At 42.8% G+C, this 127,646-nt stretch overlaps 1 protein-coding gene across 1 annotated transcript; it reads right to left on the reverse strand.

Moving 5' to 3' along the window:
• Positions 1–8,908: 8,908 nt before the first annotated feature.
• LOC147663347 (voltage-dependent L-type calcium channel subunit beta-2-like) lies at positions 8,909–121,117 on the reverse strand (the record flags this gene model as incomplete). Its single annotated transcript, XM_086950505.1, has 8 exons — positions 8,909–13,009; positions 24,940–25,125; positions 63,209–63,304; positions 65,255–65,406; positions 77,185–77,294; positions 108,515–108,573; positions 113,307–113,387; positions 120,984–121,117. Coding segments are annotated over 8 exons (1,301 nt in total), but the record flags the coding sequence as incomplete, so codon positions are not given.
• Positions 121,118–127,646: the final 6,529 nt, after the last annotated feature.

Below are 127,646 nucleotides of genomic sequence, written 5' to 3' on the forward strand. Positions count from 1 at the left end.
TGCAAATGTCCACTTTCACCTCGCCAATGTTAATATCAATGAGTGGCTAAACAAAGTGCAGCGCCTGACCTGCACAATGAAGCTGTCAGACCAGATCCTGTCTTCAGCGCTTTTACTGCCTCCATAAGAACAACATTTCAAGTGCTCAGTGACAAAGGCCTGCCAGAAATGCTCCATCTTCTACAGATGGGTGTCTCATAAAGTAATCAGAAAAACTCCACCTTGTGACTAACACAACTGAACATGTTGGTATTGTTACTAATTGCAACCGAACCGCACTGTCAGCGGCATAAACCAAAATGACCTGTTTATAGGCAAAAACACAAACTAGGACACCCCAAACACACCAAAGCGGTTCCATTGGATAAAATGGGATACCCCCACCCTCCTCGACATTGCAATATCGACCCCTTCCCCAACACCAATTTCCGTCAAATTTCTCACACACACACAATTCCCCAGCTATCAATCACAATAGCTGGAACTACATGTTTTATAAGCAAATTTATGAGCTACGCAACCCTAAACACAACCCATTTCCTTCCATTGGATAACATGGGGAATCCCCCACCTCCACTAACGTTTCCATTTCTAACACTTCCCCATCACCAATCACACCCACATTTCTGACAAATATACTACACAACCCCTCCTATTAGCTCCAAACTATTCACGTTCCGAAACACTCCAACACGTCTATTGGATAACATTGCAAACAGGACCTTCACGAAAAACGTTATTTTCCGTATTTTCACTAATTCAATCATCTTCAAACTTGGGGAGACAATATTTCCAGGGATTCCCAACAACCTCACAACTCAACCGATCTACTGGATGGGGTATGACTTTTTATCCGAACATACCTCAACCTCCAACATTGAAATACACTCATGAATCAACCAAATCTGGCCAAAATCGACATGCATTGGCCAAGCAAATTACAGCAGAACACAGACCATTTAGTTTACTTATTTAAACTAACCCCCCACGCACCTACAGACGCCTTAGTGTGTGAGGTGTGAAGCTGCAGGCTTGTTTTTTTGCACAGTTTACCCAACCTCACTCCCTCTTCTGTGGGTGCTAATTGTATCCGGAGTGCGCAGCATTTCACTGGGGACACTGAGTGGATCTGTCCCTGCTGCAAGGCGCACACATACAGCATAGGGTAAATAAAATACAAATAGCTCTTTTTCTTTTCTGTATACTATGAAATGATATGCGGGTAGCTCTTACCCTCTTGCTGCCACACTCCTGTTTAAGCCAGTGCAGCGCCAGTCGGGAACTTGTTCAGTGTTAGTCAGGCCTACGGCTGGCTCGAGAGATTACAGTCAGTGGCAAGTCAACCGCGCTCTAAATGAGCCGCAGCAGCAGCCAATCCAGATGCTGTTGTCAATCCTGGCGCTGCTCTCAGTGCCAGGATTGGGTTGAGCAGGCAAAGCCGCAGCTCATTTTTTGCCTGCTGGGGACAGCTATTTAGGCCAGCCCCCACTCACCGATACTGTTTCGGCTGAAAAGCCACTGTGCGCATGTTGGGTTCCTGGCTGGGTAAAGGCTGCTGGTCAAACCCAACATAGGCACTGCCGTCGTGCTACAGACAGCTGCCGAGCCTTACACTAATTATTATTTCCTGCCAGTGCGCACAGCTCTTCACTATCAAGTCACATGATGCTTCCGCACGAGAGCGCCGGTTTAAATTATTTATTAATTTATAGAAGAATTTCAACTTTTAAATATGTACTTATTTAAAAGTTTGATAGTTGAAAATGGTACAATAATTATAAGTGGGGCAACGCCTCACCGCCCTAACGTATAAAAACACCACTGGAGCTGTAGCCGGAGCAGAGGTAGGAGACACTGAAAGTGTCGGGCCACTTGAAAATCAAAACTCAGGGCGAGACACCAGCACTAGAAGACGGTCTTCTAACTCAGCAGGAGGAGGGAAGGAAAGTTGTACAACGAGCGGTGACCATATTAAACAGTAGATTGAGTGTTGGACTTCTTTCGCAATACGCAGCAGCTTTGCTGTCTCCAGTTACATACCTGTCCGCAGCAGTCTTCACTATTTAGTTTAACTTGTGTACGTGGGACATCCTAGACGGTGCCATCAATCTGTCTGACCAGGGAGATGCTCCCTTGACATCTGATTAATATCCCTGGAGCAGTAGAAGCAGTGCTTAATTTGTAAAATAATAAGTGCCAGGGCCCCGATTAGAAGGCCGCTGCAGCCTGCACCACCCATCGCCCCTGTCATTGCTACCAAAATAACTACTAACCATCTTTCTCACCTACAAGTGCGACAGTTCAGATTATTCCAGGTCCCAAAAGCTAAAGGAATAGCTAGGGATGTAGGTGTTAGTAATTTTTAATGTATATTGTATTCATAAACAACTGTTGTTCTGCTTATCTCTAAATTAGATGAGCAGCTCCACCACGTGTTAGACTGTCATAAGTGCAGTGTTCACAATTAACAGCCGGTGCCGAGCACTAGAAACCAATTAAGTGCTGGTGCTAAGCACCGGAAAACACCAGCTCAAATTAAGCACTGAGTACAACATGAGCTCTTGGGCCTCTTGGCCCCCCTTCTTGAGTCATGTCCAGAGGGCTTTCACTTCAAAAGATTTATGGGGTTTATACTTGGTCTTTGAATGCTCTGCAAATAGATAAGATTAACACCTTGGCTGCTGATTGAATTCCCCCCCTGTGCTGGACATTCCACAACAGGGTGTGGTCATGACGGAACCATTCCGTCATCAGCACAGCTCAGCCGTGACTGATGACGGAATGGTTCCGTCACAAGCATCGAAGGGGTTAAGATTTACAGGTCTCTTTACAAGCAACAATGCTTTGCAAATGAAACAGGAATCAAATACAAGCGCTGAAGCTGAACACACACCCACAGTGTAAAACGGGCAGGAAAAAATAAAAAAATAGGCCCCCAAAGAAAACATTAAAAAAACCAAAGCATATTTATACAGTACTTAGTCCCTGATCTCTGGGACGAACGAAAATGAAAAAGGAGGGACAAAGAGGCAGGACGGACCACTAGCAAGCAAAGATTTTTAAAGGACACTAAAACAAACAAATGCAATGGCTTTAAGCCGATAAGAGAATTTACTAAAGTATGTAGAAGAGGTCTTGAATGCTCAACCCAATACAAATGACACATTTCTGCTATCTCCCTTTCTCCACAACGCAGTTCAGCAAGTCCCCTGGCTGTGCTTCCTTGGGTTAAATAAAGAGGAGTAAATCTGGTCCTAAATTCGAAGTTAAAAATATTGACTGGGCAAAGGCACCAAAAGTAGCCACACAGGGCGAGTACTTCCCTGGGCATGAAAGTTGAATTTCTCCGCCTGAGCTTTCCCAAACAAAACCAATAGCAGCACCTCGCTCCAATGCCTTTCCGACTATGTGAATACTTACTAAGACACAGAGCGCTGACTTGCCCTACTGAAGGATTTTGACTTTCAGAAAACAAAGACCTAAAGTAAAATGTCAGTCTAGGTCGAAGCGTGTTGGTGCATCCTGCACACACTTCATTGCAATTGGCTTGAAATTGCACCTAGGTCCTGGGCTAATGCAACCATTAACTACCATTGTCCCTTTCAGCCATTTGGCGCTATTTTTCCTTAAATCTATCAAAATTCACATCTGATTGCCCTTATCAGATTTTTGGGATTTGGTCCGATTTTGTTCAAATTGTTCTAGTTTTATCAATTTGAATGTGATTTTTATTGTGTTGTGTTTGACTTTTTAACACATTTTCTCTTTAAGTCTGTCTTCTCTGTCCCATAGCTGCCAGGGGCAGAACTAAGGTTTAAAATACTGAAACCTTTAACTAGACCTAACAAGATAGTGCCTTTAGTACTTTTGGTGGACATCACTGCACCCCAAACAATAAATCATATTCTTACACTCTCAAAAAGCCATTAAAGAATTAAACAAATTAGTGGTAGTTACTTCTTTCTGGCCTTCGCAAATATGTTCTCTTGCAAATAATGATTGATAGAACACTTCTTCCCAACTTCAGACAATTACTCCAAATCTCTTGTATTAGTATTTACATCTCTTTCAGGCAATCTCCAACTCATGCCTTGGAAAATATCAGGCCATTCTGGTCTGTCCAAGGCCTTGTAAATTCATCGAGAATGCCTGGGCTGTAGGAAAATCAAAACTCTTGGGATACTCATAGATTTGCCATATCCCACAACCATTGTTACATCACAGGAAAACTAGTGACATGCCAGTTGATCTACAGATTCCTTAAATGTATAAGGATGAGTGTTCATCCTTATACCAAATATATTGCATTATGAGATGTGAATATGGTTCTGAACCGGTTTAATTATTGGCCGAAAAACCAATTTCTTACCTTGAAAGTCTTATCAGCTAAACTGACAATGATATTGTGTAATTGTGTTTGGTATCTTTTAAGAGTGGTTCTGAGTTTTTTCTCCAAATCTAGGAGGACTTAGACGTTTTATTACTGTGGGAACTACCCTGCTTTTTTCAATCATCAAAAATGATACACAGTTATTTGCTTTAATGAATATGAGCTACGAATTCTGCACACCTCCTTATGTCATTCCTTAAACTCTGTTCTCTTGTTTCTTCTACCACTTGGCCTGGTGGGTTAAATGGGTTTTGTCCGAAGCTGGGAGATGATGTTTCGACTTTTGGGGCTGATTTCTTCCAGAAGAGCCATAGCTTCTAAAATGTTCTGGTCCTTAGAGGAGTTCATTCAGAAAGCTACTGACTGGTCTTCATCTTCTACTCCTATGCAGGTTTCGGGGGTTAATCTATCTTAAACAATCCAGTCTTCACATAAAATGCACTTTTTCCAAGTGTTTACCCTAGGAAAGTTCTAATATTATTAAAAACAGCGGCTATTATTATCCCGCCTCCATATTGGTATTGGATTAAACACTACTAACATTTTCACAGTGTCCTCACTTATTTTTGCATGTTTCACCCGCTGGTTCTTTCTCTCTTTTCAGGTCCACAGTACCGCAATCTTCCTACTTATTCTTCGTCGGAGAAGGTATGGATCGCTGTGATTCTGCTCTTCGTCATGGGTAAGCTCTTCACTATGTTTCCATTCATAAACAAACTGAAGTTACTTTTGTGGCATCAAGAAAGGGGAAGGACCCTGGAAAGGGACCATATTTACAGGGATCTTATTGAACACTTGAAGGCATAGGAAGTTTGTTGACGACTGGACTACTGGCTATTTGTAGAATGTTTTCAAAGGTTATGTTACTCTAAGTAGTTGCTGGCAAATTATGGAAAATAAACATCAGAAAGTGGTGCATACTACTTTCCTACATGTCTTTAATAACATTAGGGCTTTCCTACAGGACACTTTGAAAATCTGCATTTTCCCAGAGGTTCTGCACCTAAGTTCGCACCTGCTTGCACCAGGAACCCATCGAAACCCTAAGCACGCCTGGTACCCTCAAGCTCAGGAGACCCAAAGGAGCAAAACTGGGGGGCAAGCCCTACGGAAATGGATAGGTGCGAACTGCCACGTTTTGGAAAAATAAACATTGTACATGTCATTTTCTTTGTTTTCTACCAGTCAGGGCAAAGGGTGTCTAGTTTGTGCCAGTGGACGGCTTGCATCATAGGGAATTTGAAAATATATAGGTGTTATGATTGACAGATAGTCGTGATTTTGACACAGTCATCAAATTAACTGTGCTCCATACTGCCACGATTAGGCAATCTTTGCTAATATTACATGACTCGTTGTGCAGACATTTCCTTAGGAAACCCATACATATTTTGTACTAACTGACTCCAGATATTCAAGGCAACATTTTCTTGGATAATGCTCTGGGATTTGTGTGTGTACATTTGAGAAATGCAACAAAATATTGAGCACATTTGTGAAAAATATGAACATTTCTCCTTATTTTTCATTACGTATTTAGGCTACAATGAGGTATTGGTGCAGGGCTATGAGGTAATGAGCCCAAAAAACATATAGTGGCATATTTACAAGGTCATTGCGCCACCAGACCATCACTTTTAAAGATGTTCCTGTGGCGCTATGCCCTGCTCCATATTTACAGAGTGGCGTTAAGCCAATTTTTGTGGCTGAACACTGCGTTGTAAATATGCTACACTTTCACGCAGTTATCTGCGTAAAAGGGGCGTGCAATGAGTGTTCTATGGGTGTTCCACCACAATACCCATTGGTTTTTGACACCGCACAAATTTACAAGGATCTGCAAAACTGAGCCAGTGTCAAAACAAATGCCATGCAACAGCAGGCATTAGAATAGTGAAACGAGAAGAAATACGTATATTTCTCTTTGTTCTTGCTTTTTCTATGTGTGCTGCATTCTTAGCACCATAGAAAGAGCAAAACTCTATTGCTGACTGTTTATGTGAAGAAGGTGTTCCTTCCTGCACATAAACAATCATTCCCTTCAACTCAGGTACCCTGGCACTATGGTGCTAGAGTGGCTGTGTAGCAGATAAGCAGCTAATTTTTGCACCAGTGCTAGGGAAAACACAGGGGTGCATCATATTCTTGTAAATGCTTTGGAACTGTCAGAGCGCGACACTCCCAAAGTTGGCACAGAGCAGCACTCCGACTGTTATATTCCCGGGTAAGGCCCATGTAGTGAAGCAGCTAATTTCTTACATTGTCCTCACAATAACATTTCAGCGATTAACTTTTCCACATATCTGCGTGCACGACAATGTTGGATACGTTTTCCCGAAACTAAACTTGTTTACACATCTAGCTTCGCACACAATTATCACAATGCCCTGAACATCATGTACAAGGTCTCTTATCGCACTATGTACAAATGTCATCTCTATCTTCATCCAGGGGTCGACAGGGATATCTACATATCCGTAACATCACTAATGTATAAGCACATCACAAGGCTGCTTTCTGTTATAAAAGAGGAGCATCCAGATTGATTAGGGGAGGAGGCACTTGACACTGAGGGTCCCTGCATGCTGAGACTTCACCACGCAGCAGTCTGACATCTCGTGAGGGGTGTCCAGTTTGTGACCAAGACGGGGTCCTTCATTCTCTCCCATCAGGTAATGGGGTTGGATCGTCCCTTGGGGGGATTCTTGGCTTTACACCTACACACACTATAGGTACACTTATGAGTAGGGTTCGCATCGTAGGAGCATGCGCCATTACTTCCTTGTTTTATATGCCTGCATATATACACTGTTTTAGCACCTTGGTATAACTATATCTACTGTTTACTCTTTTAGTGCTTGTAATCACGTTTATCTGCTTCTGTCTATTAATCATTGCAACTCACGTATTTTATACATGAATAACATTGGTAAATAAACTTATTGAAAACGTCCCACTGTGTATTTTCTGTATACTTTTCTGAGAATAAGTGAGCACAAGTGACTTAGCGAAAGGTTCTGTACTGTTTCATGATCCCGGAGGGGTCAGGGTTGTCATGTTTAGTGGTTGCCAGAAAGCATTCCCTCCTTGGTAGGTTAAGGGGACTTATGGTGGGACTGTGAGCTAGATTGTCTATCAGCAAACATATCCTGTGGGTGTCTGGAATTAGTCACGAACCTAGTATGTATTGTCCAACAAATACGCAGAGCCTACGGATTAGTAGGACTACACAACACAACATGTCCTTGTACAAATGCCCCATAGTTTCTATGGGTATACAAAGAGAGCAAAGAGAAACCTGGGTTTAAAGGGCAGAGGTGGAGTCAGAAATGCAGGATGGAGGATTACAAGAAAGTTCTCAGCACCCTGAAGAGGCATGTCAGGACAGATCATCTCTTCAGGAGAATGATGATGAGGTTGAAGAGGCAGCAGAGCAGAGGGATGATCTGCATCTTTGATTACCGTTTCAAGAGCTGGGTGCAGCGTGTCCGCTCACAATATGTCTACATCAAAACTTTAGGCTCACAGATTGGCACATGAGAACAAGAAGACTAAGAGGGACTTGAACGTCTAATTGGTTGCCCTGGTCCCAAAAATAAATACAGGTGTTCAGGCTCTAGAAGAATAAAAGGCGGCGGCTGCCATGGCTGCAGAGGGAAAGAAGCCAGACCTGTCTGTGGAAGAGAAAAAGGTGACATTTGCTCTTCAGTAATTGTGGCTGCCAGTTGAGGAGAAGAAGGCAGTTGCAGACTAAGCTGCTGAGGGGATGCAAGGAACAGCCAAAAAATCTGCCATTTAGAAAATGTATGAACACCATATTATTCAGCAAGATCTTCTGCATCTAAACTCTGGAACACCCTCCCTATATCGATCTCCTGTCACGAGTCACACCTTCTCTAAATCTTTAAAGACCTGGCTCCTTGCCCTTTAATTTTCTTAGAGGGTTAACACTTCCATTCCACTGACTGGGGTACTGTTTCAGCGTCTTGATGCCTTTGTTCGCGCTTTAAAAGTTGTTCATTCATTCATTCTAATACCTAAAATGTTATGAAGATCAACTTTTGATAGACCTCTCTCACCAATCCATGAAATATTACATGCAAAATCCATGCTAACTACTCGCCCACACCCCTGCAGTGACTACTAGGAGACAGGTTAGCCTTCTGCAATAAAAGAAGGCAAAGCAGAATCTCATCCACTGACTGTCCATACCTCATACTCTTCCAAGCCAGCCATTACCCACCCTCATGCCAATTAAGTTTTGCACCCTGGAATTAGAATCGATAAACACACCAAAACTGACGTTTCCCAACATCAAGACCAGCGCATTCTGCTCATCTTTGTGAACGTCCTGTGGAGAATGAGTCACCTGTGACGTGTTCTGAAGTGGAAGGAAGGTGACATCACAAAGCATCACAAACCTCCTGTAATATGCAAAGTGAGGCCAAAATGGACATGACCGACCCCATTTGTAGTAAACATGAAATAAATAAATCAGTGTACAAGTGCAACAGGTCTAGTTACCATAATTTATCTACAAAGGCAGTCATGACATATGTACAAATGCTTACAAATCTGAGACAGGAATAAAAGATACATTTCACATATGTACATATATAGATTCCAACAAATATATTCTTTAACACCGCTTGTAAAAAAAATATGACCAGAGTGTTAAAATAAATGCAACGTTTTGAACCCTGCAATGGAAGCATACAACTAGTGCTCAAAGTCATATCACTCATAACTTTAAAATCAGTAGTGAATGTGTTGGTGTAAAGTGCTTAGTGTCTGGAATTCATACTATATATTGCTTTGCCAGAAGATATCACTGAAATCTTACCATATATACTTCTACCACCCATCTTTTGTTATGTAGGCTGCAGGTGTAAATAAATAAATTTTTATTATAATCTTTGGGTGAATTCTGGCTTTATAAGGACCCTGAAATAATGAGAACCCTGTCTCTCCACTGTATTAGTTATACCCCACAATAAAGCATGTGTTATATTACGATATGTTTTCCAGTACATCGACGTAGCTACTACATCGTACGGAAACTCTAGGTGATGTAGTGGGAGGCAATGTAGTGTAAGCAAAATTATCGTATGTCAATATTATAAATCTTGATTTAATGTCACAGAATCTGGTATGTTACAGTATAAGCAGCAACCCCCTACCTGGCTTCCGGGGGACACATTTGAATTCCTGGGATCTGTTGCATGACTTTTAGCAGTCTACTGTAATCCCTTTGGTATACATAGAGTATGATTTGGGATTGTAGAGGCTTCCCCCTGAACTACACTGCACATTATGCAGAAACACCTTACATTGTGCCCTCTGTTTGACTGAAATTAGTGTTTTAACTTACTCACTTTATACACTTTATCCATTACCTTGGCGGGATTGTTTAGTAATACACGATTCTCTTGGCATGGCTGGAACGCTTACCAAGTCACAAAGGATTACTTTCACGATTCTGATCAAGCAAGGGATTTAAGCAGAGTTGTCTACTCCGAGTCCCAAGTCGCAGAAAAACTTATGCCGAACAGTATATTATTTGTCTAAGTGCATTGTTTTTCAAACATTACATGTGTGTATAGCTTGTGTTCTACTATTTTTTAATCTTTTTTACATCCTTTTGAGCATGGAATAAGGGTCTGGCTCATTTTATTTACCTCTTTTTTATAGGGTTATTTATCCCCTCCTCCCTTTTATGCATGAGCCACTTTATGGATCCAATTCTTCCAGTGTAGACATGTTTCTTGCTTGTTAATCACGTATTTTTTTGCACATTCCTCTTTATGTATTATCTTATGTATCTGATTAAACTTTATCTGCTGTGATGCAATGATTCTATATTGATAGTTTTTGTGCTGTGCACTTTTTAAAATTATTTTATAAGCCGAATAAAGAATTGATTTGATTGTGCATTGCATGAAATATGGAAGAGGTATGTCCGTAGGGTAAAGGACGGTCTGGGAAATTTACATTTGATTAATTTTTACTACTTCATGAAAAAATATTTGTATTTCAAATGTCTGTCCTTCCTGCACACCACATTAAATCTGATAATACAAATGCAAGTTCCCATAATTTCTTAACCACCTGCTCCTCAACGCATATGTTGTAGTGGCGGTGAACACATAAATGGGGTAAACACACCGCAGCGTAATCCCAATTGCTCGTCTGACACTCTCTAGGAACACCCGTAGGTCAATGGCATTGCATAGATGCAAAACTATACCATGAGTTTACCTGGCCTGTGGGTGCCTGTGGGAGTAATGCCACACAACTCCTAGAACATTCAGGCCTGATTGCATGCTTTATGTGCACAAAGGTACCACTTGAAAGTACCCATGTGTAAAGCACAACTTTCAGAAGCAAGTTGGACTTGAGCATTTCTAATGCTTTGTTAAGTTGCACATATATGTCTAAATACCAGATCAAAATCACCTTTCGTATCCCCCTTTAGGAAAGACATTCAAAGGTATAATAAAAACTATATGGCAGGGGTCTAAAAATAAGTGTATGATTTAAAAGGTGTATTAATGTATGTTGACTGACAAAATGCGAGGACATGCAGAAGTGACACTGAGCCTCCTTTCACATAAATGAGGTAAACTTTTCTCTCACCTGTAGGCTTTCAATACATTCCTATTTGCTGCTCAGAGGGCATGGGAGAGCCAGGAGTGTAAACTCCTCCATGTAAACATCCCCTGCTATTTTCTAATGCTGCCGCTGAGGCTAGGGCAGCAAGAGTAGTACCAGGGAAATCGTCTCTCCACGTGTGTGGCTGAAGTAAGGCTACATGCAGTGCTTAATTTGTCCCCCAAAAATAAGTGCCAGAGCCCTCATGAGGAAGCCTTCACAGCTTGCACCACCCTTTGCCACAGGCAGCGTTACCAATGACAGTAACTACACAACTACTAACCAGCACACTGCTACAAGTGTGACAATTCAGACTTATCCAGGCACCCAAAGCAATAAAAATGGCCTGGGTGGCAGGTATTAGTTGTTTTTAATGTATACTGAATTAATAAACAATTGCTGTTCTCCTCATCTCTTAATTATACAACCAGCACCACCATGTGGCACTTATTATAAGTGCAGATGCTGACAATTAAGTGCAGGAGCTGAGCACCGGAAACCACAGGCTCAAATTAAGCACTGACTACATGTTTTGAAAGGGCAGATAAAAATGCATCTTTGCTGCCACGCCAAGCCACATGCTGAACAAGTTCTCACCGGGAGCACCTGGTTTCTTTCCGTTTACTTGTTTTCAGCAGTATGATGACGCGAAGCTGGTGCAGGGGGTGGGGGTCTATGTTCCTTAGCTTAGCTTGATGCAGGTGTATTTAGTTTTGTATTATAAGAACTGTTTTATAGAGATTCTCTGGCTTTTATCTGTGTAAAATGAAACTAATGTGATATTTGCTACATATATCCCGAATACCATCTAAGCCTTCACCAGAGTTTCACGTAAATCTTCTGGCTTTGCATTAGACTACGAAAACAGTGTGGTCAGACACAGTCGCAAGAACGTGTGTGTTGTGATAACATTTACAAACTCTTTATACAGTACACAGTACCAGTACATAAAAATAGGTTCTGACATGTTAATCCCTTGTTTGTAAGGCAAAAATGCATTCTGTCCCCAAACCTATTCAACTAGAGGTATACGAAGCAGGTAGTAGTCCTTCAATAAATCTTTACATCAGGTTCATGCTCATTAAAAGTCAAAATAACCTAATATTTCTTTGTGTGCGCAGACCCTGACTTGCTGAATACACTGGAAGTTAGTAGACATGGATTATATTTTTGTTCTCAAAACACTGACAACACCTTGATGGCAACAGATATTGTTCAAATGGCAGCTACCAAAACAGCTCAATAAAGCACAGTACAAAACCAGATCTGCAGTTGTACCATGCCAGTATATAACTGAAACACAGATGAGGAACAAAACCAGTACACAGTAGGTGTTTGCTATTATGGTTATTGCTATGCCAGCTATAGCAATACATAACAGCTCACTGAAGGATATCATGTTTTCCAACACTGAACTTAAATATTTGTGATGGGGCATATTTGTGTACAAGACTTCCTTAAATTGGAAACATCAGAGGCAGAGAGTTACTGGCGGATATAAACCTCCTTGCTCAATTCTCCAGCATCGCTACGCTTTTTGGAAACCACATCTCCGTCCCTGTCACAATTCCGGTCCCTAGATTTATGGCGACTGCGTTGTTTGTTGCTCTCGTTGTGGTCCTGCTCTCGGTCTTGGTCCTTTGACCTATGCCGTGATTCCTTATGCCTGCGTTCGCTGGTTCCGTGTGTCTCTTCTCTGTGATTGTGTTCCCTGTGGGATTCATGGTGGTCACCTTGATCCTCCTTTGCCTCTAGGTACACTGAGTCTCTGTTGTCCTCTATATCGGAGTCAAATGTTTCTTGCCTGGACAGGCCTCTGGTAATGCCACTCCGATGATTGTGGTGCTGCGCTGAGGAGGAAGAGCGATGCTGGGACCTCTTTGTAGGCTCAGGATGTGTATCCTCTTCCTGGGAGGTGGTTCGTTCTAGCGCTGCATGATCATTCTTCTGATCTCCTCCTTGGGATCCCTGTTTGGATGGGAAATTCACAGTATATTAGTGTTACTTCAACTTAACAGACGCAAATATAAATTGCATATTTACATCTGTATATGTGTCTATGTATATATATTGATATATATATATACACACACACACATATGTATGTGCTATAAATAGCACATATAAATACATATATAAGTATATATAAGTATATGCTACTTATATTTGAATATATAGATTCACACACTTACTGAGAGCAGCTAAGCAACAGAACAGAAATGGACTGCAGGAAAGCATTTTTCAACATGATTACTCTGAATCATTTAAAAGGATTTTAATTTTGAGCAATATAACCCTAGTTAAAGGACCCATACCAACCCCTAAACAGTAATACCATCAGCTATTTAACAGTGCTTGCCATTTCAAAGCACTGTAAATAACAGGAGTTACCCTACCCAAATTAATGATTATCTATCAACCTCAGAAGACTGAAAGGCCTGTGGATCACTCACACTTGGCAGCTGTGAATATATAACTCACTGTGGCAATCGCGATTTATGGTTTGGTAAACCCTTTCAGAGCGTCCTACCTGGTAATACTAGTATGAGGCACTACCAATAGTTATAGCTGCGATATCCAACTGGTGATGCAGTTGGAAAATGTGGGGATCTAAAAGGTATCATTGTCCCCTGAAAGGATGAGTATTCTTTTTACATGGGAATGTTTGTCATAAGGAATCAAGGGCCGAGAGTTCTAAGAATGGATACGGTAAAGACTTTTACTAAATGTATTCATATTTTGCAAATGAACTATGTACTAATAGGTCTGTTAACAAAATACTGATTTGTAGTGTATCGCAATTCACCTACCTCATGAATAGTAAGGAGGTAGGTCATAAATTGCGGCCTATTACCATTGGCTGTCATCACATGGTGAGGGTCAGCAGACAGCCCTATCTGTGATTCCTTTTAAATGAAGCTAGCATTTTTTTTAATGCAACTCGGGTACCTTGATGAAAAACTGTATGCGTTTAAAAAAGAAAAAAGAAAAAATGTTTAACAATTTTTTTTCAGGAGTAGAAAGTGTCCTATGGAGAGCTGCCTATTCCTAAAACATGATTGTTTTCAACATACCACAGGGGAAGGAGTCGATTGATTATCCCGTCCAGTTTGCACATGGATTACCACATCCTTTGTAGCTTGGGTAAAATATTAATATTTTGCAAATGGATGTCGACGAACATTAATACATAAGGAAGTGGTAATTGGAAGGGACGCCCTGAACCCAGCCCTTCCAAATACAGATTCCATATGGTTTCCTAAACCGATTTAATGATTCAGAAAACCTTTTTTTCGTATCATTAAATGGGCCCCTAATACATTTTGCAACAGGGTTCTAGCTTTTACAAACCCTCTGATTTATCGAATGAGAAGGTTTGCAAAAGCTAAAACCCTTTGGACATCTGGTCATACAGGACAGGCTTTCCACAAGCTCATGGAAATGCCTAGTGTTAATTAGTTCCACATACAGTGCATGGGGTAAGTGATAGGGCTGTGAATGATCATTAAGTCAAGTATTGTCCTTTTGGGTACATGTTGCTTTTTCCTAAAGTGAATCCCATTCCTGCCTGTCCTTCCAGAATTTGGGAAAGCTGCATTTCGATTTCATGATAACACATATGGGGTCTCAGAGAACCAGGAGGTTGACACGTCACTTCTACTTCTCTGGGCCACATCAAATCTCCTCGGCTACTATGCTGGTGCTGGAAAGGCAGAGCAAGATTTTGTTTTGTTAATCCATTTTAATTGGGTTTCAAGTAATGAGAGAAGCATTACATATGCCCACGAATTAGAAGTGTAGACATAACAAGCTGGTTAAATGTCTGACCAACCCTATCTGCAAGCTTTTGGTGGTCATCCCTGAGAAGCTTAAGGTCTGTGGCTGGGGCTCCAAATGTGTTCTTCATGATGACCCTAGCGTGTTCTATAGCAGATAGCACTTTGTCCAATTTCTAAGACATAGTGAGGGCAGCATTGGTGTCCTCCTACCCCCCGAGGGGCACCCAATGTCAGAGGAGATTGCCTTTTTGGGCCAGTGCCTGGGACCTGGTATGAGTAGTGTGTTTGTGGGGGGTGGGTTATGCTTAGTGTTGGGACCAGGTGCCGGCAGGAATCAACTTCCTTAGGGAGCCACATCCCTAAGTGGAAAGTCTCTTCTTGCTGTAGGCAGAGGCGGGTAGGGAGGGGGGCAACTAATGGTGTGAGACCATAAGGCTCAGTCCTTCCACAGAGATGTACCACTTCACAGCTCAGAATTAGTCTATGCACGGGGTCCAGCAGGAGAAAGAAACCCATGCTCACTTCATGAGCGCAACACCAACTGGGGCCAACCATGTTCAAAGTCATTTAGATATTTTATTTGACTATTCAACTCTAGCTGTATTCAGACCATTGATTAATATCGACATTGGATCTGAATTCGGAATTGACAAACAAGTTAATCATCTTCAGTAACACTCTATGTGGTGGATACTCTATCTCAACATTGCTTCCTCACTTTTAGAATATTCCACAGGTACCAGACTGGATCTGGAAGTTTTTACAGCAGTGCTCCCCCAAAGGCTCCACGTCAGCCTTATTCTGCCCCAGAAGTGACAGAGGAGAGCAGCATACTGGTGCCACACCTGCACCTTCATAACAGAACCTACACTTTGATGATCCTAATGATAAGGTGGCCTCTGACCTCAGTTCGGACCTTAAGGCTCTCGAAATGAAACTTCTAAATAAAGAGGCTACTCACATCAGAGGACACCTGCTGGACACTGTTTTTTCAAATAACAACCTGCTTATAGCTAGATCCCCATTGCCCCTGCCATGGTCTGACCATTTTGTGGTCCCATTTTCATGGAAAATCTGTAAAGAAGAGAGAAGTGCTCCTCGCCCTCGTACATTACAGAGAGCCTGGCCAAAACTATTGTTCGAAGAATTGACACGTACCTTAGAACAAACGGCCCCTGTGGCAGAATCAGATCCCCTGGTGGCAGACATAAGCTTTCAGAACTGGCTTAACGACTCCCTGAACGCGGTACTGCCTCTCAAAATGATCACCAGAAAAGTAGTACATTTAAATCGCCGTGGTACACCACAGAACTTAGAGATCTTAGAAAAGCCTGTAAAAAGTTGGAACGTATCTGGAGGAAAGATTGGGCAGTCAACAGCAAAGCCTGCTATCAGTCTGCCCTGAGACTTTATAAAGCTGCATGGCAGAAAACTCAGGCTACCTTCTTCGAGAAAAAAATTAACCTATCTGCTAATTCCTCGAAGGAAACTTTTAAAATCGTTAAGCAACTACTTAAAGCTCCTGCTCCGACGGTTAATCAAGAATGTACTGAAGCAAGGTGTAACCAGTTAGCGGAGTTCTTGGACATCAAGATACAAGGAATACTTGATAGTTTACCACAGACTGCCACCTCTATAAGCGACGAAACCCCCCCAGCACCGACTACTGGCCCCCGGTTGGATGCTCTCAGACATATTACCAAGGAGGATTTTTGTAATACGCTATCCTCCGTGAATAGCGGTTCCCCATCCGACCCAGCGCCTATGTACATCCTCAAACAAATTGCAGACACCATTGCCCCCCTCGCAACAGAGTTGCTAAACTCCTCATTCACCCACGGGGTGGTTCCACCCAGCTGGAAACAGGCCAGAATTAAGACACTCCTAAAGAAACCGGGGCTTGACACAGCTAATCTAGCCAAGTTTCGCCCGATCTCTCTGTTACCTGGTCTGGGCAAAATTGCTGAAAAATAGTTAATCAACAGCTCTCAGGGTTCTTGGAAAGTAATGGTCTGCTGAGCGACTCTCAGACGGGCTTTCGCCCAGGACAGGGCACCGACACAGCCCATATAGCAGTGGCTGAGGAGGCAAGATGCATCTTAGATTCAGGGGGATCGGCAGTTCTGATCCTCCTGGATCTAAGCGCTGCATTTGATACGGTGGACCACAAAATACTGGTCCACCGTCTTGCTAGACTAGGAATTGCAGGATCAGCCCTGGGATGGCTGGAATCCTTTCTGAACAAACGAGCATTCAGGATTTGGGAAAATGGTGTCATGTCTAAATCTACTCCCCTCCAGTGTGGAGTTCCTCAGGGCTCGTCTCTAAGCCCTACCTTGTTTAATGTTTATATGGCCCCACTGGAGGAGGTAGTAGCCCCTTTCGGGATTAAATCCGTCACCTACGCAGACGACACCCAATTAGTCGTCTCGCTGACGCAACAAGTGGGATGTTCAGATAACCTTTCGGCCTGCCTCACCGGAATTTTCTTCTGGATGACCAGCTTAAAGCTCAAACTGACCGGAGCAAAAACTCAGATCTTGATCCTGGGACACCAATTTACATCTCTGCCCAAAGCCTTTTGGCCGCCCTGTATGGGCGAGCTGCCTCAACCAAAAGAGAAAATCAAAAGCCTAGGAGTCTGGTTTGAACCCGAACTAACCTTTAGGACAAATGCCCAGAAAGTCACGGGCGTGTGCTTCGGCCTGCTTCGGGCAGCGCGGAAAGTTCTCCCTCTCTTGCCCTTTCAGTCCAGGAAACTATTGATCCAGGGATTCATTTTATCCAGACTGGACTATAGCAACGCTCTACTCCTGGCAGCGCCAGAAGCCACCAATAATATCTTGCAGCGGGTGCAGAACGCGGCTGCCAGGATGCTTTTGGGGGCCCCAAGAAGAGCGTTTGCCAAACCGTTGCTGAGAGCCCTCCACTGGCTTCCAGTTTGTGAGCGAATCGCCTTCAAATCATCTTGCATTGCCCACAAGACACTTCAAGGCCAAGGTCCTCCGGCCCTGAGGAGCCTGATTCGTTCCTACAGACCTCCTCGGGCCCTCTGATCGGACCTGGACAATCTTTCCATAGTTTCTAGAGTGAGGAAGGTCCGCACAGGAGGCCGCCGTTTTTCTGTAAATGCGGCAAAAAATTGGAACGCTCTCCCTAGGCATATTCGGACTGAACCCTGCTATCTGAAATTCCGACAGTTGCTTAAAACTTTTCTTTTCCCTAAAACCCCTTAAATTTCGGTTCCTTTTGAGTTTTCTGTTATTTGTTAGGCAGCGCTGGGACGCTCTTGGGCAGCCATGCGCTTTACAAATCAAATTTCATTTAATTTCATTTCATTCAGTTTCTTGATTGATTCTTTCATTGCACAATTGTTTGCATCAGTTTGTACATCTCTAATTTGGGGGCTTTTTTCCGATGTTAAAAGAAAATTACTCTGCAAAATGGAGAAATGGGGATGGGGAGAGAGAAATATGCGGATACACAGAGTATCCAACACTAAAGGTAAGTAACATCTTCTGATGGATGTTTCCAATTGAACATTCCTTGCCTTTAGAATAGATACCAAAGCAACACCCCGCCTCCCAAAGTGCAGGGTGTGTGAAGAGGACTCAGACTAAAAAGTCCTGCAAGATGGAACAGGCGAAAAATCCACCCTGTTGGACCTGACTGTCAAGGCAGAAATGCTTTGTTAACATGTGCACAGATGCCCATGTCACGGCCTGGTGGATGTCATGAACAGGCACACTTCAAGCCAAAGCAGTGGATAACAGCCATGGCCAAACATGCCTTCAGTCCTTATGGAGGGAGCTTCTTAACCAATGCGTAGCAGATCTTAATGCAAAGATCTATTCACCTTCCTCTTATCTGCACCCTGTTACTTATTTTTGCCTCAGAAAACCCCACAAAAACCTATCATCTAGATCTTGGTCTTTAGTGTGATCAATGTAAAAGCTGACAGAGTCTCTCCTCCTCTTTCAAGGCGTAAGGCTGAGCAAAGAACCTTAAGCAAAAAGGCTGCCCTGATTCTCAACACCAGTTTGTCTGGAAAAAAGTGGTGTCGGGAAGCTGCACTGAGAGAGCTTGGAACTCACTCACTCGATGATCTGAAGTTATTGTAATAAGGATGATAGTTTGAAGGGTAGGAGGATGCAACGGGTATCTATGCATTGACTCAAAGGGAGAAAACATGAGGAATGTCAGGAACAAATTAAGATCTCACTGTAGGATCCTGCATGGTTTGGGAGAGAATACAAAAGATTTTGTAGAAGGATGCCCGGCTGTGAAAATTAAATCCACAACCTCAGAAGGTAGAGTGAACGTAGTCAAGTACTGCTGCTTCATCTTCATACATGGTGGTGTAGATTATAAAGTTTCAGATGCAGAACTTTTCTCTGCTGCTGCAACAGAAGATCCTCCCAAAGTGGCACCTTGATTGGATGAAAAAAGCGCATGCCCAGAAGTTAATGGTACTAAAGTCTCCTGGCCCAATCTGGAGCCACTAGGATGACTTGGGTCTGGTCATTCCTATCTTCTTAATAACCTGGGGCAGGAGAGGAATCTAGGTTTCCTTGGTGCTGGACCCACAGACTTCAAATCCCCCTGCAGAGTCGGCATATGCAATCTGGCGAAGTGAACAAGCAGGATGCATGAGGTCAGCAGGCCAAGAGACTTCAGAGCTGCCCTCGCCAAGCAGCAGTATCATAGCCCGAAAGTTGTGGACTCATTATGAGGGAGTAAAGCCCTAGAACTGCACTTTGTCCAGAAAAGCTCTGAAAAAAGAAAGCCTCTGTAAAAGGAGTCAGATGTTACATTGGCTCATTGATTGGGTACCCTAAAGATGTCTAAGGGTCCGCTGTTGCCTGGACATTGTCTATGACTGACTGCGGCATGCCCGCCTTCAATAGCCAGTGATCGAAGTAAGGCAAAACTGGTAGACCCAGTCGCGAAGATTGGCAGCAGCCACTTTCAACACTTTTGTAAACTCCTGAGGGGAGCTGGTTAGACAGAATGGGAACACAGCACACTGAAAATGCTTCTTGTCTGTCTTGAACTGCTGGTAATGCCTGTGGGACTGCAGGACGGACTCACAAAAGTATGTGTCCTGCACTTCCAAGGCAACCATTCAGCCTCCCGGATCCAGGGCAGAGTGAACTTGGGTAAGTGTGCGCATTCTGAAATTGTCCTTTTGAAGGAAGGCATTCAGAGGGTAAAGATCTAAAATAGGATGAAAACCTTCATCTTTCTGAAACACAAGCAAATAGCATCCCTGCATCCAAGGCTGGCACCCTCTCAATGGCCTATTTGGTCAGTAGAGCTTGCATCTCTTGAAGCAATATGGATAGGTGCTCCTCTGAATGCCGATCTGATGTGGAAGGAAGGGTAGGTGGGTCGAAAATGAATCCAAGTCCAAGCTGGACAATCTGAAGGAGCCATCTGTCAGATGTATTGAACTGCCAGCAAAGATCCTTCCTTTCATACAGTGGCTGTGCATCGCTGAGGCAAAACAAAAGCAATTTAATGGAGGATGTCCCATGGGCGGAGCAGTGTTTGGTGACCAGCAAGATGTCTGCTTGATCCCCATCCTCAGGCACGAAAAGAGTGACTTGACTGCTGAGTTGGTGGTAGGGCCAGGATGTGTCTATTCACAGCCCTTTGAAGTAACCTCAGAAGGATCAGGCTGGTGAGAACTCTGATTTCTTTAAATCAGTCGAAACCGAATCAGGTTTTGCACCATCCACGCGTAACATTGGAGCACCACACTTGTGCCCACCACATTCAATTTTATCCAAGCAAGACATATTTAATTTTACCATGGCCATCTTGATGGTTTAAGCTAAAGAGGCCTGAAACTCCACTGAGAATGCCAGCAAGATCTCGTTGGCCATATTGCGAGGGATGTGCGTATAACAGCCTAAGTGGCGGACCGCATTTACTGACCTCACCACCAACTTGCAGAAAAGAACCTCTGCTTCCTGAATGTTATAATCTTTTCAATTCCCTGTCTCGAAGGGATGTAGGGTACCTCTTAAGGTTGACTTTGCTCGTGGAAGCTTGGACCACCAAACTCTCAGGAGTTCTGCCTTGTGTGCATTGGCACTGGTCTATGTTGCCTGGCCACCTGCCTGTTCACTGGTGGGTAAGAAGAAGACTTTTCCCTAGAGTACGCATAAGGGTGTTAGTCAGGTCTTCATTAAAGGGAAGCAAAGGCTGGGCTAGGGTGCAAACTCTCAGTGAGGACACTTTTTAGGTCTTCAATTGAAGGCAGATGTGGGTCTAGAACCTCAACTGCACATCCAATCACCAGGGCAAATTATGCACACTCCTACCTTTGAGGATCCTTGGGACAACACTAACCTTGTTCAGGGAAGAAATGCAGCCCTTTGACTTCGTTCAAATCTATGTAGATATCACTGTCATCATAATATGGGGGTAAATCCTCCTGGTCATCACCACTGTCCTTATCAGGCACCTGGGCACCTAGCCTGCCACTTGTCTGTGGCATCCAGTTCCTGCTTGTTCCACTCTGATTCACTTACCGCCTTTAAATGAAGTGACGCCACCGCTGCCCGGGCTTTTCCCGAGTGGTTTCTCCTGCTCACTGTTCTTCCCACCAACAGAAGCCCCACTCACCCCACGACCTACATAATTCGCGCTAGAACGTGACAGTACTAGCAGACAACTGGGCATCCAGCCTACCACTTGGTTGTGGCCTCCCGTTGTCCGGTGATACCACCGCTACCTGGGTTTTCCTGCTCACCGTTCTTCTTGCCAACAGAAGCCTGCTCGCCCCAGGACCTAGTTAATGCTGGCCGTAACATGACTGCGTAGTGAATGTGTGCAGTGAGTGCACCAAATGCAAGCCTTTCTGCGCCCATCTGCGCTTGGACAATGCCCTGTGCCAGGAACCCTGGCCCCACAACCATTCAACAAAACACCACAACCGCAGCTGCCACTGGAGTCATCAAATGCTACCACTACTCCTCCGCCATCCTCTGCAACCTCAACAACACACATTGGCAAACACACTGCTGCTGCGCATCCCCCAACACCACAGTGGGAAATTTCTCCTGCACCCATTGTGATTTCACCTGCGACACCTCAAGAACCAGACACCACTATTCCAAACAAGTGATGCATGCCACCATCACCACCCCACTCCAACTGTCCGCCTTGCTCCTTACTTCTGATCCCTCGGGCAACACTCCACTGACATCTGGGGATTACTCAACAGCAACACACATGCCCTTCTCTTCCTGACCGAAAGATGGCTTAACTCAGCCTCCAACTCCAACATTGCTACAGCCATCCCACCACCTACAAAATCGTACTGAAGGAACAGACCCAACTACCAGGTGGAGGGCTCGCAATCATCTACAAAAGCATGATTGACTGCACCACCTCCAAGTATCGGACACCAACCTCAAGGAACACCTCCACTTCAAAACACGAAAAAACTACAACATCACTATTAAGGGAACCCTAGCACTGCACCCCACTGTCCTCCCAAGCAAAATCCTGCAACCACATTGCAGACTTATTAGTTCCCCTCTCCATTAGATTAACCAACTACATCCTCCTTGGGGACCTCAATGTCCACCTGGAAGAAACCACAGACCCCAACTCTAAAGCCATCGTAAACAGGTGCAGCAACCTCCTGGGACTCCATCATACATTTCAAGATACCCCACCAGAAAACCCCAAAGCACCATGAAGACATTATGGAAAAATATCCGAAGAAAACTGGACCAAGACCCTATAGGAACGCCCATGGAACCACACTGGGAACCTTGATGTCAACACCAAACTCTTCAGTAAATGGCTCACCATCTGTGCCAACCGCTCTCCCCACAAATAATACCTCGAAAAACAAAAAACAACCCTTCTGGCACACAAACCACTGCAAAGAACTTGACAGAAAGTGGAGATTTAACAAAAACACCACCGCAAGATCTCTACCAACATCAACTATGAGACGCAAAGATAAAGGCCTTAACTCTAACTCAAAGCCAGCCCCAACAAAGGAAAATGACTTTTCACCATTGTCAATGAGTGCTCCAACTCTGCAGCTATCAACAACATCATCCCAAGTACTCTGCAACTACCTCTCAAAATTCTTCAAACAGAAGATTGCCAAGATCTAGAACACATTCAATCCACAGTCTACAAATATTTACGCCCAGAAGGACACCTCCCTCATTTCCAAGCAGCAGCTAAGCAACTGGAAGCCCCTCTTGAATGAACACACCACCGCCCTGATGAATACTATCCACACAGGCGTCTTTCCAGACCCATATCCCCACTTCATACACACACTTAGAGGAACCCTCATCTCCCACATGCTCAACGCTATCATGAAAACCTCCATAACCACATTCCCGTCTTGCTGGAAATATACAGAAATCAACGCCCTATTGAAGAAACCAAAATAATGATGTTTTCTTATTCAGTCCTTTCTGAGGTGTAAAGAAAAATAATTCGGTTGAAAGACCTTAATGTTATTAGTTAAAAAGTTCTATGAATAACTTATAATAGAGTGGACCTAATGTAGTGCAACATTGGTCTAGGTCACACAACTAAATATTGGCACACCATTGCTACATTTATTCAAATGTATAATAGTTTATTTAATAGAGGATTGATTCTACGGTCTAGTCCTTCTGTGACTATTTAAGGAGAACACTTTTGTAAATTATAGTTTTAATAGCTGGTCAGGCCTCTCAATACTTCCCACATATAGTGATATGGAAGCAAATTTAAGGGTAGGATAATGAAGTTAGCTTCACTATATTGAGTGAGAGTTCTGCGAAGGGTTTTAAAGTATTCAGAAATGGTTGGCGCTCATCAAGTAGCGATGAGAGTAGAAAAGAATACAAATGTGGAACGGTACTGCTAGATCAGGGGGAACCCAAAACCCCTGTAAAAGAGTGGGGTAAAAAACCACCTCCACAAAGTTTTACAAACAAGTCCAGAGCACACGAAAAGAGTTCCTTGAAACGTAATCATAAATGTAAAAGAAATAAGATCGTTCACAAATGGTTGTTTCTATTTGCTTTTATAGGTGATCGTGGTTCTCCTTGCAGAGGAGATCCAGAGAACATGAAAGCAGCCGACACGTGTTTTGTCAAAGCTGGTAGTTACCCGTGACTCTTCAGGACTGAATAAGTAACAAAATGGGCAGTATCGGGGGACCGGTGATAATTCCAACCCGGTCCAGGTCGGATGAAAATGAAGAAGCCAACTACGAAGCACAAAGAGGAGGGCTTGTACTGCAAATTGCAGTGGGAGGGAAGAGCTTGAGCATGGAAGCCGCTAGGGAAGCCAAAAAGCTGCAGAGTGCAGGAGTTGCCACAAGGGTCTTCCGAGGCAGACCCAGGCCAAAAAATGTTGCCCAGCTACCAGCTGAGGCGGAGGGCGGCCGCACCCACTACTCTGGATCGTGAACAAACTGCCTAATATGTAAAATGATGGTGCAAGGAGGGTCAGGCATAATAGTTTTATAATGCCTTCTTACGTGTGATACAAAAGGATGTATGACAGGTGCCACTTATAAGCATTGCTTCAGTGCACTACATGTGGTATGACTTTTGCCCTATGTCCAAGTGATTTATGAATCCCTGTGAAGTCATGACAAGAGCCTAGTGGCACGATATTATATACCTGATTGTGATCTAATGTGTTTTATGAATAATACAAAGGATATTTTAATATAACCTTGTGTGGAGTTTCTTCTGTGGTGTGCCTAGCGTGTCACTGTTGTGTGAGTATGTTGCGCAAACGCTTTACACATTGCCTCTGGGACTGACTGCTCTGCCAAGCTACCAAGGAGGTGTGCAGGGGTTATCTTCGGTGTGTAAGCCCTTACCCTGAATAGAGTAGTGGGTTCTGCCCGTCTTAAGTGCATACCCTAGCAAACCAGAAACCCTATTTCTAACAGGGTAACATCTCAATTTTACACCCAAGGTTTCATTCACATCAAAATTATTCAAAACAAATCATATGTTCTATGATTGTCTGCACTCATAATTGGTACAATTTGATCATGCACACAGCCTTACCTGCAAGACACTTAAAATAATCAAATATGTAGAATAATTAGTAAATAAATAGAATAAGCACCTGTAAATTGGTAGCTGGAGTTGAAATGCTAGGAATCGTTGCTGTTGCAATCATATTTGGATGATGTGGATTTGAAGGGTTGCTGCTGGGAGGATGGGTCGACTTCCAGTATGCTTCCATATAGTCCGCAAGATGTTCACATGCATCTTCCAACTGGTTTTCATCCAGAATAACATCGAACATTTCCTGTTACAGAAGACATTTTACAATACAATGAATCATACTGTTTCTATGATTACAAAATACAGGCATCTTGATAAACAACAGGATTCTCTTTAATAAGAACTTAATAGATCATTTTAGATTGTTTTAGTGTGGACTGTGTTTAAACAAACTGCATTAACTACAAAAAACAAGCTACACAATTTTGTTACATTTACTATAAGCATTCACAGACTCGCTAAAGCCCTACAGGTGAGATATTCAGCTGCTGCAACTGGCCCAATTTACAGTAACCGTATTCTGATGCCAGTGAATTGATGTTCCACTTCTGTCTCCTTGCAGTGGATTGTCCGGCTAGGTTCAGTTGATGTTGTACATTATGGCAGCCCCTGCAAGGTTAGTGGCCCAAATCTGTGGATCTTGCTGTCTGTATGCAGCCTGCTATGGACATTTATTTAAATAAGAGGTGAGCTCCATGGCTGCTGTCACCCTGGGCTGGGAGTTGGCTTTGCAGTATAATGCATTCATGCATGTTGGTTTGAGAGGGGCACAAGGTGACAAAAGATTGACAGTTCCTTCCCAGGGCCAAGCTAACATGCAGCAATCTATTTCAAGCTGCCGCTCTGTACGCAATTCCCTGCAGACATCTTTGAACCGTGGACGTAGGTTGCTAACTTGGAAGAGCAGCCCCTTGGAGACATAAAGGCAGTGCTGGTTTCTAGAATTACCTTGATGCCTACCCACCAGGCAGTAAGGTTCTGATGACATAATGATTATATGGGAGTCTTACTGTTGCCTATGCCTGTGGTAATATTGGATTGGTAAACAGTGACATTTGGTATTTAAGAGGAGCGTGACTTTACTGACCATCTTTTGAATTAAATATTTGTGGTCTCCATCAGACTAATTCCTAAATCTGCACATTTTCTTAAATAACGTAAAAGCTTTTAGACAGAAACCGGTGCATATATAAAATTATAGATGGCTAACAGTGAATTACAGGAATGTTTTAATACCGAGGCGTTCTGAGTGACATTACACAGACAAGGAGAGTGAAGTTAGAGTTGTCTATAATATTTATTTATTTAATTGCTTTTATAGCGCAGGAATTCGACCTCCGAAGAGGTATCTCCGCGCTTTGTTCTTTCCGTGTGCTGAGCCAGACAAAGACAACTGTATAACAATGGTGAGAAGCTACTAAATGGAGAATAAGTGCGTCTTCAGGCCTTTCCTGAATGCAGTCAAATTAGAGTTTAGCCTAAGAGTGAGAGGCAGAGAGTTCCAGAGAGTGGGGCCTTTGTATAATAGGGCTCGGCCTCCCTGTCTCTCTTTTTTAATCCTAGGGATCTGGAGCAAGGCATGATTTTTTGATTGCAGGGTTCGATTTGGCTCATAAGGTTTAAAGATTTCCGTTAGGTATCTGGGGCCAGATCCGAACAAGCATTTATGAATGATGCAGCAGATCTTAAATTTGACTCTCTGGCGAATGGGTAGCCAGTGTAGTTTTTCACCTCAGAACCCTGAGGTGAAAAACCTCCCTGTAATTCACTTCTCGCCCATCTATAATTTTATGTTATGTATGGCCAACAAAATCATTTACACTTGCTTTCATCTGCTACAAAGGGGCGGAAGAGTTGTGTGAGCCATATATAACATAGCCTCTCTTCCATGTCAAAAATGTAAAACAAAAATGGTATGGTCTCCTGCTACCAACCCTCACTCCTCTCTGTGCCCTCTCCTCAAGAAGCTGCACTACATGGTTTCCAGCACTGCTCTGACAAGCTCTTAGAGATCCCAGCCAGAGCTGCCTGAAATGCCTTTATGATGTAGCAACAGTGGGTAACATCTTTTATTAACAACTGTGGATACATCATAGCACTGAGTTACTGGATTTAAATCCAGTTATCCACGCAAGTAGCTCTCTACCAGAGCCATACATAACTTAATAATCCCAGTGTAAAGACTTTCATGTGTAGGGAGGTTATCTTGAAAATCCAACCTACTAAATTGACATGACCAAGCTGGTGGGCATACATTCAGATGAAAATGAAATAAATGGGGGAAAAACCTCAAAAGACATTAGGGCCGATGTGAGAAAATAAAATCTCCTGCAATATTCTTAGAATACCTAAAAATCTAAGAACTGCAAGCATAACCAAACAAGAAGCAGAATAGAAGCTAGTGAGACACAATGATGTGTAGTAGTATGACACAGGGAAGAGGGGGTGAGGAGGTGGAAGGAAGAATAAAGAGTCTAGGGATGAAGGGCAGTAGATAAGAAAAGGCAAACATTGTGCTTGGGGGTATTTAGCTCCAGTCAGGCTTAATAGACTTAGCCAAAGATTTTTCAACACAAAAGGCATCCATCAAGTTGGATTCATGAATTTAGATTTGTCAACTTGACGAATGACATTCATTCAGCAAATGTTAGTGAAAATAGTTAATTATAACTGGTGCTACATAGTTTGTTTTCCCTCCAAGAGCATATCTTCGTTTCCCTCACACACAGTGTTCAATAACTATTTATTTTCAAAGTACAAAGGGTCATGTACCCGTGCTGCAGTTAGTGCTACAGCACAATGATGTATGCTTGAATTCTATTAAATACAGTCCTATACACACAAAGTGACTCATAGGCACCAAGGTACAGCTTTCCAGTTTTGGATAATGAAATATTGCCCAACTGCATCCTACACCCATCTCGGAACCCCAACAAAACACTTACCATACCTAACCTACCAAAAACCCTCACAACTCCTAGACCCCACCCCACCCATCCCTGACCCCAAGACCCCTTTCTATCACCAAACCTCACCTATATCCGGTACCCTAAAAAGAAATACCTAAACTACCCAATACCCGACCCCCTTCCCTGAACCCTAAAAGCCCTCTCTTCCCCTAAACCCAAGGTAGGAGAGAACGACCAATCACAACTGAGTTGAAAGAGGCAAGAACAAATTACATCCGTATGGTCATAGCGGACAGCAATTCAACTGTGTCCCCAATCAGAAAATCAAAGTGCCAAGAGACCGGGCCCAGCCCAGCCGCGTCCGGCTGCGGACAGGCTAGTTCTGCATCCCATATGTGTCCCACACCGGGGGGAGAGGGAACACCAGAAACAGGCGCCCATCTGGTACGATGACTAGCTCCCCTGCCTTTGACAGATTAAATTGCAGCAAATTATGGGAAAATCTGCTGGAGTTTGGGCAAGGTGAGAATTTGGTAGTCTTTTTGCAGCTTTGCACTGTGGGGTGAATGCTACCATAAGGTATGGACCAGGATGAGAATGTACAGTTACTTTCCATCTACAGCGTTGTGTTTGCCAGGGCTATGCCCTGGCACCCATCTTTTTTCTCCTTTACATAATTGGGTTAAATGACACCCTACAGACTTCTGGGAAGAACCTTCCAAAGATTAAGTCCACCTTAGTACCGGCTCTGCTCTATGCAGATGATGGTGTGGGGTTATCTCATGCATCTAACAGTTTGAGGGCTCTAATTAACAGCTTTGTTGTCTTTATGGGCAACCTAGATTTTGGTTTAAACATTTCAAAAGCTAAATGTATGATATGTAGTCTGAAGCATGGTAAAACTGGTTCATTCTGGATTAAAGCTAAGCCTACTGAGGTGGTCACACAGTTTCCCTATCTTGGAATTAAGTTTAACTACAAACAAGATGATGCTCCCTTGTATAGCGAACTGTTGTTTGCCTTTTAATCATTCTGCGGGGACCTTGTCTGATTTTGCTAAACGATTAGGCAATAAGACTATTAACCCTTTCGGTGCTCATAACGGAATGTTTCCGACATGAGCACCAGTGCTCCTGTGCTCATGACAGAATCATTCCGTCATGTGCACAGGTGCAGTATATCCCTCTGCAGCAAACGGTAGAGGATTTCCTTTTTTTGGGGGGGGTGGGGCCTCGGGAGTTGGGGAAGGGCTTCCCCAACCTCCTGCGGTTCATTTTCAATGTAATGAATATCGCGCACATGGCATGCTGTTGTCATTATATTGAAAACAAGACTGAAACTTAGTTTCAGTTTCAATGTTTTGTGCTCGTGGAGCTATCTCAACCTCCCGAACACCGAAACACTTGGGAGAGGTATCATTTGAAAGGAGAGAACTTCTGAAGTAGTGTGGCTCACTGGTTAGAGGCGGCAGACCCGAGAGCAGAGGACGGCCGGGGACCAGGGTTCGATTCCCGGCGCGGCAGGTTTCTGGACCAGGGTCAGCGGACTCGATAATTCTCTCGCCTCGGTGCCCACTCTGATCAGCGATCACACTCGGCAACTCTGGGCATTAGCTTGCCTCATCTTCACTAACGGCCCCACCAGACCGCCGGGGATGCCTGGTCTCACCCTGGAGATACCCATTAAGGGACCATCTCTCAGGGAAGCCAGGAAGGGTTTCGCAGCGGTCGAAGCGCCTTGGGACCCTATGGGTAAGTAGTGCGCTATATAAATGCCTATACATTTACATTTACATTTACCCTTGCCTAATGGTTCCCTAGGAGGGCGATCCCCAAGCAGAGATCAACCAACTAGCCATCAAGGAGGGGGGGGTGGCCTCTAGGGAAAGGGCCTTTGCTCCCCAGGGAGTCTTTCTGCCCCCTCCCCCTCCGGGGGCAGATGGGGCAGTAGCCCCCAATCTGACCCCCTCTTGAGGGGGGCAGAAAGCACCTAGATGCCAGGGATTATTTTTTATAGGCGAAGGGTGGGGGCTGCCCAGCAAGGGCATACCAATGCCCCCACCCCAAACAAAATGCTACAGTCTTCAGCCCCACCCGGTAGGCAGATGGGCAGAAAGTCCACTAGGCACCAGGGATTTGTTTCTTTCCAAAGCTCGAGGGGGCAGGCCAGTGCCCCCCCCAAACAAATGCCACAGTCCGTCTGCCCCTCCAGGAGGCAGATGGGGGCAGTAGCACCTGATCTGCCCCTTGGGGGGGCAGAAAGTCCACCAGGAACTAGGGATTTTTGTATATATAGAGGGTGGGGACTACCCAGAATGGGCATGCCAATGCCCCAACCCCAAAATAAATTGCCATGGTCTGTCTTCCCCCCGGGAGCCATATGGGGACAATAGCCTCTTCTCTGCCCCCTCGGGGCAGAAAGCCCAGCTAAGCACCAGGGATACATTTATTTCAAGATTCAGGGTTGGAGGGTGCCCCTACCCCCCAAAAAAAGCAAACTTTGTCAAACAAAACACCTTTTCCTCACATTTCTGTGATGGAAAGTTCTGGAATCTGCGTGGGTCCACAGACTTCCACCCACCCCACATTTCCTAAAGTTTCCTGATAAAAAAGGTACCTCACTCGTGTGGATGGGTCAAGTATCCATGACAGATAAGGGCCCAAAACGTATTGTGGAGACATCAAATTTACCTATCATGAAAAGACCTGGTTTTGCAAGAAGGGGGCACCTAGGTTTTTGGCCCCGGCTCAGCGGCCATCTTGGGAAACCTACAAACCCACACATTTTTGAAAACCAGAGACCCGGGGAAGTCCAGGAAGGTATGGCTTGGGTGGATCCCCCAATGTTGCCCTACTCACAATCCCCTGCAAACCTCAAATTGTTCAAAAATTTCTGTGTTGGAAAGTTGTAGGATCACCAGGATGACACAAATTTCCTCCCACCCAGCTTTCCCCAAGGTCTCCCGATAAGAATTGTACCTCACTCGTGTGGGCTGGTCAAGTAGGCGCGACAGGCAAAGGCACTAAATGGATTGTGGGGTCTTCAAAATTACCTATCATAAAAAGAGCTGGTTTTGAAGGGGTGGCCACTTGGGTTTTTGCCCCGGGCTCAGCGGCTATCTAGGGAAACCTACAAAACCTGCACATTTCTGAAAACTAGACGCCTGGGGAGTCCAGTAAGGTAAGGCTTGCGTGAACCCCCAACGTTTTCCAGCCCAGAAACCCCAACAAACCTCTAATTTAGCTGAAAAAAATCAATTTTTCCACACATTTTTGAGTGGGATCAGCGTGCCGGCACAAATGTTCTACCACCCAGCATTCCGCTTGTTATCCAGAGTAAAATGATACCTCACTTGTGTGTTTGGCCAAAGGCCTGTGACTGGGACGGTCCAAAAACTTAGGGATTAAGAGTATAGCACCACGAATTCTAAGTGCTACTTAAAAAAAAAGTGAGTTATCATTTTTATCCGAAGACTTTGGGGAATGCGAGGTGCATGACATTTTGTGGATCCACGGAGATTCCAGAACTTTGCACCACAGAAATGTGAGGAAAATGTGTTGATTTTTTGTTTTTTTTTACAAAGTTTGAGGTTTACAATTGATTCTGGGTAACAGAACCTGGTGGGAGCCAAAGAAGTCACCCCCATCCTATATTTCCCTGTGTGTCTAGTTTAAAAAAATGTATAGGTTTGCTAGATTTCCCTATGTGCTGGCAGAGGTAGGGTTCAAAATCTACAGCTAGGCACTTTGCAGAAAAAGGGTCAGTTTTCACTGTAAAAATGTGGTGTGTCCACATTGCGTTTTGCGCCGTTTCCTGTAGTGGGCACTAGGTCTACCCAGACATGTGAGGTACTATATTTATTGGAAGATTTTTGAGTATGCGGGGTGGGAGTAATTTTGTGGATCCACACAGATTCCAGAACTTTCCATCACAGAAATGTGAGGAAAATGTGTTTTCTTTCACAAAGTTTGAACTTTGCAAGGGATTATGGGTAACAGAACCTGATGAGAGCCACACAAATCACCCCATCCTTGATTTTCCTGGGGGTCTAGTTTTCAAAAATGTATGGGTTTGCTAGGTTTCCCTAGGTGCCAGCAGAGCTAGGGTTCAAAATCTACAGCTAGGCACTTTGCAAAACAATGGTCAGTTTTCACTGTAAAAATGTGGTGTGGCCACATTGCGTCTTGTAATGTTTCCTGTCGCAGGCACTAGGTCTGCCCACATAAGTGAGGTACCATTTGTATCTGAAGACTTTAGGGAATGCAGGGTGGGTGGAATTTAGTGGAGCCATGCGGATTCCAGAACTTTCAATCACAGAAATGTGAGGAAAAATAGTTTTTTTTACAAAGTGAGGTTTTCAAGGGATTCTGGGTAACAGAACCTGGTGAGAGCCACAGAGGTCACCCCATCCTAGATTCCTCTGGATGTCTACTTTTTGAAAATGTATAGGTTTGCTAGGTTTCCCTAGGTGCCTGCTGAGCTAGGGTTCAAAATCCAAGGCTAGGCACTTTTCACTGTAAAAATGTGGAGTGTCCACGTTGCGTTTTGTGTAGTTTCCTGATGCGGGGACTCAGCCAACCCACACAAGTGGAGGCAACATTTTTATCTAGAGACTTAGGGAAACACAAACTGTAGAGCAACCTATTGACTTTCAATGCATTTCTGCCTTCCAACTGTAAGACAATGAGTAAAAAGGAAGTCACTTTGAAAAATGTCCTATAATTCACATGCTAGTATGGGTACCCACAATTGCGGAGATGTGCAAATAGCTACTGTTCCTACACTCTATATTTTGCTACCATTTCGAAAATACATAAGTGTCTTTCTTACCGACTTTTCACTGTTTTTATTTGTCCAAATGAATTGCTATATACTTGGTACACAATAAAATACAATTGAAAAACGCTCTTCAGTTATTGGCTCTGGGTTCCTCTGGTTTTTGGTGAACCTACAAGTCCTATATATCCCCACAACCAGAAGAGTCCATTGGATGTAACGGTATATTGCTTTTGAAACTCTGCCATACTTAGAAGAATTTACAGGTAAAAACTTTGGCACAAATGAATTTTTTCAACTAATTTTCAATTGTTCCTATTTACAGCTGTTGGATTCTATAGAACACCATGAAGGATCTACACAAATTACCTCTTGCTGAATTCAGAATATTGTCTAATGTTCTGAAATGTATAGCTTTTCAGGATCCATTATTGCCTAATACCCATTTCTACCATTAACTGAAAGGAGGTTGAAAGCACAAAAAACAGCAAAAATAGGGTATGTCCCAGTAAAATGACAAAACTGGGTAAACAATTTTGGTTTTCTGACAAAAGTCGGTCAGTCCTTCGTCAGGGGAGGGTTCTGTGCATCAAAAAATATAAAAACGAACTAACTCTTTGAAGAAAAACCTATCTTTGCACACACTCGTGGTCCAAACATCAAGGAACTTTTAACCACCTCTAAACCTGCAAGTTCACTACTGAAATACAATGGACTACAGCCCTGTTACAATTGCAGCAATTGTAACAATTTGATCAAAGGCAATGTGTTACATCACCCGATGAAAGGCCACAAAATTAAACTTAAAGTAAACGCAACATGTAACACGTCTAATGTAATTTACCTACTGAAATGCCCTTGTGGCTTATGCTACGTGGGACACACCAAGAGGAAAATAAGAACCAGAATCCTGGAGCACAAAAGTAATATAAGAACAGCCAACACCAAGTCATCGGTGGCTTCACATTTTCTTGATCGAAGACACAATGTAGCTCAGCTACAGTTTATGGTTCTGGAGAACGTGGTAAATCAGGAAGGCATGAACCCTAAGAATAAACTATTACAGAGGGAGAACTTCTGGATACGTTACCTGAGCACGATGCAGCCCACGGGGCTAAATGATCGCATGGAATTTCTTTGTTACCAGCGACCTTGAATGTATCACATTTGATGACACTGTTTCGGTTTTCATGATTCATCTGTTGACTGATTTTGATATGCATTTTTGTTTGTTTCACATTTGATGACACTGCTTTATTTCGTTTTTCATGACTCATCTGTTGACTGATTTTGTCAAGCATTTTTGTTTGTTTATATTTTTTCACCCTCAAATATTTACTCTGTCACCTCATCAATTATTATTATTTTTTTTTAAATTGACTTCCTTACTTCACTGTATGCTTTATTTAGATAACGCACGTAACTTCATCCTGTTAATTCACCTCGTTTTCACTGCGGTTTTTACCGTTCTAACATGGCCCCCGTTTCGGCTTACACTCCTCGGACGATTTTCAGTCCGGTACCTCTGTTGATTATCAGCACCGGCCGGGTTGCTTTTAACTCAAGCATACACCGACCGGCTACACTGATGCACTCCGAAACTTTCTGACCGGACCGCACACTAACCACAAGTAAGTGCCGAACTGTGCCTTCACCCTGAAAACTTGCTGCATGTTCAAGCATCGCGCACCTTATAATACTCGTTTTTCCGACCTCATGCATATTACAGTTTGATTTTTTTATAGCGACAATGTCACAAGCACGCTTAGATTCCAAACTTCATTGCACTCGTTTCCTTGCAACTTTGGTTGGTTACGGGTCTAGACCTTGCCAAATTCGGCATGTTTCATTTACTTTTAACTCACGTTATTTTCACCTGGGCTATGGTTTCTTCTTTTGGATGTTATTATTTATTTCACATGAACATGATTCTTTATAGTCATCTGTGATGCACAGTGCATGTGCTAACAAATTGCAACGTTACACAGGGATATTATAACCCTTTAAAATTGTGTTAGCATTTGGAGAAATCTTCTCGAAATTTAGTTCGTTTTTATATTTTTTGATTCACAGACCCCCCTCCCCTGACGAAGGGCTGCACGATCCCGAAATGCATAGGGACTGATGGGATTGATGATGGAAAAAATGTGGATGTATTTTTCTGATGTTTAAGAAATTCTACATTTAAAGCAAAATGGTCCTGGAGTTACCTTGCATTTATTGAAAATGACAACTAGTGAACAATTGAAAAACAAACTTTTGTCTGCTTGAACTTTATTATACCTGCTGGTATCACCTAACGCGGTGCGCTGGGGGACAATTCCTATTGGGAACTTGCTATTCTTGGTATTTATCTCAATGCTGCACTGTTCAGACAGCGAAGCCCTGGCTTGCACGCAACAACTTTTCACTCTTTCAGAGTTGGCATATTAGAATTACGGTGCGTGCCTTTCCAATACAAAAGTCGGTTAGTCCCTGAAAGCTGCGAAGATGAGGATTTCAGCACCATAAATCCTTTGTTGATACCATTTGCAGGGGGAAAACCAGAGGCTTTCTTCTGCAGCACTCATTTCCCATTTAAAAAACGTTTTGCTGTATTTTGGTTAATTTCTCGGTCTCCTCCAGGGGAATCAACAAACACTGGGTACCCTTAAAATCCCAATGATGTTAGAAGAAAAGGACGCAAATTTGGCGTTGATAACTTATGTGGTCATAAAGTTACAGGGGTCTTAGCGCGAACAACCCCAAATAGCCAAAAAAAGGCTTAGCATGGGGGAAAAAGACATAGCAGCAAAAGGGGTTAAGCCACGTTTAGAGGTATATTTGCAGACGTCCCTTCCCTACCTGTTTCACCATATGGCTCTCGAAGAACAATAGTTACTTACCTGTAAACAGGTGGTTCTCCAGTATTGGTGTCTTTCATAGATTCACATGCCTGAATCATTCCCCGTCGTCGGAGTAGGAGTCTCACGGTATATAAAAAAGCAATAAAATGCCATAAAATATATAGCATATTACAGAAATACCAAACCAGGAAGTAAGTAGCCCCAGCTACAGTAGAAAAAACTTCCACTTTCGTGACTATCTAGGTCATTATGTGTTAGTCCAAATTTCAGCCAATCAGGCGACAGCACCCACCAGAATGTTCTCCCCAGAGGCTCAGGCTCTCAGATTTTCCCGCACAGGAGTGAAGTCCCATGCTATTCGAGAGAGTCTCTGGGGGAAGGCGGGCGGGTTGCATGTGAATCTATGAAAGACACCAATACTGGAGAACCACCTGTTTACAGGTAAGTAACTATTGTTCTTCTCCAGTATTAGGGGTGTCTTTCATAGATTCACATGCCTGAATCAGAATAGTAAGCAGTACTCACATTATAACGCTCGTAGACGTCAGAATATCATGTATGCATATAATTAAATATATCTATGTATACAGTAAAGGAGACATGCACAACAGTAATCACATGTTCTGAGCAAACGTCTAAGAGCAGAAATGAGGAGGTGGAAACAGAGGCTCACCTTATTTGAAAAGATTGCGAAGCACTGCTCTCCCCACCGAAGCATCCGCATCATCTGCCGAGTCCAGACAGTAGTGTCTAGTAAAGGTGTGCCTGCTAGACCACGTGGCAGCTCTGCAGATCTGTCGAAGCGGCACACCAGCAAAAAGGGCAGTGGAAGAGCTAACTGCCCTGGTTGAATGTGCTCTTGGCAAGGCTTGTAAGGGCCTACCAGCCTGTTGGTGACAAAGTCCAATCGTACAGGAAACCCATCTAGCAATGGTCTGTTTTGAAACAGCACAACCCCGGCGCTGCTGGCCATAGGCCACGAACAGTTGGTCTGTCTTGCGGGTGACCGAAGTTCTGGAGAGATAAAATCGAAGGCATCTTCTAATGTCTAAAGAATGCAGTGCTTTCTCAGCCGTAGACTGTGGGTTAGGAAAGAATGTTTTAAGGACAACGGGTTCATTAAGGTGAAAGTCCAGTGGTACTTTAGGCATGTATGTGGGATTAGTGCGCAATACCACTGAGTCCGTGGTGAATTGAAGAAAAGGTGCCTTAGATGTAAATGCCTGAATATCGCTGACCCTCCTAGCAGATGTCAAAGCCAGGAGCAACGATACTTTCCATGTCAGAAATTTCAGGTCCACCTTATGAATCGGCTCAAAGGGGTGTCGCATGAGCTGGGAAAGGACGATGTTCAGATGCCATGCCGGAGGAGGTTTTCGGATTGGCGGAAACATGCGAAATAAGCCCTTGAAAAATTGTTGGATGATCCGTACAGAGAACAGAGAGTTTGATCCATCTTGGCGAAACCTAGAGATGGCTGCTAGGAAGACCTTAAGAGTAGAGTGCGCCAAACCCAGTCTGGCTAGATGCAGAAAGAAAGGAAGGATTTGTTCTGGTGTTGCTTGAATGGGATGTAAGTCATTAGCTTGGCACCATGCACAAAACCTTTTCCACTTAAGTTTGTATGTCTTGATCGTGGATGGAGCCCTGGCTTTTGCAAGCACCTCCTGACAATCTTGTGGAATATTTAGGTGTGCAAATTCCATGTGTTGAGGAGCCAAGCTGACAATTTCAGCGAGTTCGGGTCCGGATGGTATACCCTGCCTTGCTGGGTGGAAAGAAGCTGCGGAATGCGTGGTAGTGGAACAGGGTTGCATTCCGAGAGAAGGAGTAGTTCGGGGAACCAGTATTGTCTGGGCCATCGAGGAGCAATTAGGATCAACCGGCATGGCTGTTTCTTCATTTTCCTGATAACTTTCGGGATCAGAGGTATCGGTGGAAAGGCGTACGCGAAGATTTGATTCCAGTTCAGCGAAAGGGCATCCCCGCACGAGTCTTTGTGGGGAACCCAGCTTGCAAAGAATGGGCATTTCCGGTTCTGGAAGGTTGCAAACAAGTCCAAGTCCGGATGCCCCCACATCTGAAAGATGCGACGCAGAGATGGGAGATGGAGTTCCCACTCGTGAGTGCAGCCCCCGGACCTGCTGAGAGAGTCCGCCAATACATTTGCGATCCCCGGAACGTGGATCGCTGACAGATGAATATCGTGAGTCAAGGCCCAACTCCATATTTCTTGTGCTTGTTGAGATAGTCGGACTGATCTGGTCCCTCCCTGTTTGTTTAGATAATACATGCAGGTGGTGTTGTCTGTCCGTATCAAGACTGTGGCACCTTGCAGAGTCGCTTGAAAGGACTTCAGGGCTAAAAATATGGCGTGTAACTCTAACCGGTTGATGTGCCATTTCATTTGGACCTGGTTCCACTTCCCGCTGACCGTCATGCCTTGGAGGTGTGCACCCCAGCCTGTCATGGATGCATCGGTCGTCACTATGAACCTGGGAACTTCCGTTAGCATGGAGCATCCCACTTGTAGGTTGGATCGGTGGGTCCACCATGCGATTGCTTGTCGCATGCGAGGTGTAATGTGGAGGATATCTTCGAAAGATCCTGTGGCTTGGATCCATTGGCGGCTGAGTTCCTCCTGTAAGGGTCTCATCCGAAGACGGCAGTTGGGAGTGAGCAGAATGCAGGAAGAAAGCATTCCGAGGAATGACTTGAATATGCGTACTGAAACGCACTTTCTTAGTGACAATGTCATCGCGAATCTTTGAATTTTGACTTGTCTTTCTTCTGAAATGAATACTAGGGCAAGGTTGGTGTCCAGTGTCGCTCCTAAGAAGTCCTTTCTCGTTGTAGGTGTGAGGCGAGACTTCTCGAAGTTGATTGAGAAACCTAGGTTCTGCATTACCGACAAAGTTTTTTGGACGTGATCTTGAGCCGTGTCGAAAGAACTGGCCTTGATAAGGCAGTCGTCCAGGTATGGATAAATTTGGATCGATTGCAACCGAAGATGGGCCGCCACTGGGGCCAGCATCTTCGTAAACACTCTGGGGGCTGAACGCAGGCCAAATGGGAGGACCTTGAACTGGAAGTCCCTGCCAGCCACTCTGAACCTGAGAAACTTCCGATGCCGTGGGAAAATCGGTACGTGGAAGTATGCATCTTGAAGGTCGAGTGTTGCCAAAAACTCTCCCGTCGAAAGAAATTGGAGGATCTCCTGAAGTGTTAGCATCCTGAATGTGAGTTTCTTCAGAAACTTGTTTAATGCTCGCAAGTCGAGGATGGGGCGCCACTCTCCTGACTTCTTGCGAACAAGGAAAAATCTTGAGTAAAAGCCTCGTCCCCTCTGATGATGAGGCACTCTTTCGATTGCCCCTTTCCGGATCATGGTGTTGATCTGGACGAATAGCTCCTTGAGGTGCGCTGGATCGGGTCCTTTTGGGGGGCAATTTGGGGGGATTTTTACGAATTCTAAAATGTGTCCTCTGGCTACTACATCCAGGACCCTTTTGTCTGTAGTAATTTCGGACCAATTTAAGTAATGCTGGGATATTTGACCTCCAATTTGGTTCGGGTTGGCACAGAGTGATGGCAGGATGCGTTCCTCATTTCTTGTTGTCTCTTCCTCGATAATTAGATTTTCCTCGAGGTTGAGAGTAATTTCCTCTCTTCTGTCCATAGGTTTGTTGCCGGTAAGGCTGAAATCTTTGGTTTCCCTGGGTGGAGGGATAAGAGCGTTGTTGGGCGTATCCTCCTCTATTATTGAAATTGCCCCTTCCTCTTGTGCCACGAAAGGAAGATTTCCGGTACTGAAGGGTACCCAGTGAACGCGCTGTTTCCGTGTCTTTCTTTATTGCCTCCAGGGCCTCATCAACATGCTTGCCGAATAGTGACTCTCCATCAAAAGGCATGTCAATGATTCTGTTTTGAACCTCCTGCCTAAAGGAGGTTGCTCGTAACCATCCTTGCCGTCTTAAAACAGTTGCACCCGCAAGCTGTCGAAAGGCAGTGGCAGCAACGTCCACAGCAGCGTCAATCATCTCCGAGGAGACACACTCTCCTTCCTGAAGGATTTTCTTGGCCTCAGTGCGATCAGGCTCGGGGAGCTTGTTTACGTACGGTGAGATGTCTGACCACATCTGTCTATCATATCTCCCTAAAATGGCGAGGGAGTTTGCGGCTCTGATGGTTGTGGCTGCAATGGTAGAAACCTTCTTGCCAATGGAATCAAGGCGTCTCCCATCTTTGTCTGGAGGGACAGAGACCTGAGACGTAGGGTTGGAAGATCTCTTCTGCGCTGCCTGTGCCACCACAGAATCGGCTTTAGCTTGCCCGACAAGGCATGCTGGAGAAGTAGCAGGCGCCCTATATTTTTTATCTACTCGAGGGAGCACTGCTGGTAAGGAATTCGGCTTGGCCATGATCTTAAGGCCCTCCTTCCAGATGAAATCTATAATTGGAATGGTCCAACTCTGCTTATGAGGGGTAGATTTAAAATCATACAAAAAGCAGTCTTCTTGTTTAGCTTCCATGGTTATTAGAAACCTCCTAGTCGCTCTTTCCATGATCCTGTGAAATGAGGCAATGTCCACGGGTGGTGACTCAGAGGCAGTAGGCTCCGCCGGAGAGGGTGTGTTCGCATTGTAATCCTCATACTCCGACGATTCAGAGGCTTCATTCAGCTCTCCTTCTTCCTGATCATCCTGTTCCGAAAGCTCCTCTTCTCGTGGCTGAGGAGATGAAATCGGTGACGTATGCAACGTTGAGCGACTGTCCTCCAACGCATTAGAAGCCCTTGGTCTTGTACGCGGAGAGAGGGAAGGCCTTCCCTGCGGCAAAGGTGTAGACATCACTGAGTCACCAGACTCAGAAGGCGGGAAACGTCTATAATAGTCACTGAGCATGTACTGTAAGTTGCGGAATAGCTCCTCAGGCAGTTGCCTATCAGTGTCAGGCCTTTCAGCACGCGGAGCAGGCTGAACGTCCTCCATGTCATCCTCAACATCCTCCTGAACTTTAATATGGAGTTCGGATGGACTTCTAGCTGGCCCAAAGTTTTCGCCCTCATAGTATTCTTCTTCATCGGAATCCAAGAGCTTGTCAGGCACCACGATGGTAGTAGAAATAGAGTCCACAGTAGCTCTCTTTTTTAATAAAGTAGCCGTGGTCGCAGGAGATGGCAATGGAATCCCTGCTGTTTGTGCGGACCAAACCTGCAAAGTAGTGCAGCTTGAAAGAGGCGGCGTGAACGGGACGCCTGTATGCTGCTGACAGTGCTGTCCCGCCGACGGAATCGTCGTCGACGGGGTCGTCGACGGGGTCGTAGACAGTAGCTTTGTCGACGAGTGCTTTGCCGTCGACGATGATCTTTTCGTCGACGAGGTCGTCGACGGTGGTGTCGTCGTCGAGGCCGTCGACAGTGGTGTCGTCGTCGAGGCCGTCGACGGTAGTGTCGTCGTCGAGGCCGTCGACGGTGGTTTCGTCGTCGAGGCCGTCGACGGTAGCTTCGTCGTCGAGGCCGTCGACGGTATCTTCGTCGTCGAGGCCGTCGACGGTGGTTTCGTCGTTGAGGCCGTCGACGGTAGTGTCGTCGTCGAAGGTGGCTTTGCTGTCGACGATGATCTTTTCGTCGACGAGGTCGTCGACGGTGGTGTCGTCGTCGAGGCCGTCGACTGTAGTGTCGTCGCCGAGGCCGTCGACGGTGGTTTTGCTTTCGTCGACGGTGGCAATTTCTTAGATGAAGAGGACAAAATCGCCGGCGGCACCTTGGCCATCGTCGTCGGGGCAACTGTCGACGACGAGATAGGCCTAATCTGGACATGAACCAGTGTGGGCGAAGAAGCTGAAGACATGACAAGTGTAGGCTTCGGTGAGGAGAAAGTCATAGTGCAGGTGGTAGAAGTGGCCACATGAGAAGAAACACAGTCCTTCCTTGACGTTGAAATTGTCAATAATGGCAACTGAGGAGGCACAGATTTAGAAGATTTCTTAGGCACTGCCTTAGTCCCAGACTTCTTAGAGGGCGTAGAATCCCCTTTGGAAAGCGGGATAACTTTACTTGAAGAACTAGGCCCAGGAGCATCCAGGGAAGATTTAGACTTCTTAACCCCCTTCGCCCTCAGAGATGAAACATCAGTTTCAGCCTTCCTCTTAGTTGATAGAAATGAAGAGCCGGAACCCAAACTTCCTACCTCAGAGATAGGGTCATCCTTGTTCCTTAGTCTATTGAGCCACAATAGAAGGCGCCCTTCTCTATCCTTGATGGTCTTGGAGGGGAAAGTCCGGCAGATCTTGCACTCCTTCACCACATGATCCGGATAAAGACAATACAAACACTTCTTGTGGGGGTCCTCCTTGAAAAGTCTTGGCTTCCCACAAGAGTCACAGGCTCTAAACAGGGATTTAGATGAAGACATCTGGGAAAGTTGAAGAATTTTAGAGATATAGAAGAAAAAACTGAGCAGAGCTCAGGGAGACTCCCTTCACACAACGTGCGGTAGAAAATCTGAGAGCCTGAGCCTCTGGGGAGAACATTCTGGTGGGTGCTGTCGCCTGATTGGCTGAAATTTGGACTAACACATAATGACCTAGATAGTCACGAAAGTGGAAGTTTTTTCTACTGTAGCTGGGGCTACTTACTTCCTGGTTTGGTATTTCTGTAATATGCTATATATTTTATGGCATTTTATTGCTTTTTTATATACCGTGAGACTCCTACTCCGACGACGGGGAATGATTCAGGCATGTGAATCTATGAAAGACACCCCTAATACTGGAGAATTTGGGGTTATCAAGCTACCTCCAAGGTTCAGGTGGAGGAGAACACATTTTTAGTGTTCGCTTGACCTCCCCCTTAAAACACTCCCCCACCCCCAACACTGTACTTTGTTTTCACAAAAGGAACTGAGGTTGGATTATGCATCTGACTTGATCAAGGTGCACTTCTTAATCAGGAAATCATCTTAGATAAATGAGTTGTGAGAACGGCATTTCCATTCCCTGGCCTAAATATTTGTAATCTACCTGTAAAGCCATAGGCTGGAAGTAATTGTTTACTTCTCACTCTTGACCAATGCAGACATTTCCAGAGTTAAAAGTTTTTTGCAAAATATAAGGTGACATCTAAGGAACAAAAGGAACTGAAGAAGCCTTTGTTGCTTGACTATGTCATGATCCAAACTTCACCTTAGCTTGAAACTTTTTTGACTTCCGTTTCAAGCCCTTCTGAAAGAGCTCTTTTAGCAAAATTTTGGCTGGGAACAATTAAATTGCTGCTCTGGGTTAGTACGATATAGCTTAAAACTTAGTGTGCCCGTGTGACGAGACCTCGGTACAAACTTTGGACCATTTTATCTTTTTTCGTAAATATTATGAATTCCAAACTTAAAAGTTTTAACACCTGTTCTTAAGTTATGTGGGCTTTTCCAGTATAGGCCTGCTTTATTTTGCTTGCTGGCGAATCGCTTTTATCTGTTTTCATGTTGGATGTTTCCTGAAATCAGCTATACCCAAATGCAACTTAATGACTGACTGAAATTTCCCCCTTCCTTTTGTTGAGTATTTTTAAAATATTTTATATATATTTATTTATGATATGATGCTTTTGAAGATTTTAAATAATTGTACATAGCATGCATTGGACTGATCTGAAAATTTGCCATGGGTCTGTGCATTCTAATGGTCAATTTTTTTCTGAGATTTTTGTTTCCATGTCCATTAATGTATTTGTATTATGCTGATGTTATGGTTTCAACCTCATGATGGTTTTTATATTTTTGTTTTTAATGCTATTCATGGTGTTTTTATCCGTTTGCACTGTATCTTTTATGATCATTCTTTTAGTGATTGAATAAAGATTTGATTGATAATTTTGGATTTTTCCTAAAATTATATTTCCTATAAAATGGTCCCTTTAATTTTCGATTTACTTGAACACATTTTAAATGGTCTTTTCATACATTTAGTTTTCAAAGAGTTTGTCTCCTCCAATATGGTTTCTCAGATTTAGTTTTTTCATTCATTCACACACATCAGTTGAAACAACATTGACAGCAGGCAAAAGTCTGGTTTTGCTACTGACTATAGGGGTTTTCCATTGTCAATGTTAAGGAAACAGGGGCCAGATGTAGGTAGCCTTTTACCGGTCGGAAACGGCCGAAAATACCGATTTTCGGCCGTTTCCATTCGGTAATGGGCTATGGAGATGTAGGGGCAAAAAAAACGTAAAATTTCGGTAATTTTACCGAATCGGTAATTTTACCGAATCGGTAAAATTACAGAATCAGTAAATTTACCGATTCTGTACATTTTACCGATTTGGTAAATTTACCATTCGGTAAAAATACCGAAAATGTATTTTGTGATGTAGGTAGCACTTCTAACAGTGCTACAGGGCCTTTAGAATTCGGTATTTACCATGCAATACAATTGCATGGTAAATTACGGATTCTCGTGTACATGCACATCTGTGCATGTACACCTGGCATGTATGTGTGCCACATGGCGCAAAAGCCAGTTACAGGGGTGCAACAGGGTGTCAAAGTGACACCCTGTCCCCCTTAGCAATTCGGTATTTTTACTGAGAGAGCGCAATTTGAATGAAAAGTATATCCGTACCATATTTACAAGCATATCGCATAAAGTTAGAAGTTGTAACGTGAAGTAGCACTTGTAGCGTAAAGTTAGCCGATGTAACTTAAGTAATAGGAAATGTATCTGTATTCACTTTAGAATATGCATTAGAAAGACCGTATATATAGTGGTCTAATATAGAAATGTGAAAATGCTTAAACGTGCTAAACTGAATATATGTATGTAATCATTAGACGGAGAAAGCGGTGAAATGTAAAGCGAAGAAATGTGCAGACTATATAGCACTGTGTAAGAAACGAGAGTATAATGTTGTATTTTATGTAATATGGATTCGTTCATAATCAATGATTTGCTAAATCGATTATATATATGTGTGTTAAAAGTCATACCGTGTAGAAGAGTTTGTAGGAATTTTAGCATGATGTGTTCATATGTGATTTTAACCTAACGGACCAAGGGTTCGCAAGAGTGTAGTCTACTGCATATAATTTAGTGGGCTCACAGGAATAGGGGAATAGCTTTGATCTGTACGTGCGAGCCAAGAGTCAAAGGTCTTGTTAAATTTAAAGTGACAATGCTGGACGAAGTTTATGGCCTAAGTGAGATAAGGGACGCTTGGAATTTGTAAATTGTCATGAAGTTACCAGCACGCTGACGAAGGTGGCGCCTAAGAAGCAAGGTCAACTTAACGGACGACGCGAAGAGATGAAGCTATGGAAAAACCCAGAAACGAGATCACGTGAAATGTGTACGTGGTGGGCGTCAAAGGGGCGTTCCACCCATACTGTGATTTTGTATTTAGGGACAGCACCCCGGGGAGAAGACGGCGCAGATGGCCTGAGGAGTCAGAGAGAAAGAGCAGAGCGCAAGAGAGCAGTAGGCCGAGGACCCTTAGAGAGCGGATGGGTAGGCAGAGAGGGTACTGCTTCTCGACATAGAATTCCATCAGAGACTAAGAGAGTTTGAACTTCTTTGGAAGTCAAACTGCTGACACCTTTTTAGGTAAAGAACTTGCGAAGTAGGGATGTCACTTAGCATAGAGTAGGGACAGATTTAACTTGTTTTTCCTTTTTGTAGATGACGCAACAGATCCACTTTGTGTCTATGTTATTCAATTTGCTGATTCTGGAATTGGTTTTAATTGTTTTCTTTTGTAGACTCAGATTCTTTAGGGAATTTATGTTCCTTTTAGTACCTGTATACTTGTTGAATCTTATCCTGAGAGGATTGTATATGCAATTAACTCTGATTTTATATTAAACTTTTTAAACTTTATCAGTCGTAAGTGGTTCTTCAGAGTTGCGTCAGTCTATGGGGTTGATTTAATCTTATGTGGGTTTGCCTTTTACTCAATGACAGTCAATAATCGATCCAAAATTGGATGAATGAGATAGGTATCTAGGTGATCAGAAAAGGTATCAAAATCTCATTCCCCGCAGTTGGTAGCAGAGAAAGATGGTTGGCTTATGAGGAAGGCAACCTAGGTTAGGTCTAGATTACCCCAAGGTCCCTAGTCATCGACGACCAGAAGAAGAATCCCTGTCGAAGAAGGTGCTGACGGTGTGAGAGAAAAGCAGCAGAGTCGGTCGAGAGTGAGTATAAGGGTCATGCGTTGCCAGATTGCGGTGTTTTGTGTTGTACCTGTGTTGTAATGTCAAGCGGAGTTGAATGCCTGTAGTGTGATTGTGGGAAGGTTGTGAGCGCGCGCAACCGGATAAAATCTTAAGTCCAGAGAAGGGCTTAAGTGGTTCGGTGTATCGAACACCCAGAGTAATTGTCTACCATTGTAAAGGGGGTCATGAGGTACCATTGATCGCCCGTAGGACCGATGATAGGGGGAATGTCTGAGTGAGTGTATGAGTAACGGACGCTGGTCGGACGTTTACTGTGTGTAAGTAACCTATCAGATAAGGCGAGCGTCTGAACGTGAGAGGAAAGACGTCTCGTCAGTTGAGGTGACAATTACAGTTAGACTGTGGACGTACAGTCAAGAAAAGTGATTGCTTGGTCGGAAGTAGTCATTTTTCGGTGTATGAATGAAACGCATGCAAGACCGCGAGACGAGCTGAGAAAGGAGGGGAACTGCTGCAGAGGGGACGAGTGACGTCAGCGTAGAGCCGCGCTGGGATTGGCTGGTCAGCGTAGAACCGCGCTGGGATTGGCTGGTTAGTGTAGAACCGCGCTGGGATTGACTGGTCAGCGAGAGCCGCGCAGGGATTGGTGGTTTGTCATCGGGAAGTAAATAAGGAAGAGGGTTAAGGGAAATCGTAGATTCTTGAAAATGAAGTGTTTTAAACGTTTAAGGGCGATCTTTAAGAGAGATAGAGGAAACTTGTATGCAGGGGAAGAAGCCCCACCAGAAGGCACACCAGCTTATTATATGGCTGTGAATGTAGGGTTACACTCAATACTATGGATCTCCGAGTGGAGTAAGCTAACAGAAGGAAATGAGGAACTGACGTTCCCGAGATACGGGACGTTTAGGTTAGAAGTATTGAACCAACTGAAAGCGGTAATGCTCGCAACGAGACCTCTACCGAGGCCAACACAGTTCGAAGCCCTCAGTGCATGGTTCAGGGCGGCACATGACAAGAGCTTGAATAGGCGCCAAGAAAGAGTGAGACGATCGGTAAAAGCAGTGCAGGATGCTAAATGGGACGATGAAGCTAAAAAGTGGAGGGTGCAAAAAATAGAAGCAGACAAACTGTACCCAATGCTAGAGGCTACGGGAGAAAAGAAACCTCTAGAAGAAGATGAGGACAGCGAGCCGGATGAGGATCTGATAGAGAGGCTATTATTAGATAGACCACCACCGTACAACAGAGAAGCGAAAGTCCCGAACTACAGCAAGGGGATGGGGCTAGGTGGGGGGAATATAAACCGCTCCCAGTAACAGAGTGGGATCCCAAGAAAGGTGAGGAAGTACCTGAATCTAGTCCCGTACAGAGAGTAGTAGGAAGATTTGTGGTCCAGAAGGTGCCAGAAACGCAGTGTGCAAGGTCGTATCAGCTGCCGGATGCTCTACAAGTACCTGTTACCATAGGTCCTATAGTGTCAATCTACAACCCGGAGGGAGCCCAGCAGGAGGAACAGGCACGGTGGGACAGGGAAAGGGCAGAGATGGAAAGTAGGAATAATACGATCAATTCCCAAAGGCAGTTGCTAGGACCAAGGAGTCGGAGTACCCCATTGGATCCAGTAACGGGTCCCTGGATAGAACAGGGGGGTCAGAGAGGACAGATGGATCTGAGGGGACCGAAACCGAAAACCTTTAAGGAATTAAGGGAGTATTTGAAAGAATGGGATGCTGCCGAAGAGTCTCAGAATAAAAGAATAGAAACAGAAGCAGAATGGAGAGATCAGGATAACAGGATTCTCTCTCACTGCGGAGCTGGCGAAAGCAGCCCGGAGTGGGAGGGAGGGAGTCAAGGAAGCAAAGGGAGTCAAGGAAGCAAAGGAGATACTTGCCATATCATCGGTGGCAATAGACAAATGTGTGAAGACAAGAGTACAGGGTGTGGGGGAGTGCCTCGCCTCATTCTTAGTGAGGGAGAACGAAAGACGCAGGAGTACCGAGATAGTTTCAGGTGCACTCACCATGCCCCGGGCGAAAACGTGCGACATTGGAGTCACGAGAATATAGGGAGTCGCAAAGGGTCTCGCCATGCATCTGGTGATCACGGACGGGATCGCGGGAACATGGAGGACCGTGAGGGATCTTACCGTTTATTGAGCGACACCAGACAGCAAGGGAGTTGCAGTGATATAGAACAGAACGGAGGATCCTATCTCGCCTCTAAAGAGACAGAGCCGAAAAGGCAGGATGCAGTGATGGGGAATAGAACATTGTTTCACCATACCCCAAGGGAAGATGGGAAAGCTTGGGATCTAGAGAGGTGGGAACAAAGAGAAGCAAGAAGGACGCCTCATAACTCACCTGCGCCTAGACGTAGGGCTCGTAGTGGGGGTGAGAGGGATGTAAACGAACAATCTAGGAGTGAGGTACTGAGAGCTGAGATAAAAGCGAAACGGCTCGATGTAATGAGTTTAAAATCAGACTTGGAGGAAATAATAGACGGCACATTGCCAATAGAAAGGATAGAGCTGTATGATCAGGATGAAATACTGTTTATGTCTAAGGATGTTACTCGGAAAGTGAGGTCAGTTCATGAAAAATTATCTGAGTTGGCAAACAGGTATATGATAGACCTATCACGAACTAAAGCTTTACAGGGTAACCATAGGCTAAATTGCACGGATCAGGATCTTGATGAGCGTAGGACGATTGGGCTGAAAATACACATAAAGGAACTGATCCTGAGTATCAGATTGTGGAGGAATTTGGATAAATGGGAGGAAAGATGGTCCAAGAGGGGATCCGTCAGAAGGAGTACACTTGCGAGGTCCCCGGATGGAGAGCTAATGCGAATGGAAGCTTTCCCTTTGCGAGAAATCGCGAACGGAAGCTACGTGCATGTGCCCTGGAGTAGGGGGGATTTAGCGGCATTTACAAATTCCTTTCCAAAGCTAAGGGAGAATCCCGTCGAGTGGTACAAACAGGTAGAGAGGTTCGTGAAGATCTCTAAGGTGCTGTGGGTCGACTTGAACACCCTGTTTGATATCGTAGTACCCGGAGATTTGTGGACGGCATGCAAACTTAGTGTCGAATGGCCCATTTGTGAACCCGAGAGGGATGCCCGGACAAATGGTCCATCAGAGAGAGTCATGGAAAAGTACGAGAGGGTAATTGCATGGTTAAAAGAGAAGGTGCCGTTGCAGGACATAGACTGGGTTAAGATAGATCGAACCACTCAGGAACCTAAAGAGACCGTTCACGAGTTCTATGAGAGATTGCTGAAAGCATTCAAACAGTACAGTGGATTGGATGTGATGGATCCCAAAGACATAGGACAGTTTGTGTCAAAATTTGTCCTGGGATTGCGACCAGACATAAGCTTAATGATTCAACAGCATTTGATCTGTTGGCAAAACAAACCTTTAGATGAGATTCTGAGGTATGCGAGGTACTGTAGCGATGAAATAGATTCAAAAGCAAAGAAACTTAAGGAGAAGCTGATGTTGGTGCAGATGCAGTCAGCTGGAAAGGGTGGACAGCGGCAACAGGGAACAGGAACCCTAGGAAAGAAACAGAATAATCAAAGCAGAGATGAGGAGGAAAAACCGAGACCTAGGGTAGATATCGCGACACTGAAAAAGACAACGAGGTGCCATCAGTGTAACGAGGTGGGACATTGGAGACGCGAGTGTCCCTATAATGTCGAGACGGGGGAGTTAGAACAGGAGGAGGATGAGGTTCAGAACAGCCTGGTAAAAGGAACAGCGGTCCCAAAGGGAAAGTTTGTCAAAGGGGGGACTCAGACTCCTCGAGCCCCGTTCCCTCAACCGCCTCGGATTACAAATGGAGGGAAAACCTATAGACAACTGCCACTGTTCGTAGGAGGAGAAGAATGCTACTACGTTGATCCTCTTACGGGGCAACGAGTGAATAGGGAAGAAGACTGTACCCTAGGAGCAGCCCTGGAAGTAGACCAGAGAGGACCATACGTAGAAGCTGAGGTGGCTGGATGTCCTACGACCTTTTTGGTAGATACGGGGGCCACTCGATCCACTTTGAGATCGGCGGTAGTCCCAGGTTTGCCAATGTCGGGAGAAACGATCCAGGTGGTAGGAGTCGCAAATAGGAGAATGACGAATCCTCTGACAGAACCAGTGTCAGTGAAGATAGGGAAGTACAGTGATGAACATCAGTTTGTGATTTGTGATTCTAGCCCTGTGTGTCTGCTAGGAAGAGATCTGTTGTGTAAACTAAATTGCACAATATATTGCACACCTGAAGGAGTAGAAGTACAGACTAACGATGATGATGCCGATTTTAAGGTTGTAAACTCGCAGGGATGCGTGGAACTATATCCTACCTTAACGGTGGAGGAGCTCCCACAGGACTTGAAGGAGACAGTGTCAGCTGAGGTGTGGGATTTTACTGGAGAAGAAATAGGACTGATCAAAGGGGTAGAACCAGTAAAGATCATGGTAAAACCCAATGCTGAGTATCCAAGAATACCACAATATAAGTTGACACCGGAGACAATTGCAGGAATAAAGCCTGTGATCGAATCCATGATTAAACAGGGAATACTGAAGGAGATCGTGGGAAGTCCATGTAACTCCCCGATTATGGGTTTGCAGAAGCCTAGTGGGAAATACAGAATAGTGCAGGACCTTCGAAAGATTAATAATATCGTTGTTTCATGTTGTCCAGTGGTACCGAATCCATCAGTGATATTGTTTCAGATACCGTTCCAAGCTGAATGGTTCACAGTGATAGACTTGTGCCAGGCTTTCTTTTCAATCCCTTTAGATGAGGAGAGCCAGTATCTGTTCGCTTTTAAGCTGGAAAATCGCGTTTTAACATGGTGTTGTATTCCCCAGGGGTATACAGAAAGCCCATCGATTTTTAACCAGCTGCTGAAGAAAAATCTTGAAAGTCTAGTACTGCCCAAGAACTCGGTTCTGGTCCAGTACATAGACGACCTTCTAGTGGCGTCAGAAACTGAGGAAGCTTGCAAAGTAGACACCATCACCTTACTAAATCACTTGGCCGAGAACGGACACAAGGTGTCTCCAAGTAAATTGCAGTATTGTCTGACCGAAGTGCAATACTTGGGCCATAGGATTGAAAAGGGAAAACGGAAGGTGTCTCCAGACAGAATAGAGGCGATCATGAAAATGAACGCGCCTAAAACACAAAGAGAAGTCAGGATGTTTCTAGGCATGGTTGGTTATTGTCGGCAGTGGATAGCCAACTTTTCACTGAAGGCAAAACCTTTACAAAAACTGACGCACAAGGGGGTGAGTGATCTGGTACCATGGGACAAAGATTGTTTGATGGCATTTTTGCAGCTGAGGGAGGACTTGTGTCGTGCCCCGGCTTTGGGAATGCCTGATTACGAAAAACCATTCTTGCTTTACTGCTGCGAGAGGGAAGGTTGTGCTTTAGCAGTTTTGGCCCAGATACACGGACATGGGCGTAGACCAGTTGCGTATTTTTCGGCTACATTAGATCCAGTAGCCGCAGCGTTGCCCGGATGTCTCAAATCCGTTGCTGCAACGGGTGTCAGCATTGAAAGGTGTGAAAATGTGGTAATGGGACATCAGTTAGTGGTGTACGTACCGCATTCTGTGGAATTGTTAATGACTAGGACCAAGACTCAGCATCTGACGAATAGCAGGCTCACACGCTATGAGCAAGTCATATTGGCTGCTGAGAATGTGACCCTAAAGAGATGCTCTGTCATGAATCCTGCTACTTTGATGCCACTCCCAAATGATATTGATGATGAAATTTGTACAGATCATGACTGCCTTGATGTGACTGAACTATGCACCAAACCAAGACCAGATATCGTAGATGAGCCATTGACAGACCCCGATGAAATATTTTTTGTTGATGGTTCATGCGTAAGAGACGATATCGGTCAGCTGAGAGCAGCATATGCAGTTTGTACAATTACCAGAGTTGTGGAAGCCGCCTGCCTGGAAGGAGTACATTCCGCTCAGGTAGCTGAAATCATTGCTTTGACCCGTGCTTGTTTGGCAGGCAACAAAATTCGAGTCACCATATACACCGATAGCCAGTATGGTTTCGGGGTAGTTCACGACTACGGGCAGTTGTGGTCTCAAAGAGGTTACATGACCTCCTCGGGTTCTCCTATTAGGAATGGAGAATTCGTGAGATTATTGTTAGAAGCATTACAAGGTCCAACAGCTATAGCGGTTGTTAAATGCGCCGCGCACACAAAGAATACAGATTTTGTGTCACAAGGAAACCGATACGCAGATGAAGTAGCACGTTACTGTGCGGAACAGGGGTATTCTCACACCAATGTAGAAGTGGGGGGAATACAGGAAAGAACTGAGTTGACTATGTTGTTAGACACTGTAGACACGTGGGATGAACTGAAGTGTGTCCAGGAAAATGCACCAGATTTTGAGAAAAAGGCATGGGAAACAGCTGGTTGTACCAAAAGTGAGATGAATTTTTGGATTTCTGCAGATGGGAGAGCAGTTTTACCAAACGAACTAGTTAGTCCAATGGCAAGGAGATTGCATGGACCAGCACACATAGGTAGAGATGCTATGGTGAGAGTATTCAGACAAACGTGGTATAATCCGAAGTTTAGAGTAGCGGCAGAAGCAGTATGTCAGCGTTGTGCAATCTGTCAGCAACTAAACGTAGGGAAAAGAACACCAGTCACATTGAGTCACATAGGGAGGTCTGGGGGGCCTTTCAATAGAATGCAGCTGGATTTTATTGAAATGCCCAAGTGCAATCGACTCAGATACGTCCTAGTGATTGTCTGTATATTTTCCAGATGGGTTGAAGCTTACCCTACACGTAGGTGCGATACACTCACAGTAGCAAAATTGTTGCTTAGAGAGTTGATACCGAGGTTTGGGGTGCCAGCCTCTTTGGAATCGGACAGAGGAACTCATTTCAACAGCGAAATAGTGAAGATGCTATGTTCAGCCTTAAGCATCGACCAGAAGCTCCACTGTAGTTATCGACCAGAAACTTCGGGGATTGTAGAACAAATCAACAGCACAATTAAATCCAGACTCGCCAAAGTTTGTTCATCGACATCCCTGAGTTGGCCTGATGCACTTCCATTGGTCCTTATGAGCATACGTAGCACACCAGATAGAAGGACAGGTCTCTCTCCCCACAAAGTGCTAATGGGAAGAGCTATGAGATTGCCATCGGTTCCGACTGCAGCATTGTTGAACATCACAGACGATTTGATCTTGGACTACTGCAAGGGACTATCTGATGCCATTCATTCTGTGTCCCTCCAGGTCCAGGCTGCAGAGGTTCCATCAGCACAAGACTTGTGCCATGACCTGTGTCCGGGGGACTGGGTCCTGGTGAAGAAGCATGTCAGGAAGAACTGTCTAGATGTGCACTAGCGTGGACCGTTCCAAGTCATACTAGTTACGAACACTGCAGTAAAGTGTGGAGGCTTGCCCAACTGGATACACGCCTACCACACCCGAAGAGTTCCAGCACCTCTGGAAGAAACAGCTCCTCTCTCGGATGAAAATCCAGCGGAAAGCGGAGAAGCCACAGAGAGGGAAAGCCAAGCTGTAGAGGTGATCGAAGAGGCTGAGCCTGTGTTGGAACAGGCTGACGACGGTCAGGACACCAGTGAGACCGAAGTCGCCTCAGAAGAGGAAAGTAGCTGGGAGTTCGAGTCGGATACCGAGCAAGCACTAAGTGGTCAAGAAACGAGTCCAAGAACAAGGAGCAGGAGGACAAGGAATGGAGAAGCTAGTTGGCCGGAAAGAAGGAGAAGGTCAACCTTGAGAGCAAATCCAGAGACCACCCTTGTCCCGATCTCTGAGGATTCAGATCTAGACGAAGAAGCTACGGATTCAGGCTCTGAGAGTCCGAGAAGATCAAGAAGGGTACGTGTGCCCTGCAGAAGGTACGCCACCCCTGAGTGGACTTATCTAGCAGATGTCTTGGGGACGGAGATCTGGGAGAGTGAGAGAAGTGCAGGTGATAAATCTCGATCCAATTGTGGCAGTGGAGATATGGATGTTGACGCCTGGAATCGAGACTGAGGGGTTACTGACTTTCACACTTCCCGTTCCCCTTTACCTAAGTCGGATCAAAGACCTAGTGCTGAATCGATTAGAGTTTCCGACTTTTGGTCATCAAATACCAGCACAAGAAGAAAAAGTCATTTGTTTAGAACTATTGGAATATGTCATTAGAGCTGCAGGTACGAGAATCATTGTAGATGCATAAAGACTTTTAAGCTATAAAGAAGAAGATAACCTAGCGCCGAGTGGAAAGAAGAATAAAATTAGGGATTACATTTAGAGGATGGAGAAGGGTTAGGGTTGTCTATTGCTGAAGATAAAAAGACATTGTTGTGAAAAGAGACTTTTTGTTGCTTAAGAGCGCTTCACAGACTGAGAAATCAAATAAAGCAAAACAAAGACCTGAAAAAGAAAACTTTTCCTCGTAAAAGAAGGAGCTACGCTGTTTTGATAACATGGAGAATGGCAACCCAAACCGAAAAGCCAAATGCATAATAGGTACACTAATAGCAGTAGTAATTTTTCTCATTATTACAGTAGTTACCATATCATACATGGTAGGACATACAAGCGTAAAGGAGACAACAGATGTAAAGCCTGTAACGACTTTGAAACCTGCTCTTGTTGGGAAGAAGGAGGAGAGCAATATAATCCGTGAAAAGGCGTTACTGGCAGATGAAGCTCGTTGGTTACACGTAGACGAGTCGCAGGGAAATTTTAGATCAAACGCATATGCCAAGCTATTGTATGAGTATATTGATGCCATGAAGGCCAAAGATTGTTATGTTTGCATGCAATTGCCGGCTTCTGTAGATGAAGGCATCAGATATCATCATCTCCCACTGACTTATGGGATAACATGTAGTTTATTGCTCAGTATATTTTATGGTAGAGAAGGGTTCGAGTACTACTTTTCAAATTATGATTCGGTACTGCCTGAAGTCCCGAATTATAAACAAATGAATAAGTGGGACTATCACAAAAAGGAAGATAGGTTAGCAAAATTCTTTCTTCCTTGGGATACATTAGATACTTCATATGCACGCAGAAATAATCTGACTTGCAAAGTGTCAGAGGTAGAGAAAAAAATTCATTGGACAAGTAGATGACCGGTACAAAAGGCAGAAGATTCTAAAAATGTCAGGACAGTGGAAAACTGATTGGACCGAAGAGGAAAAAGCACACAAGAAGAAGGGTAGCAATGGTCCAATAGCTTTGGATAGAACGCAGAAAGGAAAGTTATGTTTAACTCGAAGCAAGACATATTATGAGAGTGTATTTGTAGGTGAAGTAAATTGCGAACATGCTTTTAGGTTAGAGTACTATATCAAAGATTTTATGAAAGGGATGCAAGCGATTCCTAATGTATATTTTGTATGTGGAAGAAATGCCTATGTAAAACTGCCTGACAATTGGTATGGTTCGTGTTATTTGGCAATTGTCTTCCCCAAAATATATCATGCAAAGGATTTAGAGATCATAGAAGGAAAGACTTCGAGAAGAGCGAAAAGGGAAGTAGGAGATGTTGAGGTAGTTGGAGACATATTTGGAGCAATGTTTCCTCTTTTAGGTTTGATACTTAATGATGTTAAGATCAGGAGACTAGCTACAGTTGTGGATAGATTGTCTGCAAGTACTGCAAGGTCATTAATGCTAGTAGAAGGAGAGATGCAGTCGATTAGGGCAATGGTTCTTCAGAACCCTCTTGCTTTAGATGTTCTGCTAGCGAAAGAGGGCGGAGTTTGCAAGGCTTTGAAAGTCCAAGAATGTTGTACTTACATTCCAGACAACTCAAAACCACTTGAAAAAGTCATACAGAACATTACAGAGATACACCAAGAAATCGAAGATTTAACAAAAGTAAATGTTTGGGAGAAAGTAGGTCATGGAATGGGAAAGGTTGGAAATTGGTTTGCCAATCTTGGTAAAAGCGTTGTTTGGTACATATTGAAACCTGTCTTAATAATATTGATTTGCATAATCACATTGTTGGGTTTAGTGAGACTGTACAAATGGTATAGGACGAACCGGTTACAAAGGTCCATGAGAGAGCAAGAGAGGAGATTAGCTGCTTTACAAGATCAACAGTATAAAAGTTTGAGAGCTCTCGAGACGATAAAAAGAGGGAACCTTGTAACTAGTTCTGTGTAAAGTGACATTCAAATTGAGGTGTTAGTGATGACCCCTAGAGGTCATCAAAGGGGGGAACTGAGAGAGCGCAATTTGAATGAAAAGTATATCCGTACCATATTTACAAGCATATCGCATAAAGTTAGAAGTTGTAACGTGAAGTAGCACTTGTAGCGTAAAGTTAGCCGATGTAACTTAAGTAATAGGAAATGTATCTGTATTCACTTTAGAATATGCATTAGAAAGACCGTATATATAGTGGTCTAATATAGAAATGTGAAAATGCTTAAACGTGCTAAACTGAATATATGTATGTAATCATTAGACGGAGAAAGCGGTGAAATGTAAAACGAAGAAATGTGCAGACTATATAGCACTGTGTAAGAAACGAGAGTATAACGTTGTATTTTATGTAATATGGATTCGTTCATAATCAATGATTTGCTAAATCGATTATATATATGTGTGTTAAAAGTCATACCGTGTAGAAGAGTTTGTAGGAATTTTAGCATGATGTGTTCATATGTGATTTTAACCTAACGGACCAAGGGTTCGCAAGAGTGTAGTCTACTGCATATAATTTAGTGGGCTCACAGGAATAGGGGAATAGCTTTGATCTGTACGTGCGAGCCAAGAGTCAAAGGTCTTGTTAAATTTAAAGTGACAATGCTGGACGAAGTTTATGGCCTAAGTGAGATAAGGGACGATTGGAATTTGGGGTCTTGTTTCTAAGTGTCTGTTCACAGGACCAAAAGAGGTTACAATCACAACGCGAATGAATAATGTTCTGTTGAGGTGATAGACTTTGCTCTGAAAGTGTCAACTGGAATGTCATGAGGTTACCAGCACGATGACGAAGGTGGCGCCTAAGAAGCAAGGTCAACTTAACGGACGACGCGAAGAGATGAAGCTATGGAAAAACCCAGAAACGAGATCACGTGAAATGTGTACGTGGTGGGCGTCAAAGGGGCGTTCCACCCATACTGTGATTTTGTATTTAGGGACAGCACCCCGGGGAGAAGACAACGCAGATGGCCTGAGGAGTCAGAGAGAAAGAGCAGAGCGCAAGAGAGCAGTAGGCCGAGGACCCTTAGAGAGCGGATGGGTAGGCAGAGAGGGTACTGCTTCTCGACATAGAATTCCATCAGAGACTAAGAGAGTTTGAACTTCTTTGGAAGTCAAACTGCTGACACCATTTTAGGTAAAGAACTTGCGAAGTAGGGATGTCACTTAGCATAGAGTAGGGACAGATTTAACTTGTTTTTCCTTTTTGTAGATGACGCAACAGATCCACTTTGTGTCTATGTTATTCAATTTGCTGATTCTGGAATTGGTTTTAATTGTTTTCTTTTGTAGACTCAGATTCTTTAGGGAATTTATGTTCCTTTTAGTACCTGTATACTTGTTGAATCTTATCCTGAGAGGATTGTATATGCAATTAACTCTGATTTTATATTAAACTTTTTAAACTTTATCAGTCGTAAGTGGTTCTTCAGAGTTGCGTCAGTCTATGGGGTTGATTTAATCTTATGTGGGTTTGCCTTTTACTCAATGACAGTCAATAATCAATCCAAAATTGGATGAATGAGATAGGTATCTAGGTGATCAGAAAAGGTATCAAAATCTCATTCCCCGCATTACCGTTTCGGTAAATGCCGAATCGGTATTTGCTATTAAATCCTATGGGCTTCAAGGCCGATAGGATTCAATAGCAAATACCGATTCGGTATTTACCGAATCGGTAAATACCGAATCTTACCGATTCGGTAAAAAATACAGAATTTTTACCTACATCTTATTTACCGATTCATAAATACCAAATCGGTAAAATTCGGTATTTATGAATCGGTAAATGAGATTTACCTACATCTGGCCCTAGATCTTTTGAAGACTTCTATTATGTTTGGAAGGCTAAATTTGTGTCTGGCTTATTTTCAAGGGGAGTTGTGCTTGTTTCATATTTCCAGGCTGGATAATTTATGTCTAATTTCGTAAGCAATCTCTGATAAAACAGCAGCTGTCCCATACTAGCATTCTCAAACTTTCTATCAGCTCCTGCCTTTGTCACTGATAACAACTGATTCTCCTTCAGTAGAGACTGATTTATCTTGGCTCTTGAATGATACACCAGCCGTATGCGACCACATAGCCAGCAGAGATACAATTCATGGATTCCTTTGGCAGCAGCAATGTTTGGAACCCAGATTTTTTGCGTTACTTTTAAATACTTTTAAAAACTTTCGAAATAATGCTAACCCCATCTGTCTGTGCGGTTATCTGGATTTTTGATGTTCACATTTACATGCAGCATAACTGGCTCAAAGCAAAGATTCATGCATGGCTGAACATATTCCAAATCTCAAGTTGGAATCTGTCAAGTCTCATCTCCTACATTGATGTCAAGGTCAAAACTACATTTCTATTGATTATTTTATATACCAATTTTGTCCTTTAACATCTACTATGCTTGAATACTCCTGTGAAAGATAATTTGAAACCAAAGCTCTTGGGTGCATCTGTGAAGCGAAAAATATATTGGTGCTTTGAACTGGGGTCCAGTCTTTAGAGACATTACGTTCATTTCCAGTCTTTTGCTTCTCTACAAATTCTGCTAACAAAATTGCAGTAAAATGCTAGTCATTTAAACACTCACCCCTTCACTTCTTCAAATATGCATGCGCATTCTTTCATAGTGCTTCCCCGAAATGGCCTTTCCACACTTCATCCACTTATGTAATCAACAAATAATTCAGCTATCCATCCATGGCTCATCCGCTCATTAATCATGCATTCCATGTATGCACTCATGCATTCATACACTCACTCATCTCTCTATTCATCTGCATTCACCAAAGAAATGTCAAATCAACTGGCTTTGGCAATGAATGCTCTAATAGTGATTATGTTATATCCCTTTCCTCATTTAAAAATTAAGCCCCGTAGCCTGACGAGGGCCACAACAGTTGCTAACCAGAAGCCTGACTTCTAGGCCAGAGGCGAGGTAAAGATAACTGACTTAATTTTTCCACATTAATATGTACATTGGCCAAATCAATCAATGACATACAAATGGTGTGAGAAGCTGGCTTAGTATATGGTGCACACTTATGTAAGTGTAGCACACTGGACAAATCCAGACAACCCGTATGGTGATTTTAATGGTCTTAGACAACCGTAAAAAGCTCTCTAAGTGGTAACTGTGGAGAGCAGCATTCAGGCTTAGTCCAGAAGGAGTGTAAAGCAGCTTGTTTCACCAGAACATAATCTTATTGGTATAGATTAAGTGAGAAAGAACCACACAGTGCATTTATAAAAATATGTATTTATAATAAGATACTAACTAACATATACACATATCTCCTAGCCAGAGATATACACAATACACACAATACTTTTCAATAGAAACAGGCAAGTAGCACAAATACACAGTGGTTGCCAGGGGGAGTCCAAACCATATACTAAAATAGTGGTATGCGAATCAAGCCTCAAATCTAGACTACCCAGAAGACGTAGGTGTGCTGGGGACCCAAGAAAACACCCGAGGTAAGTAACCAGGAACCCCACTGAGGCCATGTGCAGAGTGGCAACACAACCGTGGGCTCAATACAGGTCAATGGGTAAGTCGCAGTTGCAATTTTAAAGAAGAAGGACCCTTCCCAGTGGGGCCAGAAGAAACCCTGTGGAGGACAGAAGGTTGGAGATCCACCCCACCCGTGGATACCCTAGGAACCTGGATACCTACACCACGGAAGCAGGGTGCATAGGTGTGAAGTGGCGTCGGAAACCGCCATCCAACTCAATGGAGGACATCAGGAAGATGCCGTTGCTGGAGAAGGTGAAAGTGTCCGGTGGAACCCAAAGGTGGGTTCAAGATGAGAAGTACCTGCAAGCAGAGGGGACAACGTCTGTCTATGCCACTCAGGAGTGACCAGGAGGCACCGAAGACGCATGCCCACCGATGTTGAGTGTTGCAGGAGAGCTGAAGTGACCTTGGACCTGCAGCTGTGCGGACCACACAACGCTGTGGAAGACCAAGAGCCGTGCATGAGCTGTCCCACGTCGGATGTCGAGAGTGGAGGGGTCTGTGTCCGTGAGGAGCACCAACAAGCCTTTGCAACTGCAACTAACGTGGAAAGTGAAGAATGTACAGTGTCGGGACCAGCAAGGTCCAGGTGACTCACCACAAGCAGGACAGTCAGCATAGGCCCCAAGCAATCAGGGAAGCCCACTGAATTCGAAGATGACCCTTAAGAGAACCCACAAGCCGGAGGCATTGAAGTAGCGAGAGAACCTCGAGCAGCTCAACAAAGATTAAAGCCCACGAAGCCAGAGTTGCGGTGAGGATGAAGATCTTTGTCACTGAAGATGCTAGAAGTTAGGGCTAATTGGAGCCCGAAGATCTTGGAGGAAGGAAGCTACAAGCATTTGCAACAGCAAGTCGATGCAGTGCACAGGGGTTTAGTTCCTGCGGCTCCGAGAAGGGATACTGGCCTCAAACTTGGTGAGAGGACAGGGCAGACCTCGAGGGATGTTTAGAGCCACCACATGTGTTGCTGAGCATTTCTGAGTCCGTGGGAGCTTTGTTGCCGTGCCTGCAGATGCAGGGAAGTGACTCCTTCACTTCAATGGACATTCTTTCAGGTGTCTTGGATGTCCACAGTCCTTGGGAGGTTGCTGTTGCAGCAGACGAGCAGGACAACGAGACCAGTAGCAGCAGGAGTCTTTACAGTTGCAGTCTTGATGCCCAGAGCAAAGTCCACATACAGTCCAGAGTGCCCCGAAGGTTGAAGTGGTGTCATAAAATGTATCTTGTCACATGACAAATCTAGAAACCCACCTAAAGGTAAGCTCTTAAGTACACTAAGGAAGAGGTTGGTACTATTCAGAGTTCCATCCCAGGGGAGGGGGTGGGTCCGTGGGGTTTAGTTCCATGCCAGAGCGGGAGCCAACGGTTCCCTGAGCTGGTTTGAACTGGACTATGCAAGGAGGGCACCAAAGGGGAGCCTCAAGCTGACTGAGTGGCGCTGACTAGCGCTCCTACCTGGACCCAATACACTAACCCCTGTGACAGGAGACTTATTGTTCTGCCTAGGGGTGGGCGTAGTTCACGAAGTAGCGCTCGCGAAGCTACGCGAAGTGCACTTCGCACTACGCGAACTTCAAGTAGCACTACGCGAGCTGCGTAGTAGCATGTTCGCACTGTGCAAGATGCGTTTTCAATGATTGCACAGTGCGGACAAGCATCCGGCACTGTGCAATCATTGAAAACCGCATCTTGCACAGTGTGAGCTGTAGTTTTCTGCTGCTCGAGTAGATTATTACTCGAGCGGCAGCTTTTTCAACGCGAACTGGTAGTTTCTCATTGAGAGCGGTCACGAGCATGCGCAACCACTCACAATGAGAAACCTTACCTCCCCGCGTTGAGAATCTCGCCGGGATGTCATTTTGCTTGCTCGCGGTCGCAAGCATGACGTTCAGGACCGCGAACAAGCAAAAAATTGAGCGCTGCACTACTCCACTGCTCAAGCTTGGCTCAGCAGCAGGAAGGCAGAATTGTGTGTCTGGTCGGCAGTAGCCATGTTATGCTGTCTGGGTCTTGAAGACTGGTACCAGGAGCACTGAGGGCCTCCCGGAATAGCATAACAGTGCATGGAATCATAACTCCCACACCGTTCATGGTGTAGGGGTATGATTCAAACATGTTTGATACCAAACAAGACAGGTTTTGTTACAGCCAATTTAGAGATGGTCATCACGTAACGACGAATGGCCACTCTATGCATCAGAATGGCTGATGCATAACAACCCGGGACAATAGACTCCGAATGTTGTAGGGGTGTTCTGCTCAAGCCGGGACACCCTCATTCTTAGAACAAAGCACCCTGCCTTCAGGATTGAAAGGCCTGATTTAGGGGTGACTTAGATTTTAAGTACAGTGACCTTAGATATAGGGAAACCTAGATCTTTTGTAAGTGGTGCTAGCACCAGCTTACACAAGCTGCAATAGCAGGCCTGTAGTTACAGTTTTAGCGGTAACCCAAGGGTGGCATAATTCATGCTTCAGCCCATTAGAGACCCCTGGTGTACCTATGCACTGGGTACCTTAGTACCATATACTTGGGAATGTTACGGGTATACCAGTGTCCAATCTGGGATGTACCCAACTACTTACTATACCAATTTAGGGGAGAACGCACAGAGACTGTGGTCCTGTTTAGCAGGATCCCAGTCAGACTAGTCAGAAACAGCATAGCACCAGGGAAAAAGTGGGGGTAACCATAAAAGCAGATCTTACTTTCCTACAAATAGGTTTTAAGGCAGTACATAGTTCATACACAGTTGCTCCTTCTCTTTGTATGTATTAAGCATTTTTACCATGTGGTGTGTCCATGAAAAATATATTACTGGAACATTCAAACGAACCACATTATTTTCTTTTATTGGAATAAAATTACTCCACATTTATTTGGAATGTGACCTGTGTTTGATATTTTTACAGCATACATTCCAGAGTCTTTCTTTTTGTTCTCTTCTCCATTTATTAAGTCTGTTTCCAAAATATTTAAAGATAGTGTAATAAGAATTATAATAAAATCTTGCAGGAATTAAATCGTATCTAGGTTAGAAAATTTCTCTTTTGTAGACCATGTTCCTTGTACCATTGGGGTAGGGCATCTTAGATGACCAGTGTTAAGCCCCTTAGAACTGACTGATATGTTTTAGTTGACAGAGAATGCAGACTAGATGTTGGTGGAATCATACATAGAGGAGGGATCCAATGGGCTAACTCCTTATAAAAGTGGATCTTTCGAATCATTAATTTTTAAAGCATTTAGAAGGTGTCCCATAGAGATGTTGACTGAGTAGGACTGAGGAGCTTTACCAATCAAGACAGATGGAGCAAAAATTAGCAACAGGGCAAAGACCGTAGACAACAAAACATTTCTGAAACAACAGGATCAAATTGGATGTAGAAAATATAAATTAAGGGCAAATGAAAACGCACATCCAGTGAAAAAAGAGGAAGGGATTTCCACTAACTAGATAAAGTAGTCAGAAGTCAACAGTCTAATTGGGATCATTAAATTTCCACTAGCAAAGCCAACTTTTGCGTATTAGAACCTATCCACATACATGAAAGTGTACGTGTATCTGTAGACATCCCAGATTTTACAAAACTACAGCTGGAAAGTCAGCTTTTCAAAAATGTATTCCAATTGCATTTTAATAGAAATTATTATCTTTGGAGTAGCAATTTTAATTATTATAATCAAACATGAAAAACACATTTTAAAAGACTATGGTTTAAACGAAGGGTTATTACTCAATCCTTCCCATTTGATGCTTCAGATAATACATAGAGTAACATGGACAGGTTGTGACAGTTACAACAGTCAAACATGCAGTTCATTTTCACAACGACTCAGCAGTGTACAGCAACATCGCTCACCGGAGGACACTGAGCCAGTTTGTCAGCTGCCACCATCTGAACATTGAGGTGTTTTGCTTGAGATTTTCCTCTGGATTTTATAAGCCTCTGTAAAACCTATTGAAAAATACACATACACAAACGACTGTTGAAATACAAGTGACAATTACTTTAGCAGCTTTTAAGAGGAATCATATTTTGCTAGGTTTTTGATTCTGTCAATTAGTATAACAGTGAAGACTTACATATTGCTTTCTTTTGAGAATTTACACCACTAAACTTACACATGAGAGAATAATAAAACATCAGAGGAAATAGATTTTTCAGGGCTTCCACATGCACTATTCTGCAGCCGAAAAACATTGCAATTAACAGCTGTATGGGTAGCAAAAAAGGCCTGCTTTTGATTTCAATTCCTATTTGATACAAATGACCTAAATGAAACTACACCAGTGTCCTTGATTTATATTGCTCAACAAATATTTTATATATATAACTTACATTAAAGAAAAAAAAGTATACCTTCAACTTTGCCAAATCTATCAGCAGCATAACAGCCTTGTGTTTCCTCAGGGACCCTGTTAGATATTTGCAATGCAATGAAAATACCATTCCAGTACATAACAAGGTGGACATTCACGATAATTAGTTCTAGCCCTACCTCTTTAACATATTTTTGCAATGTGCAAACATTGTGATCCGAGTCTTGGAAAAGGACCAGTGTCGAAATAGCAAAATAACTGACAGGGAAAAGGACATGTAGTGAGCATTTAGTGGCCCATGGGACTTCAGTCTCCTCCCCTACCAGGACCCAATACTTCCAGTTTCCATCTTGAGGGAGATCTGCAAAGGCTTGCAACTGAGCTTGCCTCCTGTTCTGAAGCCTCAGGGACACAAAGACTTCACCACCAGCTCCACTGAACCTCCTTGCAAGGAGTTCTGATTTGCAAGAGGTGCCTGCTGTTGTTTTGGACCTCTAGAGAACTTTTTTCCGCTGGGAGCTGGAAAATCAACGTAACATCGAAGAAGCGTGACGCATCAGTACCGGTTTCTGACGCATCACTGAAGAAACTGTCGCATCGCTTACCGCGGCTCGAGAAATCAATGCACGCAGCATCAAGTGCAACGATCCGGAGTCCGAGATCACCCCACCGATTCCAACGCAAGCCCTGCCATGCAGCTGCAACAATACATGCATCGTACCGGATCGTGGCATCGCATCGAGGCACCAAGTCTATCACATAGTTGGGGTACGCAGTGAGAAACCGATGCATCACTACCCCACGCAGTAAGAACCGACGGATCACCTCCTCTCCGGTAAGGAACCGAAGCATCACCTCCCCTGCGCAGCAGTAAGAAACCGACGCATCACCTCCCCCGGAGCAAGGAACCGACGCATCACCTTCCCTGAGTGTAAGGAACTGATGCATCACATTCCCTGCGGCCCGTTTTGTTTGTTTGCGTGACGCACCCAAGGTACTTTGTGTGATAAGTGTTGCATCTGCAATTTGCTTTGAACTGAACTATTTCTACCATCTGAAAGTCATATCTTTATTACTGTGTTATGGATTTTTGTCATTTGGTCTTGTTTTGGTTTAGATAAAGATTACTTATTTTTCTAAACTGGTGTGGTGTCCATTTGTAGTGTTTTCACTCTATTACTGTATGTGTTCACAAATGCTTTACACACTGCCTCTGAGATAAGCCTATCCATTCATGCAAAGCTACCAGGGGGTGAAGCAGGGGTTATTTTAGCAGTGTATCCCTGTTACCCTGACTAGAAGCAAGGGTCCCTATTTGGACAGAGGTAAGAAACTCTGCCAACTTGAGACCCCGTTTCTAACAGTCCCCAAACAAGTAATCATAATAAGGTTTGAATTGTAAACTGCAAGGCAGTCAGCGATGATGTGAACATTTATTGATGGCAAAAGAAAGGACATGCTATTAGTTCATGAAGTAAATCAGTGGGTAGTTCTTGCCATGATGTAGAAAGAGAGAGAATCACCATTCGAAACAACCCAAACAAAAAAATACACACAAAAAACTTTAATAAGGTATAATGCTTACCTTTGGTGAAGAAATCTTTACATATACTATGATGGGAGCCAGAGAAGTTTTACTAAGTTGTGTTGGATGGTTAATTGTATCAGCATCAAGTACTACCAACTGCAATGTTCGTGCTAATTCAAAGATCCGCTCAATTTCACTCTGAACTTCAGCTGTAAATGAAAACAATGGAAAATGTTTATGTTTGTTCATGAATACAATATTAAGTAATTTGAATATTAGAGTTATCATACGCAGAAAATGTGACATACCACGAATCTTAAAATCAAGCCCAAGATGCTCACAATACAGTTTCTTCAACCTTGACACCAGGAATCTAAAATCCACTTTACCACTTTATTAAAATGTACGTGATTCAGAGTAAAACCGTTTATATTTGCAGGATTGTATAATACTTAATTATGTAAAATGCATAAATATGGTTGGTGTGAAAAAAAAAAAAAAAGAATTTCGCCTAAGTGCTCCCCATCCCTGCCATCAACTCCTGGTTTTAGTCTGGTCCATAAACACTACTATTATAGGTCAAGATTATAGTGAATCAATCAATCATTTGTAAAGCGCACTACATACACGCGAGGGTCTCAAGACGCTGGGGGGGGAAGGGGTGCTACTGATCGAACAGCCAGGTCTTGAGTATCCTCCTGAAGATCAGCAGGTCTTGGGTCTGTTGTAGGTTCAGTGGGAGGGTGTGCCATGTCTTGGCGGTGAGGTGGGAAAAGGATCTCCCACCAGTGGTTGTTCTTCGGATGCGCGGGACGGTGGCGAGTGAGAGGTCGGCGGAGCGGAGCTGGCGGTTGGGAATGTAGAAGGAGCGCCGTCTGTTGAGGTGGGCTGGGTCGGTCTTGTGGAGTGCATTGTGTGCGTGGGTGAGGAGCTTGAAGGATATTCTCTTGTAGACGGGGAGCCAGTGCAGGTTTCTCAGGTGGGGGGTTATGTGGCCGTGGCGTAGTATGTCGAGGATGAGTCGTGCCGAGGCGTTTTGGATGCGTAGTAGTCGTTTGATGAGCTTGGTCGGGGCTTCCGCGTAGAGGGCGTTTCCACAGTCGAGTCTGCTGCTGACGATGGCCTGGGTGACTGTCTTTCTTGTTTCTGTCGGGATCCATCTGTAGATCTTGCGGAGCATGTGGAGGGTGTTGAAGCAGGAGGAGGAGACGGCGTTGACTTGCTTGGTTATTGAGAGCGTTGAGTCGAGGATGATTCCCAGGTTGCTTGCATGGTTGGTGGTTGTCGGGGCTGCCCCCAGTGCCATCGGCCGCCAGGAGTCGTCCCAGGCTGAAGGGTTGGAGCCGAGGATGAGGACCTCCGTCTTGTCAGAGTTCAGCTTCAGACGGCTGGTCTTCATCCAGTCGGCAACGGCCTTCATTCCTTCGTGGAGTTTGGCTTTGGCGGTGATGGGTTCCTTGGTGAGGAAGAGGATCAGCTGAGTTTCGTCAGCGCAGGAGATTATGTTGAGGTTGTGCTGTCGGGCTAAGTGTGCGAGCGGGGCCATGTAAATGTTGAACAGCCTTTGGATGAGGGAGGATCCCTGGGGTACGCCGCAGATGATCTCGGAGGCTTTGGAACGGAATGGGAGAGGTGGACGCTCTGGGTTCTGCCGGAGAGGAAGGAGGTGGTCCAATCCAGAGCCTTGTCTCGGATCCCTGCGGCATGGAGCCGTGCGCGTAGTGTGCTGTGGCAGACGATGTCGAAGGCGGCAGAGAGGTCTAGGTGGATGAGTGCTGCGGTCTCGCTGCTGTCCAGAAGAGTTCTGATGTCATCGGTGGAGGCGATGAGGGCAGTCTCGGTGCTGTGGTTGATGCGGAACCCTGACTGGGAAGGGTCCAGGATTCTGTTTTCTTCGAGGACCTTGGCCGAGAAGGAGAGCAGAGAAATGGGCCGGAGGTTCTTGAGGTCTCTTGGGTCTGCCTTAGGTTTTTTGAGTAGTCTTGAGGTCTCTTGGATCTGCCTTAGGTTTTTTGAGTTTTTTAATACCTTCCATATAGAAAGGAATGACCCTCCTACAATAATGAGGTCTCTGTAAAGCAAATCAAAGCTTTGTCAAGCTACATGTACACTATATCAGGGAGTAAATAAAATAAAATATCTGAATCACTGGTTAGAATAGATAATTAAAAAAGAACGGAGGAAGGGAATGCTTGAATTAAGCTAAAGCCCTGGAAAAGTACTTGGGGCTGCTTTCCAGTCCATCGCGTTTTTTTTTTTTTTGCTTACCATGCCATCTCAGAATAGATCCAACCATATGCAAATTAGCCTTAGTCCTGCTCCAACAGGAACAGCAGTGTGTTATTTGAGCCGGTGGTTTCTGGTGCTCGGCACCGGCACTTATGTGCCTACACCGGCACTTATAACACCTGCCACATTGTGGCACTGTGTGTGAAATTGGAAGATGAGCAGAACAACTGTTGTTTATTAATTCAATCTACATTAAAAACTTCCATTTTAAACCACTGCGCAGGAGAGGATAGCTGATGAAACAGGGAAAAGTGTGCAGTATTATGTAAACTGTTAACTCAGCAGGCACATCAAAAATTAAAGCGAAGCAAAAAAGTAAATATTTTTCAGGCAGATCATGGATGTATCAGAGTTTGGTAGAAACTGGCTCGGGAGAATGGGAACTCCTTTAGTGACTGTAATGGTGCTCCCTGAGGAATAGGAGCACCTAAATAGCTTCTCTTGTGTTTTAAAGGGTTGTTAGGAGCAGTGGCTGGCCCTTACAAGACCCTGTTTAGAGAAAGAAAGTCAGCCTCTGAAGGAGATAAATCAGTCTTCTGCCAAAAGGTGGAGCTTTCATCACGTCTCTTCCAGGGAAGAGCTTTTAAGTCTACCTGGAAGTTTGTTTTGGGTGCTAATTGGTTGGTTGGCGACCTAGTGTAAAAGAAGAGATATGCAGTTTGACTAAAACATTTCTGGTTGTTTTTAGTTCAAATGTTATGAATACCAATAGATTGGGCTGGGTTGTTAAAAACCCATAGGTAGGTGTTTTTATTAACGCCTTTATCATGAAAAGTATGTTAAAGCTAATAGACCTCGCTCCTTGCGAGTGAAAGGGACACATTTAATTTTGCTCCGTACAATCATATGATATTGGCATTTGATTTACATAAAATATGTTGCTAAACCCAGCAGGACTTATTTAATCATAATGCAGGCCTGACTTTTAATTGAATCTCTGACTGTACTACGCCTACTAATATCAAGTGTGCCATTACAACGTGGATATTACTACGCTAGTACCCCCACTACGACTTTACCATTACAAGGCATTCTTTTACCAAGCATATGCCTTTACCACGCATGCCATTACACAGTAAGGATTTGATGAGAAATTGTCAAATAAGGTATTCAACAGAGGCAGTCGATTTTAGTAAATGTAGGATTCTAATCGGGGATTGTACATTTTTTTATTTTTTACTTTTTATTTGTTTCCATGTTGATAACACAATGCAACAATCTGAAACATAAACATGTAGTACAGAACAGCATAGCATCACTAGTTACATCTGCAATTATCAAAAAGTCACCAGTATGCAGTTTTATAACACCGAAGACCCAACGCCCATTATTCATTCCTGGGCCAACAGACCTCCTCTGAGTCGAGTCACTGTCTTCTTGGTCCGATGGTGGATCACAAAGCCCTGTACATATTCCACTCCCCCCATAGTTTACTCCATTTTTTAGGGCAACCTCTGCTACGATATACCACCCTTGCTGCTAGCATGGCTTGATCCATATCTTTACTCCATGCCAATAGGGTAGGCACCTCGCCCCCCCCCCCCATTTCTGTGCTATATTTCTCTTGGCAACCATCATGCCCAATGTAACCCAACCTTGCCCTGTGCGTGTAAGGTCGTTTGGCTCCCACATATTTAGCAGAGAGCGCCTGGGCTCAGGTAGCAGCGAGACCCCCTCCGCCTGCGAAATTGTTCTCAGCACTTTTGCCCAATATTCAGCTATTCTGGGACAATCCCATATGGTGTGATAAAAGGTCCCTTCCTCTACGCAGCCTCTCAGGCAGTAGGGATGCTCCACCCTTCTTATCTTATGCAAGGTGTGTCTAGTGTAATAAGAGTGATGTATAATGCGTAATTGCACCAACCTGAGTCGTGAGGGTATCCCCACCTCCCTAGGGGATGCCAAAGCTTCCTACCACTCTATATCGTCAATGTCGCCAATATCATGGGCCCCATTATCCCTCAGGGGTCCCGTCGGGTCGGGCAGGTTGTTTACAAGTTTGCGGTAGGTGAGAGAGGTCGCCATCTTTGGCATGTGATCAGTTAGTAATCTATCCTCCATAGGAGATGCTTCTGGGACTTCTGAGACAATGGGCAGGGCAGCCATCAGAGCAGGTCGTATTTGCGTGTACCTGAACCGTTCCGAGGGGGCCAGTTCATATTGATGTCTTAAAATCTCAAGGGGAACCACTTCCCCCTGCTGCCACTTATCTCCAACTGTTGATATCCCAATGTCGTCCTATCGGTCAAATCCCTTACTATGTCTGAGTTTTCCTAGCCGTTTCATATCCCACAATGGAGTGAGCTGGGTTATTACCCCTCGGCCTGGGCCATATGCCACAGTCCAAGGGTATGTCGCAGCGGTCCAAACCGTGCCATTGCCAACTTTTTATCATAAAGTGGAGCCAGCATATCCTGCACGCCTAATTATGCTCTTATCTACCTGAAATGCCGGGTCTGATCGTGGGAGATGTACCCATTGGTTAACCACCTTCAGTTGCTCTGCCCAATAATAAAGTTGTATATCAGGAAGCGCTGTTCCACCATCATACCAGCCTCGCACGAGCTTGGCCAGCGCAATACGCGCCTGTTTACTCCCCCACAGCAAATTAGAGACCTGCGCTGCAATAACTTTAAAATAAGAGAATGCTACCGGATATGGCGTTTTTTCCAAAATGTATAGAAATTGAGGCAAGGCCATCATTTTAAAAAGTGCTGCCCTCCCCAGCAAAGTCAGCGGCAGTGTCTCCCAGTGACGTATGTCTCTTTTGAGACGATCTAGTGGTGGCTGCAAATTTTTATTGTAGAAGTCTCTTGGGTCAGTTGTAATGTAGACCCTAAGTATTCGAACGTGTGCTCCGCTATTTGAAGCGGGCAATTGTCAGGAAGATACGGTGGTGGGCCGTGCAGGACGTACACAATGGACTTAGACCAATTAATGGTGTATCCGGATGCCCGACCATACGCTGTGCAGATATCTAGAAGGGTGATATGGAGAGTCTGGCGGAGGACAGATATAATAGGATATTGTCAGCATATAGGGAGATTCGATCTTCCCATGTATCTGTCCATTTGAGGCCTCGTATCATTGGTTCCCAGCGTATCCACGTTGCCAGTGGTTCTTGCACCAACGTGAACGGTAACGGTGACAAAGGGCAGCCCTGTCGCGTGCCTCACGCCAAGGAAAAGTCAGCAGAAATGTGTCAGTTTGCGGCAACATGTGCTATTGGCTTGGCATAGAGCAGCTGCACCCAAGAACAGAACTTTGGACCGAATCCTAAATGGCGCAGTGTTGCGAAAAGAAAGGGCCAGTGGACCATGTCGAACGCCATATGTGCATCTAATGACAGCACCACCGCCGGTTCCTGCACGTACACTGAGCGCGCAAGCACCCCATGTAACCTTCTTAGGTTGAGATCTGTGTTCCTGCCGGGCATAAAGCCCGATTGATCCTGATGTATGAGCTTCGTCAAGGTGTAGTGTCAGCCGGAGCGCCAGCAGTTTTGCCAGGATTTTAGCCTCAGCATTTATGAGGGAAATAGGTCGATATGAGGCACAGACATCCGCAGGCTTCCCAGGTTTTAAAATAGCGACTATGGTGGCCGTGCGTTGGTCCGGCGGGAGCTCTCCTGCCTGGAAACTGTCCGTGAACATATTCAACAAATGGGGTGTAACAGAGTCTGCCATCCTTTTGTAAAATTCGATCGGTATGCCATTCGGCCCTACGTTACCCGATACTTACCCGATTGCAATGTCCGGATGGCTACTTGCATCTCCTCTGCTGTGAGGTCAGCCTCTAATTCCTGCGCTTCTTCCGGGGTCAACTTGGGCATGTCAAGGTCCTTTATATAAGGCAGCCCCTCTTCTACTCAAATGTCGGTGTCGGAGGAGTATACTGTCTGGAAGTTTCGTGCCAGTGTTTGTACTATTACGCGCAGGTCCGTTGAGGGATGGTCCCCCCCTGTGTCTAGCTGCGCTATCCATCTGTCACTCTTCTACCGTTTATCTAGCCGCGCAGGTAGCTTCCCTGCCTTGTCTCCATTCTCGTATATTTTGTGTTGCGTGCTTTCTAGCTGCTGCTTGGTCACTTTCGTTAGGTGCACTCTATGACGCTGCTGTGCGAGGTGTAACTTGTGTGCTGTGTCGGGGATTGGGTCTCTAGTGTGTTGTGCATCTGCGATGGACAAATCGGACTCCAAAGTCTGCAATTCCAGTTGTCCCTCCCGCTTGTGAGCTGTGATGAAAGCTATAGCCTGGCCCCTAATGACTGTCTTAAATGCCTCCCATAAGGTGGTGGAGGAAGCAACAGATCCCTGATTGTCCTGAAAGTAATGCTTTGTCGTTTTCTGGAGTCGCCTTCTAATCTTGCGAATCTGGAGATAACCAGGGCGTATCGGATATATCCGGCGCCGCTGCTGCTGATGACTGGTGTACCCGAGTGATAGCAGGGAATGGTCAGAGATGCCCCGTGGTCTAAATTCTATACTGTCCACATGCGAGAGTCAACCCGTCGAGCCTAGGAAGTAATCTATTCTCGTGAGGCTATTATGGACATTGGAGTTCAAACTAGGCTGCTTGACTCATAAATCTTTGGCCGGCATCGGTCCCTCCTTTATCTCCTCCCTTCTGCACCCTTACGTTCCCACCAGGCACCTCCGTTCCTCTCACCATGCGCTCCTCCAGACGCCCAGATTCAGGCTTAAAAAACACGGAGGTCTCAGATTCTCCTTCCTGGCCCCCTCATTTTGGAACTCTCTTCTGCTGGAACTTAGACGCTCTCCTTCCTACCCTCACTTTAGGTCTCTCCTAAAAACTCACCTCTTCCGCAGCACCTACACATAAGTTTCCTCTCCTCCCCTTTATGCCTCTCACCGAATAAGTGAACAGCGCCAAGAAACCGTCCGGTGTACGCCGCGCTTTATAAGTAATTTTTACATTACATTACATTACATTACAGTAATATGTGAATTGACGTTCTGTGGGGTGGTATCTTCTCCATACATCTATCAGTCCCATTGCCTTCATGAAACTCACAAGTCGTGATGTGCCGGTCGGACCCACCCTCAGAGGGAATCTGTCCATGGAGTCGTTTGCAACCGTGTTGAGGTCTCCACCCAGAAGCAGCTCCCCTACCGGTAGCCCCAGCAAGAAAGCACCTAGGGCAGGGAAGGCTACTGTGTGCAATGCCGGGGGGATGTAAACCAAAACTATATTGAAGGGCCTCCCTTCCCACTGCGCGTGTATAGCGGCAAATCTCCCCAAACTGTCAGACTTAAACTTCTTTTATTATGAGGGGAAATTGCTTTTTTACTAATATTCCCAATCCTCTGGAGCTAGATGTGAATTCGGAATGTACCACCATTCTATATCCACACCTGTCCATTGCTTTTGCGGATGTGCCTGTGAGATGTGTCTCTTGCAGCAGTAGCACTGCCGGGCCTTCTTTCTTAATACACTGTAGGAACAGGCCACGCTTAATTTTATCAGCCAGCCCCTGTACATTCCACGTGAGCACTGAGAGGGATGGTGTCTTGGTGTTGGAACCACCCGTTGTGTCAACCTGTGTTTCGTCTCCCATCGTTGTAGCAAACAGATCTATTAACACCAGTGACATGTGACAAAGTTACAGTGCGTCCCTGTGTGCGCTAGTACTGCCTAACCATCCCCATATTGAGCGATAATATATATCAACCACAACAAACTGAAAAACAAACCCACCCCGCCACACCCTCCCTCCCTTGCGGACCGAGAACTGTGCACCACCCCAACTCAGCAGAGTGCTTAAAACCCCGTCCCTGGAACTTTACTTGCATGTACAGGGGTGGGAGGTCCGAGGAAGACCATTCGATCCCCGTGTTCCAGAGTCCCAGGCAACAGCATTTCCATTTCAGTCATTAAAGCAAGGTGAAGTCATTGCAGATGCAGTGTCGTAGTAGGCTGAAAATAGTAAACAGTGGATATTCTCCCTACATGGAGGTGGTACTGTTTAAAAGAACTCAGTCTCCTGCTTCCTTCCGTGATTGTTCATAGTCCCCTCCATCCTGCTCAGTGGTCTCCGAGTCACCGCCTCTTACCAGATGTCGTCGACCTCTCTGCGGTTTTCCGGGCTTCCCTGCCGTTCGCCACCCTTCCAGCCAGTCAGAGCCTCCTCCGGCGTGTCAAGGAACCATGTTTTTCCTTCGTCAACTACTCGGAGTCTCGACGGGAAGAGCATGGAATATGATAGTTCACGGGCTCTGAGTGCCATTTTGACCTTGATGAAACTTCTGTGGTGTGCCGAGACTGCTGCCGTATAGTCCGGGAAGAATGAGATCACAGAGTTTTGCACGCGGATGGGCGGTGCTACCCTGGCCGTCTGAAGAATGGTGTCTCGATCGCGAAAATTAAAGATGCGGGCCGACACTGGACGCCGCAGGTAGTGGTCCCAGGGACCACTGCCTGCCCTTAACAAATTAAACAAAAACGTTTCATTTTTCTTTTTTAAATGCATTCCGTTTTCATTTAAGGAAAACAGCCTGCCTTTAAAAAAAAATCTGCTTTATTGAAAAACGCCCAGCACGCCACCATCACTGGGAGGGCTGACATTCACAATGGGCCCGCAAACTGCGAGAGACTCATTAATAATAATAATGAGCCTTATAATTTGCAACCCAATTGGGAGCCGCTAAACAGTGTGAACACACTGTTGTACATTTGATTTAGCGCCTCACAATGTGTCGCAAATTGCGAGCCGAAATTAAAGGGTCGTGCATCTGGCCTTATGTCTTCTGCGGTTTCTTGTAGTCATTGTCAGGTTCCAGCAGCATTCTGATTACCCAATTGTGGGAGCCCTGATTTATAAGGCTAACCACTGATTCACTGCATAATTTCCAAACTGTGTCTCCTCTATTTTTCAGCATATTGCTAATTTTTTTAGAGTCCGCTACCCCAGGCATCATCATTCCTAGGTTTTGCTCACGTCAGATGTGTGTCGGCTCCCAAGGTCTGCACATGGGTTCACCAATTCTAATCAGACACATCATTGCCCCACCAAAGAGAAACTCCCTCAAACTGGCCACCCTTAGAGTGAGGTGCCAATATCTGTATGAGAAAGCAGTCTTGAAAGTCCCATCGCTGCCAAAGCAAGATTAACAAAATGTTAAGTCTTCTTTAGTGATGGACATTAAAGCACAACTTCACTTATTCCCTCACAACTCCTGCTAAGTATAGGTTTGGGTGCCCATTGCAGGGACATCTAAGCAAAACGCCACTGTCTCCAGACACATTATTAACTATGCAAGTATTCCACACCTTTTCATAGGGCTCTGGCCTGAGACTTCCACTGATTATTAAATGAAAGAAAATTCTATTATGGTCCTTGCTCTATAGCTTTGAACAAGATTTTTGAAGACAGATCATCGCTGCCAGAAAAATGCTCCTATGGTCTACATAATAACAGCACTTTGGTGCCCCTGTTATTACGGAAACGGGAAATTTAGGTTACTGCAGAAACATGGCCAGTGGATTATATTACATGCATAATTTCTGATGATTATGCAATTATGCCTTTTGGGCTTCAGGTTGCACTATAAAGTTGACCTATTATTTACATATGCTGGTCTTAACATGTTAAAATGGTTTAGTCTGATATGCTAACATGGAGGTGGTATCTGCCACACAGCTCTTGATCAACCCTGTTGCCATGTTTTTTTGTTATCTTGCATGTGAGTGACAGAGAGCCACTCTGCATCCCACATGGAATATTTCACTTTCATGCAACTTGTACGATGTTTGTTTCCTTTAACATGGACTTACCTAAAAGCCAAACATGACCACTGGTACATGCCAATCAGTTGTCATGCTTTTGGAAGCAGGGCACATGTAGTGAGAGAGTCACATGTAAAAAAGATATTCAGCAAAGTCTTACTGGCCACAGGTCCATAAATGCAAGCTATCTAGCCAAAAAGATGGGGAGCCCATGCAAAAGATGGATTTTCCTACTGATGGCGTCACGCCAGACTGGGGGCTTCAATTTCCAAGGTGTCAACATTGCAAACTTTGAAATCAGTGCGACAGATCCTGCTTCCATTCTAGGATGAGAGGACGAGGTACCCATTTAGAACGCCTCACTATGGATGTTTGTCGATGCAACAATAAATGTGAGTAAATGTCAATGCCCAGGTAGTTTAAAACCTCGAGCATTTCAATTGGTCCCAAGTTCATTGTGATACAGCTTTCATTTCCAAGGACTTTTTTTTGTCGTAAGCCCCATCTGTCATGAAGTGAAGCACTGAAGTACCTTAACCACATCTAACTGGACATGTATATAGATACATGTATTAATATCTACAATACAATGAGCTACTCCTTTCTCAATGAGGAAAACCTAAGCAGTGTGGGATGTTTCCCTGTTGCACTGTAATTATTGTATAATGACATTACACCGGTCAGCAGGGTATAGATCGTAATTAATCTTGTCCATATGCTACACACTTTATTTCTAGTTACTGCCCAAAATGCTGTTTTCAGTGCATTAAGGCTGAAACAGCCCTTTACATTTTAGGAAAACACCAATGTTCACAACAATTGGGCCTATTAGGATGTCGGGCGGATCGCCACCTCCATGCGGCGGTGGCGATCAGCCCGACATCCTTGCCTGCCCGCCACCCATTTTCCCCGCCATATTACTATGGCGGGGGGGACCGTGGTGGACAGAAACACCGTCCGCCGCTTTTCCGCCCCGGTCGCCTTGCGGCCGGGGCGGAAAAGGGTTCATATGGTGGCGGTGTCTATTAGACACCGCCAGCCATATTATGATGGGCTCTTTGAGATGCCTTTCCGTGGCAGCATGCGGTCTTCACTTTGGGGGCCCATTGCAGGCCCCCATGGTGAAGGCGAGGGAGGGATATGCACATAGGGGTGGTACCTCCCTGCATTTGCGTACACAATGCGGCAGGCATTGCACGGTGCCCTCCGCTTTGTGTATGCAAATGCATACCATGCATTTATGACATTTCGGCGGCTGCTGGTGTAGACACCGCCCGCCGCAATGTTATAAATGCATGATGCGCCCGCCAGTGTGGCGGGCGCATCATAATTGGTATGGCGGGACCGCCGCTCAGGTCACGGGCGGTCCCGTTTTCCATCCTAATGGGGGCCAAAGTACGGATGTGAAATATTGATTTCTGTTATTCATTTCCGACATAAGAAAAATAATATACTCTTTGTTCATGATACAAATGAGGAGAAATGAACATGAAGCAGTTCATTAATAGTCAAAGGGAGCCCAATGAGAAGAAACTTTGATTGACATCAATGCACATCTAGCGGTCATGTATATTTATTAAACTGAACATGCAAGGTGTGCTTTAGTCTGAATTCCTAAAGATAGCATTGAAACTTTGTTTAATTTGGAAAACAGATGTTAGTTGGAAAAACATGTCATTTCTGTCTTTTTTAAAGGTGGTTAATATGAAGAATTAGCAGTTAATGCTACAACTGCTTTAGAGTTATTGCCGAAACCATGCATTTTTTTTAACAAAGATAGTATGGCAAAAACGTTTTTTTCTAGAACAAAAAATTGCAACGCATTTAAAGAGTAAGAATTTAAGTACTACAGAAGAAATCTGAGCACTCTCTACACATGTAATATTGTACTACAGAAAAGTTAAAAAAATTCTATTTTGTACACCTCAAGTAATAGATATTTCGTGTACTTACCTAAACTTGACCTTGTGTTAGATCGTTCTATTATTGCATGTTTACTAGGATTGTTTAATACTGAACGTTTGGCAAGTGAGATGTCTGCTGTAACCCGTGTAATCGATATCCTAGTGAAAAACAAAGAAAAAACGTTACACTTGATACTTTGCATAATGTAAACTATAACACACCAGTGATCACTCTGTATTACAAACTATGGCAATCTTACATGGCTATAATTTAGTGAGAGTTGAAGGGAGAAAGAGAGGAGTACTGTTGATTAGAGACCGGGGTACTTTGCGAGATTATACATTTGTAATGCGCAATCCATTCTGTTAGTGCGTGCCTTTGAGCTTGCCCCTGCTGTAAAGAATTCCTGCCTTGTGTATAGTTGAAGCAGAAGAAGTAATAGAAGCAATAGTACCAACATGTTTAGAATGAGTTTTAAATCCACTGTTCAAGACTTGAAAAGTGGTCTGCATTATTTATTTTTCTGTTTCCCTGATCTCCGCAGCTTCTCTTGCTGAGTCAGCCCTACTATCTTGTACGGCTGCATAAATCGAGGTGGAAATGAATGTTTTTCTCTTGAAATATTTGGGCCTGGAAGGGAATTGTACGAATCCATATCACCACATATTTTCAACATAAGTTTTAATTTTAACAAAACCAGGACAGCCAATTGTGACAGCCACCGATGGTACAGTTTGCATATACTATATGTATAAATGTATAAAACAGCCACATGATGCTTTTTTTTGTTTTGTTTGAGAGGTCAATCAACACCGTCTGGCTCTTCTTTGCTCTACGAAGTGGTGGCAAGATTATGGTGAGAGTGCCTTCCCACCAACTGTGATCTGGAGGACAATACAAATGGCACTTTCTCAAGAACCTGTTCCTGCACTAGTTCTCCTACTTTTGGGAGCTACCCATCGAAAGCAGCTATATTTCGGTGGCAAGCGCATCTTATTTGCAGGTTTCTCTTGCAAATCTTTGATGCTCCAAAATAGATGGAAGTGTGAGATCAGATGAATCAATCAGTGACTCTGCATCAAGAGAACTCTATGTCGAGCAGGCATCCTCCAATGATTTTCATATGGTGTGCAGCCATTCAGTACACCCATATGCAAACTGAATAGCCACTGCACCTGATATAGGTTATGATACCACAACAACTCTGTATTGAATACCCTAGCAGTCAAGGCTTTTTAGCAGTCCTATTGGTTGGCTCATCAATTCGGTTTGGTTCCGGATGGAGGGGGTGCACAAATCACCTTCCAGAGCAGTCACAGCATCAGTAAATAAATGCCTTAGTGGCAAACGTTGAGTAGTTTTCTAAATGACATGTCTGAACTTTTACCTCTGCTACTAGGCACAGCAAGTCTTTAATTAACGCACAGTGGTAGTTGTTTTTGTGTTGCCAAACCCACATAAATCAAGCGCATAGATCAACCACCATCAATATATATTTATAATGAGTTACACTTGGCAATGGGCGAATGTGGGCGAGGTACACTCAATCAATCAAGGCATTTGTATAGCGCGCTACACACCCGGGAGGGTCTCAAGGCGCTGGGGGAGGGGTAGGTCACTGCTCGAACAGCCAGGTCTTGAGCTGCTTCCTGAAGGAGAGATGGTCTTGGGTTCGCCGAAGGTAGGTTGGGAGGGAGTTCCAAGTCTTGGCTGCCAGGTAGGAGAAGGATCTTCCACGACACCAAAGGGATTATTGGATATCATAATAGAAATAGGCACTAATCTTATAGCAGGAGTGGGTTTCAATTGGTGACCAATGTTATATTGCTATATGCATCTTTTATCATTTTCCAATAAATTTGGCCACCAATGTCTTTGTTGTAGCATTGATGTTGTAGCACTAATAAAAGCATGAGCCAACGCTAAACCATAATGAGCTTCTGTGATAAGATATAATCTAAGTTTTTCATTGGGAATATGTCTATTCTTTTTCACTGGTTTAACAACACATGATTATCTTTGGAGAGGCTATACAAATATTTAAAGGGGGTCCTTTAGTGGACTTTTCCCATTACATTGTTGCCTTTGCTGTCACCAGGTTTGCATTGATTGTCATTTTAGATTGTGTCACAGCAGCAACCTTACACGTTTGTACCTCTGACTTTGCAGCCAAATCAAGTGCTAAGTAATGGTCATAACACATACCATTACCGACAACCCAAAGGTCGGCGACGTTAATCAGTTCATTAGAAGTCATTGGCAGGACCACATTATCAACAATTGACCTTTAACATCCCAACCCTGATGCTGTACATCCATGTAGTTGTGTTCCTGTGTTGGGAATAGCATGGGGAAGTAATCTAGGTTTTAAGTGAGCTGGGATGTGCTACTTACATATCCATCCACTCAGGATAAGACACAGTTCTTTTAGCTATTTGGGGCACATTACTGCTCGGAAATCCCAAGACAGGATGCATAAAGGGGTCCCAGGAGACTTCATAGGCCAGGATGGATTGCTGGGTAACCTTCTTCAACTTTTCCATTGCCATAATTTTCCAAAGGCGCCTTATCCAGTTGTGAAGTGTGGGTATGATGTTCGTTCCACATAGTTCCAGTATGTTCTGAATGGCAGTAACTAAAGTCATGGCTATCTGTTTTCCATTTATTGACTTTGGGGATCGGTTAAACGGCATGGTTTGCCCATGCACTTTACTTTTTTAGCAAGCATTCCTTCAATTTTGTTATACCCCTTTGGGAGCCTTGTATACCCATAATCAAGACCACCAAAATGTAAAGACAGTTAAGTAACGCAATTGCTAGACCTTGCATCATTGGTGTGGGATTCCCCTGTACTTTTGCCTTTACATCCTATGTTGATGCAGTGTGTTGGACTTCCTTTCGCTGGTCTAGGTGCTTTGGGCACTTCGCCACTGATGTAAAGTGCCAAAGTGCATGTACTCTCTTTGTAATTTGTATGTATTGATTGGCGTTTCCATAAACGGCTGATTTGCTTTACTAGTCAGTCCCTAGTAAAGTGCTCTGTGTGTGCCCACGGCCTGTAAATCAAATGCAGCCCTGATTGTGCCAACCACATAGCCAGCCTGTAAATGTAGCTCAGGCCTGCCATTGCAGATCCTGTGTGCAGTCTAGTACTGTCGACTTGGCATGTGCACCCACTTGCCAGGCCCAGACCTTTTCTTTTCCTACAGGTATGTCAGGGTGCAGTATATGTGAAAGGTAGGATATGCCCTTATGGGTTTGGCATGTCCCGATAGTGAAATACTGCCAATTTTGTTTTACATTATTGTAAAGCTATCTGGTCAAAGCATAACTGCCCCTGGGAATCAGTTAGGAAAATAAAGTTTAGTATGCCTGAACTCAGAATGTTAACATGCATCTTTTAGTGAGAGTGATATTTACATTCTGTGTTTGAAATTACCACTCTTATAAAGTAGGTATTTTCTTGCTTAGCCATCCAGTGTGCCTCTGCTAGGATGTGTATTGACAGTCTGGCTTTGGAGTGACAGGAGCTGGGGATGTGCAGCGGCTCCAGAGAGTCTGGATGAGTCAGCGCAAGGGTAAATAGGTCTGGTCTGCATTTAGAGTGCTGGGAGGAGTAGCACCTGCACCTGAATAGGGCTGTGCCTGCCTCCACAATGATGGCTCCGCCCTCCTGTGGTGTGTCTGGAGCCAGGGATCACACTGACAATGGAGGTTATTGTGCATTTGCAAAGTACCCCAGAGCTGGTTTGGACTGGGCTCAGAGACCTGGGCCAGGAGAGAACAAAGAAATGTACTGTATAAAAAGAGGGGCCCAGACACCAAACTTTTATATCACTTCTGGGAAATTAAGAGGAACCTTTGCCAAGGAGAAGAGCTGGAGAAACTGAGAATACTGCTCTGTGCTGTTTTCTGTCTGGGGTTGGCCTGCAGTGACTGCTTTCTGCTACGGAAAAGGAAAAAAGACTTTGCTGTTTGCTGTGTCCCCTGCTTTAGGAAGATCTCCAAGGGCTTGAAGAAGAGCTTGCCTCCTCTTCTGAAGTCTCAGGGACACAAAGACTTCACCCCCCCCCCCTCTCCCCCCTCCTCTGAACTTCCTTGATGGGAGTTCTGACCTGTGAAGAGGTGCCTGTAGCTGTTCTGGATCTCTGGAGGTTGTTCTGGCTGTTGGGAGCTGGAGAAGCAATGGACCAACAAGAAGCGTGACGCAACTGCACCTTTTTCAGACGCATTGCCGAAGAAATTGTTGCAGCGCTTGCCTGCGGCTTGAGAAATAGCTGCACGCCACATTGAATGCACCGATCTCCGAAGTCCAAGATCACTGCACTGATTCCGACGCAAGCCCTGCTGTGCGGATGCAAGAACCCATGCATCGTCCTGGATCATCGCATGGCATCGAGGCGCTAGGTCTGTCGCATTGTTGGGGGACGCAGTAAGAAACTGATGCATCACCTCCCCACGCACTAATAAAACCGATGCATCACCTCCTCTCCAGTAAGGTACCGTTGCATCACCTCCCATGAAGCACGGAACCGACGCATCACCTTACCGGATTGTAAGCCACAAACGCATCACCTTCCTTGTGGCTCTTTTTGTTTGTGTGCGCAACACATCCATGGTACTTTGAATGAAAAGTGCTGCATCTGCAATTTGTTTTGAACTGAACTATTTCTACCATTTAAAAGTCATATTTTTATTACTGCATTTTGGATTTTTGTTGTTTGGCTTGGATAAATATTACTTATTTTTCTAAACTGGTGTGGTGTCCATTTGAAGTGTTTTCACTGCATTACTGTATGTGTTCATAAATGCTTTACACACTGCCTCTGAGATAAGCCTGTCTGCTCGGGCCAAGCTACCAAGGGGATGAGTGGGGGTTATTTTAGAACCGTCTCCCATTACCCTGACTAGAAGTAAGGGTCCCTATTTGGACAAAGTTACCTACCTCTGCCAACTAGAGATCCACATTTCTAACAGTAATTCTCACACTTTCCTTTGCCTACAGAACTCATTACCAAAGTAGTTTTATACGTTTTCCTAAATAAATTGGTCATCAGTCCAGTATTGTGAAAGTGTGGCATTCCATGTGTGCATGTATTCCAGTTCTAATCTGTACAATCCAGTACAACTGTATAGGACCTGTCTAAATTCAACATAAGAAAATAGAGTAGAGTACAAGGTCAAGTGGCAAGACACTATCATACCCTGATACAGTGATCCAGGATGGCCTTTATATCACACCTTTCCTCCGGTATTAATGGCAATTGATCCTATACCTGTAGTTCACAATGAAGGGGAATCATATGTGGTACAGAATCGCTATTCCACCCCTTGATTTCTACACAACACCAGAGCTTGTGTTAAAGCCCAAACATATGCATACTTATCCCCTGAAATCCTCAGACACCAAAGAGGAAAATGCTTCAATTATTACCCCGATACATGAGGTTTATATCTTATAAAGAGTGGAGGCCAATCCTCCCTCACTAGAATGATGGTATATGCACCCGATAAATGTCATCAGAATACTGCTTTTATTGTGTGCAATGTATCACTCTCTATGTGCATTTCAACACAGTAAACTCTATACGTGTTTTTATCCAAATGTAATGATCAGCTGGACTTGTAACCAGATACGCTTTGAGAATCCAGCGAACTATAACTACTTGCACTGCACTGTCCAGAAGGCCTTCCGTCCATGTCCAATTCTGCAGATGTACCCGCATTTTCGGTGGCATGCTTCTTTTTTAGCAAACCAGCAACTTTCTTCATTTTACAATTACTTTTCAATTGAACCTTTCTCTTCCTTCTTACTTTATGCTAAATATCATGATTGCCCTACCTTGCTCTTCTATCTTGTTGTTTATATGACACTCAGACAGTCTGCTCCTTTCATCTTTTTCCTGAATGTCTACTGTCTCCAGAGTCCTGGGAAGAATGGGTAGTAGTATACTGATACGCATCTGCCTTTCTAATTCTTTTATGGTCACTCAAATTATAACCACCCCTTTGGATTCCTGCTGTGAGGAATATCTGGTGCTGCTTTTCCTCCTAGCTTTTTCTTGGTTCCTGGAGCTTTCTGCTTTACTGTCCACTCTGTCACTGTTTTAGACTTGAGCTGCAGCTTTACAGAATAAGTATCCTGGGTGTTTTGGCATATTCTTTTATACATTTCTACAGAAAATGATTAGACCAGGCAGTCTTGGAGTGGTTCCCCCCTTGTTTTGCCTTCAACCCTCCTGTTTGGCTGATATTGTTTTTGCGGGTTAAGGACTCTGCACACCTTACCCCTGCTAACCAGTGCTAAAGTGATTGTGCTCGGGCTCTAGGCATGTCTCTGCTCCCACCCCTTCCTGTGTATACCTTTCAACTCACCCGGCCACTTATGCAGCCCCATGCCCGAACCACCAGCGGCCGAGGCCAAACTCGGACCAGTCAGACGAGATCGACCTTATGTTTCTTTTTCTACAAACAGTTAATAGATTGATTGCTTTGTGATGTAACAAAAAATGTGTATTTGAATGCTCATCCATTCTCCTAAGAAACTGTAGGTGACTAATGTCAACACTGTGTCAATTTTGTACTGTATCGGTTACACCCTGGCATCCCGCCTGTGCTATTTAAGCAACTGTCATTGTAATGCCAAGCATAAGAATATTGTCACAGGAATATTATTTGTACAATTTGTTGAAAATCAATAAAGAACATTAAAAAAATAAGTGATTGTGCTCTCTCCTTAAAAGATGGTAGAAATGGCTAATACCCAGTTGCCATATTTAATTTACCTGTAAGTCCCAGGTAAAGTGGCACTGTCTGTGCCCAGGTCCTGTAAATGAAATGCTACAAGTGGGCCTGCAGCACAGATTGTGCCACCCACGTAATAGCACTTTAAACATGTATCAGGTCTGCCTGTGAAGTGCAGTTTTTAAACTGCCACGTCAACCTGGAAAAAAAAAACTTTTGCCAGGCTTAAATCTTCCTTTTTAATACATGTAAGTAACCCCTGAGGTAGGCATGGGCCGGGTGTAGTGTAGTTAAAAAGTGGGACATGTACTTTTTAGTTTTACATGTCCTGGTAGTAAAACACTCCTAAACTGGTTTTCACTACTGAATGGACTACCTGCCCTATAAGATAACATTGGAGCTCCCTTATTACATATATTTAGCTGTAATTTCCAAATGGGAACAGGTAACCAGTTCATGTCGTGTTCATGTTATTTAAGTTCCACAATGGTGCTGGAACTGATCTTGTTGAAGCTATTCTTTTTGCTCCTTCCAAGAATTTCTTCACTACTGGGGACCCAAAGAAGCGGTTACATGAAGTGCCCCTGTAATAGTCTACTATTGCTGCCAGGAGTACCTTTACAGATGAATAGGTTAGACAGTACCTAGCAGATGCATGAGAATCTGATAATCTTTAACACAGTTTCCTGTTTGTGCACCAGTGAATGTATCTTTTCCATTTTGCTGTATAGCATTTTTATGTAGTAGTCTTTCTTGCTTCCTTACAGGTGTTCAGTTCTAAATATTCGGGAGCCATGCTGCTAGGCTAGAGTGTTGTAGGCTCTGGGTAGAACACTATCCCTTCCTGCATTGTTATCAGATCCTGTTCTGCTCTGATTGTTATCATTTTTCCTCTGGACTTCTCTAGTAGGTCTATGTACCAAGTTTGTCTGCCCATTGCGATGCTATGAGGATGAGGTGAATTCCTGGCTGTCTGGCTTTCTCTAGTACTTCGGTAATAGGGGAATTGGAGGAAAGGCATAAGGAAATCACCCTGACCAGTTTGACAGGGCATTCCCCTCTGATTGTTGGTGTTAAAGCCTGGCGGTGAAATGTTGGCATTTTGTGTTTTTTTGCTGTTGTTAAAAGGTTTATTTCTGGTTTCCCCGAATCTCTGAATATTTTCTCCGGCGTCTGTTGCTTTAGTTCCGATCTGTGGGAGCTGCTTTCTTGTCTGCTTAGTCTGGCCACCTCTATGTTTTCTTTTCCTGGTAGGTGTACTGTTTGCAGTGTGATCTTTCTTTGTGTTGCCCATTGCTATATCTCTTGGACTAGCTTGATCAGTGTGAATGCTTTTGTACCTCAAATTTGTTAAGATAAAACATTGTTGTTGTGTTGTCTGTTTGTATCAGTACAGTTTTACCAGTGATGTGTGTTTGGAATGCCTTCAGGGCTAGGAAAACTATTTTCATCTTCATGTAGTTGATGTGTTTTAGCGCATCTGTGCTGTTCTATTATCCCAGTGCCTTCAGGTTGCCTGTGTGTGGTTCCCAACCAATGTGCGATGCATCTGTTTTGATGGTCACCGTTGGCATTGGTGTCTTGAATAGTCTCCCTACTGTCACATTTTTGGATTTCCACCATTATTCTACCTTTTGAACCTTTGCTGTGATAACCACTAGATATTCTCAACTCCGGTGGCTTGTGACCATTTGTTGCAGATCCATTCTTGGAAGTTTGCATGTGCAGTCTTGCATGCGTTGTAAGCGGTATGCATGATGCCATCATGCCCAATAGTTTCATGACTGTCCTCACTGTCAGAGGAGGCTCCCCCTTCCTGAATAGGTGAACTTGCCCTGAGATTCCACTTTGCCCTCTTCAGGACAGGATATGCTCAGATTGTCCTTAAGTTTAGGGTCGCTAGCAGAAACACCTTTTCCCCTTCCGGTTGTGGTGATGACTTTTTGTGGTTTATTGAGCAACCCAGATGTTCTAATGTGGTGATTACTGTTTGAATGACCTTTTGGCATATCTGTTTTGATGTCTCCTTTACTAGCCAGTCGTCTAAGAATGGGTATAAATTAATACCTTTTCTTCTTTGGTGTGCTGCAACTGCAGCAAGGCACTTTGTGAAGACCAGTGTAGCGTTGATTTTATGCAGAATGGAGGTACTGTGAGCTGGTAGTTCACCTTGTCTAATATAAATCTGAGTTACTTTTTCTATTTTCGATTCATTGGGATGCGTAGATAGGCGTCCTTTAGATCTAAGGTGGCCATATAATCCCCTATTATTAGAATTGGTAGAACTCCTTGGAGTGTTGTCATTCTGAATTGTTAAGTACAAATGAATTTGTTTAAGACTCTGAAGTCTAGGAATGGTCTCAGGGTCAGATCCTTTTTTGAGACCAGGAAATAAGGAGAATAGTTTCCTTTGCTTGTTTCTCTTGCTGGTATCCTTTTGATGATTTTCTTTTGTAAGAGTTCTCTCACCTCTTTCCTTAGTAGTATGATATCTTTCCATTGAAACTCTTTGCTTTTGATGGAATTTGAGGTGGTTCCTTGATTAGTTCTATGCAGTATCCGTGACATATCACGTTCATAATCCATTTGTCTGAGGTGATTTTTTCCCACTCCTGTGGTTAATTGCCTATACTGCCTCCCACTGGTTTTATGTGGGGGCACCGATTTTTCGGCAAGTCACTTGGTTGTTGCTCCTACCCCTTGGGGAGTTTCTCCCATTCCCCTTCCTTGCGCATGAAAGGGCTGTCTAGTTGGGTGTTGCCACTGTTAGTGTGTGGTCTGCTGTGTGGCTTGGTGTGAGCTGCCTTGTGGTTGCTGGCCAGATGTGAAAGGTGCTCTGCCAGTGGGCCAGGTTTCCTCCCTTTCCTTTTGTACACCCACCATTGCTTGGGCCATTTCGTTGTCCTTTTTTAGTTGTTGTAAGGACTTATTGATCGCCTGGCCCTACAGGACGTCTCCTATAAAGGGCATATTGATTATGAAGACTGGTACCTGAGCCAGGCATGTCTCCTTAGTGTTGTGCCCGTGCACATCTGCCTGCTGGCAGTGTCTGTAGGAGTCCAAGGCTGATTTCAGGTATGTGCTCGCTGTGTTTTACCCCTCTTGCATAACTGACTTAGCCCTCTTTTTGTACTTGTATGGGAGGTGTTGCATGAGGGACTCCATCTCTTCCCATTGTTGGTGACCGTACCTGTTTAACTGTGCATTATAGTTGGCAATCTTCCACTGGGTTGCAGCCTCTCTCTCCATCTTCCTCTCCAACATGTCAAGCCTCTTCCTCTCCTTTCCAGGTGGTGGGCCCGAGGATGTGAGGGAGTTGTTTCGCTTTCTTGCAGTTGTTACAATAATCGAGTCAGCAGGAGCATTTCCCTGTATGTATTGCGGGTCTTGAGTAGATGACTTGTACTTTTTTTCTACTCTGGGAGTTACTGCCTTTGCATTGGCAGGTTCCCGAAATGCCTCCTTCCCTTGATCCAAAATGCTGGGTAGATTTGGGGAGTGTAGGTTCCCCTTGTGGCTGGCATTAGGGTCTTGAGGAGAAAACAAGAATCTCCCTTTTCTTTCCTCCAGCAGGACTTCGTATGTTTCAGCAGCTCAGGTGGTGATGGCCTCGAAGGGTAGTTGTCAACGCCTTTGGAAGATTCAACTCTGAGAACCTGCCTTGACTCTGTCGAGCCCTGTTGCCTCTTCTATCTTCTCGAGTTTGTAGAATTCCTCTTATTTTTCTTCATGGGGCTCTGGTGTTGCTGGAGCCTTCAAGGCAGATTGGTCGTCCTCGATGCCGAAGTATATTGATGGCTTCAATGGGATCTGAAAATCCTCTTAGGAGTCAATTAACTACTTTTCTCTTTCTCGACCTCAAACATCTTCACTTCTGCTTCAAGTATCAGCCTCTTCTTCAGTGTCACTGGTTCTGTCATCTCCTAAGCCTCTGTCTTTTCTCTTTCTCCCTCTAAAGCGGATGGCATTGTTGAGGGCTTCAATAGAGTCTTGCCTACATCAGTGTCCCTTGCTTGAGATCCATCTGGCTTCTTTGTTTTCGGCTGACCTTAGCCGGTTTCTTCACCGCCTGTTTTTTATCGGCATTGGTCGCGTATGCTTCGACATCTAATCCTTTGCCATAAACTGTGTCGGCTTCCTCAACGATGACGTTATCGTTGCTAGCCAGGTGAAATCCTTTGGTGGAACCTGCACCCTCTGAGTGCTGGACATGGTGGTGTAGTGTTCCAGCCTCTGTCTTTAGCATACCTTAAGGGTCTTTGGTACAAACGCAGTACATGCCTCGCAGTTCTCGTAGCTATGGTCCTTTGGGAGACAGAAGTTGCAGAAATCATGCAAATTTGTGGTGGCAGCTGAGGAAGAATTTAACCCCTTTGCTGCGGCGGCTATTCCGCCGCAGCGCTAAGCGGGTAGGGCGGCCGCACGGCGGTCACGTGCTTGTGACGGAACCGCTCCGTCACGGCATCCGGGTGAGCTGTGCTTTTGACGGAACGGTTCCGTCACGAACGCGCCCACTCAATGGAACGTGCCGCGCAGGCGCGAAATCAGCGCCGCGCAGGCGCGCCGAGCGGGCCGTGACGGAACCGTTCCGTCACAAGCACAGCTCACCCTTGGCTTGTGATGGAGCGGTTCCGTCACAAGCATACAAGGGGTTAAAGGAGATATTTTCTATCTCCCCTACCTGCTCTCATTCTTCAACAAGGTGGCTGGTACCGGCGTGGTTCTCCGTCAGAAGGAGGCCGGAAGGGTCCACTTCTCTCTCATCATCTCTTTTAGAGGTCTTCGGCAAATTGTTATATTTTCTTCCCAAAAACTCTAATTTTCAAAAAAAGATTTGCAGATCCTCTGTTACATCCTAGAGCCAATGGTGGAAAAAAGAATCTGAAGATAGAGACAATGCAAAGGAAGATCTAGGGCGCCGTTTGACATCACACAGGTGACGGGCATACCACCAAATGGTGGTCAACAATGCCCAAAAAGGAAAAATAAAAGGACAATTCCAGACCCAACCACTAGATGAAGGAATAATACACAGCATTTGAATCCAGAAAAGGATTCATGCTGCAAAACCTCTGCACCCTATTGCATGTCTGTCTATTCGTAACACTGTTTACAGCAGAGCAACTGCACATTCATTTACATTGACAAGTTGTGAGGCCCTGTAATATTGTTTAATATCAGATAGTGCCAATCCCTCATCATACACTCCCCTGGTTAATTTTGCCACGGCTATGCTTGGCATGCGCTCGTTCCACAGCAACTCTCCGACTAGTGTCTATGTGTCCCAAAAATTCCTCTGGTATCTGATATCGGGTGTGTTAGACCTGGCCCTTTTGACATGTGTATCCCCACACATTTTGCTTTTTGCCTCCTATTTTTCTGACCCTGTTTGTGTTGGCTATAGGATTCTGGGCACTTTACCACTGCTAATCAGTGCTAAAGTGCATATGTTCTCTGTGTAAATTGTGACAATAATTGGTTATCCATGATTGGCATATTTGATTTACTGGTAAGTCCCTAGTAAAGTGCACGGTGAGTGCCAGGGCCTGTAAATCAAATGCTGCTAGTGGGCTTGCAGCACTGGCTGTGCAACCCACACGAGTAACAGTGTAAATGTGTCTCAGGCCTACCACCGCAGTGTCTGTGCCAGCAGTTTGTAACTGCCATGTTGTCCTGGCAAGTGCACCCACTTACCAGGCACAAACCTTCCTTTTCCTTACAAGTAAGGCACTCCTAATGTAGGCGCAAGGTACCCCAATGGCCAGGGTGCGGTGTATGTGAAAGGTAGGACATGTACTCCAGTGAGTGGCTTGTCCTGATAGTGAAATACTGTGTATTTCATTTTTCACTGTTGAAAGGCTATTTGTCTCATCAACTTATCATTGGGGTTGCACTGTAACAAATGTACATGTGAAACTTGCAATAGGGACAATATAGAAAAAGGAAGTTTGGACTCGCTGAACTTAAAGAATTTATTAGCACACCTTTAGGTGAAGGTGGTTTTTAAATCGTGCGTTTGAAAATGCCACTTTTAGAAAGTGGGCCTTTTTTTACTTCACCATTCTGTGTGCCTCTGGCTGTTTGTGTATTCAGCATTTGCTGTGTGAGTGACAGGAGCTGAGATGTGTATTCATTCTCGACAGTCCCTGGGGTGTTTAAGGTGTGCCCTGCCTTGCCTGGATGACTCTTCGCAGGCCTGAATAGACCTGGTCTGCATTTAGATTGGTTGGAGGAGTTATGATTACACCTGAATAGTCTGTGTCTCCTTTTGCCCATTGCTGTTTCCACCCTGTGTGGTCATGCTGCACCTGTGAGGGCAGAACTAGTTTAAACTGGGTTCAGAGACACTTGCCAAACGGAGAACAAAGACATTTTGGGGTATAAGTATTTGACCTAAAACACCAGAACTTTAGATTACTTCAAAGAACAAGAGGACCCTACCAAGAAGCAGAGCTGAAGAGCTGTAAGGAGGAAAACTACCCCTTTGCTGTGTGGGTTGGCCTGAAGTTGCTGCTTCTGTTTATGGTGGAGGAATATTACTGACTCTTTTTGCCCTGCTGTGGTATCCTGCTTGTGCAGAATCTCCAGGAGGTTGTGTGTGCTGGCCTCCTGTTAAACATCTCAGGGATACAAAACACTTACAGAAGGACTAGACTATTCTTCACCTTGTTCTTTCTTCCAATTAAAGCCTGTAGAAGCGAAGGAGGTCCCACTTGGATCCCTTTGCCCAAGCGCAGTAGTGTCCAAGGCAGTATACAGCAAGTGGCCCAACCACCTCCCTTTGCAGGCTGCCCTCAACCATATCACCAAGGCGGTCACCTGGTGAGTGTGCCTCCCCACTTTACCACATCTACCTGGGGGCACGAATTCAAGCTCCGGCACGTCAGACTGAATCCTCCACAGAGCTCCCAACTGCAAGCTGGTTTCAGGGTAACCCCTGGGATTACCATATTCCATGTAGAAGGGGAGCAGATGCTTCTGTGCCCACATGGGGGAAGCAAAGTACCATAGCAAGAATAGTAGGAGTGCAGGGAGGCTGCACCCTATGCATTTATGGTATTATATGGAACTTCATGTACAATTAAATTTGGTGATTTGTGCTGCATCTTACTACTATATTTTTAGGACCTAATGTGATCATGTAGGCCTTTTTCTGGCCAGGGATCCAAGTATTAAATGCAGGAATTGCCTATTATGCAGGACTGGTGTCTTCATATTGTTGGCATGATGTGTGCACTACATGTATTATGGCATTTGCCTTATGACAAAGAGATGATGGTTTATGATTTATGCATTCTTATGACCAGTGCCTAGTGGCACAGTAATTCATGTAATTACGGTCCTATGAGATTTATATGCATCTTTGTGACAATCGCCTAGTGGTGCAGTGATTTGTGTGATGTTGTCTAATGTAAATTACATGCTACCAAGTGGTTTAGTCTAATGTGTTTTTATGTACAATACAAAGGATATTTTTGATAAAACCTTGCATGGAGTCTCTCTTTGTGGTGTGTGCAGTGTGTCATTGGGGTGAGTGTGTCGAACAAATGCTTTACACATTTCCTCTGGGATAAGCCCGACTGCTCTAACAAGCTACCAAGGGTGTGAGTAGGGGTTATCTTGGGTATCTAATTCCATTACCCTGACTAGAGTGGTGGATTCTGCCTGGCTTAGGTGCATACCCCATTTCTAACAGAGTGTTTTTCAGCAGGCACCACACCTTCCTGCCAGTGCTTAACGTCTACTTTGAACTATCTACGAGAGACATGAAACCCTAGATAGTGGAATCCCTCCTCAGAGATTTGCACTTTGAAGTTCGTGGAATGGTCTGCGTTCCCGCACAGGTGGAACAGATGGGACATTTTCTAGTTATGTGGTACCGGAGTATGTGAAATCAAAAAGTAGCTGGCGCACAGCCTCTTTACTTTATTACAAAATTTTTATGGAAGTGTTTAATAATTTTAGGGTGCTCCTCAGGTGGCGTCTTCTGTCCTGGAGACGTCTATGTCATGATATCACGTAGTGCTTCCAACCTAAATTGGTTGCATCTCCATGGGCACACCTGTGTTCCTACAAGTAGGACTCCAAAGAAATTTTTCACAACAGATTCATTTCAATCGAAATCCATTTATTCAATATCCAATTTCTTGAAATTGTTTTGATTTCATCTCATCTAAAAAAATGTTTAATACAGCCTTTATGGCTCCTATGCATTTCGGGCTGAAAGCCCTTCTTCAGGGAGCATCACTGCAAAAAGATCGTAGCACACATGATTTGATCTCATAATGACAACTAACTCTCAAATTAAATCATTTACATTCCAATACATCCTCAGTTTACAGACAAGGTGTCTGGAATAATCATTTAATTTCAACATTAGCTATTCGCATGCTTCTTACACTCGTGTATGTGTTATAACCATGTATATTATCAACTCCAGTTCCTATAGCGTGTGTTTGTGAAATCTAAATGCACTCCGTAATGTTCAAGCATTAAATATCAAGATGTGACCTCTATCCCGAACATGCTTTGTGTCCTCGTGAGGACAAACTGCGTTATACAGCGTTATACCCCACGTGTGTAAAACTCATAAATATAGATAACTCACGGCATTCGGCACTCGCAATAGTCCTGCCCTGTTCAGAGAGAGATACATTTCGGTTAGTATGATTGCGCAACAGTATTATTGCCAAGATGGGTGCTCGTTGTAGCTAAACTTACTTTTTTAAGTTCCCGACGTTTTCTTCTGTAGCATAGTTCCATCTGCCAATCTACAGCACTTCCGCGTTGTTTAGTGCCCTTACTCGTGATTGGTTATTATGTTAGTCACGTGGTTGCAGTACCCGAGATTTCATAGATACCGTAAAAAGACTATATACATCGCATGCAGTCTAAACAATAGATCATAACTAGAGAATAACTTTCCGATAATTGCACCTGCTGTGCTTCCATAATATTAAAAAAGGCCACAGATATTAAAATACTTTTGTGTGAAATTTACGGTGCATAATAAATTGCGCTACTCGAAAAGTAGAGCGATCTCTTATATTCGAAATGGTGGAGTGCTGGTATGGACGTGTCAGAATGTCGATGGAAACGGTTCTAAAAGCTTCACAGTTATTTGTCATGAAACCGTAAGGGGTATATGTGTAAAGCTAATGCTGAAATGTTAAGTAAAAGCGATGTATTCCATGTGTAGTGTACCATAAGTGTCAGATCCATTATTGAATTAACAATATACGCATACCAAAGTAACAGAAACTATAAAGGACACTGTCCTGTAGTCATACCGTTAAAGGTAACAGGCATACTCTATACGTTCATTCAGACCATTTGGTTTCCATGAATTAAGTTTCATGATCCAAAAATTATCTTGTCGCAAAAAAATATTTATTGTTGTTTCTTCCTTCCATCTTCTGTACTGGTTCCAAAATCAAACACTTCAGTTGTGATATATTGTGGTGCTGCTCCATAAAGTTTGTAGCAACTACTGATTTCATGTTCTTAGTTCTGATGTTAGATTTATGTTCATTGATTAGTGTCTTGATTTTTCGTTCGGCTTTCCCCACATAGACTTTGCCACATGGGCATTTCAGGGTGTAGATCACATTAGCTGTGTCACAGGTCACTGGAACTCGTAATTTGATGTTGTATCCCTTCATTGGGTGGGCTATATTGGTCCTGGTGAGTTCTAGATATCCTCTATCTCCAAATCTTTTACCCAGTTTTTCTATTCTCTCACTTCATTTTAATGGATCTGATGTTATCCGTTTGACTCTTAGCCCACCCTATGAAGGGATACAACATCAAATTACGAGTTTCAGCGACCTGTGACACAGCTAATGTGTCACTGACGCCACCTGAGGAGCACCCTAAAATTATTAAATACTACCATAAAAATTTTGTAATAAAGTAAAGAGGATGTGCGCCAGCTACATTTTGATTTCAGATACTGATCCGTCCATCAGTGGGCAGCACACCCACACAAAGCATTGAATAGACATGGAATATGAGGAGATTCCGAAAACAACGGATATAAGAGCTGATACCTTTGCGTTTGCAGGTGAGGAGGCATCCAGGATCTATGCACTAATACATGAAGAAATTACACAGTCAACTACTAACTGTACCAAGGAACAGAATATCAAACAGTTGATATACTTAGTGAAAAGGGAAATAAATCAGAGGCTACATGCAAGCACACTCATTAAATATCATCGAGCGCAACGCATACCCAGTGGCCTAAGGATAGCATTAAAGTCATCTTTGTGCAAGAATGCAAAAAGGTTTCAAGAGAGCTGGTAGGCGATCTTGAACAAATGTTCCCTCGAGTTGATCTTATTAATTATAGAGGAGTGTCAAAAATCCTTGAGGAGTTATCTAAAGAAATAGTTGAGGTAACCAATGAGCTTACCAACATGATGTCTACGGAGGACTGGACAAAAACGCTTCAGGAAATCAATGAACAAATCGCTAAACACTCCCAGGAAATCAATGAAAGTAAAATTTAAAAATTTCGTAGGGATACTCTTGATTATAAACTCGGAGGGGCTTATACATGGGCAGAAGTATACGCCCAACGATGGAGAAATCGACCTTATACACAACAAACGGACACTTCCTCATCGGGAAGTGACACAACAGACAGACCACAGACTGGCAGACCACAAACCACTCATAAGGGACCAGGGTCGGCATCAAATGAGCAACAACCATCAACAACATCAGCAGCAACCACAAGTTATTTTTTAGAACAAGGCCATCGAGAAAAAGGCGACCCAGGAGGGGAAAAATACAAAGAACATCCCAATACAAGAAGGACCACGATGCCCAAGAACGACAAGAAGAAAAGAACACCAAAGGACAATTAGCTATAAATATTTCAGATCATGTATTGACTTCACATGAGCTTAAACCATTGCAAAAGGGGACGTCTTTGTACCCACAGCACAAACTGACCAACTAGAGCTCGAAGTAAGCCTTTTTAAATTGATGAGGAAGTTACGACTAAGGCATTTATTTGAGAATATACTACCGGACCAAGGACCACAAGAACCAGACCAACTAAGAGGTTTAAGAACAAACAAGTACGTACCAAGCCCCAACCAGTCATAAAACACTAGACCTATTTGAGAATTTGGTTAAACAGGATCTATCAAAACTCAACTACAATGGAAGAACAAAGATCATTACACAGAAGGATCAAGATGCATAAGAAGGATAGCCAATAATGAAACCATCAAATGTGTAAAAGCTGACAAAGGGGGAGCACTGGTAATAATGAACTCATCAATGTATGAGGCTAAAGTAATGGAACATGTATCAGATATGACGACATACATGAAACTCAATGAAAATCCAACTGCACAGTTTGCTGACGTACTAAAGAGCATAGTTCAAAAAGCATACGACACAGGAGTGATTAAACAAAATACAAAGAATTTTCTTTTGAAAAACAATCCAAGAAGCCCAATTCTGTACATGGTCCCAGAGGTCCATAAAAACTTAAGAGACCCACCACTAAGACCCATAGTATCGACACTTGGAAGCCTCCATGAGCCAGTACACCCATTTCTGGACAAATATTTGCAACTAAGTGTTAAAAAGGATAATGAGAAGATGATATTGTGTACAGAGGGTATAAAATCTCTCTACACTTCGATTCCGCACCTTCAAGGCATAGAAGCCGTGTAACAAGCCTTAACAAGAACTGATCTGAAACTACCAATGCAAGTGTTTTTGATGGAGCTCATGTACTTTGCTCTATATCAGAGCTACTTTAAATACAAGCAGGATTGGTATCTTTAATTAGCAGGCACTTCCATGGGCAATTGCACTGCGCCGGTATATGCGAATCTGGTCATGCAGAAGTTCGAGGAAGAACATATACTATCACAGCCAGAATGGCAAGATAATATCAAATTACTTGTGCGATATATTGATGATGTTTTCATCCTGTGGAAAAACACAAGGAATGAATTGGAAAAAAAGCACTGCTGGCACTGAACGATATAGAGCATTTTATACAGTTTACCTGGGAAATTTCTGAAAGTAAAATAATCTTAGATGTAGAAATCACGTTAACTGATAAAGGCTTAGAAACCGACATATTCCGTAAACCAACAGATAAAAATAACATGTTACATCACACAAGCTTTCACCAAACTTCGCTAAAAAAACATCTACAAGTCTCCCAAATGCTAAGAGCCAAACGGATAACATCAGATCCATTAAAATCATGTGAGAGGATAGATGAAATGGGTAAAAGATTCAGAGATAGAGGCCAACCAGAACCCACCATAGAAAGCGCAAAACAGCAGACACATTCGACTTGCAGAACGGATTTGTTGAAAATAACTACCAAAAAGGAAAATATCAGAATGGTCATAGTATCAAAATTTTCTAATCTAAGTACCAACTTTAAAAGAATAATTAATCATCAATTGTCAATATTCTGAAATTAATCTGACTTCTAATCGATGTTTTCACACCCGCCGCTATTCACATATACCGGAAATAGGAACATGGGTGAAATTCTGAATCAAAAGAAAATAGAGGTACAAGCGGCAAAAGGAACTAGACCTTGCATGAATTGCAACAATTGCAATAATATAATTAAAGGGACCAATAGAGCTCACCCAATGAAGGGATACATGTGACCTACGGGCGATTTATGCGCTATATAAACACAAATACAAAATCAAATTACAAGTTTCAGCGACCTGTGACACAGCTAATGTGATCTACTTACTGAAATGCCCATGTGGCAAAGTCTATGTGGGAAAAACTGAACGTAAAATCAAGACACAAATCAATGAACATAAATCTAACATCAGAACTAAGGACATGAAATCAGTAGTTGCTCCACACTACAATATATCACAATTGAAGTTGTTGATTTTGGAAACAGTACAGAAAATAGATGAAAGAGATAACAATAAATATTTGTTGCGACAAGAGAATTTTTGGATCATTAAACCTAATTCATGTAAACCAAATGGTCTGAATGAACGTATGGAGTACGCATGTTACCTTCAACGATATGACTACAGGACCGTGTACAGGATAGTTTCTGTTACTTTGGAATGCTTATATTGTTGATTCAATAATGGATCTGACACTTATGGTACACTATACATAGAATACATTGCTTTCACTTAACATTTCAGCATTAGCTTTACACAGTTACCCCTTACAGTTTCATGACAAATAACTGTGGAGCTTTTAGAATAATTTCCATCGACATTCTGACACGTCCGTACCAGCACTCTACCATTTCGAATATAAGAGATCGCTCTACTTTTCGAGTAGCCCTGTAGTGTAGTTCCTATATTCCGAATAGGCTCTGCGCATTGGAATAAAATATACTGTAGATTAGACGTAGGACTGAGGTCTAATAGGTCTCTACCGAATATATTAAACTTAATAGTGAGTTCCAGCTAACTCAGAGGTCACTAGAAACTTTCTTGAATTCACAAGAAGGGATTAGTTTCCGACAACCGCATAAACATGACAACTTTTTTTCCCAAGAATAAGTATTCAAATCTCTAGAGTCGCAGAAACAATAGATAACTATTTTACTCAGTCAATCGTGCATGCTTCATTTCACCAGAGATGCAGAGAAATAGAGAGACCGGAGTTTTCAATAAAAAGTATTTATTGAACAGTCTTCTTTCTCAAGCATTGGATATGAACTGCTAGAATCGTAATACTGGTTATAAAGTACAATGTATATAATACGAACAGTATTATAAAGTAGTACTGTAAAAGCATGATATGGATTCTAAGCCAGTAAGTGCATAAAATGTATAAAATACATACATTAATAAATAATGACTAAAAGTACTCAACTGGTGCTTCTAAAATATGCCTACCCCGGTCTACCTAACCTAAGTCTAGTACGAGGGAAGAAGTAAGTGAGGAGTAGTCTAAGTTTAGTAGTTCTCTGCCAGGATTCTATTCCAAGAATTCTCTAAGAGGTCTAATCGGCTCCGTACCTTGGTTTTAGAAAGAAGGAGGTCTTGTATCTCTCTCTCAGGACTCGATTTCCCAGATACCCACAAGGGTATGCCGGAAACACTGGAGCTGTATTTATCTGCAAGAGAAAAGACAGAGTCTCTCTCAGTGCGTCAGCTGGAGGGTCGGCTTTCTGCAGAACTTGCTGCTGCAGGGCGTCGAGCAAGTAGATAGTCGATCTGCTCCAAACCACTGTGTGTTTGTCTGGGCAAACCTAGGCATATTTATACTTTGAAGGTGCCGAGTTTGACGCATGTTTGGACTTAATATCGTCACTCAAAGGCTAAATTCTTGGAAAACGGCAGGAGTTCTTTGAGAAATTAATATTCAAGCAGGGGGAAGTCCCTAGCTGCTGAAGGAAGGTTTTTCTGAGAAATTGTTGTTAATTTTCGGAACTTAGTGGAAGTAGCCATGCCGTATTTGGGCTGTATGGCTTAGCCCAAATAGGGTAGTGCTTTCTATGCCTATATAAGGATATGATAAAGTATACCTATATAAGGGCATGAATCGGGAAAATTACACTAGGGTCCTAGATTCGTTTACAACACCCACTCCACGATCTTAAGTTCAATAAAGTTAACCTAATAAGCACTGAACATATCTAAAGCTAGTGTTTACAATACCACCCCAAAATACATACAAATGCATTTGAAATGGTTGTACATGAGAAAAAAAAATATTGAGCATTTCTACAGTACGCATTTTAAGGAAATGATGACATTCTAAGCATATAGTATGGTATATAAATATGCAAACTGAATGAATCATGAATATACATTTATGAAAATGGCTCTTAAATACAGAAAGAAAAGGTCAAGACCATTTCATAACATAACATATTATGGCAATTGTTATATGAGGACAAGGCCAAATATTTTCTCTAGGCAGTGTTCAAAAAGGAAAAAAAAATCTTGTTTTCTAAGAATAGTTCTACTTTGAGCTGATTAGTCTGTGACAAAAAATTTCAATGTTTTTGGAGAGAAAAAATTCTAATGGTTGTGAAAAAAATAGAGTTCCAAAGTTTTTGAAAAACTGAAGGCCGATTTTCAGAGTTTAGGGAACGCTGTGTGCATGAATCAAACGTTATTCTCGTGTCAGGAGAAAACATCAGATCATCGAGGCTGGCAAAGAAATCGTCTACCACAGTAGGTGAAAGTGGAACTACTTGATCAAGCAGATCAAATGTGCACAGATGAGAAGCATTGCCGTCAGCGCCAGGTGCCGCATTAGCAGTGTTCATATCAGATAGTACCTGTGTGCCTTTTGATCCTCGTATCTCACCCTCAGTTAGACTTACTGGTGAGACCTCAATGAATGCCGTCAACAGGATTGGTAGCCGTTGGGGACAACACGATGCATGAGTCGTTACAGGACCTAGCAAGGCGTTGACATGCAATGGCAGGACTGATGGAAGTGTAAGACAGATGTCCAACACGCATTCCTCTCTGCAAAGCAGGCATCGTAGAACAGGTAAGATGCAATCTTGCCAGATTGGTCTGAACTATAGAAACCAGGTTGTGTTCAGATCTCTTAAACGAGCCAAGCCCAGAATCTGTGTAATCCTGTGTAATGTGGAGAGGTGTGGCTCACGGTGTAGAGCAGGCAGACCCGGAAGCTGAGGTCAGACCCGGGACCAGGGTTCAATTCCCGACGCGGCAGGGTCTTGAGCTCAAATGTCCACGGACTCGATAATTCTCGCTTCGGTGCCTGTTCTAATCATGGGTTCTCACTCTGCAACTCTGGGCATTAAGCTTGCTTAATCTCCACAACGGCCCCCTGCAGCGGGATGCCTGGCTTTCACCTTGGGGATGCCCTGTAGGGGCTACCTCACAGGGAAAAGCCAGGACGGGTTCCCAAGGCAAGCGCCGGGAAACCTCCGGGTAGCTGTGCGCTCAATAAATGCAATAATAATAATAATAATAATAATAATAATAATAATCCTCTCACGATACCTCATGGCAAGGAGGGCCCCTTCCTTGTTGGTCTGGGTATCGTTGGTTGCCGGACTTGCCATATCGGAGCAGAAGGAATAAAAATAGAATTCCTGCTACAAGTCCCAAGATGAGAGGCAGGCCGCCGAACACAGAGTGCACGAAGTTTGGAAAAATGCCGAGGACTGCTTCGAATGGTGTTAAAAGACCCCCAAAAATTGTCTTAAATAGATGTGGGATGCCACTGGTATCAGACATGTTTAAGATTTGACTTAACATTTCTGCAAAATGTATTGGGCAGTTTGTTGATAATAATGCATGTACTCCGCAGATGTCCTTGCAACTTGCAGATTATACGTTTCTTTAGACGAGGTCAGTGGCACAGATTTTTGCAAAAGAATGGCTTTTATTTCGCTTGAAGTATCAATTTGTTGCGTTGTTCTGATAAAATGAATAAATGTATCAATTCGTATAGAAGAGATATTCAGTGAAGGCCATAATGCCGTCCCACTGTCTGTCTTGTGCGTTGGATACATTACTTGCAAACAACAAGTGACCATGGACGACACACTAACGAGATAAAGTTTTCCTGGCATCATACCACAGCAGCTGTGATCATTCAACATAACGTAACTGCCATTGGATAGCTGCATGAAAATAGATTCTATCACAGTGGAGGGAGTACCGTGCAGGTGGCAAGAGAGGTTATTTGCAGAACCGTCGCAGGCTCCGTGTAAATTAATACCTTTGCACAAAAGTGTACCACTTAGTGAGTTTTTACAATTTTTTTCACTAAGGAATACCTCTTTTCCCTTGTTCCAACATTTGTGTGTGTAAGGTAAAGTCCATGTCGACTTAATGTATTCTTTACCCAACCTTTCATACAGGCCTGCTGGTATATGCTGTAGATAATACTGGAATTGGAAAATCGTCACTGGTATTATGATGGTGCCATAAATTATCCATTCAATGACAGGCTTCTCAGAAACTGTCAATGGTTATCTTTCCAGTTTTTCAATGCTCAGCACTGTCTAGTCTGCTCCTCTTTGTGCAAAAGAGATTTGTTTATCTGTAAGGTTAAATACAGCAAACAATGACATTGTGTTGATTAGACGCCATGGCACGTAGCCTGAACGAAGATTTTGCAACGTCCAGCCTAACTGCATTATAGAACGTAATTGAGACTGGTCATGCTGTAACATTAGCAAGTCTTGTTCCATTATGTCAATTGCAGAGGATACAATGCTGTCCAAAGAATATATTGTGGGGGACAGAGTTGTTAACCCATTGTCCACTACAGAGAGAGCTTTCTCTAAATTAATACGATCAATTTCTCATATTCTTTCTGCAGTTTTCATTTGCGTTATTTTCCAAGCTTCGTTGTACCTGTGTTTTGTTCAGGAATCTATCATGACAGTTATTGGTGTCTGTGTGCTAGATTAACCATTTTTTCCTATCAGGGTTTGTTCTGGTTTGTGTTAAAATATATGGTACGTCTACCTCCTTTTCTGTAGTGTCATTACTTTCAGAAGTGTGTTTAGGTAAAGACGGTTTATTTAAATCTTTTATCTTAGCCAGGCCAAGACAAGAAGTCTGTTGAACAGTATCGTTTAAAAACATTATTTGTTCTGGTATAATGCCGGCTCTGAACAAGGCTTCTAAACCTTGTACCTGCCAGTCTTTCGTGCCCCTGACAGTTTTTGTCTTAATGTTGTCTTTCCAAAAGTCAAAACCTAATGTAGACAGCTGAGCATAAAAGTTGCAGAATAAATTTGTTTAGTATTGGTCAACATTGTTTTCATTCCTGTCTTATTTACACTTTTGAAATAAAACACTTCTGTATTTGTAACATTAAACCCTGAGAAGTACGAAAACTTTTCATGAAATGTTTTTGAGCTGCCTTTTGGTGGCGTTGGACAATGTTCCCATTGATTATATGTAAAAACATTCCTAGGACTTGCAGATTTGTGCAAATAGTGGTGACCATAATGATTAAAACAATACATTTATTCATAATCTGATGACCCTTCTAAATAGTCATGTTCAGTAAATTTTGCAGACATTTCTAAATCTGACATCATATTATTAATAGTCTCAAAGTCCCAATCATCAGAAAATGTGCTGGGTGATACAAAGTCACTTAAAGAAACCTTGAACTGGTGTGGAATCTTCAACAGCTCCACCGGGCCATAGATGTCATAATCAGTTCTATCCCATGCTATACCACCAGGTATAGGAAAGGCTGTGATGTTCACTGACTACGTCTCTCTCTTTTCACAATGGGATGATTTGTGAGGTTTTAGGACCAAGTTGATTTCCTTACTTGCTGTGCCCATTGTTCAGTATTTTCCATCTATCATTTGTCCCAAGCTAGAAAAAATACACCTAAATCAATCCAAAATTCAATCCATTGTGAAACCAGATATATTTTCTCAAGTTGATGAAAGAGTTCTGTTGTTTTTTCTTTGAGAGTTTTATTTGCTAGCCTTTCTTCGGGTTCACTGGGATCCTCAGAAAATGTATCAAAGTTGATAAAATAACCAGAGGCAGTTCTGTCAATTGTTCGAATTGCATCAGGATTGTTATTAATCTTTGGAGTTGCTTCTTCCTTTGTCATATTGGTATAGTCAGAAGCTACATCATTGTAGAAAGGTGTTTCTTGACGAACTGTTATTTGGGTCTCAAGAGGCACGAGTTCCATGGCTTTGTTACATAGTCCTATTTTTTACTGCAGCTTTATCAAATGTGATAAGTCTTTCAGTCTGAACCTCTTGGATAGTAGCAAGATTTGGTCTTCTGCTACATCTTGGCAGTCCACTGGGCCTACTACTTATTATTGGCCACATGTTGTGGTTTGACCAGGTCGATGGACACGACTCGGTTCTCCTTTTTACCAGCAAGGGGCGGTAGTACTACTGATCTTGTTCCTTGGATTGCTAAGACAGGTACTTCTTTTCTGTAAGAAGGCCCAAATTCCTTCTTCACCGCTATCTTTTCCCTGACTAGATCCCCAATCTTTGGAATCCAGACAGGTCTTGCTGGGACATGTGGTTTTTCTTCAGAGGCTGTTGGCTTTTGTGTTGTGTTACTCAGACTTCTTCTTCTTTCATTTAACCCCTTCGCTGCAGGGTTTTTCACCTCCTGTGCGGGGGAGGGGGCCGCGCACAGCGCCCCCATGCTGGTGACGAGCTCAGCACGTCATGGAGTACAGCGGAGCTGTCCTCATGACGAGCTGAGCTCGTCACGGCCGCACCTGTTTTTGGAACGTTCAGCACAGCGGGGCAATTAGCCCCGCGTGCGAACGTTCCAATGGCCGTGACGAGCTCAGCTCGTCATGAGTGCAGCTCCACTGTACTCCATGATGAGCTGAGCTCGTCAGCAGCATGGATAGAGTTAAGTCCTGTAAAACAGCCAAACGATCTTTGACATCAAAGGGTTTTTGTTCCACCACTGAAGTTTGACAATCGAGGTCTTCGATTATCATTCTAGTACCAAACAGTAATTCATAAGGAGTGATTCCCCCCAGAGAATTTCTTGGCAGATTGTTAAGACTACGTTGGACAGTTATTAAATGTTTGACCCACCCATCACCCGAACCTTAGCTGTTTTGGATTGCTTTATGTCAAGGTTTTTTCTTTCCACTACTGCATTACCCTCAGGATGGAAGGGACTAGAATACCACAATGCAACGCCCAAGCTAACCATAGCCTCCTTGTAAGCTCGAGAGCTAAACCCAGGACCCTGGTCAGAATGTAGCGAGCCCATTACTTATGTGCCGATAAAGACTTGCAAATCCTTTATAACAGTTCTGGCATCAGCCGAGCGCTGGGGCCATAACCAAATAAATCTTGTCCTAGTAGTTGTGGGACCGCATCTGTCTGTAGGGACGCCTGCGGGTAGATAGCCGAATGCTGTCTAACAGTGGTATCTGAAATGGGCTGGCTACACTGTAGTCAGGTATCTGGTGGTTGTCAAAGCTAGGATATCTGTAACAGGTATTACAGTTTATTCCAAATTCGTAAACTTGGGTGCTCATTCCTGGCCATCAGTACATCTCTTCTAACTCTATAAGAGATTTCAAGATCCCTTGAAGTGTCAGACCCTCTCCCATGTGTGCTTCTTAAACCAAGTAAGCTCTCCGCTTCCTGTTTGGAATTACTCTGTCCCCCACTCCAGGGATTCGAGCAAAAGGAACGGAGTTTGCATGAGTTATGTATGTATATGTGAGTGGATAGTTTAGAGGTAACGCTGCATGATTGCCATCCATTGAGACTTTTACTGCTAATACTGTTTCACCATCTATTACTCTTTTTGCGTGAGCGATTGTAGCTACGGAAGCCGTTTGCACAGCTGCCTTCGCGGCTTCATCAGCCAATGAATTCCCTGCAACGTGAACGCCATCACGCTGATGACTCAGTGTATTGATCACGTGAATCTTTTGTAGTTTTCTGCAAAAGACCTACCTGTTCCCAAAGCTTTTTTGCTTAATTGTGCCACCTTTTGAATTTTTGAACCCGTTTTTAACCCCGTTCTGCAAATTTTCATTGTAAGATTCAACGCATAAATACAAATCGCACACTATGAGCGTGGGGAATTCGCGATCGGTATTTTCAAGCGCCATCTTGAAAGCCTGTAGTTCAGCTCGCTGAGCTGTACAGTCTACGAGAGATTGAGTTTTTGTGACCATAGGTCTGAATTTGCCTTCGCGCCAGCGACCTTTAACAATCGCGCACACAGCACTATATATAGGCTTGTTTACCCCCAATTGTGGTCTGTGCTGATCCGTCTGTATATATTATACATCCGTAATGTTCAAGAGGCAGAATTTCGGTTGGCAGAGGACATTCTTGTTCGTATTGTAGGAATTCTTGTGTTTTCAAGCTGGGGTCAAAAATTTATTCGACGTCTGTTGCAGCAAGAGAGTTGACCAATTGTATCCATCTCGGATGTAAAGCTTTAGCATTTGGGATGCTTGCTTTTGTCACTGCCTCTAAGGCAGGTACAGGTGTAACGATCATTATGCGTCTACCCTGCGCGAGAGCTCTCTCTTTTGCTACTGCAGTTTGAACTGCTGTCAGAATTTTCTGTTTATGTTTTTGAGATTTTTATTGTGCACAACTACCCGAGGGTGTCTCAACGCATGTTTGGACTTAATATCGTCACTCAAAGGCTAAATTCTTGGAAAACGCCAATAGTTCTTGGAGAACTTAATATTCATGCAGGGGGAAGTCCCTAGCTGCTGAAGGCGGGTTTTTCCAAGAAATTGTTGTTAATTCTCGGAACTTAGTGGAAGTAGCCATGCCGTATTTGGGCTGCATGGCTTAGCCCAAAAAGGGTAGTGATTTTAATGCCTATATAAGGATATGATAAAGTATACCTATATAAGGGCATGAATCTGGAAAATTACACTAGGGTCCTAGATTCGTTTACAACAGCGCGACTTATTGCACACTGTAAATTTCACAAAAAAGTGTGTTAATATCTCCAGCCTTTTTGATTATTATGGAAGCATAGCAGATGCAACTATCGGAAGGTTAATCTCTGTTTAGAATCTATCGATTAGACTGCATGCAATGTATATAGTCTTTTTACAGTATCTATGAAATCTCGGGTACTGCGATCACGTGACTAACATAATAACCAATCGTGAATAAGGGCACCAAACAACGGGGAAGTGCTGTAGATTTGCACACGGAACTACGCTACAGAAGAAAACGTTGGGAACTTACAAAAAGTGAGTTTAGCTACAAAGAGCACCCGTCTTGGCAATATTACTGTTGCGCGATCACACTAAACGAAATGTATGTCTTTATGAACAGGGCAGGACTATTACGAGTGCCAAATGCCGTGAGTTAACTATATTTATGAGTTGTACAAACGTGGAGTATAACGCGGTATAACGCAGTTTGTCTTCATGAGGACACAAAGCATGTTCAGGATAGAGGTCACATCTTGATATTTAATGCTTGAACATTACGGAGTGCATTTAGATTTCACAACCACACGCTATAGGAACTGGAGTTGATAATATACACGGTTATAACACATACACGAGTGTAAGAAGCATGCGAATAGCTAATGTTGAAATTCAATGATTATTCTAGACACCTTGTCTGTAAACTGAGGATGTATTGTAATGTAAACAATTTAATTTGAGAGTTAGTGGTCATTATGAGATCACAATCCTGTGTGCTACGATCATTTTGCAGCATTGCTCCCTGAAGAAGGACTTTCAGCCCGAAATGCATAGGAGCCATAAAGGCTGTATTAAACAAGGAGTAATTTGAAAAATATGTGGATGAGATTAAATGAATATAATTTCAAGGAATTGGATATTGAATAAATGGATTCCGATTGAAATGAATCTGTTGTGAAAAATGTCTTTGGAGTCCTACTTGTAGGAACACAGGTGTACCCATGGGGATGCAACAAATTTAGTCCCGGAGTATGTACCAGATATTTTGAATGCAGAAGTCAAGGGATTATTGTCTCTCGTTGGGCGAAGTATAACAGCATGTCGTCTATGTACAGTGATCCACTCGTCCCACTCTGTATCCCATAACTGTTGATCACACCTACATTATTGCTTCATACAATGTTTGGAATAAGTTAGTTATATCTTAGAGATGTTGCCCCTCTCATGGTATGATAAAATCAGTTATAACCTACTGGGTCATGTCTAAACATCCCTGAATTAACTCCACAGACTAGGTATATCAGTTGTAACATCCTAAGAGCTGTGCCTCTATGTGCCACACCTGCGCTGCTCTAGGGTGATTCCGCGAGATTTTTGTAATGTATTAATAACTTATAACATCTTATAGATTGAGTACACCAGTATTAAACTCTTGTGAGCTTTGGATCCCATGGTCACATTTACGCTGCTCCTGGCTGGACTCATGGATAGGTTGGGCTGCAAATGACTGGAATACATAAAGCTGATCTCTGCTCTTGGGAGATGGTCATCATGATGCCATCAACTCATTGTTACTGTACTGCGAAAATGGCAATCAAACTTGGCCACATCATTATCTGTTTCTTAAATAGCGCTTAAACACAAGGGCATTCAACAATTCAAAAACAGGACAACCCTGGACAGAAGACAGCTAGGTTACAGAATGCAATGCTATCTGGCAGTTTGCGCCACATCGCACTTGCTTATGCTGTAGATGCTCTTCCACAATTCCTCATTTAACTATCCATGTGTCGAAATTAGTTATTACAAGAGCTAAGATGAGGACTAGAGTGGTGCATTGTTATGATATCTTTACTAAACCCTAAAGCATAAATTGCCTTGTGTGTTATAGTCATAATGTTACATTTTACTCTTCTGGTTAGACATTCAATGCAAAGCGGTCATGTGGCAGAATCATGGCACCAGACAGCTAAATGTTCTACTACTAGTACTACCACATGTTAGACCAGCTGACGTTTGGGATCCTAGAGAGAGGTTTGATGTGATAATCGTTGTATTAGTTTGGTTCTTCATTGTCATACATGAGCCAAACAAAAACCACAAGTTCTTTACTGTGTCCAGAAAGAGAATTGCTTTTACCATCAATTCTAAACTATTGGTGTGGTTCATTCCTCTTTATCGTATGTGATGGGATCCTGTAATCTGAATTTTATTTTCAGGTTTAAATCAATTTCTTAACCTTCATTTCAGAAAGCGTTATTATCTGTAATTCAGCATGAGTTGGTCCTATTCCAACTTACTGATCAAGGGTATTACAATTTACAAGTCATCCACATACTTTTAGAATATACTTGTACAACAGTAACCTAGGGTCACTCAGTAGTGCATGTAGTGGTTGCACTCATGTTAAATATCATGGTTATGTAGTTGTGGTTGCAAATATGTGTTGATAAAACTGGTGAATAATTTCATGAAAATGCCCCAGCTGCTATCTAGTTTATCCTTCCTTAGTCCTTACATTAGGAGAAATACCAAAGGCAATCCCCATACCCATTTGCCTCTCCCTCCATTCTTTGCCCTCCTATCATATGTTTCCAGCTTCCTGGTCCTCAACCACAGTTTTCATCGCAGACCTCCACTCGCTAAGGTAAATATAGAAAAGGTAAAAAGTATGGCTGAACGCAGGCATTATTTTCGAACATTGTGACATGTACGACTGTCTCTCAAAGTACCAAACAAACTGCTTTCATTCCTCATCACGTACCAAGGTGCACAATATTGCCTTGTTGGGTGAAATCAAAGTGATTTTTCTGATCAGTAGAATGAATACCTATATGTTACAAACCTACATTTTGGAATATGCTTGACTGCTGCATACACAGAAGTACAGATTTTAATCACATAAATAACGATTTACCATTAACTATTTGTTTTTCCAGTACACACCATGATGTATTGTATATGAAACATACTCAACATATAGTAAACAACTGAGAATTTAAATAAAACACATTGGTACTAATAAGTGTTCTAATAATCATGCAAGCATATCTTAAATTACACATTTGTTTTTATGCTTAGCTTCGTACACACTGTAATGATCATCTCTTTGCGAACATATACACAGAACTAGAGACTAGCTATGGTGGAATGTGATAGAACATGTGTTTGAGAAACCCCCTTTTTCATGAATATATAAAAATGTTAACAGTGAACAGGTAGCCATGCATTGCAGGAATAAATCTGAATATGTGAATTCAACTATACTTACCTCCCCTCAAATCTATGTTTCAAAAAATCAAACAATGCTTTCTGCATCATATCCGTTACCTAAAGAGAATAAAAACCAGGACATTTGTTTATAAGAATATACACTGGACTGACAAATGATAATGCTGGCATGCATTTCAAAGATCAACACTGAACCAGTCATGATATCCTACAGTACTTTTCTCATTACACTTAAGTAGACCGCCACTAACCGACTGTGCACCTGTTGTCTTTAAGTTGCCCTGTATGTGAACCAGTAATAACAATCATAAAAACATGTGTGTTTCCATTGCATGATACATTGATGATGTCATATGTAAATGGCCTGAATTCCTACAGTGTATCCCTCCCTTTAGACAGTCATAAGCCTGGGAGCAGGGGCTGGAGAGTCAAAATATTTCATACTGAGGACAATTTACCTGGAAGGGAAAGGTATTCGAGACAAGGCATTGGGATGGCTACAATCCTTTTTGGCGGATCGAACACAATCAGTGTGTCTGGGTGATTTCATTTCTCCCCCGCGAAACATTAAATATGGGGTTCCTCAGGGGGCTTCATTAAGCCCAACCCTGTTTAATGTATTTGTTTCCTCATTGGCAGCCATTGGAAGAAAGTGGGGTGTTGAAATGTGTTCTTATGCTGACGACACCCAGCTGATGGTCACCATTGATGAGAAAGATGATCCTAAAACTCGACTACTAAAATGCCTGACTGAGCTGGCCAATTGGATGCAAGAGCACTGTCTGAGATTAAATGCAGACAAGTCAGAAATCCTCCTGTTTGGCAAAAATCCCCAGCTCTGGGACAACAGCTGGTGGCCAAGTAACCTGGGCTTGCCCCCAAATCCTACCATAAAAGCGTGTGGTATTGGACAGTGCTCTGTCCATGAAATCACATGTCTCCACTGTCTGTGGCAGAGGCTTTGCATTATTGAAAATGCTCAGACGAGTCTTCCCCTGGATTCCGACTGAGTGTAGGAAGACCCTGGTCCAGTCGCTGCTGATGAGCAGACTGGACTACGGCAACTCTCTGTTTGTTGGAATGGCAGACTATCTTTTCTCTAAACTGCAGATAGTGCAAAATGCCGCGGCAAAGGCTGTATGCAATAAGAAGAGATATGATTCGGCCAAAAGTTGCATGCGAGAACTACATTGGCTCCCAATGCGACAAAGAGCCAACTTCAAATTACTGTGTATCACACACAAGGTACTTTACAATACAGGCCCTACCATTCTACACAATAAAGTCAAATTCCATAGACCATCGAGGAACCTTCGATCCAGAACTTCAGGAAGAGCAAACACTACCCACGTGAAGACTGTCAGGATGGGAGAACGGGCTTTCTCTCACCTAGCTGCAACCAAGTGGAATGAACTACCTCCCAATCTCAGACTGACAGAATGTCTCTTATCATTTAGGAAACAATTAAAGACACTACTCTTCCCTAAACCAGAATAATCAGTAATCAATGCGGTTACCGTACCCCTCAGCACCAAACCTCAGCGCCGTGATATCCTACCTTGGATGATTGTTAGCGCTTTATAAATAAATTAAATACAAAAATTTAATACAAATTTTTAAATAAACCTATGCCAGAAATTATAGTTTTAAGATTGATTTAAGCCATAACAACACTGTTTATCTATTAGAGCCATCTTTCCTAGCTTAAAACTGTCTGTTCTGTAGATCACTTCTGACAAGAAAATTGGAAAACACAAAAACAAAATGGTACAGTCTCACAAAAAGCCATGCGAGGGGCTTTAAATAATAGGAGGAATGTGCCAGACATCCTTAAGTATTAAATGTGCTGTCACTGAAGGAACACATTTTTATATAAATATTTAAACATGCATGGAAATGCCTCTCAGACAGCTACATTTTAAGAATCTGTTTACATTTAAATGCACAGAGAAAATTAATTAATGGGGTATGGAGGGGCTTAATGTAAACAAAACTGTAACTAGCATTGTGTGATACATCAATTGGGTAAAAAAACATCAACATACATTTCTGGCACTGAAATTCTTCTGCATCTCATTTAATATGAATTGGTTTAAACTACAATTCAGAGCTGTGTGCCAAAGCAAAAACATTTAAGAACAATTCTGACTTGATTGGCTGTTTAGCATCTTAGATGTAAGTCTTTGACCTCAATATTCCAGTGTTGTTTATGATAGCTCTCTATTTGCAGCAGATCAATTAAAACAAAATCTGTGTAGGACTTCAAGAAACAGAAACAGAAACACTGCCATAAAGCTCAGTCACTGTAGGTTCATCATGCAGATAATGACAAAGCCAGCTTTTTACGGACTGCATATCATAACAGACTCCTGATTCACTCCTATAAAGTCACCATTGGTCATTTGAAGATTTTTTTTATATAAGATGTGAGCAATCTCACATTTTGTAAAGCTCTATTCATGGTAAACTCATGATAGCAAAATAGGACAAACATTTTCAACATACACTTCATACCAAGCTTAGAAGACAATTACATTAGCAACCCGAACCAATCTTGGTTGAATGTGTATCATACATCAAGACTACCTTTTCCATTCTAGCAGAAAACAGCTACCAAGTCACATACGATAAGTATGGCATTCTTAAGGACAACTGAGTCTCTATCTTGAGATGCTATAGCTGATCGTGCAGGCTACTGAGCAGGGGCGGCCTTAGGCATGTGCAAGCTGTGCACCTGCACAGGGCCACCAAATTCTAGGGGCCTCTACACCAATATATATCCTTAATATAAATTTGTGTAGTGGCCACATGCTGGGATTTGGCGGCCTCCGGCTGTGTTCCACTTCCAAACACCCTGACCCTGGTCCCCCCCCTCTTCACTGTCCTCCGCGCATGTGTTCCTCCTAGTTCCTGAGCTCTGGAGGGCTCCGCCCCACCCGGACACCCTCGTCCGGGGCCCCCTAACTACGCTCCCTGCCCAGGGCCGCCATGAGCCTAGAGCCGCCCCTGTACTGAGAGGTCTAATTTGTATTAGAACATTCTTATAGTGCTAGTAAAACTCAAATGTGTTGTCAGAACATCATCTAATATAAATATATAGGGGTCGATGTAGGTGAAATAGATTTACCGATTTTCAATTACCGGAATTTTACCGATTCGGTAATTAAAAATCGGTAAATTTATATGGGGTGGACATGTAGGTATTCCAGATGTGCTGGAATACTGAATCGGATGATTTCGGTATTTACCGATTCGGTAAATACCGAATTTGTAATGCCCATTCATTCCTATGGGCTTTGAAGCCCATAGGAATGAATGGGCATTACCGATTCGGTATTTACCGAATCGGTAAATACCGAATTTCACAAGGGTGCAGGGGGTGTCACTTTGACACCCTCTGGCACCCCCAAAACAGGCTTGGGTGCCATGTGGCAGGCATACATGCCCTAAGGGCAGGTCTGCCTGTCACATGGCATAGGTGTGCATGCACACATGTGCATGCACACCGGAATCGGTATTTTACCATCAAATTGGATTTAATGGTAAAATACCGATTCGGTAAGGCCTTTGGGACTCTGAACAGTCCCACCTACATCTGGGTGGCTCACATTTGGTAAATTTACCGATTTGTTTTTTTACCGAATCGGTAAAATTACCGAATCAGTAATTTTACCGATTCGGTAAAATAATGCCCCCTACATAGCGATCACCTATTTACCGATCGGTAACGGCCGAAAATACCAATTTTCGGCCGTTACCGACCGACCTACATCTGGTCCATAATCTACAAAAATATTGCCCATTAGGGATAATAACAGAAATTCTACACCAAAAGACAAGCATTGTTGTATGTGATATTTAGGACAAGACTTTTCTGTCAAACAGTTATCCTGACTTACCATAAGTTCTCATACAGATCTCACTACAACTTTCTTTCTCAGTTTGGGGGTGGCTCCTAGCTACTGCCAGTTCAATAGCATGTATAGCCTAAGAAAAGGACTGCTAAGAGAGAAGAAATCACCCATAACTTTTACAATCAAGGGCCTAATTATGATGTTGGTCAGAGTTGCCTTCGACGGACACCATTCCTGTATGAGAACCGACCGACCATAGGTCGGCATTTCTGCACACCTCATAATGATGCGAATGCACATGGTGCAATTGCAAACTCCTATTTCTCAATGGGAGCTTGATCGGCAGGCAGAAAACGCTCGCAGCACAAGCTCCTATTGAGAAATAGCAGTTTGTGTAAATCCCTGCACCGCATGGCAGGCACCCTATGGTGCATGACACACATTGCAGGCATTTTCAGGGAGGGGGGTGACATGACCGTAGGCCACAGAGGGAAGAGGGCCCTGCAAGGAGCCCCCAAAGTCCCTTTCTGACAGCCTTTCCATGTCAGAAAGGACAGCATGAAAAGGCTGTGGGAAACCGACATCATAATCCTGACGGCAGAAACGCAGTCCTTAAGGGATTAGGAGCAGTTTCCGACTGGCCAACTGGCTTCTTGAGCCCATCGGAACAGAGTCGGATTGACCGGTCGGTTTACATTCTGACTGCTGACATTGTTTTCGGCGGTCGGTAAGCGTCCGATGAGGGGTCGGAGGCTTACCGACTATCATCGTAATTGGGCCCTTAGTGTTAGTTTTTCTTTTTTCAATTTTACACATGGCGGCTGAGTCATGCTTTGTTTATGTGAGCTTGTTTGCAAATGCATAACATTGCATAACATTGCACACGTTTTTGATTAAACATTTCTGGGTACAGTACGTCACAACATTGAGATAGATGGTGGTTTGTGCAGATACCTTTATCATCACTTATTAGCTTACCTCATATCCCTTCAAGGAAGGCCCCACGAGGACTACAGGTCGCATTGAAGGCACTACATCATAGGGAGGGACATGCTCTGTCTGTTCAAAGAGAAATTACACTCAGATTTATGCACAAATTTATAAGTATCTTTTTCTAAGCAGTTCATATCATTCTTTTGTTTTAATAAAAGAACAAAAACTTGAAGGTTTAAACTTATTTATGTCTCTACATATGTTGAGAATCTTAAATGATGTCTGGTTATTACTTGGTAAGTATTCTAGCATTGGCTAAGGTTTTGGAAAACAATGAAGCCTTGTCTATATTTACTACCTACCTACAATTAACAATGTGGGCTATAGTAAATTGAGTTTCTTCTTTCAAATACCATTAAAATTTGATTAATTACGGTTTAGAGAACTGCAAACTTAAATCCCTTTTACACTGCAAGACTGTTTCATCTTTAAGCTGCAAATCTAGTGATGCTTAGGAGTTTCCCAACAGCGCATTAGCTGCTTTATATTAAGGGCTTAAAGGATAGGTTTCATAGAAGCTTCAGAACTTATGATTAAATATATGCAATACAAATACATTTTCTGCATATATTTATTTCCCACCGCCCTGAGTTCTTACATTGTGGAGATACTGTATCACAGGATTAGGAAACTCACTATATCAAACACCATTCCAAATATTTGCAGAGGAAAATTCTATGTTCAAAGCTGTGATTCCTTTGCCTTTGTAAATCACTAATCTGCATCCAGAGATATATGGCTTTTTCATGTATATGTTACCCTAACACATGAAAAAGCTTTGTGGGAATAGGCCTCAGAAATGAATCTTTGACATGGTCTGACCCTGATCTCCCTGTCTGTCAAAGCCAAGGTAAGGTCATTATAGAATGGCTGATTGTATTTGTTGATTGTCCTAACTCTAACGCATACTACCCATGTGAATATTTCTGAAGATACTTCTGCTGTGAAATGGTAATGATCTCTTGGCAGATTCCCTTGGATATATTTTTAATGCCACTATGTCATCTGCCATGGAAATAATGAATTCTCCTTTTCAGTTCAATGTTTGCCAGAGGGAGACCTCTGTAACCTCATGATGAAATAATAAAGAGCAAAATGTGGTAGCCAACAGGATCATCTATAATTGTAGAAGAGTCCAATGCATTGGTCTCTTGTTAAATCAATCATTCAAATAACGTTTATTGTTCCTACACAGACTCAAACTCAAAGGATGTTTTTCAGTTCCTTCTGGCTATTCATCTTACAGTTTAAATATTGCAACACACCTGCCATCACCATTTTGAAATCATATTACATGTATTTTGGGAATTCTGTGCCTGGTCTAAAAGTGTGAAATAATGGGTGGCCTGCCTATCTCTATTACCTCACTAGATGGACCTATTGTTTGACGGTACATACATTAAACATACTCCATGCTCAGCTGAAATGCCTCCAGAGAACAAGTTTACTTGGCTAACCCTCAAGTGGTATGTAGAGCAATGCACAATGTTGGCTATAGGAGAAGGGGCATTTTGATGTTTAAATATGGTGCAGGGACAAAATATCGACTCAAAAATATCAATTTACACAAATATCGAGTTAAAAAATATCATGGGTCAGAAATATATTTGTTTGTATTTTTATTATATGTGTTACATTTTTAGTAGTTATTAAATATTTTTTATTTTATTTTTGTGTTTTTAGTTCTGTAGTGGGTTGTAGGTTTATAGGAGAATCGGGTGGGAATTAATTTAATTATTAAAAATGTATTGATTTTTTTTTAGTAGTCAATAATTATTTTTATTTGAATTTTGCGTTTTTAGTTCGGCAGCGGGTTTATAGGAGGATAGGGTGGGAAGTAATTTAATTATATCAAATTGATTGAATATTTTGTATTTATTATTATTTGTTTAATTGAGATGTTATAGTGTTTAATAGGTAAAGTAATTTATTAATATTTAATGGGTTAATTAATTTTAATTAGTTAACTGGTAATCAATTATGGTAATTGTGTAATTACTCTTAGGTGTGTGTTGTGGTGTTTATAGGTGTAAAGGGTGGGAAGTAATTTATTCTTAATTGATGAATTAACTAATTGTTAATTAATTTTAATTCATTAATTAGTAATTAATTATGACAATTGTGTAATTAATTTTAGGTGTGTGTTGTGGTGTTTATAGAAGTAATGGGTGGTGAGTATGTTGTATTTAATTTATTATATAGTTGTTCATTAATGTTAATTATTTGATATTTAATTTGTGTAATTGTTTATTTGTTTGTGTGTTGTATTTCCTTTTAAAGGGGTAAAAGGGGGATATTAAATATATTTTGGAATGTTTAATTATTAGATGCTAATAGTAATAGTTTTTCTTTTAAAATAATATTTAATTGTGTTTTATTATGTTATAGTTCAATTTAGGTGAGTGTTGTGGATATTATAGTGTTAAAGCATGTGTACTCAATTAATTTCATTTTTAATAATATTTTATTAATTGATTAATAATTATGTTAACTATGGAAATAAATGTAATTAAAAATGTTGATGTGTTTTTGTTAATGGTGTGGTGTGATAGAGTAGAAGAAAAAATATACATTTATGTTTTAATTAATTTGTTTCTTCGTTAATATTTGCTACTTTTAAATATTTTTTGTTTTTAAATGTATTAATAATTTTACATATTATTTGTAGGTTTTTGTTATATGTAATTCATATTATATGTGTTCATTTGATATGTTTTATATATTTAATTGTATATATTTAAAATATTTTTTATTTTATGATTTTTACAATATTGTAATATTTTTTTATTTTTTTTCAATTGTTTAATTTATATTGGTAATTTTTGTTTTTCTGCTATCCAACACTTTCCCTACTGTTGCACTTAACTGGAATGGGAATTGTATTGTTGCCCCTCTGCTATCCAACACTTTCCCTTTGGTTGCAGTCACTGGAGTGGGAATATTAATTGTTACCCCTCCGCTATTCAACACTTTCTCTACTGTTGCACTGATTGGAGTGTGAATATTAATTTTTATCCCTCCGCTATTCAACATTTTCCCAACTGTTCCACTCACAGAAGTTGGAATGGTGAATGTAATTCCTCCTGCTATCCAAAACTTACCCTACTTTTGAACTCACTGGAGTGGGAATAGTAATTTTTACCCCTCTGCTATCCAACACTTTTCCTACTGTTTCACTGTTTGGAGTGGAAATAGTATTTTTTTCCCCTTCACTATACAACAGTTTCCCTACTGTTGCACTCTTTGGAATGGGACCAATAATTTTTACCCCTCCGCTATCCAACACTTTCCTTACTGTTACACTCTTTGGAGTGGAATAGTAATTTTTTCCCCATTGATATACACCACTTTCCTTACTGTTGCTATCATTGGAGTGGGAATAGTAATTTTTACCCCTCTGCTATCCAACATTTTCCCTACTTTTGCACTCACTGGAGTTGGAATAGTACATTTAATTATTCCGCTATCCAACACTTTCCTTACTGTTGCTTTTATTGTATTGGTAAATGTAAGTTTAATTTTATTTTAATAGTTTAATTTTTTAATTTATTATAGATTTTTTTACATCATTGATTTATATATAATTTTTAAGTTTAAAAATTAAATAAAGATCCTTAATACATTATGTTTAAATAAATATATGTATACATTTGTATGTTTATATTTTTTTAATTAAGTGTATTTGATCTATTTAGTTAAAATGTATGTTAAATTTAATTTATTTTGTTAAAAATAATATCAATATTTAATATATTTACTATATATTATTGTATTTTGTATTTATTTTTACATCGCTATTTTTTACATCAATATTTTTACCTCAATATTTTTGATTCAATATTTTTATTCTTACCTGTTAAGGTATTGGAGTCGATATTTGTTTTTTATTTTTTATTTTCAATATTAAGAACATTGATGTTTGTTGCATCGATATTCTATCAGTGAACCTTATATACCGGATGTTGGGAACACATTAAATGCTTCTACCAACAATCTGGCACCCTCTGATATCGACTCTCAAGGACAGCACTTCGCAAATATGTAATGTAGCACTAGTCCTGATGCCTTTAAGATGCTATGCACTTGATGGGTAGCACAATACACTGGCAACTTTATGCTTTGCAGTAGCTAAAATAATAAGTGCACCTGCATGGCACACTCTACATACTAATTTGTGTCTAGGAGCTGTTAACTTGCATTATGATCCTACTCTTACTAAATTGATTGACTGCATAAGTTTGAGAAATTACACGCCCCAGATAGGATGCAAACCTATAATTTTCAAGCAATTGCATATCTCTTCTGTAGCTAAATCACCCCACTGCAAAAAGCTACATTTATTATTTAGTATTTCTATTTCGTACACACATTTCTTATCAAAACATGTATTACTATATATAATAGCTTCAAAACAATATGTCATAAATAAGCATAGAGTGTAAATATTAATAATTACTTTCGGATCAAATACAAAAAGAACCCCACCAAATGCTACCAATAATATTCATGTTGATGTTAATTGTTTTCCCAGGCATAATTATAACAAATACAAAAGATACAACAAAAACAAAGTGGGACACACAGACATGTGTATAATAATAGCTCAAAATGGCACAAGAAGCAAACAAAAGCATCCTAGACCACTCAAAGAAATGTGTGCGTCAGTCCTTTCGCTGGGCTACTACTTCATTGTACACGATAAATTATTAAAAACCATTGCCCAAGACATCATTAGCATGTGAAGCAAACTCAATGTTTATACAGTGAAAGGACATAGCTGCTAATATTTTAAAGCCAGACATTGGAAATGATGATGCATGTTGATGGCCTGTAAACATATTCTGTAGATTTCAGATTGTGATACATGAGCTGCTTAGTCATAGCTGACTGACACAAAACTAAGTTAAAGACTAATCAACAGTGTAGAAGAGACCCTAAGACAGCTAGAGGTGTTACTTGATAGAATAGGTTATTGTCCTCTACCAAAACAGAACACTCAGGTGCCAAGACCCTATAATGATTCATTCCACTTAATTAAATAAGTGAAAAACCAAGATACACCGCTGCCGTGACAGCGTGGCTGAGGGTCCTCATCAATAAATTTCCAAGAGACTGGAAAAATGACCTAAGTAAATCATTATTTTTGATTATAGAAGTACTGGCTTGGGAAGCTGAATGAATCTCTGCTTCTCTCTCCCTCGTCCTGTTATTTGCAGTATTGTCCTCTAGCAAGCAGGTCTGCAAGAGTTGCCCATAGTTTTTGTATGTCAGGAGGAAACATCAAGGACACAAGTTGAAGGTGACGTTGGACCTCTTCAAAGGTCCTCATCCTGAGTCCAGCAATAATCCCGAGTGAGGTGCTATTGTGAGTTTACGCCCAAATTGGTGGTACGTTTAGCTCACAGATTTTGCATGATTTCCACACACACATGTTGCCAATTAGTGCCTGATGGACATAATGCATACAAGTACAATATTATTTTGAGTTAGGCAGTTAAGAACCAGTGGAAAATGCTCTAGTACCTCATCATCCTAGTCAGAGTTGTGAAGCTCAGATTGGAGAGTTAATATCGCACCTTGTGAGTAGCGCCTCCAGCGGTGTTTAATAGGTGTTTTTCTACCTCCCAAGTAAAGGGAAATTGGAAATGAGGTCCATGGTGTGTCTTAAACAGGAGAGTACCTATCAGTGACTCCTTGGCATTAATTTATGAGCTATAATATACAAGTATTGTAGGGCCTATATCACTATTCTTAGTTATTAAATATTTATGTATTATCGTAGTAGAATCTTGATCGGTAGAATATGTGGCTGTGAAAATTATAAATATGCTTTGCAATGTAAAAGGCAGCAAATATATCAGCATCACTATAATACTTGTTAATGTGATCTAAATTCGAATGCACCTGCTAGTCAAGGAAACTGTGTCTAAGGGCCTTTTATTTCATGTGCGCTGGATCACTCGTCCATTATCCCATATTATATACATTTGAATATTTATGTTGAGTATGGCCCATTAATATTCATATGTACATAATGTTTCATATGCTTTAAGAAGTCTTGCACCCTTAAGAAATGTGTATCTAGTAAATAAAATATTAGTTGAGGAAAACACAGAGTGACCGGTAGAATGCTTGAATGAATCGGAGTTCTTAGTAATTACTGGAGCCACATTCCAGGCTACCAATGTTCACCCACTGTAGACAGACCAGCTTTATGTAAATCACCCTTGGTCCTTCCCCACCTGAAAGAGTCCACCCTGGCCTCCCAGGCCAGGCTCCCTCCAGATCGAAACACAAGCATACCATGACCGGTATATAATACTTTTATTTTGATTTGTTAAAATCGTAAAAGGGTGGAACTTACCACCATGTGATAAACATCAACATATTGAATCAGCGTAAAACAGCATAAAACATTCCCCCTGTCCTGGGCGACTTTGCACAGATATACATGATAAGTAAAAACAGGGAGAACGTTTTTAAATATACAAAGATAAAAGGAAGCAGGAGTAGTGCTTTTATAAGGCAGTGGCCCTCTCATTAAAAGATTTGGGCCAGCAAATAACAGTTATAACAAGGATTGCTGCACACATAAGGGCTTATATTTGATTAGATGCATCCCTTGACCGATGTCGGCCTGCTTAGACCGTATCAGTGAGTTTAACCGCATCGCTGCGGCGGCTTTTCCCGCTGTGTGCGGCTATATTCAAAATCCCTCGTTACACGACGAGCTCAGCTCTTCATCAGCATACGAGCGCCGTAGCTGATGACGAGCTCATCAGCATCGAAGGGGTTAAAGTTGATTTCAAAGAACAATGAGCTTGGGGCCAAGTCTGGTCTGGGTCTCATTGGGCAAACAACGATGGGCTGGAACACGGCTCCGACTACCAGTACCTGAGTTCATTTCAAGCATTCCGCTCATCACTTTTTTGTTTATTAATCTTGCACCACTCCTGCTGTCCTCATTTATGATTATACCATGGCACCATTGGACATACAAGGCAGTCAGGTGTGCTAGCCAGGCAACATGATGAACTCATTTTTACTGCCACGGTACTTTCATATCTTTTTTAAGAGTAACTACAGCCTATGCTAGTTGTTCAACTCCCTCCTGAGTACCGCTGTCGCCATTGTCAGTTGATGAAACTAAAGGATAAGATGAACATTTTAATGTCAACATCTGTAATACACATCCACAAGTAGCATGTATGGAGAAGAATGCATGGCATCCTTGCACTTAACAAGTGCACTTAAGGTATGGCTTGTTAGGGTCTAACATCAGTAACTGTGTATAGGAATGTACACTCCATCAAATCGCATATAAACTGGCCTGACATTTTAGAGTCAAACCCATCGAAACTCTTGGTTTTAGCAGAAACAAATTGAGCTCTGGCCTCACATTCCAGAAATGGCTGCAAGAATTGTATAAACAATGGGTGCCACATGCTAATGATGCCAGCAGCCGCATAAACACAAGCCTCCTCCATGCAAACTTACCGATTTCTGTTTCTGCTTAGCTAGAGCAGCATGGAAAAGAAACAAAGAATAACAAAGCATGCATGTTATTGACTTGCCAAAGGACACAGACACTTAACAGGTGGCGCACGGGGATGCGGTGCACGTCAGCAGGTGGACAGGTGGCACGGCGGAAGCTGCGGTTACCTTCTTAAAGAAGGGCATTCGTTTCTCTTTGGAGAGGGGCGACGTTACATTGTTTGCACAAGTTTTGGGGGAGCGATGGTTTGCCGGCATATCATTTTCTTCTGCATCTAAGCCGGCGGCATCTAAGTCTAAAGCTATACAGACAAATAATTCACAATTACAAGGTGAGGAGAGGAGGAGCATTCATAACACAGGGAACTAGAAATGAAAGGAAAATCGCAGCAACAGGGATATAAAAGTATGAAATATCAATCACAGCAATAGATAATGAAGCAAAACTGCTAGAGGAAATATTAAACCTGTAAAATAGGAAGTTGAAACATATACACAGTTTAACAACAACAAAATAATTCTAATTTACCTCGATCGCCTATAGGAAAGATGTGCATGGATTTGTTTGCATGACGCAGCCAGGGCCGCTGGAATTATGCAATATCGCAGCTGCAATAACTTCCTATAATCTCACATCTGCTACATGATTGGTAGATTTCAACAAAAATATTTTCAACCCTAAACGGATCATAAGGTATTAAGTAAGAACCACGCAGGCTGCTGCACATGGGCACGCACTCTGGTATTCTTTCAATTACTGGTTGCTCTATTTAAACTGTTACTACTTTGTTGAAGTTTGGATCCAGATAGTATTAATGTGTTAAAAAGGCAAAATACCGGAGTAAAACTGCCAGAAAATGTGCCACAATAAGCTGCATAAATTGCCTTTTTGCCACATAATTTAGTCAACCCTGCCGCATAATTTGGTCATTCACTGCCAAATAATTCCAGTAGCCCTGCACATAGCGTTAATCATTCTATTTCTGTAAACCCTCCCTGACAGAAAGGGAACTAATAATTATATTTTCACAATATCTAATGAAATATTGGCAATTTGTGCCAAAAATAAATATTGTCGGTGTGTTCTTAGGTAAGCAATTTAGATGATTCTCTACAGGTGCAGGCACTTTTATTTCACAAAATGCAGAACCATAAAGACCATATTGCACAGGGACCTGTGCAATATTTTCCATTTTTCCTGGACATGACCTTGCACAGCTTCAATTGTGCTTAATTAGTTACCTCTTCCTGACAGAAATAACAAAATCAGAACATTCACATTGCATTCAGGCACCCTGTTAGTTAAACTTTGCTGGAAAAGCCTACAAAATCTCTGAGCCTAGCTATTGTGTATTGTGGAATCAACAGTTCGTTCTTGAAAGCTTAACATTCTAATTAGTATGGGGCCAGTAATCAGTTGTACCTATCTGGAAGTAGCTTCAAAAATCTCAGGAAAGGTTTGTTTTTAAGAAAGCAAAGCATGTTTTGCCTGAAACATTATATTCTCAACTACATAATTAAAAGATCATCAAACAGTAAAGGGATAGCATTTCCATGTTTGAAAGAAGCATTGTTTTCATGCTAACTTCACCAAAATACACATGTAATATTAGAAAAAACATAACAAGAGACTTGTAAAATAACTTCCTATATTGTCCTCGCGAGCGTCCGGTGAAATTTCCAAAACATCTGTCCTTTGACCCTGTGGTTTATGATGTCACCAGAATCGCTCAATGGCAATATAGGTCCATATTACACGATTACTGGGCTGTGTGTAGTGGGATCTGAAGTCTGGGGCTCGAAGTTATATAAGACATTGGGGCCTATTTACAAAGGCATTTGGGGAATAATAAAGTACTACTCCTGTAATATTATTTTATGTATTCTTACATACCTTAGTGAATTGGTCGCAACACATATAAAAGGGAATAACATAGGAATATTCGGGGTGCATTCATATAGAATGAGTATATACAAAAATGACTTTCCTCTTTACACTTTTAATAACAGGGAGTTGAACAGTTAAGAACTGATTCGCTAAGGCATGTAAGAATGTGAAAGCATACTCCTGTAGCGCCCATACACGTGCACTTTCACACAAATGCACATACATATTAAGCAGTGTCAGTCACCACAGTGTAGGTATGGTACAGCTGCGCTTTCCGTTGATTTTCACTAACTATGAAACTCAGTTAGTGTTGTCATTCTCGTTCGCAATGCAAAATGTTATGCAGTTCCATGCAGGGGAAAAAGGCCTGGGAGGTGATGAGGGAGCTGGAGGTGTGGGGAGGTGGGAGGGGTGGGGGAGGGGGTTGGTATTTTGCCAAACGTGGAATTCAAATAGAATTTCACTCAGAAACAGCATTTGGGGTTTGGACTAGATTCGTTCGACAGCATGGAGTTGTTCCCCTGTAAAAAAAGACTGCAGGGTGGATATGAGAAGATTTATAGTTTTGTATACCATGGCTGTTTATATCACATTTTTGAAATTTTGCGATAAATCTTATTTGATTTTTTGACAAATGTGACCAGCTGATGAAAGCAATAATTTCCCCCCAACATCTTGAAAATCATTATTTTGTAATCAATTATGATTTTTGTTTAGTGGGAAAAAAGTATTCCACAGCAGAATTGGGGGCACTATGAGAGTTGCCTGGCCCCAGGAGAGTACTGCGGTCCCTCAGAAGTGTGGTGAAAAATGAGGGCAAACAACTAAGAAAAAAATAGTTCAAATTGGGAATTTCATGTAAATTAGCACCACACAACGGCCATAAAGCATTAGGAAAAAACAATACCATTTTGTCAAAATATTGTGATTTTCCTAGAAATCATGTTTTTTTTTACAAAACATTATGAACTCTGGTAGGATGCACAAGTTGCGGCTGCTGATTTAGCTTAAATGACCAATAACGATGACCAGTGCTAGGTGGGCATGGGATGTGGCTTAAGGGCAAGCTTTGTGGCAACCCCGATTGCATACCGCCAAAGTCTGTGCACAGTGCTGAATGGATTTGTTGCAGATGAATGAATTGCATCATAAAAAAATAAATTTACTGAACATAACACATTTAAAAGTTTTTTACGGTCAGTTGAAGCAGACCTTAAAAGCCCTAAAATTTGCCAGTTATGGTATGCAAACAATGTACATTGCATGTTAAATACACTAGGCAGTGCTCACAGATTTTCAGGTACTATGTAGTCCTGAATATTTTTGGTGTTCATGTAAGGGGAGGTTCAGCATCTCCCAACTCTGTGATGCATGCAACTTTGCAGCTTAAACAAAAAATACAGGTTAAATTGTGTAACGGAGTGCCCTACTTACATTATTTATTGATGCAACCAATGTACCACATAACTTGTGCAATAATTTCATTTGAGATGTCATCAGTGAAGTCATCAATACCATTTAATATGACCTGATATGTCATATATGCTGTCATAAGCAGTGCATGGTAGATGTGAGTTATGGTTCGTTTACCTAACCATCACCGGCAAATTTCAGTGTTCTTTATGTTTTCATTTTGGAGTAGTATTAGAATTCTAAATGAGCCTTCTCGACTATTTTGGGGAAAGTTATATTTAGCCCAAATATTGTAGCCCTTGAGCTAGGATAGTAAATTGGCCCTATCGGTGTTCACAACCTCTCTGCTGCTCTGAGTGTGCCACAGGTTGTGGGAAATGGCAGTAGAAAACAGCTGCAAACAGTGCAGATAAAAGCAGTGGGGCCAGTTGGGGTGTTGGGGAGGATTTCGAAAGATGACGAGGGAACATGTATTATTTATTTAATTTCCCCACGTGGTTATCTGTCGACATCCCCCCCCCCCCTCCCCTCCCACCAACCTGGCCCCCATTGCCTCACCACGCTTACTTGCACGGGTCGCGGCTGGTCGCGGCACAGTACTCCTGAGTAATGCTACTTTTTTTGTGAGATGACATCACACAGGAGTTAATGCACACTTGACTGGTAGTCATATTCTGGGAGTGGCAAGAAGTTGTATATCAGTCATAAAACTACATTACCAGCACAAATTGCTTTGTTAATGGTGCCCTCTGTGTCTCATGCATGTACTACTTAGAGCACCAAAACATATGTTGCAACAAATTATTGAGTAAGATGGTACCTTCTGAGGAAAACAAATGTTTTAATTCTTGGATAACACGAGGCGCTGGTTAAGATGGAGGTTTTATGAACAAGGCCATCGTCAGATGCTGATTTAGAAAATGTATGTTTAAAAAAACATTCGGTGACTTGGTCAAGAAGTGCTCCGAAATCAACACTTCACACAGCTGGTTTGAATATATGTCCTGCTGCTATTTCGGGGGAGAGAGCGGGTTTAAATGCAATCTGTGAATTCCTGCGAGGTAGAAAAATTCATTCAGATCACCAGATGATGTCACCAGTAGTAATAACGACTGCCAGCAAATGCATTCACAATGCTGTTTACATGCCTTGGGCACATATTTATCACTTAAAACTCTGTCAAAAAACCTGAAAGCCTTTGCCAATGTTGTGAAAAAGTAGCAAAAAGGGGACCTATTTGTATATAATGCTTTTATTGGATAAGAGCATGAATACGGCAACCAGCGTGATAGTTGAGCGTACTTCTCAGAATGTAACCTAGTCTCTTGTGCATTCCCATTGAAGCACTTCCTAGAAGGCAGAAAGATGCAGCAAATAGCTTATTGCATGAGGTAATGAAATAACGCTCCACTAGGTGGAGCCAAAGCTACCTGAATGAATGTTTCAAACAACTGGTTACAATAGGTCCAGCAGGCAGCTGAATAGTCAAACCAGACCTTATAAATGGATTCCATGTTTGAAGAGTAAGACTGTGTTGTGATGAGCAAAGGGATGCTACTTCTGCAACACCATACCTCATAGGAGAAAAAGAGGGGGAAACTAGTGATGAGACATGGGACACCTGGACAGAGTGAATGACACTGAGGTCTCGTGTTTCTCCGATGCAACAAGAAATTGGCACATTTGCATTCCATTTAAATGTCGTAGTGTTTAAGTATTAACATGTTCTCTAGATAGGTTGATGTTTTTGCACGTATTTACATAAGTGGAACTGATGCCACGAGCAACCGAGGGGTGATGTAAACTGGCTAACTGCGGAGACTTTGACGGGAAGTCGAGAAATTCGATTTGACACATTTCAAGAAAAATGTAAACCGAGTTTTTAAGGCACCTGAGTAAAGTGACAACTACTAATGGTAAAGTGCAGATTCCGCTGATTTTCAGATTAATTCAATTTCCATTTTGAAAAGGTGTTTTGTAAGAGAAAGAAGTTTGCAGTTTCCAAGCACATGTACTCCTCTTTCGTCGCACAGATGAGCTTGTACTCACCTCCAGATTTGCTAAGGCTCTGCGTTGGTGCAAATACACAATGATTTAAAATTGTACATGAGATTTACTATCTAGGCGCAAAAGGAGTTTTGCACTTGAAAGGTGCCCTTTTGTCAACACGCAGGCCCCTTTACACTGCCTTTACCCTGCTTTGCGTCAAGGGGGCATTACTGGGGCGGAGCAGGCAAATACCCAGATGTTTTAACATAAAGCACAATCTACGATAATAGCCACACCAGGGTTTGCGTCAAAAACGAACACTTATGTAAAACAAAGTATAACAAACAGAAATACGTGTATTTATTGTATGTGGGCTGCACTGCATAGTCCACATCCAATGCACGGAATTCCTCTGCGTTTTTCTAGGCATAGAAAGTTATGCTGGAAGAGTATGTATGCCTCAAATACAAACCCTATGTTAGAAATCGCACACTCACCTTTGCACTATGGTCTAAGGCAGCCCTCCAGTGGAGGCGATACCACCAGCAGTTTGTAAATCTTGGTAGATACGACCCTGCACTGTGTGTTTTCCTCCCTCTTGGGCAAATGCAGTGCAGAAAGTCTGACTGCTGCCCTGTATTGCAAAATGAAACAGAATACATTTGGCCCATACCCTAAAAAAACACCTTCAGGCATAAAGCTGGGACAACTACACGCAGATACTTACCAGATGTTGGAGGAGTGGATCTTCTCGAACTAGGCACAATATCTCCCCAAACTAGAAGACGAGTTTGCTCCAGATTTACTAAAGGAAAGAAATAGAATGCTATTTTATCAGTTGATGTAAACTATTTCTTATAGCAAGAACTAATGCAAGCAACAATTTTACCTGTAAAATAATGATGCATGTACAAAAAGACCCCACCAAAATTTTGTATTCGGCAAGCGTAATCTGCATAAATTCCAATTATAGGGTTGTGCTTCCACAGCATTTTTAATAGGTCTTACTCTTTCACACATGCTTTGCTCCAGAGGGAGATTGGTTCGAGCAGGAAATGTCTGGCAACAACTGAGAAACTGATATGTGCTGCAAGACACCTTCTGCTCAAGCAAGTCTCACACTGGTGTCTCGTGTGACTTTGATATGCAAACTATGCCCGAGCATCCAGTGTTCATGCGAGATAGAGGTCAAGTGGTATGGGCATAGCAAACATAATTTTGCATAATTTTCATGAAATAACGCAACATTTAACTAAGAAATCCAATCGTGCATATAGGGCTAGAATGATTTTGTTTATTGCAAAAAAATCGCCTAACAGGATAACCAAAATTAAATCATTAAAATGCATAGGGCAGGACAGGGAACCAAAGCCAGCCCTGGCACATGTGTTCTAAGCAGCCCCAATCACTTCTTCCCCACTCTCCCTCAATCATCTATTTGGGTCTGGTGGCTCAGTGAACTAAAAGCTTACATTGCAGGGGGCCCTTGTGTTCGATATCATGGTCACAGGTTCCAAATCCCAGCGGGTCCACTCAGCAAT

Source organism: Lissotriton vulgaris, unplaced genomic scaffold, assembly GCF_964263255.1.
Source record: "Lissotriton vulgaris unplaced genomic scaffold, aLisVul1.2 SCAFFOLD_2577, whole genome shotgun sequence".
Lineage (NCBI taxonomy): Eukaryota > Metazoa > Chordata > Amphibia > Caudata > Salamandridae > Lissotriton > Lissotriton vulgaris.